We start from the raw sequence: 144,179 nt of genomic DNA on the forward strand, positions 1-144,179 counted from the left end.
TTGTTGAAATAGTCGGAGGTTGGAGTAAGTGTTTCTATAAAAATACACTTGTGTTGGTTGAATTGGTTCCACAGACTAAACAGATGTAATTGCTTCATAGCAAAATTGTACTGCAAGTAATAATTACACATATATTGAACGTACATTAAATTAAGGCATAGTTCACAACTTGGTGGTCTAGGACTATGATTCTCGCTTTGGGTGCGAGAGGTACTGGGTTTGAATCCCAGTTAGGCTTTAAAATCTTTTCAAGAGCGATCTGAAACTTTATATTTTATATGTGCTTTTTTGCTTGGGAGACACTACCAGGAAGTCAGATTTTTTAAATAGTTTTTAGCTTGAGGGTCTATAGATACTATTCATGTCTTAAGTGCCATATGTCCTGGGTTCAAACCCCAATCGAGTCAAAAAAAAGATTTTAGGATAGATTTAGCAATGTGTTTCAATATTTGTTTTGTTGTTGCTTTGGATATACCATCAATAAATTAAATTTGTTTACATACTTTTATCTTGGTGGTCTAATATGTGAGTTTGGTTTTGTGTGCTAAAGCTTATTGCTTCAAATCCTTGTAAACCGTCTACCGTAAACCGTAAAGAAAACGTCTGAAAATAAGAATAGTTTCTTATTGCCATTACAATAACAATCTGGTTTTTCCATTCAAAAAAATAATTAGAAATGGACCTGGGGAGCCAAAGAACTCTCTATTGGTTACACGTCTTGGCAACAATATTGATTCATTGGAAACAAAATTTGATTGGTCTAGCTAATGTTTGGGCTTCATTAGAAAAAGAGAAGTGAAACCCCATTGATAAGCCAATACATTGGCTTACCGTAGCAAAAGAGTTTAGAGCAGGCGTTATTAGCTTTTGGACCAAAATAATTTAACTCCATTTATATCTTTATCAAGCATTAAGCAAACATTTTGAAAAGAATGTGCTAAAGTAATATATCTAATGTACAGTATTATATGTTTTCTAATCTGATGCTGACAATATAGTAGCCGTTCCTATAATGCATAAATCCTAAAGCGTAAACTCCTTTTTGCTTCTTACTACGTAAAACGTTCAATTTAACCTATCGGTGATGCTGGGTGAGCTCTCATAATCAATTTGAATGATAACTTATCTTAACGCGCTTGAGTGAAAAAAATCTATACTTTATATAGATTATACATAAAACATCCATGACCTTTTCATTCGTTGGGATATATTGCTAGATTGCAACGACAAAACCAATAATAGGTAGTCGTGATATGTCAGCTGTGCTATTCATCGTTGTTTTTTTACGTCATCAAGCCGTTTGAACATGCACTCGTTCATGAAGTCACCATATTTGTAGAAAATGATCGTTTTTCTTTCATTTAATAGTTTTTTTTGTGTTGTTTTAAAATTTCAAAAAAACAAGTGAAAAAAAGTCATCATTTAATTAAAAAAAATCATTCCAAAAGCTTCATGTTTTAACGATAAAATTTGCCTATAAAGTTGGCCAACAACTATAAAATGTCATCACAAAAAATGAAGGATTTTTATTTGTGCTACTGTTGGCTGTGCAACTTTTAAAGGTGTTCAATTGGTGCAGGTTTTACATCATCGGTCTACCAATCTAAACGTCATGAGTAGTAGTATTTTCAGAAGATATCTTTTATCCCAACTTTGACTCCTGGATACAGATAAACGACAAACAGGCAGCCCCACTATTTTTATATTATAAATATTAGTTTTGTCTCTTGCTTAATTATGGGCGTATAAAATGTTGGTTATTAGTTTAACTTTGCACAATGGACTTTGCTGTTTAGAAACAGTAGTAAGTATGCAAAGGTATGCACCCCCGTTCAACTTACTGTAAAGTTGCCGTGAGCATTAAACCAGTGAAATTGATGAGAGAAAAAGAAAATTTATCGATGCAAATCAATAATACTGCTGCAGTTGTGAGGCAGCTCACAATTTTAAAAAAAATGCTTTTAGTTTTTTTGCATGGCTAAAATGATGAGTTTACAAAGTCCTTGGAACCGATAACGCAAGTAACATGTATTTTACTGTTTGTATAACTTGAAACCCCTATAACATAAAAGTGCCAGAAATTATTTACGTTGTAAAAACATCCACTATACTTAAAAATGAACTTGCATGGAATATTGGTAGATTTTATCAGAAAGTTTTTAGGTTGCTTTTTATGCAGGAGATAATTTGACTGGCGGAAGAAATGTTTTAAGACAAAAATAAAAACATTTGATCATGTTTAAAATGCTCACAAAAAATAGAAGCCAAATTGTTGTCAGATAACCAAGAGATGTCATTAGCCACTATTGTTGCCATAGTAAAATTTGTTATGGCGTTCCAGCCACAGCATTAAGGTACAGCTACACGTAACAAAGTTTTTGTTCATTCTGACTGAAATCATGAAATAAACGAATTATTCGGCCAAAATCCTCAGAACTATCTGAATTGTGCATGCACACCGCAATCGTGGATGAAATTTTTTTCTATCGTTTTCTATTGGCCTAATTGGCAAATTATTAACAAGCACAATTCTAGCAACTTTTGCAATTTATATAGTCCAATACACGTACAACGAAACACAATAAAAGTACAAGCACAACCCGACATAGTACATATGATGGAACTGCCTAGATTACGCTATGGTTGACTCTATCGTTCGGACACTATGGCTACAAATCGGTTCTTTTTCAATATTAACATGCTTTTCAGCAGCAAACTTTTTGTTGTAGAAACAGTTGTCATTTTTACCGCATATATGCAGCTGCACCGTATGTATCAGGATGAATTTTGCTGGTACTTTTATTGTGTGTCGTGATACGTGTCTTGGACTTTACCTATAGCAAAGGCTGCCAGATTTGCGCGCACTAATAGTTTGTTCAGCTAATCTAAGGCGTTCTGTCGATGAGTTTGGTGTGCATGCACAACTCAGACAACTATGTTCATTTTGTGGCTTTGGTAAGACTTTGTGACTTCGTGTGGCCATACCTTTACACGTCTCTTTTCTGTTGATTTCTTTGCCACTATAGAAGTCATAATCACATTCTTACATATTTTAATCAGAGCGTTTTAGCCGTAATAATGTTTTTTCATTTTAATTTTCAAACATTTTTGCAGTCAGATTAACTCAAACATCAAAAACAATTGCAAATGATAGAAAAGATTTCATACATTCTGACAAAAAATCTTAGTTTTGCGCAAGTCCATCCCTACGTAAACTCACACTATAAAGGTAAGCTAAATTATTCATTCGTGTTGAGATGATTCACAGTAGCGACAAACAATAACCAATTAAGAGCTTAAAAAAGGGAAATAACATTACTAAATTTTTAATTGGATTAGCTAGGAAACCATATATTCACCATATTTTAGGACAAACAACCATTATGCTTTGTACCCGAGCAAATTAAAACATTGGTTATGACAAGATTTAAAGGTGGATAGGAAGTGAGATAAATAGAGTAAAATATGAGAACATTAGTTTCAGTTTTTGTATGAAAGAAGATTATTCGGATATCCTGAAATTGCTGCAAATCGAATGCTAATCTGTGACATCATTGGTAGATGACTTTCTAGTCTTGCTAGAAATTTATATGAAGTTATGAAAAAAGATTTTGCTAGGAGGAAAAAAGCAAAAAGATTTCTGAACATTAAATTTGAAGGCTTTTCATCCTTTATTTAAAATATAAAAGCTATCGCAATGATAGTAACTCAAAAGTGTATTTAATCAAAAAGGATTTATCATCTTTTGCCAATATTAAGAACATAACTTCTAGGGAACACTGGTAGTTGCAGAAAATACCGATGTATATCTACAACAACAGAGGTGTGAGGAGGCTGAAATTTTTACTTCTAACAGGAAAACATCATGTCTCTCTTCGAGACTTGAGAACAATTTATTGCTGTCAGTTATTAATTAATTTTGGAAAGTACAAGTTTCTGACAGAATCATAAACATTAACGATTGCTATGACAGTAGAGAGTCAAAGAGTAGTATGTCAAAAGAGTATTGTCAAAAAGCAGTTGCGTTCTCTTGTCAGCAGTGTTGAGATAACTCTTAAGAATGGTTGATATTCTTTGAAATTTGCAAAATGTTTATTGTACATCCGTTGTCGCTGGTGATGAGATGCTTTATATTTGATTCTGTTAATATTACTAATCTTAACATACAACGTATCCTTGACTCAAGCAAAAACATTTATTTACATTAAAATTGAAGGCTTTTCATCCTTTACCTATAATGCATCAATGATCGCAATGATAATAACTCAAATGTGTACAATCAAAAAGGAGTTATCATCTTTTGCCAATAGCAAAAACATCACTTTTAGGGACCACCGGTAGTTGCTAAAAGTAGCGACATATATCTACACCAACACTGGTGTGAGATGGCTCAAATTTTTGCTCTTAACAAAAAAACATAATGTCGCTCTTCACAAACTTAAAAACAATTTATTGCTCTCATTTATCTAATAATTTTCAAAAGAACAAGTTTATGATTCTCACATGCAAAATCATAAACATTAACTATTGCTGTGATAGTAGCTCAAAAAAGTACTGTCAGCAAGCAGTTGCTTTCTTTTGTCAGCAGTGTTGAGATAACTCTTAAGAATGATTGATATTCCTTGAAATTTGCAAAATGTACATCTATTGTCGCTGGTGATGAGATGTTTTATTTGGTTCTGTTTATATTACTATTTTTAACATGCAAAGTGTCCTAGACTCAGCAAGCATTTCTTTTGATCAAATGGTTTACGTTGTTAATAAAAGGTTTTCATTCAGAATCAGTATATGGAACTGATCTCTCTAAATCATTTTATTATAAAAAAATCTGTTGTGGTTGTGAAAGCATAAATGACAGCTCACAAAGATCTAGAGAAGAGTACCTAAATTTTGTTTATATAATAGGAAGTTATATGCATACAAAACAGCAGCTGCTGTTGAATTGGTACAGAAAGCCTGCACAAGATGCTAAAATAGTACAAGGTAAAACAACTGCATAATATAAAACTGATCACAAACATTGTTGAGACACGCAAGATGTCAAAAGTGACACACCGATCATATTCATAACTTATGATTTGTTTTATTGAAAACTTGTGAGCTGCAAAGAATAACCTTGTATATGAAACCATCTGGTTCCTCAATATTAACAAGGTAAATCAGAATAACATGATATCGGTAATCTATTAGGAATATATTTATGTAATACTACAATGTAAGAATAGATTAGGTGAGAGTTTCTATGTTTGACAAGCAAATCATCAATTAAAGCAAAAACGTCAAAGGAGATAAAACTAGATAACTATGTCAGTAGATTTGTCAGTAAACGCTACAGCTGTCTGAAGGGGTGTAGACTGGTGTAGCAGGTAATTACTCTGGGTTAGATGGGTTGTATCCAGGGAACAAGAACAGTTTCTTTCAAAGAGTGCAATCCATACTTGGCTGTTGTCCATCTCCATACTGTATGCTTTGCCTTCTCACTTTCTCCCTAACCTAGTGTAGCAGAAAACAGTGTCACCAAGTATACATTTGTAATAGTTCTATAAATAGCACAACTTTACAAACATGGTAACTCTTTACAATTGTCTGCCAAGTCTAATTTAATACTCGACCTATAACCAATTTTCAAACATGAAAACAGTTAAATGTTAACCTAAAGCTGCCTAAAATAATAAAACTCTTTGTAACATTTAAAAAAAAGATTGGACGCAATTTGAGAATTTTCAACCAACTAAGCCTGAAGCTTTTTGAAACGTCTTGAATAAGTACACATATGTTTAAAGTTATCATTCATATAGTTAGATTTAACAATTGATAATATAATAATTTTTAAATATATTTGGCAACTCTTTCTTCATTCATTTCCTTCAATTTTAAAATAATGAACTTCAAGCATGCCTCGCGGTAGAAGTGAACAAATAAAAATGTCAAAGTTTTTAGAATTTATGCAAATACTATATAAATATGAGCAAACATCTTCAGATCAATTATTTCAGCAACTAAAAGTCTCTGAAAAGGTCCTGTAGAAAAATTGACCATGAAGGTTGATAGCCGCTATTGTAGCATTCTGCTAGAATATCAGAATGCTACAATACGTAGCTTTCTGCTAGAATAGCAGAATGCTAAAAAAATGCTCGCTAGTAGAATAGCACTCGGCTATTCTGCTATTCCAGCTTTTTCTAGGAAACAAGTAAAAATATTAATTTAAATTCAAATTTAAAGCTTGTCACCCCTCATCTATATATCAGTGATCGCAATGATAACTCGAAAGCTTATTATCCAAAAGAAATTACCATCTCTCGCCAGAAGAAAGAAGATAACTCCTAGGGAACAATGGTAGTTGCTGAAGGTATATACCTACATCAACACTGGTGTGAGATGGTTTAAAATTGTAACTGCAAGAATAGCTGCTAGGATAGTATGCTATTATAGAAGCTATTCTAACAGCTATCGCAAGCAAAATGACTCTTTGAAATTCTCTACAGATGCCCTGTAAAATTATACATGACAAAGTGTCAAAATCCATTTATCATAAAGTATGGCACAGTAATCCCTTGCTACTTTGCGGCTCACTCTTCCTAGTTTCAGTGCTTTGCGGTTAATGACAGTCAACGAAAAATTTAAAACGCAAGAAAATTAATTGAAATCCAACATAAAAGAACTAAAATGCATGAATACCCATGCAAAGAATACATAGTATTTTTAATGCTGACACAGGAGAAGCTTCCGTGAGCATCGGTGTGCAAGCGGCAGTCATTGTTTGCTATTTTTGTGCAGCGTTATGCCTTTTAAATGTGTGAGTGAAAAGTACTTGTTAAACCGTTCAGTGAGCCTCTTAAGCTTCTACTACTTTCAATATCGTGAAATGAACTTAAAAAATTAAAAGAAATTGCTTACAAGTTAATTAAAAAGGTGTGTTTACTATATATGATAAAGGCACTGCCAAAGGTTATACCTTTTCTCATGTTTACGAACATGTTATGTCCTTCCCACAGAAAATCAAGTTAATCACAAGTACAAATATTTAGACTAGAAAAAGTTCAAACTGTGCCCGTACTACATAAAATCATTCTTTTGCTTAAAGTACTAGAATTGAATTTTAAATATGAACTGAAAGTCAATAAATATAAATTTAATGTAATTATCTTATAAGACATAAATACATGTTTAAAAATCAGTATAATTGTACTGGTGTAGAGATTTTGGCTCACACACATGCTCTAAAAACTAGCCTCTATTTTGAAAACTTTCGTATATCGTGAGAGATGCCGGTCTCTATCAAACGATAAAAGTGAAGTAGTTATGTATACAGTGAATATTCACTTAGTCCTACATGCATCTATATGCTTGGAGTTATCTTCTTTTAATGATATTCATTTGAGACAGTAATTACTCTATTGAAGACAAAGAAATTAATCCAATAACAAAGTTTAATACATTGAACTCATTTATTATTAAGCAAGTGTTTTCATAATGTAGAGTGGAAACAGTAACATGTTCATTATTACATGGCTTCTGTTAATGCGCCACCAAACATGCTGTCATCCCGTGTCAACAGACCATACCCATTCTGATTATTGCGTATCTTTGTTAACCCCAATCAAGGCAAACGCAACAGAATTTACCATCAACTGTGAGGACAATGAGAAATGAATGTCATGCCTGAGCAAAGCAATTATTGGGATCTCATCAAGTTTTCAGGTCTAATTTTAATTGTGTTAGGCTCATGCTTAATATTATAAATAAGCAATTTACAACACTAAAACAGGCATAAACTTTACCTGGAACATAAATTTACTCTTACCTGTCTCTCAAACAAAGTCTTAAGGTCTCGATGGCAGGCATGTTTGCAAAGGGACTCGACAATAGCATTAATAAACCAGGAGCCGAATCGCCGATTCCTATATGCCAGGTAACCTGTCACATTAGAATGGAGTTTAAGTGTGTTATACTAGATAGGCTGGTGAACTGAAATCATTCTTAAACATAAGATGTGCTGAGCACTAAATGAGTATATCTCAAAATTTTTACTAGAGTTAAAATCAGCCTATTTAAATAGGCAAAGAAGTACATTATTGACCGGCAAACCTATTCTTAATACACTGTTAGTTATTATGTTTACCAGGAAAACTGGCTTTCCAAATTAGCAGGTCATCAGTCTCCAAAACTGCATGAGACCTTGACAGGTGCATCAGGGTAGAGGATGGGCTTGGCTCAGAAAGTGTGGTTGGAGTTGCGGCCAAGCAAAGAGGAACTCCACTGGTAGGTAAGCTAGTAACTGATGGGAGAGAAAAACCTGGATGAGATGATGAAGCTGAAGATTGAGCGTCAGGCACCGTGACTCTATCCCGCAATCCTACAATAAATAAAGAATTGGAAATATTTATCTCAAATGTGTTATAAATATTGTTGGTTGAGGTTTAATCATTGATTATAGTTTTACTGCATTTAGTAACCAATAATATGGAAAGATAGAGTGGAAACAATTTGATTTACAATATATAAAACTGTAATGGTTTAGTATGGTCAGATGCTTATTAATAGATGACTGTTTCATGTCAACTACATCTATGGGTAGCACAATGCAGGACAGACTCGTTTTTACAAATAGCTGCAGAAACCAGGTAACTCACCACCAGAGCATGCCTGAATAATAAGTAGTTTTGGTTTCCTATCCATCGCTGGAAAGTTCTGAGCAGACAAGGCATTATTAATGTCTGTTCTTCGCACCATTCTTCCATCAGTCCCAGATATGCCTGTCTCAGAGCCATGACTGAGGATGATCAACACAAACATTGCATAATTTCCGTGCTCAGGCCTTTTCGTTTCATCGCTGATCACATCCAACATTCGCTGTAAGGCAACCATTAGAAGCTTAAAGTTATGTAATAAGTTTAAATAATGCATTTCACAAACTGATTAGTGACACTTACAGAATAAATACTATTTGGTTCTAATTTCGAAATTCTAGTAAAATATTGAAAGTGCTTTGCAGCAATATTTGAGATAAATATTAACTATTTTACCCTATGCTAACATTTGACAAACTGTTGTATTTTTATATACCATTGGGCAAGGCCTTGACCGGGATTTTGTTTGTTTTAATTTAAGCCAACAGCACGCAACCTATAGACCCTTGTGTGTCAATTTGCAATGCAAATTTCTAGACGGTCTTCTCGACAAAAATCCAAGAGCATGTTCATAGGTGATCATTATTTTTAATGCAATTAGCAGGTGAGTAGTTGAGAAGCTGGTTTTCAGAAACCAGATAGAGTTTTGAAATAAAACATTTTTGGTGACCTGACGAAAAAAACGTAGCAAATTTGTGTGAAGTTTGGATTATATCAGCAAAAATATATAAAAGTATAACGTTTATACAGACACGCACACACACAAGCACGCGCTAGCGCACACACAGACACACCGACACATTCACACACCAACACACCCGCACACCTACACACCTACACACCCAAACACCCAGAAACACAAACACATGTGCATCCTCAGACGCATGCACACAAACACGTGCACACAAATGCAAGCATGCACATGCACCACAAAGTACATACGAACACATTAATACCTACACCATTGCGCACACTGCACTGACACACACACTAGCGCTAGTACTAATGTATGCTCTATCTTAGTACTAACACACTAGTAGCACAAAAACATCAATGAGGAACTTATTTACATATAACTTCTTTACACATATTATCTGCAGCAATATTAAAAGGGTTATGATACATTTAAGATTTCATAGCATTAAAATGCTGTGAGGTCATAATATTTATAAACATGCAACAACAAAAATTGAAATATAATTTAGCACTTTTAAGAATTTTTTTTCAAATATCAGTGGTTATTTGGGAAATTTAAACAAAGTCTCAATAGTACATCTATCTTAAACTATTGTTAAAATAATGTAAGAAGATTTCACTGCAAACCTGACCAGAGAGATTTGCTTCACTAAAGCAAGAAAATCCAAGTTTATCGAAGAGCGACCATATTCTCTGACCATCCAAAATAGACCCTTGTCTGTAATCTGAATTTCCATCAGGATATATGAAATATATGTTGTTAATAAGAAGGCAGCATCCTCTCATGGTGCTCATTCTGTAAACCTGTTTTAACAAAAGGCACAACTTAGAAATCCCAACAAGAAATGTTAATGACTTAGTTCAGTTCACATGAATTTAGTTACAGCTTATTTTACTAACAGGGATCACCTTTACTTTGCTTAGTACACATTTAACTAGTTAATAGTTAATATAGTTAATATCCAACAGATGCGAGATGAATAGAGAAAAATATGAGAGCATTGGTTGTATTTTTGTATGCAAGAAGTGTCTTCGGATTCCTGAAATTGCTGCAAGCCGAACGGTAATCTATCACATCATTGGTAAATGACTTTCTAGTCTTGCTAGAATTTTATATGAAGTTATGAAAAAGATGTTGCAATGAGGAAAAAAGGATTGCGGAATAATTACATTAAAATTGAAGGCTTTTCATCCTTTATCTGTAATACATCAGTGATCGAAATGATAATAGCTCAAACGTGTACAATCAAAAAGGAGTTATCATCTTTTGCCAATAGCAAAAACATAACTCTTAGGGAACACCGGTAGTTGCTAAAAGTAGCGACATATATCTACACCAACACTAGTGTGAGATGGCTCAAATTTTTACTCTTAACAGGAAAACATAATGTCGCTCTTCACAAACTTAAAAACAATTTATTGCTCTCATTTATCAAATAGTTTTTAAAAGGACAAGTTTCTCACAGAATCATAAACATTAACAATTGCTATGATAGTAGCTTCAAAGAGTACTGTCAGCAAGCAGTTGCTTTCTCTTGTCAGCAGTGTTGAGATAACTCATAAGAATGGTTGATTTTTCTTTAAATTTGCAAAATGTACATCCATTGTCGCTGGTGATGAGATGTTTTATTTGGTTCTGCTTATATTACTATTTTCAACATGCAAAGTGTCCTAGACTCAACAAGCATTTCTTTTGTCCACATGGTTTACATTGCAAATAAAAGGTTTTCATTCAAAATAAGTATATGGAACTGATCTCTCTAAATAATTTTATTATAAAAAATCTGTTGGAGTTGTGAAAGCATAAATGACAGCTCACAAAACTCTAGAAAAGAGTGCCTAAATTTTGTTTATATAATAGGAAGTTATATGCATACAAAACAGCAGCCGCTGTTGAATTGGTACAGAAAGCCTGCACAAGATGCTAAAATAGTACAAGGTAAAACAACTGCATAACATAGAACTGATCACAAACATTGTTGAGACACGCAAGATATCAAAAGTGACACACTGATCATATTCATAACTTATGATTTGTTTGATTCAAAACTTGTGAACTGCAAAGAATAACCTTGTATATGAAACCATCTGGTTCCTCAATATTAACAAGGTAAATCAGAATAACATGATATCGGTAATTTATTAGTAATATATTTATGTAATACTACAATGTAAGAATAGATTAGGTGAGAGTTTCTATGTTTGAAAAGCAAATCATCCCTCAGAGCAGCAACGTCATAGAGGATAAAACGAGATAACTATGTCAGTAGATTGGTCAGTAAACGCTACAGCTGTCTGAAGGGGTGTAGACTGGTGTACCAGGTAATTAATCTGGGTTAGGTGGGTTGTATCCAGGGAACAAAAACAGTCTTTTTCGAAGAGTGCAGTCCATACTTGGCTGTTGTCCATCTCCATACTGTATGCTTTGCCTTCTCACTTTCTCCCTAATCTAGTGTAGCAGAAAACAGTGTCACCGAGTATACATTTGTAATAGTTCTATAAATATCACAACTTTACAAACATAGTAATTCTTTACAATTGTCTGCAAAATCTAATTTAACACTCGACTTATAACCACTTTTCAAACATGAAAACAATTAGATTTTAACCTAAAGCTGCCTGAAATAATAAAACATGTTGTAACATTTAAAAAAAGATTGGGCGCAATTTGAGAATTTTCAACCAAGTCTGAAGCTTTTTGAAACGTCTTGAATAAGTACACATATGTTTAAAGTTATCATTCATATAGTTAGATTTAACAATTAATAAAATAATAATTTTTAATAATATTTAGCAACTCTTTCTTCATTCATTTCCTTCAATTTTAAAATAATGAACTTCAAGCATGCCTCGCGGTAGAAGTGAACAAAAAAAAGGCCAAAGGTTTTTAGAATTTATGCAAATACTATATAAATATGAGCAAACATCTTCAGATCAATTATTTCAGCAACTAAACGTCTCTGAAAAGGTCCTGTAGAAAAATTGACCATGAAGGTTGATAGCCGCTATTGTAGCATTCTGCTAGAATAGCAGAATGCTAACAAAATGCTAGCTAGCATTTTCTAAGAAGCAAGTAAAAATATTAATTTAAATTCAAATTTAAAGCTAGTCACCCCTCATCTATATATCAGTGATCGCAATGATAACTCGAAAGCTTATTATCCAAAAGAAATTATCATCTCTCGCCAAAAGAAAGAAGATAACTCCTAGGGAACAATGGTAGTTGCTGAAAGTATATACCTACATCAACACTGGTGTGAGATGGTTTAAAATTGTAACTGCAAGAATAGCTGCTAGGATAGTATGCTATTATAGAAGCTATTCTAACAGCTATCGCAAGCAAAATGACTCTTTGAAATTCTCTACAGATGCCCTGTAAAATTATACATGACAAAGTGTCAAAATCCATTTATCATAAAGTATGGCACAGTAATCCCTTGCTACTTTGCGGCTCACTCTTCCTAGTTTCAGTGCTTTGCGGTTAATGACAGTCAACGAAAAATTTAAAACGCAAGAAAATTAATTGAAATCCAACATAAAAGAACTAAAATGCATGAATACCCATGCAAAGAATACATAGTATTTTTAATGCTGACACAGGAGAAGCTTCCGTGAGCATCGGTGTGCAAGCGGCAGTCATTGTATGCTATTTTTGTGCAGCGTTATGCCTTTTAAGTGTGTGAGTGAAAAGTACTTGTTAAACCGTTCAGTGAGCCTCTTAAGCTTCTACTACTTTCAATATCGTGAAATGAACTTAAAAATTAAAAGAAAATGCTTACAAGTTACTTAAAAAGGTGTGTTTACTATATATGATAAAGGCATTGCCAAAGGTTATACCTTTTCTCATGTTTACGAACATGTTATGTCCTTCCCACAGAAAATCAAGTTAATCACAAGTACAAATATTTAGACTAGAAAAAGTCCAAACTGTGCCCGTACTACATAAAATTATTCTTTTGCTTAATGAACTAGAACTGAATTTTAAATGTGAACTGAAAGTCAATAAATATAAATTCAATGTAATTATCTTTTAAGAAATAAATACATGTTTAAAAAGCAGTTTAATTGTAGTGGTGTAGAGATTTTGGCTCACACACATGCTCTAAAAACTAGCCTCTATTTTGAAAATTTTCGTATATCGTGAGAGATGCCGGTCTCCATCAAATGATAAAAGTGAAGTAGTTATGTATACAGTGATTATTCACTTAGTCCTACATGCATCTATATGCTTGGAGTTATCTTCTTTTAATGATATTCATTCGAGACAGTAATTACTCTATTGAAGACAAAGAAATTAATCCAATAACAAAGTTTAATACATTGAACTCATTTATTATTAACCCTATGCGTACCAAGACCGACATTTGTCGGTTTACGAGCAATGTCTCAGCGTACCAAAACCGACAAACCCGACATTTTTGCCGTTTTCGATAGACCTTTTTTAAAACGTTTTATTTATTTTAAAATTAACGTTAAAAATTAAAATTAAAAATTTGAGCAGTTTCAGTAAATTTTTTAATACTGTTTTGACGCTATAAATAATAAATTTTATGCGCATGTGCAAAAAGAACACGTTGTAAAGATTGGATCTTTCTTTATGGAAAACTGATCAACATGGACGGACGTGATAATTTGAGCTCGGCTAAAAAAATTTGTTTAGAGGATGATATCGACTGGTTCGAAAGTGAGGAAGAGGATTTCAGGTCAGAAGAATGTGGGGAAGATGATGAGAGTGAAAAAGAAGATCGACAGAGTGAATCTGATGACGAAAGTGAGAGTGAAACGACCGACGTTGAACCAGGGAGTAATTTCGGATTTCAAAGAGGAGCTGATCTAAAACCGAAAGAACTGCATTTTGATGAGAGCTTGGCAGGTGTACAAAGTCGAATTACTGGACAGATAAGTATTTTCAATTATTTACAGCTTTTTATTACATCGGCCATCATGAATGTTATAGTTAACGAGACAAATAGGTATGGCCTTCAAAAACATGGCGATGCATGGGAGTCTGTCGATGGCAAAGATATTTGGCGAGTTTTTGGTTTAGTTTTGCTCATGGGTATTGTCAAGAAGCCTACTTTGGTGTCGTATTGGTCTACCAATCCGTTATTATCAACGCCAATGTTTAGTAAAATGATTTCGAGGAATAAGATTTTAATGGTTTTGAACAGTTTGCATTTCACTGACAATTCGGAAAACCCTGATGGCAATAAGTTATTCAAGCTAGGAAATGTTTTTACCATGATATCTGACCGGTTATCTTCTGTTTTGCTGCCTGGTAAATTTATATCTATAGATGAAAGCTTGCTGGCTTGGAAAGGACGGCTCAGCTTCAGGCAGTATATTCCATCTAAAAGATCTAGATTTGGAATAAAGCTATTTGCTCTCTGCGATGCTGTCTCTGGCTATGTGCACAAGCTGTCTGTGTACATTGGTGATGAGCGAGAACAAGCCGAAGGAACTGGTAGAGGAATCACTCACAACATAGTGATGAAATTAATGAATGGTTTGCTTAATTCGGGTCGTTGTTTATATATGGATAATTATTATAATTCGCCAGAGTTAGCAGCTGAACTTATTAAAAATAACACTCATGTTTGCGGAACTCTGCGTGCAAACAGAAAAGGTGTTCCTAAAGATTTGAAAGTTTGCAATGGAAAAGCTATTAAAAAAGGTGAAACAACAAGCTTTTCTAATGGAGAAAGTATGATTGGCTGTTGGAGAGATAAGAAATATATTTCTGTAATTTCAACTATGCATAAAAACTTGGATGTCGTAGATACAGGCAAAGTAAACTATAAAGGGGATAAAGTTTGCAAACCAGCTGCTATTTTGGATTACAACCGATACATGGGAGGAGTTGACAAATCTGATCAAAATTTGCATTATTATAATGCTGCGCGTAAAACCATGAAATGGTACAAAAAACTATTTTTCCATTTATTAGATATTTGTGTGTACAATGCAGCCATTGTTTATAGAATCCGTAGCGGTTGTAAAATAACTGACTTAGAGTTTCGACAGAAATTAATTGAACAAATATTTGAATACACTGGATCTTGCCGCAAAAACACTGTTCCCCGCGCTTCAACTTCTTCCGCTCATCGATTAGTGCTAAATAGTCCAGGAAAAGGTAAACGAGCTAAATATAGAATTTGTAGGCGCTGCCCAAAGCGAGCTAATGACAACACCCGTAAGCGAGACGAAACTAGATTTAAATGCCAAGCATGTGGAGTACCTTTGTGCGAACCCTGTTTTGAGCCTTACTATGCTAAATAAATTTCCAAATTGTATTTAAAATAATTTAGTTTATGCAAATGCTTTGTTGTGTTGTTAGCTATTGTACATACACTTGCTGAAATGTCATGATATATTGTAGTTGTTGTGCATTGCTATGTTGTATTTGTTGCCCACGGCCCTCTTCAGGGCCACATATAATCAAAGAGTTCAGTTCTCATATTGTTCTGCCATCTGGCAGGATTTCTCCATCATTTGCCGTTTCTGTTCATAATAAATGTTGCTTCCTGTTTTTTGCTGCTTCACCAACTGTGTGAATACAGGCTCACCACTCAATTCTTCTTGTGCACAACCAGTTAACCTTTGCTGCAGCACACATGCATCCATGCGATCAGTTTGCAAAATTGTTACATGAATCTATAGTTTCAAGAAATGCATATCAATCTGACAGAAAAAAATAATAACTGAATATATAGATTTGAAGTTGCAGTGTTTGCAAGCTGCCCGGAGGAAAAAATCTCAGTCTGTAGGAAAATATTTCAGCTTTTAGATGCATATTCATTTGCAGTTTTATATAAATTTGCACCAGAGTTTGAGGGGCCATGTCCGGTAACTGCAGCACTGCTCGTCGCCATGGCGTCAGGAGCATTTCGTAGGTCTGCACCCGCGATGCACAGGGGCACCTAACTACACTTTTGATGTGCTTGGACAACCCATTTTTTTTGCAAACTCTTGTATAAATATGACACCATGCAGATGCTTATCATGAACCGTTTTTAGCAGAGATAATGCTTCTAAAAGTGTATTTGTTATCGAAATTTCATGGTAGAGGGGTGACAACTTCGTCGAATCTGGCTTGTGACTAAAGTGTTCCCAGTCGATGTACAGGGAATATATGGCTGTTTGTTGAAAAATTTCTAAGCTTTCAAATGCATATTCATTTACAGCTCCATGCGAATTTGCATGCGAGTTATAGCCAAGTTTAGACGACCATGTCGCGCCTCCATTATTCGCAGGTTGTTAGAGTCTTGCGCCGAAAATTTCGAGAGGCGTTCCTGCATTGCAACGGAGCTTGTAACTCCGCGTTCAATGCTCTTCGACGATCAGTTTTTTTTGCAAAACATTGTGAACATATGACTCTATGCAAGTGTCTTTAGTACAACATGGTCAATTACTTATATCAATTAGAAAAATACAATTGAAAATGGCATACAAAAATAAAAATTTCATCGCTTCAGCAAATCGACATTTTTGTTGGCAAATATTTGTGAGTTATCTACACAGAAGAAGCATCAGCTTGTAGAGAAAATTCTCAGCTTTCTTATGCATACTAATTTATGCAACTGCCACAATTTTGTTGTAAGTTACTGCAGTTTCTATGCGTTCATGTCGGCAGCTCAAATCGCGCAAGTTATTGCACGGTACTCTAGTGGTTTTTCCATCGTAACCGCGCGGTCGCTAAAGGGTTAAGCAAGTGTTTTCATAATGTAGAGTGGAAATAGTAACATGTTCATTATTACATGGCTTCTGTTAATGCACCACCAAACATGCTGTCACCCCGTGTCAACAGACCATACCCATTCTGATTATTGCGTATCTTTGTTAACCCCAATCAAGGCAAACGCAACAGAATTTACCATCAACTGTGAGGACAATGATAAATGAATATCATGCCTGAGCAAAGCAATTATTGGGATCTCATCAAGTTTTCAGGTCTAATTTTAATTGTGTTAGGCTCATGCTTAATATTATAAATAAGCAATTTACAACACTAAAACAAGCATAAACTTTACCTGGAACATAAATTTACTCTTACCTGTCTCTCAAACAAAGTCTTAAGGTCTCGATGGCAGGCATGTTTGCAAAGGGACTCGACAATAGCATTAATAAACCAGGAGCCGAATCGTCGATTCCTATATGCCAGGTGACCTGTCACATTAGAATGGAGTTTAAGTGTGTTATACTAGATAGGCTGGTGAACTGAAATCATTCTTAAACATAAGATGTGCTGAGCACTAAATGAGTATATCTCAAAATTTTTACTAGAGTTAAAATCAGCCTATTTAAATAGGCAAAGAAGTACATTATTGACCAGCAAACCTATTCTTAATCAACTGTCAGTTCTTATGTTTACCAGGAAAACTGGCTTTCCAAATTAGCAGGTCATCAGTCTCCAAAACTGCATGAGACCTTGACAGGTGCATCAGGGCAGAGGATGGGCTTGGCTCAGAAAGTGTGGTTGGAGTTGCGGCCAAGCAAAGAGGAACTCCACTGGTAGGTAAGCTAGTAACTGATGGGAGAGAAAAACCTGGATGAGATGATGAAGTTAAAGGTTGAGCGTCAGGCACCGTGACTCTATCCCGCAATCCTACAATAGATAAAGAATTGAAAATATTTATCTCAAATGTGTTATAAATATTGTTTGTTGAGGTTTAATCATTGATTATAGTTTTACTGCATTTAGTAACCAATAATATGGAAAGATAGAGTGGAAACAATTTGATTTACAATATATAAAACTGTAATGGTTTAGTATGGTCAGATGCTTATTAATAGATGACTGTTTCATGTCAACTACATCTATGGGTAGCGCAATGCAAGACAGACTCGCTTTTACAAACAGCTGCAGAAACCAGGTAACTCACCACCAGAGCATGCCTGAACAATAAGTAGTTTTGGTTTTCTGGCCATCGCTGGAAAGTTCTGAGCTGATAAGGCTTTATTAATGTCAGTTCTCTGCACCATTCTTCCATCAGTCCCAGATATGCCTGTCTCAGAACCATGACTGAGGATGATTAATACAAACATTCCGTAATTTACATGCTCAGGTCTTTCGGTTTCATCGCTGATCACCTCCAACATTCGCTGTAAGACAACCATTAAAAGCTTAAAGTTATGTAATAGGTTTAAATAATGCTTTTCACAAACTGATTAGTGACACTGTTACAAAATATATACTATTTGGTTCTAATTTTGAAATTCTAGTAAAATATTGGAAGTGCTTTGCAGCAATATCTGAGATAAATATTAACTATTTTACCCTATGCTAACCTTTGACAAACTTTATTGTATTTTTATATACCATTGGGCAAGGCCTTGACCGGGATTTTGTTGGTTTTAATTTAAGCCAACAGCACACAACCTATAGACCCTTGTGTGTCAATTTGCAACGCAAATTTCTAGACGGTCTTCTTGACAAAAATCCGAGAGCATGTTCGTAGGTGATAATTATTTTTAATGCAATTAGCAGGTGAGTAGTTGAGAAACTGGTTTTCAGAAACCAGATAGAGTTTTGAAATAGAATACTTTTGGTGACCTGATGAAAACAGGGAGCAAATATGTGTGAAGTTTGAATGAAATCAGATAAAATATGTAAAAGTATAATGCTTATGCAGACACACACACACACACACCCACACATTCACACACCAACACACCCACACGTTCACACACCGACACACCCAAACACCTAGAAACACAAACACATGTGCATGCTCAACACATGCACACAAACACATGCACACAAATGCAAGCATGCACAAACGCCACAAAGTACATACAAACACACTAATACCTACACCATTGTACACACTGCACTTGACACATACACTAACACTCGTACTAATGCATGTGCTAACTTATGTACTAACAGACTAATACGCACAAACTGATTATCAATGAGAAATTTTTTTACATCAAACTTCTTTACACATATTATCTGCAGCCATATTGAAAGGGTTATGATACATTTAAGATTTCATAGCATTAAAATGCTGTGAGGTCATAATATTTCAAACATGCAACAACAATAATTGAAATATAATATATATATTATATATATAATATAAATTATATATAATATATATATAAATATACTTTAATACTTTAAGGCATTTATTTTTCATATATCAGTGGTTATTTGTGAAATTTAAACAAAGTTTTCAATAATACCTTTATTTTAAACTATTGTTGAACCATATAAACATATTTCACTACACACCTGGCCAGAGAGATTTGCCTCACTAAAGCAAAGAAATCCAAGTTTGCCAAAAAGAGCGAAGATTCTCTGACCGTCCAATGTAGAGCCTTGTCTGTAATCTGAAGTTCCATCAGGATATCTGAAAGTTGTGTTGTTAACAAGAAGGCAGTGTCCTCTCATAGTGCTCATTCGGTAAACCTGTTTTAATAAAAGACAAAAATAGAACCCACGACCAGAGATGTTAAGGACTTAGTTCAATTCACACGAATTTGGTCACAGCTAATTATAACTACATGGAATGACCTTTTCATTGCTTAGTACATATTAAACTAGTCACTATTTTACAGGCGAAAAGGACTCACATCATCTGAGTAAAAGAGATCTTTTACAGAAGTTTTAGAGCAAAGTTTAACAGTCAGTTCCTCAGAACCCTGGTCTAAAGTGTCAGAGAGCGCGCTGTCACTTGAGTCACCATCTTGCTCAGGTTGAACAGGTATTGTAAGCCTTTCTTGTGGTTGATGAACCGGTGCCACAACCTGCTCTGTAGCTGTAAAATTATATGCTAATATGTTATCATGTGTTTATGAAAAATAAGTTGAACAAAATACCAAACTGTATTAAGAGCATTCTCACAAAACTTATAGGCAACATTAAAGTATTTGATACAATGATATATTATACTTTTGCATAACTAGTACTTCACGTTTTAACAAATTTGTTCAAATCGTCAAAAATTTTAAACTTGTCTGATATTATAAAGATTTTACATGAGTAATAAAAACAATGATACACTTCTATCAGTATTTAAATGTAAATGAAAATGGTGTTTCTTATTGATTGTATTTATTAAATACTGAAAAGCAGTAAGAAGTCATCAAGCATGCTACTTGCTTCCCATAAATTGTTAGTCTTAAACATTTTATTCAGGCTTCATTGTCAGCAGTTTTTTTCGCAAGCAACAGAAAATTAGAAACATTTAAAAACTAACCTGAAAGTGCCAAAAAAGTAGGCTTAGTTATTACACTGACGAATAAATTTTTTAACATGACTTTCATCTTTTTATTTTAAAAATTGATCATTAGCTAGACCTAAGTAATCATTAATAATTAACTACTAGCAGTTTTATTATTGAAATATTTCATCTTTCAGAACTTTGTAGGCAGTATCTGGACAATTAGTGAAATACATGACAAGCCATTGATAGTGAATATCACATAGTCATCCAAAGTTTTGATCACTCATCTCAAGATTTACTTAGCCTCAATTCAACTATTTAGTTTGCTATCACCAAAGATAAATACTTTTTGAATGCAGGTCAGTGACCAAGTGTTACTAGAGCTGTAAAACATGTGCTGGAATATAATAGCAAGAAAAAATTATTTACAAAGCATGTGTACCTGCGGATGCCACAGATAGAGTGTCTAGATAGTCCTGTATGATACGTTTCTTTTTTTCATCAAGCTGATGACCTAAGTATAAATAGGTAAAGCATTAATGAGGCATAATCAACATGTTAGTAGAGAATAAACAACTTCAGTAAATTGAGTTTGCTGACATTGTAACTCACAAGGTCTCATAAGGGCTAATGGTACACTCGACTTTTTAATTCCAGTTTCCTCTGCTTGCTTTTCACAAATCAGCTTCTCAACACCCGAATATTGTTTGATTGTGAGTGCTTCACCATCTGGACAGAACCAATCTGGATTAACAAAATATTCTGGTTTAGGGTCTTTTAAAAATAGGCAATGACCACAAAAAATGTGAATATATGGTTCACTTGCGACCCAAGCAGTTGAAAGCAGCTTCAAGATGCTATTAGTTGCATTTTCGAGTTGTTTCCACATATCTCCAAAACGAGCTTCATCAGAACCAGCCTGCAGAGTAACTTTCTGGCCACGGACATCATGTACCAAATTTACTTGCAACCCATCATGATAGACCACAGCACCATTTTTAGCAATCTTCTGTGTGTTTATGTCATTTGAAAGCTTGTTTAGCATGGCAACTGTCATTAGTTGGAACCCGTAGTTGGGGAGTGGAAGTCCTCTCAACTTGATGTGTAACTGAAGCTGAAACCTTCTCTCTTCCCCAAAAAGCTCGTCGATGCTTTTTGTTGCAAAATATGGTATCGCGTACCCGTATTTATGCTTTTGAGCGTTCAACACTATGGGACCTTGTACAATCCAAAAGCTTTTTAACAATTCAATGGCAATGTCAGGTTGAAAGTCTGATTCAACTGTGAGGAGATGGTGCAATAGTGCCTCTTCAAGGATGCCATTTCGGGTGAAGTTTTTGACAAACTGTTTATATAAAGCAAAACTGATGGATTTCCCTTCAAAATCAAACTCACGAAAATTTTCTGCTCTTTCTTTCCAAAGACAGTCTGACTGGTGATGAAAGAGAATTGAAATCATTTTAGTCATTGCTGGGATGTCACGGAATATGTAACCTTTTAAAGACTCTATTGACTGGAACCAAAGAATATCACCTATGTTGTGCATGTAACTCAAAATATTCAGTGACCTCTCTCCAGGAAAGCTAGCCAGAACCTCTGACACAGTGACTAGAGGTTCTGTCAAACTCTTTGCAACAAAGTTGCACATACGATTCCATTTTTGTGGTAAAGAAACCTTGTACTTCCTGCAACAAATATCAAGAGCTTTTCTGAGATCTTCTATTTGATGTGACTCTTTGCCAAACACAAATGTGTTCTCTTCATTAAACACATCAGCTCCCTTGTTGGATAAAAATTTGATTTCATGGAGAACCTGCTTTTTTGCTCTACTTGGTAGTTGCTCAGTTTCGAGCATTTCATCTCGAAGTTTCTTAGAATGATTGAACAGACAATCTTTGTAACTCTGTAGTTCTGAGTCTGAAACTTTATCAGAGTGAGTGAGAACTAACAGTGGAGACTCTACTAACAAAGGACATGCAAGATAGATGTGAGCCAACCAATTCCAGCAGAGTTCTTCAGTAGCTGCTTTTTTTCCTTCTTTTTTAGCCAAAGATTTAAATGCATTCAAATTAACCACGATCAACGGAATGTTGCGTTCCTTTAGAATGTACCGATAGGTAATATGATAGACTTCGTGTCCCCCGTGATCAATCATCTTGGCGTATGAATTGTTTAGCTGTACTCCTTGTATTTGAAATACTTTTGTCGTTTCATCTAGCATGCTGGTGTCAGAGCGGTTTGTGAGTACACGGCTTTTTGACTGCAGAGATGCAATGAGGCTTGTTTTCCCTGACATTGAATGGCCAACTACCGAAACAGGAACAATCGTGAGTTCAACTTGTTGTTCTAATGCACGGTCTTCAAAAAAGGATTTAATTGCTGCCAAACCTTGCTCACAAACACCATAAGGAGGAGAAACTAGATTAAAGCAGCGATCGCAATTAAGACTAGTGAGATGTTGAAGATTCAGAATTTTCTCATCAATCTTTGTCAGGTTACGGTTGCCAGAGATGTTTAGTGTACGTAGATTCTCCATTTTAAATACACAAAATGGAATTTTGGTTAGCTTGTTGTCACTGCAGTCTGACTCCTCCAACTGATCACAATTACGCAGGCTGCAATCAGACACCAATATATAAAATGAGCATTATTTGTGTTCAATCTAATTGTGAAAAAGTTGTAGCTTGTTTGTCAAACAGAAAAATTTAAGTTTCATATGTATATGTTGAAGTATTGTACTTCAATTATATCAGCTAATAAGATCTCTTTATATAATTTTTGCCTTTTCAATGCAATAAAACGAAAGTGTCTTTTTGTTGGCATCCAAATCAGTTAATACTACATGTAGATAAAAGCTGCAACATTTTTTTTCTACAGAAATATTGTTTAGGGAGGAAGTATTCCTATCAAAATTTAGCTCAGCTGTGTTATGTTATTCAGAACATTGTTCCATGACTATTCTTACAACTGAAACAAATCAAGGAAGCCTCTCTTTTCTCAGTTATATACTACTATGTAGAAATTTGACTAGATAGCTACTTTATAAAGTTTATTCCTGCATTTATTAAGTTTTTAAATTTTGATATTGCAACATTTATTATGGAAAGGACACTCTCATTTGTTTTTATTATTTGTAAATTAAACAAACATTTGTTAGCGTAACTATCGTTACAAGCAGATAACTAAACATCCATTTTAAATTCTTACAGATGAACCATATTATTCTAATAAAAGTGCAACAAGTTGTTACTCACCTTAGTCCCTTGATAAACTGATTAGAAATTAACTGCCTAATTATCTGGTTATATTAATAATTGTCATTAAATTGGTTTCTGCTGATAAATTAAGGGATTTTTGGACCGTGGGCAAACTAATAATTTGAAGAAATTAGTCAAGTTAACTAAGACAATACTTTGAGATTTTAGTTGATACTTCAACCATATATAAGTCATGCTCAGCGTATAGTACGACTATCTATAGCTACATATCTCATATAAACTGAGGTTATACTATGTATCTCCTCCATGATAGTCTGATTGCTGTTAGTAGCCAAAACTATTATTAATTGTTTTAAATATAAGAATTTCATTGGATGTAATTGAGAAATAAGCATAATACTCTATATGAATTTTTGCCGGGAAGTTTAATGTAAATTTTGGCAGTTTTAAGTTTAATACTTGATTTAATGGAAATTTTTAAATGAGTTGATTATACATGTATAGCCAAATTCTCAAATAAATATTAAAAATATTCTCATATTATTTACCAAATGTAACAAAGGTATTAAATAGGTTTTAACAGACATGTCTGCTAAACTTGAACTGTTCTTCTTTGTGATTAAACTATTGGGGAATGTTTGTGTTGGTCTGAAAATTACATTATAGTGATAAGCATGTTGCATTTATTTTTAATTCAATTAAAAATTACGAATTAATCTGGACGCTAAAAAGATAATGTAATGTGCCAGTGCATGACAAGCTTATGTAGCCCTATAGGAAAATAACTTGCATCAGTATTCTTCAACAGGCTCCAATAGTGTGCTGTGTGGTGCAAGCCAGACTTAACTTCTACATGAGGCCATCTCAACAAAAGTATACATTTTAGTTCGTTGACTGAATTTTCCAGCAGAAAATGAGTTCAATTCAAGAAAAATTATGTCAGGAACAAAGATGACATTAGTTAAGGACAACAATAGAGAAACCAGTCGCATTGAAATCCTATAATAACCAGCAGATATAGTTAATCTTTCACCTTAAAATAGGGCTGCAATAGAGTCTTTACAATAAAATTAACTTTTGTTTATGAAATTTTAACAAAACTTATGATCATGGATGGGAGAGGATTAAAAAGAGAATAGAATAACTTGACAATTCAAAAACTGCAATAGTACTTAATTTGTCAGAAGATGTTGAGGTGAAAAAAGCATTGTCTTTGGTTTGACCAATGCAAAGTATTACAATAATGCAAACATGAGCATTTTAAACACGCACGGTGCCTCCATAGTTAACTTCACTGAGTTGTAAATCTGGTTTAACTTAGTAGAGTGAGTAGATTATGACAGTATCTTACTAGTCATCTTAAACGTTATTGAAGTTTGTTATTTATAGTTTAAATTTTCACAAAGTCTGATTTCATTTGAAGCATTAGGCTTTTCTTTCCAGTTTTCTAGTGTGACTCTATTATTAAAGGTTTGGCAGTGCGATCTTTGAGAGAAAATCAAACCTTTTTTCAATAATCATTGGCAAACAGATTCAATGATGACAACTCAAATACTTCACAAACTCTTGAGTGCTTAGCAGTGTCTCAGACAAATAAGCGACCTGTGATGCAGGTCGTGCAATAAGCACCATTGATGTTATTTAACTAAACTTTTCTCCAATGAACTCTACAGTTGTTCAAAATAAAGTTCATTAGTAAATTTGTTTTGTGGAACAGCAAAATCATGTCACAACTGTTTGTTGCATTTGTATCGAACTATCATCTATATAACCCGCAACTGAATCGCAACCCCATCAAGTCCGGTAAGAAAGCATGTTATATCAAAATTTGCATCTTCAATAGTGTAATGTACAAGCTGTAGTCAACTGCTCCATGAAATCATGTCTCCAAAATATACAAGCTAATTATTTGACTAAAGTTTTATCAACAACAAGAGCTCAGTCTTAGATAAATGGTGTAAAAAAGAACTGTGAGATTTAATGAAAAAGAAATAATGAAAATAACTGCACTGACAATATATGATAGATATAATATAATTTTATATGTATAAATATGATTTTATTAATACTTCAAATAATAAGAGGCTTGCAAAATTTTTATTTACAACGCAAGTAAATTTTGTTTATAAAATTTTAGCTGAGTTGATGAACATGTAGAACAGAAGATTAAAAAAGAAATAGAATAAGTTGTCAACTGAAAATCTATAATCAAGATTTATTTGTCACCAAAACTGTTTAAGAGCAGACAAAACATTGAACTTTGGCTTACTTATTCTAGGTATTACAGCACAAAACGTATGAAAACTTAAAAAAAACACTGTCTCTCTAAACTTAAGGTCACGCAGTTAGTTAAACTGGTCTAGTAAGAAGTAATGGGTAGATGATGCTAACAATTAGAATCTCATATATGCTTGTGTTTTAATGTTTATCATTTAAACTTTTGGTTTCTAACAAAGTCTGAATTCATTCAACCATTTTACATTTCTTTCATAGACTCTGAGCTAACTGCATGAAATGGAGTCATTTTCTTTATTAGTAGAAAAGCAAAATATTTTCATCGCAAAATGCCTTTTTTATTCAAGGATCACAAATCAACTATTACATCATCACTTAAGCACCTGATGGTGTTTCGGAAAAAAATAGCACTTTTTTGCCATGCTGATGCTATAACCATTAATTTTTTGGCGTATACCGACTTCAATTTACAAAGAAATTAAAGTTCTTTCTCGAATGAAACAAGTGTTTGTTAGCGATCCCCTTTTGTGTTCCAGCAAACCATGCCACAACATTTATTGAAATTTTTACAGAGTGATCATCTGCAGGAATCACAGACATTCTTTACAGCAACTGTTGTGGTTTTTTTATGCCAACTTAATTTACTTGTTCGTAACATTTAAACTTTATATAAAGTACTTTTACGATCAAGCTACGTTACTTTGTGATAATTTTGGGTGAAATATATTTTCGTATACTTTTTCCAGGCTGGACTTTGGTAAATCTGAAAACAGTGCTTACAAAGTGTCCGTCAAATAAGGACTTGAAGAGTTAGCAGTAAGAAAATGTTTGTGCCAAAGCAATAAAGGTCAGTGGACATAATATAATGAACACTTACTACAAATATTTTATTATTGATAGAATGATAGCCGGAAGCATTACCGGTCTGTAGATGAAACTCACCTTTTTGGTAGAGAGACTAGCCCGCATCCCTTAAGGTTCAGCATTTTTAAGTTACCAAGATCACCAAACACATCTGGTAGTTCGCCAGAAAAGTCGTTATAAGAAAGGTCAAGCTCTTCTAGTTGAGTCAACTTTGAGAAGCTGTAAACCATAAATAAAGACAAAAACAAGAAATATCAAAGGTTCCAGGAAACAGTTTGGCATGGTGAGTGTTGAAGGCAAAACGTAGCAATAAATTGTACTCTATTCTAACAAGTATTGTCAATGCAAACAAATGCACACCTTCAAAATTTGACATTTTTCCCAAAAACGTTTATTGGTAGTTAGCACCAGACAACTCTTTTCTAAATAATAATAATATTAACTGTTTACCTATATCCCAAGTATATATACCCAAGTATTATTGATGCAAAAATGTGCATTATCAAATTTTGCAATATTTACAGAAAACGGTTTATTGGTACTTAGCATCAGGCGAACCTTTTCACAATAATAACTCGAAATTCCCTGTCATACAGCCCACGACCAAAGTGATATTGGAAAAAGGAAAATGTACTGATGGTTGATAAATGCAATATTAACAGTCAAATGGCACTGCAGTGCAACAGGATAACTGCAATGGTAGATGTAATGTACTGAGTGTTATTATGTACAACAAACAGCAATAATGAAAGGAAAAGATTATATGTTTATATCTCTCCCCCTTGCGCAATAGAAGAAATGCAATATTAGAAGTAAAATGCACTGATCTTATTAGAATAACCAATATTATTAAGGTAGTAATACAGTAGTAATAACAAACCAATGCACAATTTTGTTTACATTTCAAAACGTCATAGCTAACAATATCAAGCAGTTGTGATATTTATATAGATTTTTAGAAAATCTATTTAACAAAACTATTTAGAAAAAATAATAACGTACTGCCCAACATCGGTCACTATATACTTCGATCTTGTAATATCGAATGCTTATTCTTATAATTAAATCTTAAAAAATCGAATAATTATTCCTATAATTAAATCTTATAAAATGGAATAATTATTCTTATAATTAAATATTGTAATAATCTCATAAGAATCGTCAGAAAAAATATCATTGCCATTTCCTTTACTTTTACTGCTTTGGACATCAGTTGAAATACCCAAGTACTCCTAAAAGTCCAAAATGTCAGTTACTTTGAAATCGGCAAAAAAGAAACGATTGCTTTTTTAGTACTTCTACGTTAATTATAGAAACCTTCGGCAATTTGCCAATGCTATAGACTGGTTAAATGTGCACAGCTTTTTTGTGTGAAATGCTCACGACTTAATGGTTCTATTGTCTGTCACTCGGCGTTTCGTTTGCCGGTCTTAATTTTGATAAAAATAAGGCTTGTCAAGTTTTAATAACGATTTCAGGCCGAATTAATCTGTCTATTTATGTATAATCCAATCAGATGGGTAAGGTTTAGGAAATTTTCTACAAATGATAAAGATTTGGTAACAAATTTAAATAGATTTATATGTGTTTTGTATTGTTATTATACTTAAACGACTCCATTGAAACATGGTTAAATTCGTTGATGAGATTTCGGTACAAAGGTTTGCGATGTCCGTTAATGAATAATTTTCGTGAGTTGTGTGCACATATGCATTTATCATAAATCTCCCAAACAATCGCTTCGCTCGTGTTTGGTCATCGGATAACAATATTAACATATAACCTACATTAACTATTAACATTTAGTCTTTCAGTAATAAATGTCATCTGCAAGTATAGAAGCCTATGTAAAAAAAATCACAGTAGTAAAGACGAAGATAAAATGGAAATAAACCTGAATCCAGTTACTGATAAGGAAGTGTTATGACTACTATTATAGCCAAGAGCAAAATTTGTTGTACTTAAATTGTCTGAAAATTAAAAAATACATCGTGAAGGATCTGAAAAATAGATGATTATTAAAAAAAAATTAAAAAATGAAAGAAATAAATTCCACATAAAAAGTAAACCATAAACAAAATCATCTACTTTGGATGAAGAACAGAGGCCTTCAATGGTAACCTCCCATATAGTTTTTAAGTTATTCGTTCAGTATAATTGTCAATGCTTACAGCGACTAGGCATCAGCAAAAACTTTGTTTTGTTACCGCTGTGATATGGCACAAAAATTGACGTTAGTTGCTAGTTATAATTAGGTTTCTATCATGGTCTTGTAATCTTATGCCAAAATTCTTTTTGATAATTATGAGTAAAATATATTCTCATACGCTTCCTACAAGCTGAAGTTTGATAATTCACAAAACAGCCTTTACAAAGGAATATATCAAATAAGACCTTGAAAAGTGAGCAGTAGAAACGTGTTTGTAACAAAGCAGTAAAACTCAGTAAGCATAATATAATGAACACTCACTACAACCCTTTCACTGTTGATACAATGATAACTGGAAGCATTATCAGTCTGTAGATGTTACTCACCTTTTTGGTAGAGAGTCTAGCTCGCATCCCTGAAGTGTCAGCTTTCTTAAATTACTAAGACTACCAAATACATCTGGTAGTTTGCCAGAAAAGTCGTTATAAGAAAGGTCAAGCTCTTCTAGCTGAGTCAGCTTTGAGAAACTGTAAATCATAAATAAGGGCAAAAAATAAAAATATCAAAGGTTCAAAGAAACAGTTTGGTATAGTGATTGTTGAAGGCAATACGTAGCAATAAATTGTACTCTATTCTAACAAGTATTGTCAATGAGAACAAAAATGCACACCTTCAACGATTGCAATTTTTCCCAAAAAAGTTTATTGGTAGTTAGCACCAGACAACTCTTTTCAAAATAATGATAATATTAACTGTTGACCTACATCCCAAGTATATATACCCGAGTATTATTGATGCAAAAATGTGCATTATCAAAGTTTGTAATATTTACAGAAGACGGTTTATTGGTACTTAGCATCAGGCGAACCTTTTCACAATAATAACTCGAAATTCCCCTGTCATACAGCTCACGACCAAAGCGATATTGGGAAAAGGAAAGGGTACTGATGTTTGAGAAATTTAATATTAGCAGTAAAATGGCACTGCAGGGCAATATGATAACTGCAATGGTAGCTGTAATGTACTGGGTGTTATTATGCACAAGAAACAGCAATAATGAAAGAAAAAGATTATATGTTTATATCTCTCCCCCTCCCGCAATAGGAGAAATGCAATATTAGAAGTAAAATGCACTGATCTTATTAGAATAACCAATATTATTAAGGTAGTAATACAGTAGTAATAACAAACCAATGCACAATTTTGTTTACATTTCAAAACGTCATAGCTAACAATATCAAGCAGTTGTGATATTTATATAGATTTTTAGAAAATATATTTAACAAAACTATTTAGAAAAAATAATAACAGTAACATACTGCCCAACATCGGTCACTATATACTTCGATTTTGTAATATCGAATGTTTATTCTCATAATTAAATCTTATAAAATCGAATATCTATCCTTATAAATAAATCTTATAAAATCGAATAATTATTCTTATAATTAAATATTGTAATAATCTCATAAGAATCGTTAGAAAAAATATCATCGTCATTTCCTTTACTTTCACTGCTTTGGACATCAGTTGAAATACCCAAGTACTCCTAACTAAAAGTCCAAAATATCAGTTACTTTGAAATCAGCAAAAAAGAAAAACGATTGTTTTTTCAGTACTTCTACGTTAATTATAGAAACCTTCGGCAATTCGCCAATGCTATAGACTGGTTAAATGTGCACAGCTTTTTTTATGTGAAATGTGCTTGACTTAATGGTTCTATTGTCTGTCGCTCGGCGTTTCGTTTGCCAGTCTTAATTTGGATAAAAACAAGGCTTGTCAAGTTTTAATAACGATTTCAGGCCGAATCAATCTGTCTATTTATGTATAATCCGATCAGATGGGTAAGGTTTAGAAAATTTTTTACAAATGATAAAGACTTGGTAACATCTTTAAATAGGTTTATATGTGTTTTGTATCGTTATTATACTTAAACGACTCCATTGAAAAATGGTTAAACTCGTTGATGAGATTTTGGTACAAAGGTTTGCGACGTCCGTTGATGAATAATTTTTGTGAGTTGTTTGCACATATGCATTTATCATAAATCTCCCAAACAATCGCTTCGCTCGTGTTTGGTCGTGGGATAACATTATTAACATACAACCTAGATTAACTACTAACCTTTAGTCTTTCAGTAATAAATGTCCTCTGCAAATATAGAAACCTTTGTAAAAAAATCACAGTAGTAAAGACGAAGACAAAATGAAAATACACCTGATTCCAGTTACTGATAAGGAAGTGTTATGACTACTATTATAGCCAAGAGCAAAATTTGTTGTACTTAAATTGTCTGAAAATTAAAAAACACATCGTGAAGGATCCGAAAATTAGATGATCAATAACAAAAAAATTAATAAAAGAAAGAAATAAATTCCACATAAAAAGTAAACCATAAACAAAATCATCTACTTTAGATAAAGAACAGAGGCCTTCAATGGTAACCTCCCATATAGTTTTTAAGTTATTCGTTCTTTATAATTGTCAATGCTTACAGCGACCAGGTATCGGCAAAAAAATTGTTTTTGTTACTTTTGTGATTTGGCACAAGAATTGACTTAAGTTGCTAGTTATAATTAGGTTTCTATCAAGGTCTTGTAATCTTATGCCAAATTTCATTGTGATAATTCTGAGTAAAATATATTTCATACGCTTCCTACAAGCTGAAGTTTGATAATTCACAAAACAGCCCTTATAAAGGAATATATCTATTAAGACCTTGAAAGGTTTGCATCAGAAATTTTTACTGTTTTGTAACAAAGCAGTAAAAGTCACTAAGCATAATATAATGAACACTCACTACAACCCTTTCACTGTTGATATAATCACAGCTGGAAGCATTATCAGTCTGTAGATTTTACTCACCTTTCTGGTAGAGAGTTTAGCTCGCATCCCTGAAGTGTCAGCTTTCTTAAATTACAAAAACTACCAAGTACATCTGGTAGTTCGCCAAAAAAGCCGTTTTCAGAATAGTCAAGTTCTTCTAGTTGAGTCAACTTCGAGAAGCTGCAAATCATAAATAAAGACAAAAACAAGAAATATCAAAGGTTCCAGGATACAGTTTGGTATAGTGATTGTTGAAGGCAATACGTAGCAATAAATTGTACTCTATTCTAACAAGTATTGTCAATGCAAAAAATGCACACCTTCAAAATTGGCCATTTTTCCCAAAAACGTTTATTGGTAGTTAGCACCAGACAACTCTTTTCAAAATAATAATAATATTAACTGTTGACCTATATCCCAAGTATATATACTCGAGTATTATTGATCCAAAAATGTGCATTATCAAAGTTTGTAATATTTACAGAAAACGGTTTATTGGTACTTAGCATCAGGCAAACCTTTTCACAATAATAACTCGAAATTCCCCTGTCATACAGCCCACGACCAAAGTGATATTGGAAAAAGGAAAAAGTACTGATGGTTGAGAAATGCAATATTAGCAGTCAAATGGCACTGCCGTGCAATAGAATAACTGCAATGGTAGATGTAATGTACTGAGTGTTATTATGTACAACAAACAGCAATAATGAAAGGAAAAGATTATATGTTTATATCTCTCCCTCTCCCGCATTAGGAGAAATGCAATATTAGAAGTAAAATGCACTGATATTATTAGAATAACCAATATTATTAATGTAGTAATACATCAGTAATAACAAACCAATGCACAATTTTGTTTACATTTCAAAACGTCATAGCTAACAATATCAAGCAGTTGTGATATTTATATAGACTTTTATAAAATCTATTTAACAAAACTATTTAGAAAAAATAATAACAGTAACATACTGCCCAACATCGGTCACTATATACTTTGAACTTGTAATATCGAATGCATATTCTTATAATTAAATCATATAAAATCCAATAATTATTCTTATAATTAAATCTTATGAAATCGAATAATTATTTTTATAATTAAATATTGTAATAATCTCATAAGAATCGTCAGAAAAAATATCATCGTCATTTCCTTTACTTTCACTGCTTTGGACATCAGTGGAAATACCCAAGTACTCCTAAAAGTCCAAAATGTCGGTTACTTTGAAATCGGCAAAAAAGAAACGATTCCTTTGTCAGTACTTCTACGTTAATTTTAGAAACCTTCGGAAATTCGCCATTGCTATAGACTGGTTAAATGTGCACCAGTGCAAAGTATTACAATAATGCAAACATGAGCATTTTAAACACGCACGGTGCCTCCATAGTTAACTTCACTGAGTTGTAAATCTGGTTTAACTTAGTAGAGTGAGTAGATTATGACAGTATCTTACTAGTCATCTTAAACGTTATTGAAGTTTGTTATTTATAGTTTAAATTTTCACAAAGTCTGATTTAATTTGAAGCATTAGGCTTTTCTTTCCAGTTTTCTAGTGTGACTCTATTATTAAAGGTTTGGCAGTGCGATCTTTGAGAGAAAATCAAACCTTTTTTCAATAATCATTGGCAAACAGATTCAATGATGACAACTCAAATACTTCACAAACTCTTGAGTGCTTAGCAGTGTCTCAGACAAATAAGCGACCTGTGATGCAGGTCGTGCAATAAGCACCATTGATGTTATTTAACTAAACTTTTCTCCAATGAACTCTACAGTTGTTCAAAATAAAGTTCATTAGTAAATTTGTTTTGTGGAACAGCAAAATCATGTCACAACTGTTTGTTGCATTTGTATCGAACTATCATCTATATAACCTGCAACTGAATCGCAACCCTATCAAGTCCGGTAAGAAAGCATGTTATATCAAAATTTGCATCTTCAATAGTGTAATGTACAAGCTGTAGTCAACTGCTCCATGAAATCATGTCTCCAAAATATACAAGCTAATTATTTGACTAAAGTTTTATCAACAACAAGAGCTCAGTCTTAGATAAATGGTGTAAAAAAGAACTGTGAGATTTAATGAAAAAGAAATAATGAAAATAACTGCACTGACAATATATGATAGATATAATATAATTTTATATGTATAAATATGATTTTATTAATACTTCAAATAATAAGAGGCTTGCAAAATTTTTATTTACAACGCAAGTAAATTTTGTTTATAAAATTTTAGCAGAGTTGATGAACATGTTGAACAGAAGATTAAAAAAGAAATAAAATAAGTTGTCAACTGAAAATCTATAATCAAGATTTATTTGTCACCAAAACTGTTTAAAAGCAGACAAAACATTGAACTTTGGCTTACTTATTCTAGGTATTACAGCACAAAACGTATGAAAACTTAAAAAAAACACTGTCTCTCTAAACTTAAGGTCACGCAGTTAGTTAAACTGGTCTAGTAAGAAGTAATGGGTAGATGATGCTAACAATTAGGATCTCATATATGCTTGTATTTTAATGTTTATCATTTAAACTTTTGGTTTCTAACAAATTCTGAATTCATTCAACCATTTTACATTTCTTTCATAGACTCTGAGCTAACTGCATGAAATGGAGTCATTTTCTTTATTAGTAGAAAAGCAAAATATTTTCATCGCAAAATGCCTTTTTTATTCAAGGATCACAAATCAACTATTACATCATCACTTAAGCACCTGATGGTGTTTCGGAAAAAAATAGCAATTTTTTGCCATGCTGATGCTATAACCATTAATTTTTTGGCGTATACCGACTTCAATTTACAAAGAAATTAAAGTTCTTTCTCGAATGAAACAAGCGTTCGTTAGCGATCCCCTTTTGTGTTCCAGCAAACCATGCCACAACATTTATTGAAATTTTTACAGAGTGATCATTTGTAGGAATCACGGACATTCTTTACAGCAACTGTTGTGGTTTTTTTATGCCAACTTAATTTACTTGTTCGTAACATTTAAACTTTATATAAAGTACTTTTACGATCAAGCTACGTTACTTTGTGATAATTTTGGGTGAAATATATTTTCGTATACTTTGTCCAGGCTGGACTTTGGTAAATCTGAAAACAGTGCATACAAAGTGTCCGTCAAATAAGGACTTGAAGAGTTAGCAGTAAGAAAATGTTTGTGCCAAAGCAATAAAGGTCAGTGGACATAATATAATGAACACTTACTACAAATATTTTATTATTGATAGAATGATAGCTGGAAGCATTACCGGTCTGTAGATGAAACTCACCTTTTTGGTAGAGAGACTAGCCCGCATCCCTGAAGGTTCAGCATTTTTAAGTTACCAAGATCACCAAACACATCTGGTAGTTCGCCAGAAAAGTTGTTATAAGAAAGGTCAAGCTCTTCTAGTTGAGTCAACTTTGAGAAGCTGTAAACCATAAATAAAGACAAAAACAAGAAATATCAAAGGTTCCAGGAAACAGTTTGGCATGGTGATTGTTGAAGGCAAAACGTAGCAATAAATTGTACTCTATTCTAACAAGTATTGTCAATGCAAACCAATGCACACCTTCAAAATTTGACATTTTTCCCAAAAACGTTTATTGGTAGTTAGCACCAGACAACTCTTTTCTAAATAATAATAATATTAACTGTTTACCTATATCCCAAGTATATATACCCGAGTATTATTGATGCAAAAATGTGCATTATCAAATTTTGCAATATTTACAGAAAACGGTTTATTGGTACTTAGCATCAGGCGAACCTTTTCACAATAATAACTCAAAATTCCCCTGTCATACAGCCCACGACCAAAGTGATATTGGAAAAAGGAAAGGGTACTGATGGTTGAGAAATTTAATATTAGCAGTAAAATGGCACTGCAGTGCAATAGGATAACTGCAATGGTAGATGTAATGTACTGAGTGTTATTATGTACAACAAACAGCAATAATGAAAGGAAAAGATTATATGTTTATATCTCTCCCCCTTGCGCAATAGAAGAAATGCAATATTAGAAGTAAAATGCACTGATCTTATTAGAATAACCAATATTATTAAGGTAGTAATACAGTAGTAATAACAAACCAATGCACAATTTTGTTTACATTTCAAAACGTCATAGCTAACAATATCAAGCAGTTGTGATATTTATATAGATTTTTAGAAAATCTATTTAACAAAACTATTTAGAAAAAATAATAACGTACTGCCCAACATCGGTCACTATATACTTCGATCTTGTAATATCGAATGCTTATTCTTATAATTAAATCTTAAAAAATCGAATAATTATTCCTATAATTAAATCTTATAAAATGGAATAATTATTCTTATAATTAAATATTGTAATAATCTCATAAGAATCGTCAGAAAAAATATCATTGCCATTTCTTTTACTTTTACTGCTTTGGACATCAGTTGAAATACCCAAGTACTCCTAAAAGTCCAAAATGTCAGTTACTTTGAAATCGGCAAAAAAGAAACGATTGCTTTTTTAGTACTTCTACGTTAATTATAGAAACCTTCGGCAATTCGCCAATGCTATAGACTGGTTAAATGTGCACAGCTTTTTTGTGTGAAATGCTCACGACTTAATGGTTCTATTGTCTGTCGCTCGGCGTTTCGTTTGCCGGTCTTAATTTTGATAAAAATAAGGCTTGTCAAGTTTTAATAACGATTTCAGGCTGAATTAATCTGTCTATTTATGTATAATCCAATCAGATGGGTAAGGTTTAGGAAATTTTCTACAAATGATAAAGATTTGGTAACAAATTTAAATAGATTTATATGTGTTTTGTATTGTTATTATACTTAAACGACTCCATTGAAACATGGTTAAATTCGTTGATGAGATTTCGGTACAAAGGTTTGCGATGTCCGTTAATGAATAATTTTCGTGAGTTGTGTGCACATATGCATTTATCATAAATCTCCCAAACAATCGCTTCGCTCGTGTTTGGTCATCGGATAACAATATTAACATATAACCTACATTAACTATTAACCTTTAGTCTTTCAGTAATAAATGTCATCTGCAAGTATAGAAGCCTATGTAAAAAAAATCACAGTAGTAAAGACGAAGATAAAATGGAAATAAACCTGAATCCAGTTACTGATAAGGAAGTGTTATGACTACTATTATAGCCAAGAGCAAAATTTGTTGTACTTAAATTGTCTGAAAATTAAAAAATACATTGTGAAGGATCCGAAAAATAGATGATTATTAAAAAAAAATTAAAAAATGAAAGAAACAAATTCCACATAAAAAGTAAACCATAAACAAAATCATCTACTTTGGATGAAGAACAGAGGCCTTCAATGGTAACCTCCCATATGGTTTTTAAGTTATTCGTTCAGTATAATTGTCAATGCTTACAGCGACTAGGCATCAGCAAAAACTTTGTTTTGTTACCGCTGTGATATGGCACAAAAATTGACGTTAGTTGCTAGTTATAATTAGGTTTCTATCATGGTCTTGTAATCTTATGCCAAAATTCTTTTTGATAATTCTGAGTAAAATGTATTCTCATACGCTTCCTACAAGCTGAAGTTTGATAATTCACAAAACAGCCTTTACAAAGGAATATATCAAATAAGACCTTGAAAGTTTAGCATCAGAAACATGTTTTGTAACAAAGCAGTAAAAATCAGTAAGCATAATATAATGAACACTCACTACAACCCTTTCACTGTTGATATAATGATAACTGGAAGCATTATCAGTCTGTAGATGTTACTCACCTTTTTGGTAGAGAGTCTAGCTTGCGTCCCTGAAGTGTCAGCTTTCTTAAATTACTAAGACTACCAAATACATCTGGTAGTTTGCCAGAAAAGTTGTTATAAGAAAGGTCAAGCTCTTCTAGTTGAGTCAGCTTTGAGAAACTGTAAATCATAAATAAGGGCAAAAACAAAAAATATCAAAGGTTCAAAGAAACAGTTTGGTATAGTGATTGTTGAAGGCAATACGTAGCAATAAATTGTACTCTATTCTAACAAGTATTGTCAATGAGAACAAAAATGCACACCTTCAACAATTGCAATTTTTCCCAAAAAAGTTTATTGGTAGTTAGCACCAGACAACTCTTTTCAAAATAATGATAATATTAACTGTTGACCTACATCCCAAGGATATTTACCCGAGTATTATTGATGCAAAAATGTGCATTATCAAAGTTTGTAATATTTACAGAAGACGGTTTATTGGTACTTAGCATCAGGCGAACCTTTGCACAATAATAACTCGAAATTCCCCTGTCATACAGCTCACGACCAAAGTGATATTGGAAAAAGGAAAGGGTACTGATGGTTGAGAAATTTAATATTAGCAGTAAAATGGCACTGCAGTGCAATATGATAACTGCAATGGTAGCTGTAATGTACTGGGTGTTATTATGTACAAGAAACAGCAATAATGAAAGGAAAAAATTATATGTTTATATCTCTCCCCCTCCCGCAATAGGAGAAATGCAATATTAGAAGTAAAATGCACTGATATTATTAGAATAACCAATATTATTAATGTAGTAATACAGTAGTAATAACAAACCAATGCACAATTTTGTTTACATTTCAAAACGTCATAGCTAACAATATCAAGCAGTTGTGATATTTATATAGATTTTTAGAAAATATATTTAACAAAACTATTTAGAAAAAATAATAACAGTAACATACCCCCCAACATCGGTCACTATATACTTCGATTTTGTAATATCGAATGTTTATTCTTATAATTAAATCTTATAAAATCGAATAACTATTCTTATAAATAAATCTTATAAAATCGAATAATTATTCTTATAATTAAATATTGTAATAATCTCATAAGAATCGTTAGAAAAAATATCATTGTCATTTCCTTTACTTTCACTGCTTTGGACATCAGTTGTGTAAGGTTTAGAAAATTTTCTACAAATGATAAAGACTTGGTAACATCTTTAAATAGGTTTATATGTGTTTTGTATCGTTATTATACTTAAACGACTCCATTGAAAAATGGTTAAACTCGTTGATGAGATTTTGGTACGAAGGTTTGCGACGTCCGTTGATGAATAATTTTTGTGAGTTGTTTGCACATACGCATTTATCATAAATCTCCCAAACAATCGCTTTGCTCGTGTTTGGTCGTGGGATAACAATATTAAAATATAACCTAGATTAACTATTAACCTTTAGTCTTTCAGTAATAAATGTCCTCTGCAAATATAGAAACCTTTGTAAAAAAATCACAGTAGTAAAGACGAAGACAAAATGAAAATACACCTGATTCCAGTTACTGATAAGGAAGTGTTATGACTACTATTATAGCCAAGAGCAAAATTTGTTGTACTTAAATTGTCTGAAAATTAAAAAATACATCGTGAAGGATCCGAAAATTAGATGATCAATAACAAAAAAATTAATAAAAGAAAGAAATAAATTCCACATAAAAAGTAAACCATAAACAAAATCATCTACTTTAGATAAAGAACAGAGGCCTTCAATGGTAACCTCCCATATAGTTTTTAAGTTATTCGTTCTTTATAATTGTCAATGCTTACAGCGACCAGGGATCAGCAAAAAAATTGTTTTTGTTACTTTTGTGATTTGGCACAAGAATTGACTTAAGTTGCTAGTTATAGTTAGGTTTCTATCAAGGTCTTGTAATCTTATGCCAAATTTCATTGTGATAATTCTGAGTAAAATATATTTCATACGCTTCCTACAAGCTGAAGTTTGATAATTCACAAAACAGCCCTTACAAAGGAATATATCAAGTAAGACCTTGAAAGGTTTGCATCAGAAACATGTTTTGTAACAAAGAAGTAAAAATCAGTAAGCATAATATAATGAACACTCACTACAACCCTTTCACTGTTGATATAATCACAGCTGGAAGCATTATCAGTCTGTAGATGTTACTCACCTTTCTGGTAGATGGTCTAGTTTGCATTCCTGAAGTGTCAGCTTTCTTAAATTACTTAGATCACCAAATACATCTGGTAGTCCGCCGGGAAAGGAAGTATTTGAAAGGTCAAGCTCTTCTAGCTGAGTCAGCTTCGAGAAGCTGTGAATCATGAATAAAGACAAAAAAAATTATCAAAGGTTCCAGGAAACAATTTGGTGTAGCGATTGTTGAAGGCAAAACGTTGCAATAAGTTGTACTCTATTCCAACAAGTATTGTCAATGCGAACAAAAATGCACACTATCAAAATTTGTCAATTTTCCCAAAAAAGTTTATTGGTAGTTAGCACCAGACAACTCTTTTCAAAATAATGATAATATTAACTGTTGACCTACATCCCAAGGATATATACCCGAGTATTATTGATGCAAAAATGTGCATTATCAAATTTTGCAATATTTACAGAAAACGGTTTATTGGTACTTAGCATCAGGCGAACCTTTTCACAATAATAACTCAAAATTCCCCTGTCATACAGCCCACGACCAAAGTGATATTGGAAAAAGGAAAGGGTACTGATGGTTGAGAAATGCAATATTAGCAGTAAAATGGCACTGCAGTGCAATAGGATAACTGCAATGGTAGATGTAATGTACTGAGTGTTATTATGTACAACAAACAGCAATAATGAAAGGAAAAGATTATATGTTTATATCTCTCCCTCTTGCGCAATAGAAGAAATGCAATATTAGAAGTAAAATGCACTGATCTTATTAGAATAACCAATATTATTAAGGTAGTAATACAGTAGTAATAACAAACCAATGCACAATTTTGTTTACATTTCAAAACGTCGTAGCTAACAATATCAAGCAGTTGTGATATTTATATAGATTTTTAGAAAATCTATTTAACAAAACTATTTAGAAAAAATAATAACGTACTGCCCAACATCGGTCACTATATACTTCGATCTTGTAATATCGAATGCTTATTCTTATAATTAAATCTTAAAAAATCGAATAATTATTCCTATAATTAAATCTTATAAAATGGAATAATTATTCTTATAATTAAATATTGTAATAATCTCATAAGAATCGTCAGAAAAAATATCATTGCCATTTCCTTTACTTTTACTGCTTTGGACATCAGTTGAAATACCCAAGTACTCCTAAAAGTCCACAATGTCAGTTACTTTGAAATCGGCAAAAAAGAAACGATTGCTTTTTTAGTACTTCTACGTTAATTATAGAAACCTTCGGCAATTCGCCAATGCTATAGACTGGTTAAATGTGCACAGCTTTTTTGTGTGAAATGCTCACGACTTAATGGTTCTATTGTCTGTCGCTCGGCGTTTCGTTTGCCGGTCTTAATTTTGATAAAAATAAGGCTTGTCAAGTTTTAATAACGATTTCAGGCCGAATTAATCTGTCTATTTATGTATAATCCAATCAGATGGGTAAGGTTTAGGAAATTTTCTACAAATGATAAAGATTTGGTAACAAATTTAAATAGATTTATATGTGTTTTGTATTGTTATTATACTTAAACGACTCCATTGAAACATGGTTAAATTCGTTGATGAGATTTCGGTACAAAGGTTTGCGATGTCCGTTAATGAATAATTTTCGTGAGTTGTGTGCACATATGCATTTATCATAAATCTCCCAAACAATCGCTTCGCTCGTGTTTGGTCATCGGATAACAATATTAACATATAACCTACATTAACTATTAACCTTTAGTCTTTCAGTAATAAATGTCATCTGCAAGTATAGAAGCCTATGTAAAAAAAATCACAGTAGTAAAGACGAAGATAAAATGGAAATAAACCTGAATCCAGTTACTGATAAGGAAGTGTTATGACTACTATTATAGCCAAGAGCAAAATTTGTTGTACTTAAATTGTCTGAAAATTAAAAAATACATTGTGAAGGATCCGAAAAATAGATGATTATTAAAAAAAAATTAAAAAATGAAAGAAACAAATTCCACATAAAAAGTAAACCATAAACAAAATCATCTACTTTGGATGAAGAACAGAGGCCTTCAATGGTAACCTCCCATATGGTTTTTAAGTTATTCGTTCAGTATAATTGTCAATGCTTACAGCGACTAGGCATCAGCAAAAACTTTGTTTTGTTACCGCTGTGATATGGCACAAAAATTGACGTTAGTTGCTAGTTATAATTAGGTTTCTATCATGGTCTTGTAATCTTATGCCAAAATTCTTTTTGATAATTATGAGTAAAATATATTCTCATACGCTTCCTACAAGCTGAAGTTTGATAATTCACAAAACAGCCTTTACAAAGGAATATATCAAATAAGACCTTGAAAGTTTAGCATCAGAAACATGTTTTGTAACAAAGCAGTAAAAATCAGTAAGCATAATATAATGAACACTCACTACAACCCTTTCACTGTTGATATAATGATAACTGGAAGCATTATCAGTCTGTAGAGGTTACTCACCTTTTTGGTAGAGAGTCTAGCTTGCGTCCCTGAAGTGTCAGCTTTCTTAAATTACTAAGACTACCAAATACATCTGGTAGTCCGCCGGGAAAGGAAGTATTTGAAAGGTCAAGCTCTTCTAGCTGAGTCAGCTTCGAGAAGCTGTGAATCATGAATAAAGACAAAAAAAATTATCAAAGGTTCCAGGAAACAATTTGGTGTAGCGATTGTTGAAGGCAAAACGTTGCAATAAGTTGTACTCTATTCCAACAAGTATTGTCAATGCGAACAAAAATGCACACTATCAAAATTTGTCAATTTTCCCAAAAAAAGTTTATTGGTAGTTAGCACCAGACAACTATTTTCAAAATAATAATAATATTAACTTTTTACCTATATCCCAAATATATATACCCAAGTATTATTGATGCAAAAATGTGCATTATCAAAGTTTGTAATTTTTACAGAAAACGGTTTATTGGTACTTAGCATCAGGTGAACCTAATCACAATAATAACTCAAAATTCCCCTGTGATACAGCCCACGACCAAAGTGATATTGGAAAAAGGAAAGGGTACTGATGGTTGAGAAATTTAATATTAGCACTAAAATGGCACTGCAGTGCAATATGATAACTGCAATGGTAGTTGTAATGTACTGGATGTTATTATGTACAAGAAACAACAATAATGAAAGTAAAAAATTATATGTTTATATATCTGCCCCCTCCTCGCAATAGGAAAAATGCAATATTAGAAGTAAAATGCACTGACATTATTAGAATAACCAATATTATTAATATAGTAATACATTAGTAACAACAAACGAATGCACAATTTTGTTTACATTTCAGAACGTCATAGCTAACAATATCAAGAAGTTGTGATATTTATATATAGATTTTTAGAAAATCTATTTAACAAAACTATTTAGAAAAAATAATAACAGTAACATACTGCCCAACATCGGTCACTATATACTTTGATCTTGTAATATCGAATGCATATTCTTATAATTGAATCATATAAAATCGAATAATTATTCTTATAATTAAATCTTATGAAATCGAATAATTATTGTTATAATTAAATATTGTAATAATCTCATAAGAATCGTCAGAAAACATATCATCGTCATTTCCTTTACTTTCACTGGTTTGGACATCAGTTGGAATACTAAAGTACTCCTAAAAGTCCAAAATGTCAGTTACTTTGAAATCGGCAAAAAAGAAAAGATTGCTTTTTCAGTACTTCTACGTTAATTATAGAAACCTTCGGCAAATCGACAATGCTATAAACTGGTTAAATGTGCACAGCTTTTTTTTCGTGAAACGCTCACGACTTAAGGGTTCTATTGTCTGTCGCTCGGTGCTTCATTTGCCGGTCTTAATTTTGATAAAAATAAGACTTGTCAAGTTTTAATAACGATTTCATGCCGAATTAATCTGTCTATTTATGAATAATCGGATCAGATGGGTAAGGTTTAGGAAATTTTCTACAAATGATAAAGACTTGGTAACATATTTAAATAGGTTTATATGTGCTTTGTATCGTTATTTTACTTAAACGACTCTATTAAAACATGGTTAAATTCGTTGATGAGATTTCGGTACAAAGGTTTGCGACGTCCGTTGATGAATAATTTTCGTGAGTTGTGTGCACATATGCATTTATCATAAATCTCCCAAACAATCGCTTCCCTCGTGTTTGGTCGTGGGATAATAATATTAACATATAACCTACATTAACTATTGAACTTTAGTCTTTCAGTAATACATGTAAATGTCATCTGCAAGTATAGAAGCCTTTGTAAAAAAATTAACAGTAGTAAAGACGAAGACAAAATGAAAATACACGTGAATCCAGTTACTGATAAGGAAATGTTATGACTACTATTATAGCCAAGAGCAAAATTGGTTGTAGTTAAATTGTCTGAAAATTAAAAATTACATCGTGACTTTTAATTTTCAGATGTAAACACGAATTTAGATGATAATAGCAAAATAGATAACGTAATTTGCTTGTTTTCACTGTACAATAACAAGGTAAAAATACAGTAGGCCCTCCGACAACATAACTACTCCATCCCAGGAACAGTTAAAGTATAGCATAAAATATATGTAAATTGGTTAAATCGTTTTTAATTTTTTTGGCCTTTGGCTTTTCATGAAATAAAAAACCTAATATTTTAATTTAATGACTGTATAGTAATTGAAGAGTGCTGTACGATGATACATTGCGCTTGGTTTGTATCAATCACTTTTCTTTTTCCCTTATCTCTTACCCCTTATGATTATGATAGTTTTACATGAATCACACACATTCAATGACAATTGATAGCATTTTTTTTCTACACAATAAGTTATGTTCCACAAAGCCAGTATAATGAAAAGCAGTTTTTGAGTCAAAAATAAAAAAACCTAAATTTTATGTTCATTATACATATTAGGAACAGTGTAAATTTGACTGTCTTTTTAACCATCATCAGGGTTTGAGGTTTGAATCAAAGATATCTTTTAATAAGACTGCACCTCCTCACCCTCAGCACCAGTCACTCATCATTAGGTATTCATGAATATTTGCGCAGCAACTCATTTTCTCATCTTAATTGACATTTAGTCATACCATGTTACAACGATTAGGAAATAAGAACTTATTTAAAAAATGATGAGTCAGCTTACTTTAATTTATCAGACAATCTCAAAGAGCTGACAACAACCTTAATTTTTGCATTATCAATCCAACTTATTTGAATTCCAAATTCACGAACATTTGAACCAAACAAAGTTTCTCTATAGTTAGCGTCCAACAGTTAGTAAAACTGTTTAGTGAGAAGTAACGTGGAGCTTATGACACAAACAGTCATAAAATTACTTTAGCTGTAAGAAACCAAATGTGACTTTGAAAAAAGAGCAATTGAGCCCATTGCTGCATTTTTGTTCACATAAAAAACCTTCTTTGTGAGCGCTATTTAAGCTTAAACTGAGATCGTAATAAAAATAACAATTATCACAAAGCATGAGATCATCGAAACATTTTCAATGATAGTTTTTGCACAGTTTAAAAAATTCAAATTGTATGTAGCAATTTTTTAAACTAATAAAAAAAATTTAATTTACATTTTAGGTCAGAATCTTTGTAGCAAAGGCAGCTATTAAACCAATTAGGAGTTTAACAGCAATTAATTACTGATCAGAATGCTTGTAAATTGTTTTATGATGTTTCAAGTTCTTGAAAAGTGAATACACCTATTAATCAATTGATGATAAGATTATAACAGGTAATCAACTCATATGATGAATAAATTCATGGAAGCATGGGTTTTCATGAAATCCATTCTGTGTATCCAATGATGGATACGCAGAACTGTTAAATCATTATTCTTAGTAGTTTACAGAACGATACTTTATATAAGTCTATCTACGGTGCTGTACAGTTTTTGGTAGTTTTTGCTAAATTTTCACACCTTCATTGGTTGGTTTGAATGTCTATAAGCTAATCTGAGAGCGGAGAGTCACTTACTTTCTCAGCTGTAATTGGTAATGTAAGTCTTTAACAACAAAAACTTTTAGATTTTTAGCAATATCTTGTAGAGGTGGAATGTAGTTGTGACATTCCAATCCAACAAGGAAGTCATTGCCAATCTCATCAAACAGTTCTTTGATGGTAAACCATCCATCACTCCACTCGAGCTTTTTAGAAACTCTGTATTTGATATAATAACCTAGAAACAATGAGAGGTAAAGTAATAAGTAATACACTTACGCCATACTAACTAACTGTACACTATAATATAGGATACCAACCTGTTTGCATCTGAAATTTTTTTCAATATAGAGCTTTTCAAGGCTTTTAAAATATTGAAGTTTACTTAAGAAAAAATAATTAGACTGACAAAAAATTTAATGAGATAAGAATTATAGATCTTTATTTGTAAACGATGCATTATTCAAATTTTGTATTTTTAAATTGTAAATTTAGAATTGTGGCTTAGTCGGCAAAAGGGCCAAAATATGTCCAATTATGTTCGGCATAATTAAGTTGGCACGACGAAAATGCTTCTACACTCTGTTTCAAATTGACAAGAGGTTTACACAAGACCATGGGGTAGAGGAGAATTTCAATTTTTAAGGTTTGTTACAAGTAATAAACAAAGATATTGACCGTCATACAAGATGTTGGAAATTATAAATTATTCATTTTAAGGCCACTTATATTTGAAAGACCCTTATATTTAACATTCTTGATCTTTTCAAACCCATAATAGCAAGTGATCAGTAGAAGATTGTCCACAAATCTGTATTACTAATGACTTGACAGCATTAATAAAAATAATGTGTTCATTGTTTCGCTTTGTATTAAATTTTTTTTTTTCAACTGCTAGACTTCACCGATTTCTCATTAAAACTTTAAGTGGAACACAATTATAGAAGTAGTTAGTAACTGTATCAGACAAATGGTAGTTCCTTCCTTAACTCAATCTAGATACTTTAATGTATGTGAAAAGGTTTTTGCGTATCTACGATATAATCTTGGCAATTTTTTTGGCTAAAATTGTGAGATTATTTGAATTACACTCGGTTTCTTTTTATTCAAGCAAGAATTGTATACATGTGTTTTAAAGTAGAACATGTAAATTTTTTGCAATGCTAGACATTGTTTGGGTGCTAATGTTGACTAGCTCAGCAGCGCAAAAGAGAAATTAAAGTCAGAAAACACTGTCAAAGGTATTGCACAGCTAGAAGAATATACATATAATGGTTTCAAGCCAAAAAACCATGTGTGCCTAAGGGAAAAGAACAATCACAGCAACAAATGGCGGAGAAAATGGCGCTAATGATTTTGTTTGAAAAATGGAATCATTTTGTTTCTGAATGGATCATAAATATGGTATGTTTGTGTCAATTGTTCTTGCATGTAAATTTGTAGCATTTTATAGATTGTTAGAACGAACTTTAAATTTGCCGATTTATAACAAACTATTTGATTGCAACATTGCGGTAACATGAACTCGGCTTACAATGCATCAAATGCACATAACTAAATTTCTACTACACACAAAAAATTTATAGCTTCAAACTGTAGCAAACATATCAATGAGTATATAAAGATTTTATCCATCCTTTTTAATATAGTTATAAGAAGAAAATGTGCCTTCAAATTTAAAACAAAGTAAAAAACTTGCAAGCTCAAACAAATTGCAACGCAGGCTATAAGTTCGTCGTAGGCTAATTGCAAACGAGGGACATATATTTACATGTACATATCTACAGCAAGGTGGAGGTAAGTTAGCAAGTCTCTTCCACCCAAAGGCTTAAAGTCGCTTCACCCAAAAAATATTACATAATGTAGACAGTATTTGTTTTGCACGTGAAATTTTTTTTCTCAATATTATTACAAGGTGTTTGAAAAATACAACATCACCTTTTAATTGAATGACACCTTTTAATGACATCACCTTTTAATGACACCTTTAATAATGCGCCTCGCTAAAAAAAGGGTTAAATATGGAGTTGCATTGTGTTCGATTAATGGTTTTACGGTAGTCTCAAGAGCAGCATTGACCTAATTTGACCTTGAGAAGGCTATTTCAGCAATTTCTGTGGTTTGTGTTCTGTCAATTCTGGCTCACAGCTTTTACAATTATTTGAACCTTTATACTTCTGAAGATATGATTTTCCGTAATATATAAATTTAGGAACTATGAAAAACTTTTAAAATGCCTTTTAAACTAATCTAAAAATGTACTAACGTTTGTTCGGATTAGGATCCTCTGCTCTACCTCCTTGTTGATCATGAAACTGTTCAACTCCATCGAAGCTGTCTGCCATTTTAGTCACTGCATCATCAATGATTTTCTGAGTAAAAAATTGTGATAAATATGCTAATAGGATTTATTGCATATTACCTTTGCATACAACCACCAAAAATAATAGTAATATGTTATATTATTAAACTAATCCAAGCTCAAAAACAAAATGTCGCACTATGATACAAATATATAGACATAAGAAATATATATATGTGTATGTAAATATGTATACATACAGGTATATGTATCTATGTATATATACAATCTGGGTAAGCCAAAATTTATGCGCAGGTGTTATTGCGCCCAGTGACCCAATCACTACTGGAAAACAGTTGTTCTTCCATCCTAGCATTTTTCAATCTCGTCTCCAAGAGGGAAATATTCCTCCCTGTTATTTATTTATATATATATATATATCTATATATATATATATATATATCTATATATATATATATATATATATATATATATATATATATACATATATATATATATACATTTTATATATATAAATATATATATATATATACATATATCTATATCTATATATATATATATATATATATATATATATGGATATATACATATATAAATATATATATATGTATATATACATATATCTATATATATATATGGATGTATACATATATATATATATCTATATATATGTGTATATACATACATATAATATATATATACATGTATATATATATATATACATATATATATATATATCTGGTGAAGATCGCCATCTATAATTGGCGATCTTCACCAGACATATATGTGGCTGAACGGAGGAAACCTAACGGCCAATACAGAGTCGCTAATCATGGCAGCGCAGAAGCGAGTGCTCCCATCAAGGCAACCCCAAACAAAAATCTATCACACTAGAGACGATCCTAGATGCAGACTGTGCAAAGATGCACCTGAGACCATCCAACACATCATCAGTGGATGCAAGCAGCTAGCAGGAAACGCATACACTGAGCGGCATGATCATGTCGCTGGTGTTGTGTATAGAAGGCTTTATGATGAGTATGGCCTTAATAAACCACAGCACTAATGGGAAGCTCCTGGTAAGGTCAATGAAAATGATCTCGCTAAGATCCTCTGAGACTTCTACATTCAGACCGACAAGCATGTCCTAGCAAACAAACCAAATATAGTGGTGGTGGACAAGGAGAACAAGAGGGCTACAATAATATATATATATATATATATCAGTACACAATGACTACAATATAGACAGCAAAGAAAAAGAAAAGGTAGAGAAATGTCTCCCTTTTGGAGAAGAGATTGAAAAATGTTGGGATGTAAGAACAACAGTAACCCCAGTAGTGATTGGGGCACTGGGCGCAATAACACCGGCACATAAAATGTGGCTTGCCCAAATACCAACAGCGATCAACTCAGGTGAGTTGCAGAAAAGTGCGCTATTGCGAACAGCTAAGATTGCGAGTGCTCAAACTCTCATGTCTTTGGTGGGAGACCCGAGTGAGAGCAGAAATTACCACCTATGCTTGTTAACTGAAGTGAGGAAACAGTTATATATGCATATATTTGTTTATATATATATAAATATATATATATGTATATATATATATATATATACATGTATATATATATAGATGTTGGAAGTTAAATTCTGCAGCAATGATAAACACCTCTGCTGAAGGGTTTACACAAGTTACAGAACACCTCATTTGTGGATGAGCACTTTTGCTATGTTAGCATTTATGAATATCTATACTAATGACATCATATAGACTAGAGGCTAGACCGTACTCATTTTGATCACTATTTGTGTTTGAACATCAGTTAGTGATTGATGTTTGAACATAAACCAAAAGCTGATGTTCAAACATACACATACATATATCTCAAGTTAGCCACAGTAAATAAATAAACTTGTTATATCTTTTTAATTCCTTTTTAATATATATATATTAAAAAGGAACTGCTAATAGCATGATATGGTTATCAACTATTTCTACGATGTTCCATTAGGAGTTTTAAAGAAAAAAAATCGTGAATTCTGGGAGTTGAAAAATAAATTTGTTACAAACGGAAAAAATGAATAAACTAATTGCTAATGATTTATTTGAGTTGTTAGTACTACTGATTTGTGGACAATTTTCTACTAATCACTCGCTACTGTTGGTTCATAAAGATCAAGACTGTCAAATAGTGGCAGTCAAATAGAAGGGTATTCAAATAGAAGTGGTGTTGAAATAAAAGTGGCATTTAATTAAAGGGTGTTGTTCTATTTTTCAAGCCTTTTCAATAGTATATAGTATATATAATATATTATATGTTATTGTAATAACATATATATGTATAATGTTCTGTATCATAATGGATATATTCATAAATATATATATAAATATTTATGTATATATATTTATAATTTTATATATTTATATAGATTGATTTATAAATATATATATACATATATATATAAATATATATATATATATATATATATTTATATATATATATATATATATATAGCCTATATATATATATAGATATATATATATAGCCTATATATATAGATATATAGAACCGGTGTCATTATGAACTAGTATAATTATTAACAAGTTCTAATAACTTAAATTCAATCAGAAAATAACCACCCTAAAAGGCTTTTCAAGAGAAGATAAACTCATATCATGGAGTGAGAATTATGAGACTGCCATTCAAAAGTTCAACTAAAATTTTTAATTTGTTGAATAAATGAACTTATTTGAAATTGATAAGGCAGAGCAAGCTACTCATTTGAACAAGAAACAATAAATTATAAAAAAAGCGTTGCTATAAAACCTTGTTATAGATAAAAACTTTGTTTTGACCAGAGTGAAACTACTAAACTTCATTCAATCTTTCTGGTAAAATATATCGCTTTGCTTCTAGCATGGATGGCCAAAATCTTCAGTATTTGGGACAATTGTTAAAATTGTTAGAACATTGCAAAGAACCATATAATAATGTAGCAGACAAGTGAAATACATTTTGAAATAGGCCACTGTGTATATATTTTACATCTGTCCACTTTTAAAGTCTTTAGTAGTTCGCTACACACTACAAGCCACACTTGTCTGCCACATGAAATCATGCCAATAAACATCCACAACGTTGTGCTTTGACTAAACTTTTTATCAACAAGAATTTTAAGTCTCAGCAAAATAACTCACGAGTCAAGAAGTACTAAGAACAGCTCTATGCCAATAATAAAACTATTTAAAGTTTAAGAGGTTCATCATTTGTTATAAGCTTTTTGTATTATTTAAAAACCCTTCAATGAATTTTTAGCAAAGGAGCTAATAACTGGCAACTGATGAAAAAATAAGCTGAAAGTATACAATTTAACAGCACTAACTCTCCATATTGCTGAATTAACCCTTTCTCTACCTTAAACGCTTTTATGCGCCTCCTATGATCGACTGCTGCAGACACATTTTTGTGACTTTCCCAGCAATCATGTAGTAACTTAAGTTTATTATTCATTGACAGCATAAGCCACAATCTTTAGGAGTTTCATGGTATTTACAGTGTTGTTCAAAAATTTCCACATAAAATTAGCCTAAAATATTGAGGCAATTTTACAATTTTGTTTGACACTTTCTAACATAAAAACAAACATGTTTTTCTTTCTGACGTTCAAACTAGTTAGTGTTATTATAACTTTTAAAAGTACCTCCCAATTTAGAAAACAGATAATTACTTATGTTGATGACATTAGAGCCGATCCAGATTTATATTTAGGTGATTACACAAATAATTAATGTAGCAGCACTAACTCTGATGGCGGTGAAAGTAATGGTTTAGTAAGATTAAAGAACATTGTAGAAGATCATTTTAGCTTTCTAGCGATTGTAGCTTCGCATCGTTTTAGCAATGCACAAAGTATAGAAACATTGAGTTTCTTGTGTAAAGCTTTTAGCATAAATGCATTTTAGCTAAAGTGATGAGTCCAAACATTTTGTAACTGTCAAGAACCTCTTGTTTTAATTTACTAGAAATAAAATAGATATGATAATGTGGCTTTAAGCTTGCATCAACCACCTAATAAACAAAGCTTGACTTATGCAAATGGACATTTATTCAAGCAAAAATAATCATGTTTGAGTTCAGAAAGACCAATTTGGTGTTATCCTTTAATGAATCAGGAGTTGAACAAAACAAGCCAAAAACATTCAACAAATTAAAACCTAATGTCTTTGAAATCAATTATGGCAAATTCCTGAAGCTCATGATTTGAAGGTTGGTAATTGTTATAAAAACTTCTCAAATTGAAGAGATTTACATCACAAATTGCTCTGAAGTTTAGCAAATTGAAGCCTGATATTTATATAGGTTTTAATTATCAGTGACAGGAATACTAGATTGTTACAAATATATTGAAAGATCAGTGCTGGCGCCAACTGTTGACGATGAATGCAAAAGTTGAATGTAGTTTAAAGACAATGAGGAATCCTTCCACATTGCATGGAATATGTGAAAACCGGCTGAAGTTGACCATTAAGCCTGTGCTGCTATTTAGAAACAAATATATTCAAATTTGTTATTTGCAGCTGTCCTTATCGGTTTGGCCATGTATTCACCACTAACAAAGCTTTATTCAAAAAAAGGTCTAAGCCTCATACACTAATGTTTCGGACATCAAATTTTTACCTCGGTTTTGACATAATCATGACACCCACGCTCAATCCAAGCATTAGGTGACATTTTACACATGTTTGTATCACAATATTTCTAGTAAATATAATACCATCTACTATCAATACCTTTCAGATTACACAGCTACATTGTTTCACCACTAATCGGCTAAATTAATGCTACGTATAATTGCAGTTAATCGTAACCAAAAATTATATAAAGCAAAGTGGATGACTGACATGATTCTAAAAACATCCGTTGACAAGGTATAACAAGCTATTTGTAAGAAGTCTTTTTGAATCACAGAGATTTTATCATTGACCTCTGTTTACAGAGTTTACCTATATAATTGTTAGGTTGTAGTCAGAATCCCCTGGAGTCCAAAGCTACCCTTTCTATTACTAGATGTGTTGTATGGTGTCTGTATTAAATAATGATAGTAGTAGGTCACTCATCAATAATTATTTCAGTTTATTATATCATTTTAGAACAGCATTCATACCCATGCATCATATTTGGACTTTAATCGGCCAAATTTACTCTTGCAAAGATTCTATGTCTTTAAACCACTATTATAGGAATAGTGGTTAAGAGACATATACCACTATTAAATGGTGCTACTAAATGCAGTCAGTCATCAAAGTAACTAGTGTGTGTTATTTCTGAAGCTAACTGAATAATAACTTTGAAACCACATCTAGGTCAAAAGCGCTAGTGTATTCCAATTCATTAACAACTTTTAATGTCTACTCTTAATATTGTTTTGCTGATTTTCAATGGGAAATATTTGTGAAAGCAATAAAAGAAAAGTAAAAAAATAAATAAAAAGTTTGGTTTAAAATGAAATGCCAAAACCATTTAAAACAATAAAATAATTCTAAATAAAAATAATTAGGAAAAGTAATGATAATGTGTTTCAAATTCCTCTGTAAAATTGTCCATGATAAAATATTTGGAGAAAGTACAGTATGTTTAAACATGCATTTTTGGCTTAACCTGTATCGTGGCTTGCGGGGAGATTATCATACATCTAAAATTATTCGCTCCATTTATACATCTTGTTTTTACTGTGCTTATTATATAGGCATCCAGGATACTTTATATTTAGGTATTTATATCTAGCTCACAAAGATCTGGCTTATTTGTATTTTTGGTATTTGCTGGGAATATTTTTGTGAAGATATTAACCTGCAATGTGGTTTGCTGAGCTTTTATTTTACAGAAGCATTTAGTAGTTAAACTTTGAATAGCGTATATTTCACTACCCTTATTATATAATAAGTATGCTGGATGCCTATAATAGGCATCCAGCATACGTTATATTTTATGTCTAGCTCACATTAATCTGAATATTTGTGAACGCAATAAAAAAACAAAAGTAAAGTAGTTTGGTTTATAATGAAATACCAAAACAATTTAAAGCAATATAATAATTCTAAATAAAAAAATTTAAGAGAAGTAATGATAATGTGTTTCAAACTCGTGTATGAAATTGTCCATGATAAAATATTCGTTGGGAAGTATGTTTAAACATGCACTTTTGGCTTAAGCTGTAATGTGGCTTGCAGGGGGATTAACTTACATCTAAAATTAATAGCTCCATTTATACATCTTGTTTTTAATGCGCTTATTATAGGCATCCAGGACACTTTATATTTAGGTTTGGCTCAAATAGATCTGGCTTATTTGTATTTTTTGTATTTGTATGTAAATATTTTTTGAAGGTACATATTAACCTGCAATGTGGTTTGCTGAGCTTCTATTTTACATAAGCATTTAGTGGTTACATTTTGAATAGCGTATATTTCACTAGGCCTATTATATAACAAGTAAGCTCAATGCCTATAATAGGCATTGAGCTTACTTTATATTTTATATCTATGTCTAGTTCACATTAATCTTGTTCATAACAAATCTTTAATATATTATGTATTATAATTTGTCCAGACTAAAGTGATGGATCTATTACTTCTACCGCAATCAAAATTGAGCATAGAAAATTCGAAAAAGAAAAAACAATAGTAAAAAGGATACAATTAATTTGGCAGTTACACACTTTTTTCACATCTTTGATGGAAAAGCTAATTCTACACTTTTGCACAACCATTCTCAGAGAATTAACCATGTTTAGACAGAATGAGTGGCAATAATCAGTAAATATGAGCAATAATAAATATTTTAATGTTCTCAATCATAATGCTACACAATCAAACTGATACAACTATTTGTACAAAGTTGCATCTGTATCTAATAAAATTAGTAAATAAATAATAGTGATTAAGAATGCATCAAGCTTTGCTAAGTGCACGACAAAAGAATATGTATGAAAAAATATCAAAAATCTGTTTATCATTGTACAAGATACATTATACGTTTCCGTTCTTTCCTTCTCCTATCTACTTGTATCCTACTTGTAAACTTGGATTTGTCTTTTCTTTGCTGCTTGTTACAATTTAGCATACTCATGTGCATTAATTTTCGACTTAGTATCATGTATTGATTCATTTTTGCTTTTTGATAGCTTTTGTTTGACCTTCTTTGAACAAAAACTAGTTTACTGCTAATAGAAATTAAGTTCAATTCATTATTTTTAGTATAAGTGAGAGCAGCAGTTACCATTTTTTGAGAGTTATTATTTTCACAATTTACTTTCAACAGTAGTAACATAAAATAGTGCTAATGTAAATCAATACTTACTGATGTTGTATTTGGGTACTGCTTGAGCTTTGTGGTTTGTCTACAATTCACATAAAACTTCTAAAATTATAAAACATTTCAATGCAGTTTTGCATGCCTGCTTCATCTACAATCAAATAACTTCAACAAGTTTCAAAAGTAACCATGTCATACAGACTGTACACTGACATTTTTCAAACAATTGATAGATTGATTGATTGACTAGCTTGTTGAAGCTATCCATGTGATTGAGTTGGCTTACAAAGTGGAGCAGTAAAGTAGAGAAACAGATATGAATTGAATTTCTATAAAGATGAAAACTAGAGGAGCCAACAGTTAGAAAGTAGTTGCTGTTCTTATTCACATATAATTACCTAAAAAATTCTGATCATATTATATGCTGCCCATCAGATGATACTGATTTTGCAAATAAAGACATTTCAACTTGAGCTTCAAGTTTGAAAAGGACCCTTAACACTAATAATTAATGCTGCTTTTAATCTGAATATTGTGACCAATCTTATATTTTGATCAGTTAGTAAGATTGTTGCCTTTTTGCCATTTCCGTAATAGGTGTTTATCAGGCTTTTCATTAATGATTTTAGTATTGTTATAGTAATCAAATTTTGTTTGTACAATAAAAATCTCATAAATCGTTTTTAGTTAGGGCAGATAAGTCAAATATTTAGTTTCCCCAACTATAATAATGTTGGAAGAAGAATTTGATAATGCAACAAAATGAAATTAAAACAAGAGAACAGATCTTTAAAATCAGTAATTTTTGAGATTAAAACTGGTCTTTAGCGATAACCACATGGTAATGAAAATTTGGAAATTAGGTTTGGCCCTAAGTAATCATATTGATGTTTGCTCTATGCAACAATTTTATTCAAATCCCACGCTTGCAGGAAATATTATCGGAACTATTGACAACCATTAAATTAAACTATTACATGCAGAATGAGGAGGTGATATCCTGTTGTAACAGCATGGTTCCTGAACCTGCTGTTCTAAGGAGGCTTATCAATTTAACCCTTTTGCAGCCAACCATGTAAAAATTCGGGTATCTGCCGAGTGCCATCAATTTTACCGACAATTGCCGATATTGCTTCATGAAATGTAAACTGTATTTTTAAAATTTCAATCTTTATCTAGAACATTTTTGTTACATATTTTCTTTTGGCAACATTTTAACCAACAATGCTTTGCAAGAATTCATTGGATCTATACTTTGTGTGATGATAAAGCCAGGTGAAGCTATGCTCAATGCGAAGCTAAAACGATCCTTCACAACGTTCCTTATTCTTACAAAACTATTACTTTCACCACAGTCAGAGACAGTGCTAATGCTTTAATTATTTGTATAATCACATAAATCTGAAACTGAGTTGGCTATAATGTCATCAACAAATTTAATTACCTGTTTTCTGACTCATGCGCGGTGATTAATGAACTTACACAAAAATGTTCGTTTTAGATTAGAAATTATCAAACGAAAGTTTAAAATTGCTTCGTCATTTTAAGCTAGCTTTATAAACAAATACATGTATATGGACCACACTGTCAAGTTCATAAAAGTCTTAAAGGTTGCGAGTTGTGTTGTCAACAAATAATAAAATTAGGTAACTATGCAATTGATGGGAAAGTTGCAATAATGTGTCTATGGCAGTGGTCCCTAGAAAACGCAGAACTGCGTTTATAGCAGCAAAAGGGATAAGCCAGCAGGAGTTCACATTTTCTTATCAATTTTATATGGAAGCTCCTTGGCTAGCTTAGATGCTAAGCAGCTCTCTCAATTAAAGCTGTTATTGCTCCATTGAGGTCATTCAAATGAATTTAAGACCAATATTAGCCTAAAACATTTGTTACAATTTAATGTCATTTATGACTTGAAGACTAGCCCTGTCCAGAAATATAAGCATTTGAACTACACCAACTTTTGAAATGCTCAGATTCAAGCGGGTGATTTATTCATGTATAGCGAGCATATATAAAAGAGTCTGTAAATTCAATAAATCTACTCCATGTATTTCTTCTTTAACGGATCATCAGCACAACATTTTTATATAGGTAATAATAAATGTTTTCTATAATAAAACCCATGACCAGTGATATAGAAGATTCACGTCGTTAGGAGATTTACTTAATTACTAGGTGGCACATGCTGTGTGAACTAGTTTTATTGACAAAATATAACATTTTACCAATTTCTTTTAGGTCCATTGAAGAGGACTCAGAGCTTTTTGAGCCTTCAGGTGGTTAAAGATTGGGCCAGACAGCCTATAGTTAAAGCTGAAAAGCGTCAGCAGAAATATGCCGCAGAAGAAAAATGGAGAATAAAAGTTAATCTATCTGTAATTTTGCGTTTCTTATATGGATATATATATATCCATATATATATATATCCATATAAATCGGATATATATATATACATATATATATATATATAAATATATATACATATATATATACATGTATATATATAGCGATAGCAGACTGTATTAACTAGTGCTCCTCTTTATTCTAAGCTGTTCAAGTTGCTAAAGAAGAAGTGTTATACTTGAACAAATTTATTATAGTACCTTAGTATATCTCACAATGCTAACTAAATCCCGACTCTCTCTCAAATAAAAAATCAACTGTTTATGTAAGGAAGCAGAGAAAAAGTCAATGTATGTTTGATAGCCGCGAGTAGTTAATTAATTACTAAGTACAGTTAAATTGCATATAACATACATATAATATGCATTCCTGTATTAAGTTTGGTATGTGATACAGGGATGCATATAATATCCATTGATAATGAACAGAAATGCAAACAAGCAAAGCAGGGTTTTTGCAAATAGCAAAAATATTTTTTATGTTAAATATGGTTAGCTGTAACAGGTTTTAGTTGCATCCGTCATTACGACTACAAGTTTTAACAATACTGTGATTTCTATAATGTCTATACATAAGGCAAGCTTACAGCTTAGCATTTGTCATTTAATGTTTATCTTATAGGTACATTCATAACACAAATTTGTCTTCCTCACGTGCTAAATATTGAAGATCACTGACAGAGTCAAGATAAAAGATTACTTTCTTTATATGATCCTTTTGAATTGTATTTTTAGGCATTCAGTATGTTGAATTTGGTTAACTTGGCAATATGCCATCATTTTTACCATTTCGAACTAATGTTCTCCCATTCTGGCCTCCAGTTTGTAGCTAAATTATTCAGTTGGCTGACCAATCATTTGCCTCTGACATCCTTGCACTGAGTAATCAATTCACTTTAACAAAGCTTTTTTGAAAACAACAATAGAAATACTAATCAATAAAATTCTACGAAGTATTGATTGATTCATTTACTCTTTTAAAATATTCATAGTGAGGAATTTTTTAATGCAACAAAACGAGGCATGTGCATCAATTATCAATAGAAACACAAACAAAAAGCTTTGAACTGAAGAAAGTGGCAGGGTAATGTTTATATTTCAAATGATTAGTTGGGACGGTTTGTTCATTTACAATGTTGTAATTAGGTTGCCCTTCATTTGCCATAATAAGCAAAGATTGTTCAGTTCAATCAAGTTTTGTTAGGTTGGTCTTTACTATTGATTAATTTTGCTTTTAATTTTAATTTGTTAACCACTGCTCAAAATGTGCCATGTCCAAAATATGTGTTCATCTGGTCCACCATGGAATATGCACACACTTACTAATTAACACATTTTACCCTTCACAATGAAATATCTCTTACTTCATGTTGGATTAGTGTAGCCTTTTCTTACTACAAAAAGTGTAGTTGACCATTGCCAAAATATAGCCCGTAATTTGATATACCACAATGGTATTAGCAAAAGTTGATATGAAATGTGTGCATGTGTGTGCGTGTACGTGTGCGTGTGCGTCTGCGTGTGCGAGTGTGAGTGTGAGTGCGTGTGCGTGTGCGTGTGTGTGTATGTGTGTGCTTGTGTGTGTGTGTATGTATGTGCGTATGTGCATGAAATTGTGTGTGGGTGTGTACATGTGTACAAGTTAAGGTGTGTGCGTGTGCGTGTGTGTGTATGTTTGGGTGAATGCGTGAACGGTGTTTATTGTGCTATAATGAAATAATGCATAAAATACAAGAAAAAGCAAACATAATATTGTCAATAAGAACAGCCAAGGCTGTCTAAAAGCAGTGAAGTATACTAAAATAATGCCACTCCCTCCAGGTGGTAATAGGTCTGAAATGACTGTATTTTTACGCCCATACAACCTTTGTGTATGATCAAGTGTAACGTGTTGTAACATTAGTGGGCTTTGTATAAAGCATTTTTGATGGTGAATAGTTAATTATTATTAGCTAGTTTATTGGCTCTGTGTTGTAAAGAAACAAAAAACGATCAATTGAAAATATGTTTACAGTCAAATGCTGAGCTGAGTTTTGCTTTGCAACCTCATTATCTTTCAATGCAATATCTATGTAATATGCTAGACCCATTACAGCTACTGAATCTTTACAAATTGTAAATCATTAGACTCGCTGTGATTTTCTATTGAGTTGTAGTACTAGTGACAATCATTAATTAGGTTTTGAGAATAAAACTCTGCGACCTATAGTACTGGTGATAATTTTTCTGGCGCGAAACATGCTCAAATTATTATTCTGCTAGTAGCTTAAGAGGTCAAAGAAATGACCAAACTCATTCTGCCACGATTATAGAGCCTTTTTTACTGACACCAACTGATATAAAATTCATGCTGTTTAAATCAGTTTCAAAATGCGTTTTTCATGGACGTTGTGAAAAGATTATAACATCCTATTTTCACTTTTGTCAAACATTACATTTTATTAATTATTTAGATGTTTCAGCAAAAATAAATAATAACAAAGGTAAAAAAGCAATTGTGGGCTGTTATTTGACAGAATTTACAAAAGTTACAGAAACTTTTACTTGAGGATGAGATATCTAGCTATGTTTATTTTAAAAAATCAATGCTAGTAATATCAGGTTGACCACAGCTTGACTGTACGTGTTTTTGCCACTGCCAGAACAATTAAAATACCATGCTACTGAAATGACTACAAAAACTATGTTTGTACAACTCTGCTGGAACAGGTTGTCATTTGTCTTGCACCTGAGTGGTCTTGACATGCAAACAAGCAAGATTGGTACTGCTTTTTGTTGGTTACCCGGCATCACTTCCAATCAAGTAGCGAAAATATCGAATAAAGTACTGACACTTATATTTTAGCTGAAATTATGCAAAGGAGTAATGAAAGCATCCCTGTATCATTAAAATCACTATCTATATTCAATAGTAGCTCAAGAGTTAGGAATTTAAAAAAAAACTGTTTCATGATAAGAACATGAATCTTTGCAATTTAATAGTTGGACAAGCCTAGTCAGATAGTTTAGAATATTTTTTGTCAATTCCTTATTTTTTTACCAGTAACAAAATGGATAACCGGTTACTAGTAAAAACATTACAAATTCAGGTATAAACACTGACAGTACTCACTCAGTATTCCTGACTCAATGAGACATAAATGAAAGTGATTGATATCTTGCACCATAGGTAGAAATGTGCTCAGCAGGGGAAAGTAAAATATTTTTTGTTCCATAAATTTCTGACCTACAACAAAATGAAACAAAAAAGCTGAACTGTAACCTTGTTGATTCACTTTGTAGAAGTTGGCAAGCAATCTTTACAATAAACAAACATTGCTGAGAAAAATGGCAAGTGTTATACTGAGTTGGTTCTTACAGGTTAGTCATACACAGGATCGCAATAAACACCGCTGCACAAATACTGATCAATACTATTCTATAGAATATTGATTGCCTCGTTAAGTCATTCAATATATTCATAATGATTTTGCTATGCATTGAAGTGATGTATATTCATTGACATCAACAACAATGTGAATAAGCTGAGCTAGGCTTGCGCAAAAAGCTAGATGGTATTTTATGTTAAATATGGTTAGCTGTAACAGTTTTAGTTGCTTCAATTATTACAACTAGTACTACTACTACACGTATTGTTTGATTTCGATCATAGGTCTTGAATGAGACATTTATCAATGAAACAAATGACATGGCAGTAATTTGCTCTACGATTTGTAATGAAACTCTTCAAAATTTGTGGTAAATTAGTATAATATCTAGTTTCCTCAACTATAGCAAAATTATGAAGAAGTGTTTTGCTAAAAATGACCACATCCCTTGCTTTGACACAAAACAAAACATCATTTACAATCAACAAATTACGAAGTTCAATGGATCATTGTAAGGTGATTCTATATTTTAAGGTCTATCAAACCACTATCTAACGAATGCATCAACTTTATTCTAACATTTACTATTTTAAGCAATTTTATTGGCTCAACTTTATCATTAATAAACCAGAAATACCATAAATAAAACTAAATAGGTTCACCAGATTTTAAATCTTGAGTAAAAGCAAAGTGTTTTGGTTTGAGACAATTTTTACAACTGAATTGTTTATGAAGCTATGTTAGAGAAGCTAATTCTAAATGTCTGTAAAAGCTATTTAAAAGCTTATGAGCTATTATTAACATATGGGATCCAACAAAGCAGCTATTATTTTGTGAGAGGTTTCACCATTTATGTCTATAACTAGGAACACGAAAATGTATTACATAATAGCAGTACTTGAAGATGTTGCCCAATAGAGCAGTTAGAGCTGAGTACCCAGTTTACACTTTGAACAATACTTTTTCACCAAATATGAAACAGTTTGATGCAGCTGGGCATGCTGAAACTCTGAGATACATGTGTCACAATTATGTATTGGGCAAGCGGTACTTACAAAGTGTATTCAAGATCGTATCAAAGAGGCATTGAGCTGGGCAGCGGTACAGTATGTGCTGTGCCCCTATCGATGAAAATCTTCAGTGCCTTGCTGGTATGTTGCCGTATTTTTATAGCCAGTTTTGCCAAATCAACTATTTAAAGCTAGACTTAGCTCACACATGTCAAGCAAGGGCAAAAAAACATTTTCTATGATTGTTGGAGTGATGTTGATGCAATATTAAACCAACCCTCGCAAGCAGTGGCGGCAGTCCGCCAGCTCGGCAATAGTGATCTTTCCGAAATGCTTTGTGCATCAAGCAACTGTCAGCTTCTCTTCAACATTTACTAGTATCTCAGCAGTCTAGAGTTAAGTTTAAAGATTGACAGCTGTCCTGATACAGCCCAGATAATAAGTATATATTTAATTATTCCTAGATATCTAAAAGTAGTCAACTGAGGCAGTAGTTTTAGCAACTGTCTAACAAACAAAAAATTGAATCTTATTTTCAAACGTCGAAACATTGCTATAGACAGACACAGCTCTTATTATAGTGAAAAATACACTAACAATAGTCAGAACACCCTTAACAATAACTCGTAGATACACATAAAAATTGACAAAACAGAAGGTAAACACTGAGCTGAGACTTTAAAACCAAGTGGAATTAGTATGCATTCATGGAAGTAGCTGAAAAATGGTTGTAAATAAAGTATTATTAGTATTCTTTTACTTAAAATATACGGAAATTTGGTCGATCTTTGCTAAAAGAGGAAATATATTTTACCTGGAAGATTTGAACAACTCAGCTTCTTTCATGTAATGTTCATGATAATGCAGCATTTCTAAAGCAAACTGGTCTTCTCTGCCTGTTAAACATTTATCGAAGATGACTGACAGACTTGTAGTACAGTATTGGTTTATTTATGTGCTTATATTGCAATGTACTTTTTAGCTTTTCAGTATGTTTAATTTGGTTTATATTGGCTATACACCCCTCTTTTTAACAAATATTTTCTCTGTATGGCTTTGAGATTGTAGCTATTATTCACTTGGTCATCCATTCATTTACCTTTGACAAGCCATCTCTGAGTAATCGATTCATTTTAACAAAGCTTCAGTAAAAACCGCAGCAGTGAGACTGGTCAATAAAACTTTCAAGAATATTGATTGAGTCAGTACCGTCTTTGAATTTTACGTAATGATCATGCTATCTATATGCAATAAAGTGACGTGCATGCATTGATTATAAATAGCAATACAAGTAAGACGATTTGATGCTAAGAAAGTAACAGGTTAGTGTTATTCTTTCACGTGATTAGCTGAGTAAGTTTGGATATATTCATGTAAAATGTTGTAGTTGGATTGCACTGTATTTGCTAAGCTAAACAAATGGTTCTCAGTATAATTTAGTTTTAGTAGCTATGCCTTATCGATGAATGATCTTACTCCAAATTATACTTTGGTTACTGACCGTGAATATGGCCTTAAAATTACAACTGCTGCAATTGTTCTGCTTCCAAGAAAAAATTGTTAGGTCCATCATCAATAATTCAACTTGTTGTTGAATAATATTCTTCAACCTTCATGAAAAATTACTTAGATTCACTATTCCATTTCTTTTCCAATTGCATTGTTGAATGCCACCCACTTTATTGAAAGTTTACCAATATTAAAGATCATTTGAGTTATTAAAACGTCTATCATTCACTCATTTAGTTTAACATACATGTACATCACACTTACTTTAATTGTTAAGTACAAGCACTTTCCTAAGTTAGGAGCATAGTTTCTTTCTCAGTATGCCATTCAGTGCTGATATTTCTCGTACTCAATCTAAATTAAAAGTGATAAGAAATTGCATATTACAAACTAAATAGACAAAAAAGTTCAAATAGAAAATGAATGTAAAATACCGTTTTACTAACAAAAAACCCTGACTTAATGTGACATGTTTGAAACAATTGTCAGAGTTACCAAAAATGGAAAATTTGTTATTGTTAGTTTTTAGAGCAAGGCTTTATACCAACCGTAAAGTGAAATGATAAAGTAAGCTAATCAACCAATAATGGGTTATGTGTTGTGCTGCAATAAGTGAGTGGTAATTGCATATTTTGCAGTTATTAAACATACAATGTGGGAAAAAACTCTGCATAAGTCAACTTAGGTATTCGTTGGTATGTATACCAACCAATGTTATCACCCGAACTACCAATTAAAATCATCATGACAAAAGCTGGCGCTTGGTGGTAATAAGTGTACTGCATCTTTGGAACGACAATAAAACAGGGCTCTTAAGGTCTGTGCTTGTTTGCAGTGCTTTTGAAACGTTATTTAGTTTCATTGCCTTTTTCATTATTAAACAATCAGTTTTCTTTTCAACTTTGATGAAACAAACCAATCGTCAAGCAAAAGTTGTTTCAGTGACTAAACATAAAACTGTGATTGAAAATAACCATCAATGCAAAACTCTAGTAGACAATACATGTACATGTACCTTAGTACTCAAGACATTAATATAAAACTAAAATGAAAACTGAAACTTACCATGTGTACAGACAGAAGAGCAGACCATAGCAGATTCATCATGTGTTGCTGTACTACGAATAAGCATAAGAAGCACAGTTAGCATCTATTATATAGACATTAATGCTTTAGTAGTTCACCCATTATACTAGGAAAAGAATGGGAAAGCGCTTGTTACAATAATGGAAGACAAAGGATAGTCGACATACTTCAGTCAAACATATTCTTGAAATGATGCGTGTTGGCAAACGCCGAAGCCTTCGCACCGAAAGTAGTTAATCAATTACAGGCACTGCCCGGATCGATCCACCGGAGAAGGCATTAATAGCTTGCAAAAAATTTCAACTGCTAGGGAACCAGGCCCAATGAGAAACCACTTGTTCAAATAGTGCAATAAAGACAATATCAAAGTATTTAGGTTTGTAATATTAATAGAATAATTTGCACAGAGGTCTATGTTTTGAAACCCAAACAAAGGCGATGTACATTTCAGTGAACTAGAACAAAGGCTGTACATTGTACAGGAAGTCTAACCTAAAAAAGGAATACTTTAGTCAAAACAATAAAACTAAGGTTGTATATATTTTTTAATTAAGAAGGGTATATCAATATTATGTTTGGCAAAGTACAGGAAAAATACTTTGGTTTTTACGTTAACTATCAAAGATCTGTTTGAAGTTTGACACCGAATGAAGCCAAACCTGAGAAAATATTTTTGTTGACAAATCAGATATTTCTTTTTTAAAATGGCTACAGTTTTTTATTTTATTTGTAAGTTTGTAAATAAAACAGGATTTGAAAAAATGTCACATGTATTGTCCAGTGTAAACTAGATTAATTGTAAACTCTGCTAAATATTTTAATCACCTGGTTTTTTGATAGTTTTATTAAAATATCAAATTTAGGCATTACAGAGATTCAAATATAGAGTAAATTAAGTTTTGATGTGTTGGTTTATCTTTATTTTGGTCTTCTTGCTCTTGCATTGCTCTTACCCTGTTTAATAATACTTTAGATTTTAGGCTACCTAAAGTGAGACTTAACACATTCCAAGTTACTAGAGTTTAAAAAATTTTTTAATTTTTATTCAATTACCTTTAGAAAATAGCAGTTTTTAATTAAAGTAGCTTATAATTCAAGTTACTAACTCTCATGTATCAACCCTTCCATAATCAAACACCTGTCTGACAGATGTTTGGTCAGTTTTACTTGTATTATTTGAAACACTGCTTGATCAAAATGCAAATTCTTTTATTTCTCGATGCAGTTTGAATTTACACTTCTTGATCTTAAAAACATATACATGTATATTCTGCAGTTTTTTCCAAGAGGTTGTTTAAGCTTTGTAAAATGCTTGACATGACAAAACAATATTTGTTATCTATTGCAATACTAATATGTGTGTAGGTCACATTTATGTTTAGAATGACATAAATGCTTAATCTATCACCGAGTGCCAACCTTTTTTTTATATTTAATGCCAACCATATTTATATATATAATTTTTATAATTATTTATGTTTATTTTTTTATATTTATATAAAAATATATGCAAATATATTTTTATATAGATATTTGAAAAATAAATATATATTTATGTTTTTTTGCGCATATTCATATTTTTGCTAACCCAGCACATATGTCTGGCAAACTCCCAACATACCTAAAGAGTTATTAGCACAATTTTTACTTTTGATATGGCTGCGTGAAAGCTGCAGTAATTTGCATCACAATTGTGGTAGTTATAGAACTTAGTAGGCATATTAAAGCTGAGAGTTTTTCCATAAGCTTTTATTTTTATGTAGATAGCTTGCGAATATTTTACAGTTCAAGTATAAGTTTCTTGCCACTAATTGTTATTTTATTATAATAATGGATAAAATTTTAGAACATTCATTTGAGCCATAAATTTATGTGGCAACGTTGTTAGAAAGACAATTGCGCGTATTCACATGTTTGCTACAGTTTGCATAAACTATGAAAGCAGAGGTATGAGTTGCCATGCATTGCTAGAAGGTTTGTTTAAAATGCTTAAGATGCTTAACAAATGAGCAGTGCAAGATGGATACCTGACATGCCGTCTGATTATCTGCTCTCACTTGAATGCAGTCTGCAATAGAGTCATTAGTAAATAAATATTTGAAAACTACAACTTTTTTTGCAGATGAATTTTTTCTCACCTACCTTGTAAAATAGTTATAGCCTGAGTTTTGAATTTATGAGTTTTCTGAAGTGCTAAACTTTTATGCCAGTTATGAAGCTATGAATACATTCAACTTTATTGCATATGAGCTCATCATGCTAGCTGCAGTTTACAGCATGATTTTTCTGAGTGTGTGCAATAAGAAGCGCGTTACGAGCCTGTACGCACACAATTGGTAATGGATTAATGGACAGATAGAAGCAACAGCTACTACAAACAAAAAAACATTTATTGGGCTGCTAGATAGCCGACAAATGAAATAACTGAATTCTTTGATTATTTGGGTGCTTTAAAAAGGACATCACAGTTTCTTAACAACATGCCACCAGTATGTGAAAATACAGTATATTAGATAACAACAGTTTATCAAAAAATGTACAAAAACTGATGACACACAGAATAGACATTAAAGCATTCTAATGAAATTATAAAATAAGTTTGTGATTAAAATAATTGACTATGGTATAGCTCATAACAGGGCACGCAAATAAAAACTCTACATACTCTGCATTTATATCTACGTTCAGTTTGATGGCCAATTTTCTGATTAGCTAGCCTAGGCAATGCGCGGCAATGCTTACAAGTTTTAAACTCAGCTGTCCTACATTTCTGCAGAAGTTGGTACAAAAGGTGAGGGAAAATTTTTGTGGCAAGGTCCAGTGAATTAAAATGGTTGGTAATGATTTTTCTGTAAAATTCCAGAGCCGTAACTTCACATAGATTCTATAAACTTTGCCTGCAAAGTACACAAAAATATAAAATTATTGAAGAAAATATTTTTATAAAATTTCATGGTTCTATGAGCAGCACTATAACAATGCAAATATTGATTAATTTGTGAAATATTATAAACAAATATTTATATATACACATATATATATAAATTTGTTTCTATATTTACGTATATATATTAATTTCACAGTTTGTGTCTCTGTATTTTGTAATTTTTACTATAGCTATCAAAATCTTTTAAGTGAAAGATCGCATCCTGCTAGATTTGAACTCATCAATATTGCAACCTTGGGTTTCAGACCATGTAATTTGCCACAAAGCTACGCTGTTCTTGCAGTTTTTTGCTCTAATCATACACCATATACCCTTTTCTCAATTCAAATGAGATAATAATTAAAGCTCTGTGAACTCTATTAACTCCATGAAGCATGATAGTTTTCTTCCTCACCATACCAGGGCTAAGTTTTTCTTCCACCTTCCACAAGCTCAAGCAAGATTTCATTTAAAATTCAAATTTGACGATTGTACCTTCATTCATTGTCATCCGTTATGGTATGAACGGGTTTGCAAACAGACAAGCAATAAATTTCAGTTAATAGTTTACTAAAATGCATGCTAAAACTTTCATCAGGTACGTTTTAGAAAGCTAAAGAGATTCAAGTTAGATTCATGGTTCATGAACCCCGTCTATCTCAAAAATGAGCGCTCTGCACTTAGTACAATGTCATATTATATTTTCTTGCAAGTCATAACGCCAAAACGGAGCTGCTTTCAAAGTATTTCAAATCATAGTGATTCGAAATTTTCAATGTTCAAATACTTGACGCAAATAATTTTTACTGTTTTGACACAAATGGTGATTTGATTTGAATAGTTTAGGAAGTAAATTAATTTGAATTTCCTGGCTGATTTCAAGATTTGATCTGAAAAATAAATCTAATCACACCACTCTCAATAGTGAATGTTTTTGTGAGTGTGTATATGTGTGTAGAAGAAATCAACTTGAGCAGCTCTGTTAAGTTGTGGCAAAGGCGTGTATGTAGTCGTGGCGCGGGCATTTAATACTTTGATGCCATTTATTCCCTTACTAAAAATTAGCTGTGACTATTTCACTCTAACCCCACAGTCACTAGTCGGAACAAAAAAAACCATGTGCTGGTCCCATGCCGTGATAGAATGAATAGAATCTTATAGTATATAGTACTATATTCTATACAATACTATTCCGTGCAGCGGGCAAATTCATTATTCACATCGATGACAATGTTTATGAATATAAATATGAATTATTTTATTATAATTGGGTAAAAGCTGGCTAACGAATTAAATTAAAATTTTATCTATTATATTATTAAAATAATATTAAATAATTTATTTAAGAATTATTATGGTTAATGATTTTATTAAGAATAGCATAACAACATTCTACACAAGTAAGTATAATGTAATAATTATATTGCATACATAGTTTTAACATTACCATTTATGTATACATTATTACTACATTATATTAAGAATAATATTATATACAATGTATAACAAAATAATATAAATAATCATAATATACACACAGTCACTTACTTACTAAGTGAAGTCTAATACTTAAAACGACATTTTTTAAAGAGCACACTTTACACTGGAAAAAGTGTACCTGCACATTATGTAGTGTATATGGGTATATTTTCAGTGCAAAAATTGTTCGAGGCTCTGGTTACAGACTCAGCCATAGTTACTGACAATGCCAACATAAATTCAGATGATCTAGATGTACCTAAATCTGTCTCAAGTCACTTCTGATAGTGATAGTAATTTTCTGTGTGTTATACATATACATTACACTCTCATCTCATGTGTGTTACCGCACAATAATTACATAAATTTATTATTCTTTTTTTAATCAAATCAACGCTCTCGGTCACAATCAAGGTCACCTATCTAAGCCTCAGGATATCATTCTCAAAAATCATTCTCGACAGTCATAAGAATTCCCAAAATGCCAAATAGAGAACAGAAGACGCTAAATGTAAAATATGTTCTGTTTGGGTTCTTGTGTCTATGTCTGTGATTTATTTTATTTAAATCCTAGTCATATAATGTAATTGTGAGTATCTGAAGATAATCTGACAAGTTTTTTGTTTTCTTTGATACTAAGATCTAGCTTGTCACCATGGCCTTTTGAATCAAATCATCTCCAATCAGTGTTCGTATTCCAGAAATTAAACTAGGAAACTTCAGGCATGCTGATTGGGAGATGTTAGATTGTGAAACCTTGGCTTAAGAAAAACTTATGCCCTGTAATGCTATGTTTTAGATAGAATAATCATGTTTCAAGAACTATTAAGTTGCAAAAACTTGAAGAGAGGCCACTTGCTTGCAATGTGATGGCGTTGTGAAGGGTGGGCACACCAGAACAGGAAACTGGTCTCTTTATGTTAATCGCTCTCATCACAGTAAATCGTAAGCTTACATTAGTTCAACACCTTAAATCATAATATTAAATAATAATAAATAGTTTGCTTTTATACTGTGGCTCTATAATTTTTACACCTTGGTTTATGAATAAAACCACTCCAGGTCATAGTCTTGCAGCTAACCACATGAAAGCACACGGTCCCCCCATAACTCTTTACCAGAATCTGCTACTCATGTTGAAAAAACTATCCAGAGCAGGAAGTTAAACTGGAAATTTTACAATACAAAATCACTCATTTTCATATACATGTATGGGACTCTAAACAGATAAGTGAATGTATTGTGTGAGCAATCGCAAGGTAATTAAAAACTTTATTTCAGGAAAGCAAAGTATTATGAACATTTAAAAGAGAAAACACATTTCATCTTCCACACATAAAAACCTAAACTCGCATCTTTCTTCGCCCTTGTTAATATGTAAAAGGCAAATGATTCAGAACAGCAAGGGATAAGGAAGGCCATTAAAGTGTTATTTATTGACTGTCTGCTGCCAGTATCCTTATTGAAGAGGTTTGTTTTCAAAAAATCGTTGATGTCTGGTGTGGTTCTAAATATTTACACAGAAGCAGGTTTGTTCATAATCACAAAAGCACTATTTGTGACCAGGTACTGGACAGTGTATTCACATGCAGCATTTCGAAAGAGACCTAATTCCTAAATACTTGCTTAAGACATGCATTTGCATAAACAGTATTTATGTCCTTTAGTCATGACACTCTTTGGAAAAAAATTCATTCACACACTAAGAAAAAATATAGAACCTGGTTTCGAATAGAACTATTGTCAATCTTTAGGATAATCAAGACCTGTCAACTTGTCTTGAAGAGACTCAGAACCAGCCCATCATCCATACATTTAGGGAAAATACCCTGTTGCAGAATTTTGTCAAAATCCTGAAGTCCTTTTGCCAGGCAACCAAAGTGATCTAAGGAATAAAGGTTTGTGCAGTTATTTGTGTTTTATAAGTTTAATAAATCAGTCTCTGGCTCTCATTGAGAATTACTCTTAAAAATACATTGACTCGTTAACTACTGGTCTTTCATATGAAGGTATTATATTGTCATTTTGTTATATTTTTGACCATCTATTCCTATAACTATAATCTCTAACCTTACAAGTTGTGACTCTCTCCTATGTACTACCATGCGTAATGCAACTACACAGACATTTACAGAGGGTGGCCATTGGTGCTTTACGCCCCTTAGCTACAACACTGAGTGACTCTTTGAAGAAGTGATTTGTCGAGGTGTTTTCACTAATAAGCCCATCACCTGTAGATAAAAGTGTAAGTGATAATGTATCATAGTAAACAGAAATTCAATATTTGGATTAATTAAAAATGATGATTCTTGAAAATTATTTTTTATGATTCGCTCTTTGCCTTAAATGCTATGATGATCATATATAGTTTGGTTATATTCATTCAGATCACTCTTAAGCGGTGGCTTTAATTTCACCACATGGTCACTGGGTACAAGCATTCCAGATGTTAACCATGCGGCTAAGCATATACTAGCACAAGGTGCCCCCAAAACACTTCACTTTAGACTCGGCTACTTAGGCTGAGAAGCTGCATATAGCAGAGAATTGAAAATTCAACTTCATGACTTATGACCTCTAGACGACTTAATCACCAACATTGGTATAATGTGTTCTCAAAGTTGTGTATTACAGGAACTCTTCGGCAACTTTGTATATTTGTTAGCGACTGTTCTTGTCAGAAACTGGGGCTCGGAGAGTGTTGAGCATAACTGCAAACCTGATGAAGTAGTTGCCATAAAAAAAATTGAGAGGAAATGTAGCCTGATCTACATTTAACATGTATACATGAATCCTACATGTAACATTTCTGTGCCCAAACTGTGATATGACACTCGCCACCAAAATGGTTCTAGCTCAGGCATGGGCAAACTACGGCACAGGGGACACATGCGGCTTGTTAAACTTTTTTGATCCGGCCCGTCGAACTTGAAGAAATTAAATAAATAAACTTTGTCAAACCAAAACTGTCACGAACAACTTTTATCGTATTTACTAGGTAAATCAAACACGCTGATTCTGATTTTACTCAAAGTAAATATTAGTCTACTACACCCATCTCTATTATTCTAAATCGGACTTGTAATTCTAAATGGGCGGAGCTTGTAATGCCGGTTGTGTTGTTTTCAAAACGGATATTGAAACGCTTTAAAAAAGCCTAAATGACTTTGAAGGTTAGTGGCCTAATCTTTATGGCCTAAAACTTGTTTCACCACCAAACTGCCATTGAGGAGTCAAGTACTAAGGCCAGTTTTATGCTTTTATTCAAACTAGCAAAGGCCAGCAAGCCTCTGTCTGAAAGCGAGTTTTTAAAAGAATGTATGGTGGAGACAGCAAGTGTCTTGTACCCAGAGAGCAAAGACAAATTTGAAAAAATCTGTTTATCGCACAGGAAAGTGACTCGCCGTGTGGAACTAATACATGAAGATATTACCAGCAACTTAAACAAAAAGGCGGAGTCATTCACGTTATATTAATTAGCAGTGAATGAAAGCAACGATGTCAAAGACACTGCTCAGCTCCTCATTTTTATCCGAGGGATTAATGACACTTTTGAAATGACGACGGAGTTTTTGAAAATGGAGACTCTGAAAGGACAAACACGAGGAGAAGACTAGTATAACCGGGTGTCTGCTGTCATCGAAAAAATGAGGCTCCCTTAGAGTAAACCTAACAACGTCACCACAGATGGATCTCCGAATTTAACGGGGAAAAACGTTGGCCTGCTGAGGATAATCCAGAATAGAGTCAAAGATGAAAATCCTGACCAGGATGTTATTTTTCTCCCCTGCATCATCCACCAGGAATCTCTATGTAAATCGGTATCACAGCTGAATCGTGTTGTGAGTCATGTCGTGAAACTCGTCAACTTGATTCGCGCAAAGCAACTTCAGCACCATCACTTCCTTAAGTTTTTGGAGGAAACTGATGCGGATCACCAGGACCTGCTTTATCACTCCCGAGTCTGCTGGTTATGTTTGGGCAAAGTGTTTCAACGAGTGTGGGAGCTCAAAGAGGAGATTGGTGCATTTTTGGAGTCACAGAGAAAGGCTGATGAATTTCTTGAGCTGAGCAACAAGAGCTGGCTGTGTGACTTTGCGTTTGCTGCGGACGTATTTTCACACATTAATGAGCTCAACATGAAACTACAGGAGAAGGATCAGTTTGTGCAGGACATGTACACAAACGTGAAAGCCTTCAAATCCAAGCTGGTTTTATTCTTCAGGCAAATTTTAAATAAGTCGTTCACACATTTTCCCACACTAGCCACGCTGAAAAAGGCCGGCGCAAAAGTGAAGAAATACTGCGAGTCACTAAATGCGCTGCACGGAGAACTCTGCCATCGGTTTCCTGATTTTGAAAAAAATTGGCAAGTCACTTCAGTTGGTGGCCTGTTCCCTGTCACAAGACCCCGATACAGCTCCAAAGGAGCTGCAGCTTGAACTGATCGACCTTCAGTCCGACCCAGTCTTAAAAGAGAAGTTCAACTCTTTGAAACTGAATGACTTTTATGCTTCACTCTATGAAGCCGCATTTCCAAATCTCCGGAGGACAGCGCAGAAGATGCTGGCGTTGTTCAGCTTGACCTACTTGTGTGAACAGTTGTTCAGCATCATGAACATCAACAAGGCTAGCAACAGTTCTCAATTAACGGACCAACACCTCAGATCCATCCTGAGAATTGCTACAACTAAACTCACTCCAGACTTTGATGCGCTGGCTAAAAAGGGGGACCAACAGCACTGTTCCCACTGAAAGTAAAATTTTCTCCTTTGTATTATGTGAAAGAATGATTTGGAAAATAATTAGTTCAGTAAGCTCCATATGTTACATGTCATTTCTGTTAAAGAGCGCGCATAAGTGGTGCGCAAATGATCACCCGTTCTCAAACAAACGATGTGCACCAGATCAAATTTAACGCGCTCCGCAGGGGCGCGTTATCAATGTTCCTTTATTGCGCTGATCGCTGTTGAATTTTGGCACTGGAGACACAAACTGAATAGAAGGATCAGGATAAGTACATCTGAATATCTTACTGTTTTTGAAATAAATACAGTCAGGAGGAGAGTGATGATGATATCCAGAAGGTAACAGAACTTGCAGTGCTTTAAAATAGAAATTGTTAGTAACAAAAAATTTATTTTTTATACATTTAATTTTCAGTGTTTTAAGACTCATTTCAATAAATAGCTAAATACTGTGGGGCTTTAAAGACAGATCTTTTGTTGTAATGCTTTAGTTCATTTTCATTTGAAATTGAAGCACATGTTTTTTCCATATCCCATGATATATATCTTTTTCTCCTGTGAGGTGGGGTTACCAAAACACTCCATCCATCTGCTCCTGGTTCAACCCCTCTGTCAAAATCTAGAACCCATTGTGGCTCACGAACCAAAAAATCTGCCCACCCCTGGTCTAGGGGTATGAATCTCACTAAGTGTGCGTGAGGTCCCGGGTTCAAATCCTGGTCAAGCCCAGTGCGTTTTTAAGAATGGTACTGAAACCGTATTGCAATAAATGTTTTTTTTTTGTTGTTGCTTAGAAGACGCCATTAAGAAATCAGATTTTGTTGACAGAATTTTTGGCTTGATGGCCTGCTGCTGAAACCAAAAAAATATTATGAAAACGGTCCGAAAATGCATCTTAATATGCTTTTTTTTGCAATGGAAGAACTACCAACAAGTCGAAATTGGTTTGCACACCACAGATATTGAAATAATTAGGGCTTGATGATCTAGGGAGGGCTGCTTTTAGGGGAGGAGGCGTTTGGCAGTTAGTGTTTATTAGCGGCCCCATTGGAAACTTGAATTGTTTTAGAAGGCCATGCACTTTTTTGAATTTGACAATGCTCTCAATTAAATATTTAGATTATGTTACTGATAATAAGAAGGGTGTAGCACTCTGTAAATAGGTATATTGAACTATGTGAAATTGTATTATATAGTCGAGTAAGAAAAAACAGATTAAATGGTTTTTTGCAAATTCTTATTGAATTTTTCTATTAATTTTTCAAATTTGGTCCAAACTGTGCTACTTTGTAGCTCCATATTTACATACTTTGGAGTCATGTGCACACATTAGCGAGAATGCTAATAAAAATATACACACCAATCAAAGCACATATGACGCTCTTTCCAATGGCCTACTTTCTTATGCACACGGATTAAAATATCAAAAAGTATCTTTCTCTGTGCGCATTGCGTTTCACAATAAAATTTGCTTAGCGATTAGTTTGTTCCTAAAATTGGGGTTATCTTCTCATGGTGTGTTCATTAATATTTGACTCACAGAGTAACCTAACTATCAATTGAAAGATGACTGGTGAACCATTGCAAAAAAATCATTTTTTCCTACATTGAGTTTTTTGTTATACAGCAAGTTCATGTAGCTGTAGTAACTTACTCAGTTATGGTAGCCCACAAATATTAACTATATGTCAAGACCTCAGGCTAAAGCTTTTAATGAGGTATCAGATGCTAAAGTTCATCTGCTCACAGAAAATGCTCCAAAAAATGGTCATTATAGACACTAATCAAATAAAAATATCTGACTTATTCTTATAGGTTGTGTCACTGGAAGTTGTATGGTACGTACATGTATGTATCCAATCACTTAAAATAATTTTCGACCTATTTTTTGCTTTTTCATTTGTCATGAATAAAGTAGTTCACTATTTTTACCTATTTGTGGATATATTTACATATGGAATTTTTCCTTTAATAACCCCAACCTTCTCGGTACAATCATTAATTTTTTTAGAAAGGTTTTTATTGGCTGTGTTGTTCTTGGATTTTGTGCTAAATTTGGATATTTCCAAATATTGAGAAAGTATTAAAGACTCGAGCAAAGCTATTAGCTACTTTGTTTAGACTTGTCCATGACCGCCGAAGTATTGAATTATTTTTTCTTATTCTCTACATACTACAATTTGGCAGTCGGTGTGCTTTTTACGCGTGGCAAATTAATAAAGACACCGAAATACTGCTAATGTTATGGCCATTGATATGCATGTTATTGTTTTGTTAAAGTGACTGAACAAACCATTTCGTTTATCTGCACTAGCGACAACAAACTTTTAAAACCTGCTCACCGAATATGTTGCACATATATTATCTCAATTTTAAAATGTTAGGAATAGCGTGCTACTTCAATATAAACATAAATACCACAATAACATTATAATTTTTGCAGCTATACTAAACTGAAACTTAATTGTGTAATTAATTCTGCTAAATTTGTTGAGTGATTTTCCTCTTTAAATCATAAATGAAGCTATCTTAAACTGTAAATATTTTTGTAAAAATGTTCAATTGACAAACGGTCTTCCTTCATCAAATTTCTTTAAATAGATTTCATCTATTCCCTCAGGCTGGTCAACCTGCTGTATAACCAAATAATTACTTATGAAAGTAAGTTTTTCAGAAGTTAGCCAAATTTGTTAAAATAGTCATAGGTTGCAGCCAGCGTTTCTATAAGAATTTACTTGGGTTAGTTTAGATAGGTTAGAAACACTAGCAATGGCTTCATAGCAATCCTTCGTTTTTTCGCGACGTCATTCTAGCCTTGTCTGCCATGTTTATGGACAACTGTTATCGTTAAAATCTTGGAACTTCTGCAATTAATTGTTGCAAACAATGCTTTCGTTTGCAAGTATTTTTATTGTAGTATCCAAAAACACCAAAAAATGCTATTCATCAGAAGAATGACAATCGTTTTCTACAAAAATGGCGGTTTTTTTTGTACGAGGGCATGCGCAAACAGGGTGATGAAGTCAAAAAACGATAGATACTGTAAGTCTTACTTACACATAAACTGAACTTACATTACGCCTTTATATAATTCATGGCTTGATGTTCTAGGGGTATGATTCTCGCTTTGGGTGTGAGAGGTCCCGGGTTCAAATCCTGGTCAAGCCCAGGAGGCAAATCTTTTAAGAGTTGTCTGAAAGTGCATTGCAATAAATGTTTTTTGTTGCTTACAATGCACCAACAAAAATCAGATTTTGTATACATAATTTGTAGCTAGATGGTCTGTTGGTGATACCCAAAAATATTATAAGAACGGTCTGAAAGTGCATCTTAATATGCTTTTTTGCTATGGAAACACAGCTGACAGGTTGAAAGTTGTTTGCATTATCCAGATATAGGAATAATTTGGGCTTGATGATTTAGAGAGGGCTGTTTTTTTTAGGACAGGAGTTGTTTGGCAGTTATTGTTTATTAGGAGCCACATGGAAAACTTGAATCGTTTGAGAGGGCCATCAACTTTTTTGAGTTTTACAATGCCCTAAATTAAATATTTTGAATATGTTACTTATAATAAGAAGGGTGTGACACTCTGTAAATATTTATATTGAACTATGTGAAATTGTATATAGTTCAGCATGAAAAAATTAGACTGAATTGTTTTAGGAAATTCTTATGGAATTTTTCTAATAATTGTTCAAATTTTGTCATAACTGTTCTACTGTTACAGTAAAGCTCCGCATTTACGTCCTTTGGAGTTGTGCACACTCCTTAGCAAGATGTTATATTTAACTTGGCCATGACTTCAATGGCATTAAATTGAGGTTGTTAACCAGTTGTATGAAGCTTCTGTACTATGGTCATGGAGCCCGTCAAATCACCCAGGTGGTTTTGCCAATTATAATTCTTGAATAAATGAGATCTCAACTTTCTGTGAAGTCATGTTTGATTGCTTTAGCTGAGTAGAGATGAATAGCTAAAGCTACCTTGCAACTTGCCACTTTGGTATATAGTTATTATTGCATTTTACTCTACATTATACTAGAACAAGTTTAAACTAATTTATCTTATACATTTTTTTGTTTTATTTTCAGTTTTTGAAAGCCTCATCCCTCTCATAAAAAACTCTGAGTATTTGAAGACTTCAAAAATGGAATATTGCCATTATCTTTGTTTGTATAAACATTTGTTTGCATAATGAACATAAGTAGAGGTTTGATTGTATCTACTTTGTCATTTGCAGGCCGTTGTAATGCTAACTAAATTGCTGAAACACGATGGCAGAAAATGAGTATTTTTGTATTGCATACTTTTCAGCATTGCCTAGTCTCCTCATAGAAAAGCATCTTAAAATTTGCTAGGTTATGTGCAACATTGTTTCTTTTGGTAAAGCATTTAGTATGATGTCGTGGTTTTGTTCTTGTGTTGAAATTACAATCTCATTCAGTAACTACTGTTCTTATTGTGAACTGGAACTAAAATATGGCAGACATAACCCTAATTATCTACTGTTAATCCTTCATATGAAACTGTAGCTCTAGACTTTTGGATGTAAACTTTCATTATTCCTTATCAATTATTCAATAGACGATGAGAACCAAACCAGGCAGTATGTCCATCTCTTCCTGATACCTACTCGGCATTTTTATATTTTTATTCTCGGAGCCACTTCACTATTCAAAAGCCATTTGAACCACTAAATATCATAATGTTGGTAGTTCTAGTCTTAAAAACAGTTTAAGGACTAGAGCATTTTATTAGCTGATTGAAATACATATTAAAGTGCAGTAATATTGTGCTAAAAGACTTTTAAAGCAAAATAATTAATAATTGATCTGAAACAAAACTTTGCTTTTATCTGGACCTCAAGTGTTTGTAATACGCTACTTTGACATACATATACAAACAACTAAAAACACAACTATAAAAACCTACAATAAAGCTCAGTTGTTATCCTAAAGATACTTTGGTATAATTCCCCTTTACAATATCATACTAGTGGTATGTTTCTCACTTCGGGTAGGAGAGGTCCCGGGTGCAAATCCTGGGCAAGCCAAATAGCCTTTTTAAAAGGATCTGAAAATGCGTTCCAATATAGGTTTTGTAGCTTGGGGGACACTTCAAATAAGTTATATTTTGTTTACATAAATTATAGTTGGATGTTAAATGGATAGGATTCTTGTTTTTGGGTGCCAAAGGTCTGAGGTTCGAATCCCTGTTTATAATTCTGTTTCCTTATACGCAGCGTTGTTGCTATAAAAATACTACCAACCAGTTGGAGTTTTTTGAATAATAATCTCCTATAACTAAATTCAACTGTGGTTAGCAATGTAGATCTCTGCAGCCTTCTCGAGTATTAAGAAACTTATATTTGTGACTAAAATAGAGTATATAATCGCTTGACGAGAGTCTTTGGTATTTTAAACCAGCTAGATCTATTGCGCTTAACTCTTTCAGTACCGCAAGCTGATGTATCGACTTGGAGTACATTTTATTTGTGGCCGGAAGCCGATACATCGGCTTTTTGACAGTGTATTAGTTCATTTACAATTACTCAGCTTTCGCTTCAGATAGATCAATAAAATTTGGTCTCCATAAAACAATGTTTGTTCCCTACGATATAACATAATGATTAGCAGGCCTCTCACTAGCAGACCACTGATGATCAAACAGAAGTTCACGGCGAAAAAAGCACAGACAAAAAATCATACCGCAATCGTTTAAGCTGTAGAAGCTTCTGAGATTCGTAGCCATAAGAACTCTAATAACTCTATATAGAGTGATTCTGTCTCTTTTAGTGCATGAACTTCATGTGAAAAATTGTAATAGTAACCAAATATTAAGTCAACAGTCAAAATACAACTAACAAAGTTGCAGGCAAAATATTGTTGGTAAAGATGGTAAAAAAATTATGTCGTTTTTAAGTGAAGTTAGTTCAAGGGTTTTTATATTTCAGGTTGCTTTCAACCACCTGTTTTTTAAATTAAGTGCAGGTATTCATTATTTTTAAATTCATCAAAAAAATTAGAGACATTTTGTCAACATTTGTGTGAATAGAACAAATAATTTCGGGCAGAGCTAGAAATAAATTCGGTAGCGGAAGAGTTAAGGCTCTGTTAGTTTTGGTTTAATTATAATTCTCTGTGTCTCCTAATTCATCTGGTGTCATAATCTGGTTTGTAAGTTGATTAAGTTGTAATCTATTCAATAGACTACTCACTCGAAAGGCAGTTCCTAGTATTTAAAATCGTTATATGTTGTAAAATATAGGCAAAACTTTGTACTTCTTGTTTTTTCTTGCTTATGACCATCTGTATCAACCAGATGCAATTCTTTGCCTCCGCAAACAATGTCAATGAGAGAGATTGCTAGGAAGTCTCATTGCAATCATAAATGATTGTCCAAACTTATCTTCTAATTTAAACAATTATGTTTTGCAAAGATTTAACCAGAGTAATACTTCTAGTATCTTAACTAGAGGCTTTGTTGTAATCAAAAATGATTGTTTGGAGTTATTTACTATTTTAAACAATTATGCATATACATGTATGACACAAAGGAAGGTTCAATCAGCATAATAATTCAGATGTTTTTTACTTAAACCTTATCTGTACAAGAGTTTGCGTCTTTTTTTGTTTAAATAGGCATTAATTATAAGCGAAATCAATTATTAAAAATGTGACTGACGTACTTATAGAATATAATAACCAGAGCAGTTTATGTGTTTTCAGCTGCTGTCACCTGCTAGAAACTGCTGGTATGCAACTATTTTGTATTTATTTTCAGGTATTCAAGATAAGTTAGTATATCTAAAAGTATTTATTTCTGAATTCATAACAGCTAATGAAAAGGTTTCGCTTACACTCTATTTTGTGCATGAACTCTGAAATATATTTTAATATGGCTTATATCAACACACAACTAACAGAGTAATTTATCTGTCAGTTAAATTATAATTTTAAAAAAATGATGTAAAATTCTTTTATCAAATAAATTGAACTATTTTCTATACAACAGGTATGCAGGTATTTGTATTTGTACCCTTCTAAAATTAACTATATATTAAGACCTCAGGCTATAGTTTTAATGATGCATCTGCTTGCACATGCTTATCTGCAGTCAACAAGCGCTATCTGACTCTGTCATTATGTACACTAATCAAGGGAAAATCTCTCACAATTTTATATATGTTATGGGGCGTTTCCCTACATGTCACACAAGAGAACTTTTGACCCAATCTTTGCTTTCTCCTTTGTCAAGAATGAAGTCATTCCCACTTGGTTATTATTTGGTAATAACTTTATGAATTAAATCTTTTAAAGCTTCTCAGCTTTGGTGTAAATCATTCAATACAAGTTTTTTAGAAGTAAGGTTTTGATAGATTAAGATGTTTCTAAATATTATGTCGAATTTGACTGTTAGCAGAGATTGAGAAAGATTAAAGAAAGTAGCGGAACCATTAGCTACCTTGTTCAGACTTGTCCATGACTACTGAAGTATTGAATATTCCTTTCAAACCCTCTCACCCACTTGTTATCATACTTGAGCATATTTTCAATCTGGTTTAAATCTATTTAAAACTAACAATTGTTAATTTTCAACTCAGTCATGCTCTAACTAGATCAAATAAAAATTAGCTACTAGCAATAATAACAACTATTCTTGTTATCATTTACTTTGACACCTATTGGAACACACATCATGAACTGTTGAATGTTATTTTAGAAAATAGTTTTAACCTTTTAGATTTGTGATCACCTCTCTACAAAAAAAACAGGTTTTAAAGCAAATTTTTGATTGCATAGTTTTCTGTAGAATCAAGAAATGCCATACTTTTTTCTGTTCATTGTTAAACTGTTTAGTCGTTGAAAGTGTGGCCAATACTTTTGTGCATGACCTTGAGTCATGCACAAAACCCACTGACTGGAACATTACTGGATCACGAGGTCAGATTATCTTTGACTTGGAGTTGATAGATCTGCTGTAGTGAGTAAATTTGTTTGTGAGGGGTTCTCAAAGACAGCTTTTTACTTACATGTACTTGTAGCCAATAAAGTGGCAAGATGTCAAATTGATCAATTCTCCGAGCACACATTCCCAGAAGTGAGATTTTATAACAATATAAATTGCCAGCCTCACTAGTAGCCAAGGGAAATATGGCGATACAAAGTTGAGCATTGGTCTAACCAACTATTGTAAATTTTTTTTATACAATTAGCAACCTACACTAAAGTTATGCCGGCTATTTAAAGGTTGTGGAAGTAACATGATCCATATCAAGCTCACACAACATATCAGTTTAGAAATTACTGACCATTGCTCTCAGGCAATTATTTTGAACACAGTAATTTTTCTTTCCGCATCTTTTATGAATGCTGTTTTTTTATCTAATTTCTAATTGAGTATATATTTGTAACATTTGTGATTATCACTATATAAAGTATAACATTGGAAGGTGAAATCTGTATAATGATGTTTTTTATTGCAATAATAACAATTATGCTTGTTATCATTTACTTTGACACCTATTGGAACACACATAATTAATTGTTGAATGTTATTTTACAGAATAGTTTTAACCTTTTAGATTTGTGAGACCTCTCTACAATAAACAGGTTTTAAAGCAATTGTTTGATTGCATATTTTTCTGTAAAATCAAGAAATGCCGTACTTTTCTCATGCATGTAAAAACGATTACCATTTATGACGAAACTTTGATGACCAATTATGTGCTAAGCTTGCTTGGTGCTATAAGTATTTTGTTTTTCGATAAAAAATATTTTAAGTAGCAACATGTATAAGTTATGAATTCCTGAAAAAATTGTTTGGATGCCATTCTTGACTAGTTAAGCATTGCAGATGAAAGTTTGAAATTAGCAGACAAAAATGGAGGTTTTGAGCAGTCAGAAGAAGGTAAAATGGTTTTTTAAGAAAAGAACCATCAGAACACCAGTAACCAAACCAACAATGCTAAGATTTTTTTGTTTAATGGTTTATTTTTCTTTCTGAATTTAATATGGACATGATTTGCTTATTCCATTATTATTTAGTTTATATTTGTACTATTTGTGGATTATAATATAACTTATAAATTTGCAGATTTATTGCACAATGTGCTATTGCATTACAAAAGTTATATAAACTCAGCTTTTAAGGAATCGTGGCTCATAGCTCTCCTTCTGTTGCTCATAAAAATTCAGTTTGATTTCAAACTGTAGCAAACACCAATAAAGGTAATAAACATTTATGCAACATCTTTAATTTGATACTGTTTATGCATCCTAAAGTCTGCCGTGTGTATGCCTGAAGCTATAGCAAATTAAATCTATGAACTAAAAGTCTGTATGTCAGAGTAGTTGATCTTATAACATCCAATTCACAGTGTAACAAGCTAAGCCATTAGACCACAGAAAGTACCATGAATTTATTGAGCAGATACACAGTACAAGGGTTAAAATGTGCGTCATGTGACTGAATTACCTGCAACGTCACTAAAGCTTGCTCGCACGCATCCTGAAAGTAAGCTTAGTAATATGAATACAAGCTTATTCAAATAAGTCAATGACAACTACATTACCTGTCCCTGTTAATAAGCTGCTTTATTACTCATGCAACGTAGGACATTCATCTACTGTAATATAGCTATGAAATCAAAATATACATCAAAATTTGAAAAATGATTAGCAGTAGCTATCACTATCTCCATGTGCTTTATATCTCACAAAGTCCATAGTTTTGTATAAATCTATTGTGGACATCATCGGTCACTTGCTGTTTCTTTTTGGTCTTTGGGCAGCCTTTTGACCTGATGTAATGAAATGTTATATTTTTATTTTGAACAAGAGTACTTTTATAACATGAAAAAAAACTGTTATGGGTTTTTTAGAAATTCTCTGTCGGTCCAAAAAATTCGTTTTTCTTTTGTTTTCATCACCGCAAATTCAACATTTTTTTTACTTTGTGCTTGGTATGACCTATTTATGCTTTAGTCAGCACAATGTAGTGTTGCTCATTGTGCTTCATGCCGGTACATAAAACAAATTTTGTAGAAGCTCCAGTCCAAAGAAGCAACATAATAAAAAAACAAGGAAAGTGGTCGAACTTCAGCTTTCTACCTTTCATTGCTAAAAAAACTGTGGTTTGACAATTTATATTTAATATTGAGAAAGGATTCACTCTGACGGGTCGCTGAATCACAAAAAAAGGAAAGGGCACACATTTTTGAAAGTAAAATTTTACATTTAGCTTCACTTTTTCCCATTTTTAAAACCTGCTTACCGACATGTGTTGCTATAGAGCTTTGTTGGGAACTCTTAACTTTAGTCAAGGCGTATGATTATACAAGAAGTAGTTTCACTGAATGCTATGCAGTCACAATCTTCATGGAATACCATGAAAGTTAAGAGAACATGTCAGTACTACTCCCATACCAACTTTTTAGGACAATAATTATGAACACAGGCAAATATGAAAAATTTTAGTATGATAGCAAATAAAAGTACTGAGCATTAAATGAAAAATGAGAAGAAATAATGTAACATGGTATAATATAGTAAAGTAGTAGTATAGGTAAATGACGTGTAATCTCTAGTAAATAATCATATGGTCATTGATATTGACCAATTGACAATTTAACAATTGGGTCATGATCACAGAAAACATGGTTAAGTCCGGATTGTAAAATTTGGAGTTATCTACATTACCAGGAGAAAATTCTTACAATTCTTTTGGAAAAGATTTTGATTCTAGCTTAATTACAGCAGATTTTATGGTCAATAAACTGAATGCATGTTTACCATTAGTGCGAAAAACATAGTTCTGAGAAAAATGGTGTTAAAGTTTAAAAAAGTAAAACCACTGCATTATTTTGTTTACATTTTAAAACGTCATAGCAACAAATAACAAAAAGTTGTGATATGTATCTAGATTTCTGTATTTATATCCAAAAAACTATGCTAAATTAAAAAATTTAAACAGATTTTAGCTGGTTGTCATAGGAATAGCTTTATATTTATAAGAAAATGTATTAATTAATTTTGCAGATAATTAAAAAATCGAAAATTGCTTTTGGCAATGATTTTGACATATTAGCGCAATTTGACGTCAGTTGATCGCAATGAGATACAATGCGCAGCATAGGGCAATTGCACTGCAATGGGCAATGTAATGATGCAAACAGTAATAACTGCCTAACCACATTTATACAGAAATTATTTAGAAAATTTCAAAAATAGCAGCTACAGTACAATTGTTCACTGATTATACACAGTACAATCCGGAGCATTCGTAAACTACGAAATCCGAACAACTACCAAAATGTCCCTAACTTCATGTAAAGATACTTTTGTACACAGCTGTCATCATCCATGTATAACCTTTTAGCTACATCCTAAAATAATTCCATTGAAGAAGCATCAATAAATGTCAGTACTTTTGTTAAGACTTCTGCACCATTGCAGGATTTACTTTCAAATGTCATTCACTCAAAAAGCTTTCAAATAAAATATGAACTTGAAAAAAGGATTGGCACAACTACACAAAACTAACTCTAAAACCAAGCCGAACAAAACCATAGAAGTGGCTTTAGCAACCGATTAACTCACTTGGAAAAATTTTATTTAGTTTTCTGTTTGGCCAAGATGTGTGGGCGTAATTTTAGTGCCACCAATTTGCTGAATTAGCATGAAATGATTGATCGTAATACTTAAGATTATTTCCACATTCAGTTGATAGCTTTTAATGCTACACACGATAATTGTATCATTATCAATGACCAGACACCCTGAGTAAAATAAATGAACCCAACAGAGAAACTCGTGGCTGACTCTTCATAATCTTATTATTTGGTCGACTCTTCACCAATTGCTTCAAACTTTAAACTTAACCATTTAATAATATTGTTTGCGTTGCTTTCAGAATTTTTATAACATATTATGCTCGGCTAAAATGCTACATCAGACACTTTGGACTACCTGGTAATAAGTCACTTAGTGCTGTAAGAAATCAAACCCATGAGAACGCTAATCCAGGTGTCACTATAGATCAGCTTATGGTATTCAACAATGTGGGTGGCAATGCGTTGGCTATAGCCAAGCAAGAATTCCAACTATTATCACGAAACGTCGTGATACTTTAGTAGAATCCATTGTACCATTGTACCTCGAGCCAACCTCGAGATTCGAGGTTTGCTCTCAACAACTCAGCGATGTTATACTGCTTGTTGCACTGCTTACTATTGCAACTTAAGAAAAAATGAATATCAACAATACGTTTGCTACCACTACTTGATTAGATTTCTATGAATTAAAACTTGAAAGGATTTTCTCAAAGTTCGGAGAGGTTATTAACATCTCCGATGGTTAGGCAATATTAGCCGATGAGGAACTGCAGTAAGAAATTAATAAACTTGACTGCCTCTTAAACTGCATTCAATTTTTGAGAAGGTTCACGTCAGCAGGTCATTGACTTCAGACCTGATTAGTTTTTACATGAATTTAATGCATCATGTCAGTCAGCAAGGTATTTTTTGAAGCAAAATGTTTTTTTTTTCAGAATTTCCAGCAAAAAACTGTGCGTCTTAACAATGTGATTGATTGCTAATATTATGAGAAGTAGACCTATCAGATTCTGGCAAGTTTAAAGTTAAACTGCAAGCTTTGTTTAGTTTTGACAGCTAAAATGCAAAATTCCATTAATGTTTAAAGCAAAAATTTAAATATAGGTCTAAACTAAACTCGATATTAGATACAACTAGTTACTATAGGTGCACCAGTTATGGGATAAGTGCAGATGAGGTGGTGATGTCTTTCACCTCAAGACTAATAGGTACAGTGCTAATGTTGGTGCAAAACATTAGTTGATGTTGTTTCTTATTGGTAGTTTTATTTGGATCAATTTTAGACTTTCACCTTAAATGTCACCTTTTTAGTCTTAAAGTCAAAAAGTAACTCTTCACGTGACTAAAAGTGACTTTCACTGTTGATGATTAGGAAATCCCAAGTTAAGATAAACAAAGAACACATGAATGATGATGAACTATTAAACCTTGTTTTCATTGTACAGTAAACTCAACAAGGGCTCTATTAGCATGCTTGGTGCTAATATACATGTATTTGTGTACTGAAAAAACACAGTAATACGAAAATGCAAATCAAACATGTTAGCGATTGTAATGAATTTGAGGGAAAATTATAACAAATGTGCAGTCATGAATATTTGAATATACATGTACAATAATATAAATAAATTGTCAGAGGGAGCCAAGCGAGTTTCAGCTGATAAGTGATTATCTTTACCTCAATAAAAGGTTCTAACCACTGTTCATGCTTAAGAAAACATATTTCTAACTCAAATGTGCAACAGACAATCTTTTATTAACAGAAACACATTACAAAATCTACTTCATACTAAAGCTTATAAACCGTTAAATGATACAACAATCCGGGTTACCAGTTGTGCCCATGTAATGATCAATGCCTCTTACTGTTAGGTCATGAAATAATTACCAAATGGGTTCACGCTGTGCAAATCTAAAAAAATGCTAAAAAATTCATATGCCATCTGAATTAAATGTAAAAGCAGTTTTAAAAAAAATGATATCTAAGTGTACAAAGTTTTACGACATACGTACATTGAAAATACCAAGATATATTCTTAAAAAGTGGAATGCAGAACATGTGCATGTTAATTAACACTTTTTCATTGAGGTCTCAGATATTTATACTAGAAACAACTTATTGACAGATAACAAAAGAAAAGATTGTGAAAAGACGAATCAAAGAAAAGAAATGACAAACATCCGCCAGATTTCATGTTTGGTCTGTTCATGGAGTAGGCATAAGAGAAGGCAGTTAGAAAGCTGTTTTGAGAAAATGGTCTTATGGTCCATCACACTGAACTGGTTTAGAATGACATGTTTTTACCAAATCTACTCTTAACTCTTCTACAAAAATGTGAAAAGAGGCCCCTGATCCAGTCTTAGCATCCGATTCAGAGTTTTCTGCGCAACCTGTGACGGCGTAGGTGATGTTTCGAGTTCCAGAACTTATTCCATTGCAAGCCCCGCTGACTAGAAAAATAATAAACACAATTAGAACTTACTTGTTCCTAAAGTTAGTTCAACTGTTTTTGTTTTTTTAAAATAGATGTAATTGGTTCAACTTTGTGTGTGATGTTAAAACTTATGATTAAAACAGAAAAAATGCAATGGCCATAAAAGGTCGTAGCACAATTTTTGTTTGAAAAACTTGGAACTTTGCTGAAAATGTTATAAAAAACAGTTTTTCGTCATATTTTGTCTTGCATATATTAAAAAATTTGAATACCAATTACTAAAAAAAAGCTGCAATGATTCCCAAATAATTAAACACTTGGAGAATGTTTTAGTTAGTTTGTCAGTTCATATGAACCTTTACTTTACATGTGAGTGTATAGGACACTAAATTATCAATTGTGAATGGCTAATTTGCATAATAAGGTAACATTGCTATTTATTTAAAAACAATTAGTGATAAAAATCTAAGAACAGCTTATCTGTCAAGAAGACACAACTGACGCAAAATTCCATTTAGACTTGTTTTCAACCCCACATGACAGACTTGTTGCATTATGGTAATGTCTCTCTGATAATGCTAGCAATTTTATGGATTTTATGACAAGAAAAAGCAAAAATATTGTGCCAAAGCTTGTATATTGTTTTGTGGTTTCAATTTAGTTTAAAAAATTAAAAGAAAAACTAGAAAAGCATCAATTAGGTCATTTAAAAACATGATTGAGTCTATGATGGAAAAACTACAGTAACCTGTTGATAATTTCCAAATTACATCTTTTTTTAAACAACTAGCAGTATCAAATTTACTGTCTCCTATTCTAAAGTAAAACTTCACGCGAGGTAAAGTTGTTTTGTAAAATATCTGGGATATTGTGAAAGAAACTGCTATGTTCCTTTATTTGCTTTACAAGCATCATAACTCTTGAGTACAGGGGCAATAAAGTCAACAAAGCCAAGTAATACATAGTTTCCAAAGACTAATCCATATAGCAAAAAATTCAACGCTCACCGATATTAATTCATGCTGAACCGACCAACTTTTTCCTAATTTGCCCTAAGTACTAGTCATTTTTTCTCAAATTGCTATAATTTAAGTTAATACCACCAGAGATGAAAATGAAATAAATTATTCATTCAATTTTTACACTAACTAGTCAGGTCTCCTCTTTTAGATGGTCTCAAATCTAGATAAAAACTCATATTGCCAAAATAAATACTTGTGTCTTATAAGAGTTTTGGCTGAACTCTTTTGATATATTGATTAGCTTAGCAACAGTTTTGTAATTCAGGTTAGATATTTATACTGACAAACTAATACTGAACAATTTTAACCCGGTACTACTGTTGGAGGACTTTAAAACAGCTCATCGAAAGATGGTTAGTAATTTACATATTTCAGTTTAAACACAGTCCAGTAGAGATTATTGAGGCTCTGATAAAAATGTCATATTAGCTAACATTATTATAGGTAAAATGTAATTTGGTTTGATAAAAATCCACAGGTTGTATTAATATTTATCAAAACTATTCTGTAACAAAATCTCACAAGCAGGATTATTTGTACCATTAAAAAACAGAGTTGTACTTAGAATTATTAAATAAGGTAAGATCGCTAGAGAAAGCACACGGTGGAAATATCTGACAAACTCTCTATAAAATACAATTTGGAACACTAAAATGTCTACATACAATTTTATACAACATGAAGATTGTAAATTAGATTCAACAGCTGAAGGAAGTTCTTCTACAGCTGAAAATTCAAAAAAACAAAACTAGAAACTAAATTTAAAACCTAAATAAAGCCAGTTTAGTAGAAACTAGAATAAAACTAGTATGGTACAGAAAATATCCAATTGTAAAAAATGTCCGCCTATACAATTTTTTTTCTGGTTTGCAAAAGTTCATTCTAAAAAGATTAAATGTTAATGCACAAGTCATGATGCATTGTGTTAGTTTATTTTAATTCAGAGATAATATATCATTAATGTAAGCAGAGAACAGCAAACAAACAAAGAGCCTGCTAAATTTGCAGTAAAACTATTACTTGATTTTGTTTGATGAGCGTTAGCAAGATTATTTCTGCTTAGATAATATATCTAGTACAAAATTTGATCTACTCAAGGTGTTTATACCAGGAAAAAATCTTTATTAATAGCAAAATTGCTTCAAATAAAATCAAAAGATTAAATTCCAATTGTTACCACAAAGGGTACTAAATATTATCATTAGCTGCTCAAATCCTAAAGTTATAATCCCATAAAAGGTTTGTAAATCAGCCAAAGTGTCTTGGACCAAATCATTTTTCCTGAAAACCTGAAATAATTTTTCTGGTTTTCTATTTTCTAATACAGCCAATCAAGGTAATATCATGTTGACACTTGGTGCTATTAAGTTGCAGTAACCTATTGGTCATGGGTAACTGCGACTTACATGTAGAACGTGTGTGAACAACTTCATACAGAAAGCTGGTCACCATTTAGAGTTCTGTATTAATAACCAACATACCTTGCATTGGTTGATACGCGCGGGATGGGGTAGTCCAAAAACTGATACCTACTATATCTCCAGGATTTTCGCATGTTGAGTTGTCAATCAAGAAGTACCTGCAAAGACTTGCACAAATATCAGCCAGTCTCAGCACACTCACATTTAAACCGTAGGAAAAGGTTTAGGTCATCAGATTTGCTAAACGTTTAAATGACTTCAGAGTTCCAAACTCTTCAGTTAAGTTTAACACATATTGAAATGCTTACAATTAATAGCTAGTATGTATACTAACTTTATTTACCGCCGGTTTAACTGAACACCAATAGTAGACAAGATCCAGAAGTTAAAAAAGTGACTGAAAAACATAGTTCAAATCGATGCTAAAAGTTCGTTTTATAAATATGTCTTTTCAGAATAAGGTATAGAATAGAAAATATACTAAATCAAAATAATTTAGTGATGCGCTTATCTTACATAATTCTGGTATGACAGTCAGTCTGCAGTTCAATTTTAAAATAGATTCAACTTATTAGATGTGTTTTAAGTTATTATCTACTCCTGTTTAACTAGATTTTATTGATGGCAAATTTGGTTAATGATCATCTAGAATGTGATAAGAACTCATTGTAAATCAACCTACTGTTTAAACATAATTGATTGGTTATAGCTGCTTTTATGGTAAAAATTCACATTTTTAAAATTAAAACACGATAAAATTTTTAGTTTTTCTAAATAGGTTTAACTTATGAACTTAGTTTTCCTGAAAGGAAAGTTTTGAAAAATTCAAGCAAATGAAGCAAAGCAAAGGTTTGCCATGTATTTTAGTAGTTTAAAATGACGAAATGTCTTTAGTTTTGAGATGATAAAGAATATATTCATGATTAATTGTGCTCTCACCACTTGCTGCACGATTGGCTGACAGGCTTCGTGGCTGCTGAATGAGTCCCACTCGCTGTTAGCCTTAGAATTGTCTCATCAAACTGTTTTTGATACATTACGGTGAGAAGGGATCCCTCATCAGTGTCATCATCAAAATTATAGTAGTGGTATCTGGTAAGGTAGCCTGTGAGACTTCTATAGACGGAATGTTCATGGCTGTATACTGAACCAAAAGAAAAAAAAAACGTTTCATAGAAAGCAAATTTAATACAAAATCATTCATCGTAAATAATTGAAACAACTACATTGCTATGGAAAAACTTATTTATTGCGGAACCCTGTTGTATTATATGAAGCTGATTTGCTAAAAGCTTATGACTTTTCTAAATATGAAGTCTACTTGTCTTGTGTCGTTATACTCAGTATACAATGTACGATAAAAAGCGTTTTTAAGGTGAAATATTTATTCGGAATCATTCGGTCAATTTAAAACATTTAGTATATTTACTGTACATAGCTTACATCTGTGCAATTTTGAAATCCTTATTGTGACTATAATTAATAATACTATTTGCACTCAGAACTACATTGAACCAGCAATATTCAAATGTTTCAATATATTCACACAGTTTACCTCCATCTACTTTCTTATTCTTTCTTACTTCCTCGATGTGAAGTCTGGAAGAAGAATTATGAGAGTTGACTATGAAGTTAGTTGGTTCAGTTTGGTTCCAGTAGCACTTTCCCATGTAAATCTCAATGCTGTGTAAACCTGCCTCCAGCTCATTGTCACAAATCCCCTCCACTGAAACAAGGTTCACATGATCAAATCCTGAAACTAAGCACTTCATTTCACCTGATGCTTGGGAAAGGACCTTAATTAGCATAACATTGTAACAACAATTTAAAACCATAATATAATTTAGTTTATAATGAACCTTGTGTAAATATAGAGTTTCATCAACCCAATTGTGATATGATTATTATGTGTGTGTGTGTGCCTGCGTGCGTGCGTGCACCTGTTTATGCGTGTACACAAGTGCATGTGTGTGCGTCTGTGTGCGTGCGTGAGAGTGTGCATGTGTGCATGTGTGTGTGTGAGTGTGCATATGTTGGCATATGGGTGTGTGCACATATGCGTGCCCATGTACACATGATTGCACGTATGTGAGTGTTTTATTTTATCAAATAATTATATATATCTATATATATATATATATATATCTAGCCATTAGCAAAAGAACAATATACTTATATTGATCAAATAAAGATGTAAGTGTAAGTCCAATTCCTACATATTAAGGTATGATAAAACAAAATTCACAATTCCACTGTAGCTAGCAATTTGCACTGTAGCTAGCAAGTTGCACTGTAGCTGGCAAGTTGCACTGTAGCTGACAAGTTGCACTGTAGCTGGCAAGTTGCACTGAAGCTAGCAAGTTGCACTGTAGCTGTACAAGTGGCACTGTAGCAAACAAGTTGCACTGTAACTAGCAAGTTGCACTGTAGCGGGCAAGTTACACTGTAGCTAGCAAGTTGCATGTAAGCTTGAAATTTGCACAGCAGCCAGCAAGTTGCACTGTAGCTAGCAAGTTGCACTGTAGTGTTGCAAGTTGCACAGTAGCTAGAAAATTGCACATTAGCTAGCAAGTTGCACTGTAGCTAGCAAGTTCCATTGTAGCTAGCAAGCTTTACTGTAGCTAGCAATTTGCACTGTAGCTGGCGAGTTGCTGTGTGGCTAGCAAGTTGCACTGTAGCTGGTAAGTTGCACTGTAGCTGGCAAGTTGCACTGTAGCTTGCAAGTTGCACTGTAGCTAGCAAGTTCCATTGTAGCTAGCAAGTTGCACTGTAGCTGGCGAGTTGCAGTGTAGCTAGCAAGTTGCACTGTAGCTGGTAAATTGCACTGTAGCTAGCAAGTTCCATTGTAGTTAGCAAGTTGCACTGTAGCTGGCAAGTTGCAGTGTAGCTGGCAAGTTGCACTGTAGCTAGCAAGTTCCATTGCAGTTAGCAAGTTCTACTGCAGCAAGCAAGTTGCACCGTAGCTAGCAAGTTGCACTGTAGCTGGCAAGTTGCACTGTAACTAGCTAGTTCTACTATAGCAAGCAAGTTTGGCTTTAGCTAGTAAGTTGCACTGTAGCTGGCAAGTTGCACTGTAGCTAGCAAGTTGCAATGTAGCTAGCAAGTTGCACTGTTGCTCAAAATGAGTTGGACCTGTCGAAGTTGGCAATACATAGGAATGTAGAGAGCATTCACTATTTGGTCAAATTTAGAAAAGCACAGTAGGCCATCTTGATTAATTTCAGCTCACCAAGTGGCTCTCATCATCTTTAGGAAGACTTAGTATTGAAATTACACTTTTTTATTAGGACACTGTTTCATTGAGATGGGACTCTATATTCAATGTTTTTTTAACAAAAACAATATAAAATATTGGTAATAGTAGACATGTTTTAAAATTCTACTATCATAGCGAGAATTATAATAATGTATAATCGTTTGAGTAAAACTTTGAATGCGCTATAAAGAAGATTCCATACCGATAAAGTGTATTACATGTAACACTTAAAGCTGTAAAAACCTGGGGCCGAGATAAAGTCAGGAGTGATATTTCCAGTTACCGGTTATTCTGTCTATGTCATAAAATTTTGGCAGCTGTGAAGCACCAAATAAATTTTCAAATTTTCTGATCAATGTTGATGTTAACATTGATACAATGAAAAACATTGATATCGGTGTAGTCGTCAAAGCAATATTGGTAAAAATCATGCATTATTACCAAAAATAGTAAAAGCTTAGTTATAGTGTAACCTTGTGTTAAAAGTTAAGTTCTAATTTACCCGTTAATTTCTATAGCAAATTTTATAATGTCTACACTTTCCTATCATTAACAGTAAAGTTATTTGATTTACTATACTCACGTGTGTAAACTCTAACACGGTGTGACCAGTAGCGGAATGTATTCAACTCATCATAGCTGATTATAACATCGGCTTTGGGTGTACACTCAGTTCCATTTATGGCTATATACCTTGAAAAAATAATTTGAGAGAATCAGTCAGAAATCAAGCAAAAGAAATGGTTTGTCAACTTTATAACCCATGAATAATACTAATTAATTTTAATGTCAGTAAAATTTTTAATGACAGTAAATGATACCGCATGTCAAATTAAAATATATGTCACAATAGATTTGCATTTCAATAAAGTAGTGTTTAGGTTTGTGAAAAAGAAATGTATAATTTAAAAGATTTTGTGAAGCACATTTACCTCAAATTTTTAATTGAACAAACTTATAATACGTATTTTGTAGAGCTGCACAATGATCGCGTTAATTAAACGATTAACGCGACCAATACAAATAAACGATTAACTGAGTTGGACCAATTAATCTTCAATTAAAATGCAACTGAGGTGATGATTTTGATGTGGTTTCTTTCCTTTGTACTGTTTAGTACCATATGTTAGTAATACCAACGTAGCGGGTTACTACCATTTAATTTACTAGCAAATAAATATTATGACAAGCAACACTTTCTTACCAATAAATTAAACCACAATTATTTTGCACTCGACTATGAAAACACAGTGAGTCACTAACATTAAACTTGTTATTACAACACATTTCACAAGCGCCGCGCGGATCTAGCCGTAAGCGGCCAACTCGTTAGTTGTTGGAACATGTTTCTAGGTAATAGCACAAAAGTGAATTCAGTATTATTTAATATCTTACAGTTTGTTTTGGTTTATTTTTAAAATCTTTCTTAAGTAAATTATACATGTATTATCATTTTTCAAAAAAATCACAATCATATTTCAGCTTCAGAATATTAGTAATATAAGATTGACACTTTATAGGAACATGAAAGCAGAAAAATGTCTTCCGCCCTAGGTAGCACATTTCTGTAAGTTGTTGGAAACGTAAATAAGAAAGCGAAGTGCAGTATATGCTAGAAAGAATTTGCTTACTACCACAGCACATCATCATTAAAATATCATTTAACTAATTCTCATCTTACCGCTCAGAATTCATTACCAGCTGTCGCAGACAATAACTAATACTCCTGACTACCAGCACTCCTGTCCCCTGTGAGCGGATATTCTTTAAAGCTGGCAATATTGTATGTAGGAAGAGGGCATCTCTTTATTCAGATAATGTGAATAAACTGTGCTGCCTCAACTCTTGGCTGACTTAACTATAGACTTTCATAGACAGTTTTCAAACTCCTAATAATTATTACATTGTAACTTATATATATTGTACATAACATGTACTACTGCTAACAATTGTTTAAAATATAATTATTCTCTATGTAGCTGTCTTATTTGTTTTTGAATATGCAGGTTTTTACTAGATCAGTTCTAAGATTAATCGAAGATTAACTGGTTCAGACCAGTTATTAATCACGATCAATTTTTATAATTGTTAAGCAGCTCTAGTATTTTGTTACAGTCAGAGTAAAGAATGGCTATCAACTTGATGAGTAAAAAAGTGTTCCTCAAATAAATTAATGGATAAATGACCAAATGGTTAATGTCAGAAGGCAGGACATGTTAACACCAAACATTATGAAACTTATAGGTTAGCTACATAGCAAGCAGATTAAAACTTAAGAAGGCTGCATATTTCAACCAACCGATTGAAGTATTCAAAGACTCTCTACACTAAACAAGCAAATAATACTGGTAAAAATAATCACTTTATTTCCAAGCAAATCACACTCACAGCAAAAAAATATTCAACCTTGGTAGAAAGGGCTTTTACCGCAACAACAAAAAATCATGTCAAAAGCGCTCCCATTTTTTTCTATGCAGTACTTTTTTTTAAACAAAAAGTAATTATCTCACAAGCAAAAACTATTAAAGTTTAACAATCTTGTCTATTTTAACCAAAATGACTAAATTATGCCAAGCATTGTCAAACAAAACTGAAAATAAATACTGGCAAGAATAATCAATCTTTTCAAAGCAAAGGACACTTACAGCGATAGAATATTTGATCTTGGTGAAAAACCCTTTTATCGTAATAACAAAGATTCATTTATAGATCTTTTTTTTCTATGCTAATCGATATTAACAAAGTAATGTTAGTTATATTTCTTTCTAGATTCCAAGTTAAATGGAACATGTTAGAGGCTGCTTGCCGTAGTAGCATGCTTTTTAGTTTCAGTTTTTTTAGTAACTACAACCGCTTCAGTTGTTTATATTTTTCCTAGAAAACTGCCATGTCAGTAAAGATGTTGAGATGGCGTCCAACATAGTAATTCATTTTAATTGATTAATAGATAATGTAATATAGTCTCAATATAGCATCACTATAGTAAGATAGTGTATCCAATTACAGAAAATAACTAAGTTATTAGTACATCCTAACCATTTTTGTATAAATCAATTGTACATACATGTACATCATTCTAATCCTGCATTACATAAACTATAACAGCAATACCATGATAGTATCAGCTATTTTTGTTAGCAGAAAATTACAGTCAATTCAGCTACAATTTTCATTGAAGCAAAGTCTTTCAAATACATGAATATCGTACCAATAACGTTTCCCTATATACATTGCAAAAAAGTTCAATTTTATACACAGCTGAGCATTGTTGTATAATTATTTGTTATTACCATCGACCACAGTAACTGTATCCACTGCGTGGGACCTTCACACCAAGAAGTGCATTGTATTTTATTCTAAGGCTTGTATCATCAGCTAACTTGGTGTATGTAACTGCCTGCAGAATGAAAGACAATAATACCAGTTTTTAAACAATAAATCTTACGGTGAGATAAATTTCTGAAGGTCGTGATGTTTTTCTGATTTAATGGTAGCATTTTTAACCAAATGTATTACGTTGTTGTATATCAGTACTGCAGTTATTGGTCCCATGCTTGCATTTAAACCACCAATTAATCATGAACAAGGTGAACTGCTTGTAATCTTGTTTTATTCCCAAGTAGAAAAGTTATTTTAACTACAAATTACCAGAATTAATAAGTAAAAAGAAATTGGTACTTAGTTTGTTCAGTAAATAAAAGCACTTTGCTCAAAAATAATGGGCATCGGTATTTCATAGAATTTTCACCCTACTTCAGTACTCCCTATTTTTATAGAGTACCAAAATAGGGTCAGTCTCGGTACTCTGGAGATTGTATAGATATCTCCTTTTGGGAGATACTTTTATATATATTGCCAAAAAGTATTTCAAATGCTACATTTCAAATTATTGATCGTCTGTTTGTTGTTCATTTTATGAATTTTTGTGGCATAGTTTTAAAGACCTTTTTTGTTTCTGTTTAAAATAAAACTTTTGCCTATAAAGTATTAACGAAATCTGTGGTTTAAGGTAATACTTTCCTTGACTAATTTTGAGGTCACGGTGGTGTCAAAAGTTTCGTCTTTTGCCTCATTCCAAGAATGGTACTGGTAGTTGAAGACAGCGGCGTGAGGGCAGGTCTTTGGAGATGCCTTTTCAGACACTAAACATGAAACCGGTGTATAATTATGCAAAATTTGCCAAAATGAGATACATACAGATAGTTTGTTTTTGCGCTTAAATACAAAAACCTCAAAAATGGTTTTGCTAATATTTTGTTGCTCAACTAAAATTAATCTTTACTACATAATAGCTATTAGAGTTAGATGCCTGTATAGAGCAATATTTTTCCAATATCCAACTTGATCATTAAACAGAGGAACACTGTTCTTATTATAGTAAGTATTATAAAAATCCTAATACCGGACAACATTATTTCATGATCTGAGAGAGTCACTGGGAGTCAATGGATAGTGCGGAGTATACATTCAGGGTCATCATTTTTATTAGTCTTATTTCTGTAGCACCTAAACTGATAACATATCTTTCTCCTGGGTTTAATACATACATGATTTCAACATTTAACATTTAACAGACCGCTGTACCACTGATAGATTTTCCAATTTACTTCTAGCACCACTGCACCACAAACTATACTGTGGAGCCAAGTATCATACCAGTATTTTTTTGAGGTAGAACTTCCATGATAATCATACTGCGTGGAGAGCCAGGTCCAGTAGAGCCATCTCTTAACTCATACCCATCACATGCATCAATGACCAGATTGATAGTTCTGTTTCCTTTGTCCAACCCATAACAGGTTCCATCAACTGTAATTGGTTTACTTTTATGACATTTATACCTGCATAGAGATTAATGATTTGTGAAGCTAATATGATACTTTTAGTTGGTTTTACATATTACATACTACATATTCACTAGTTGACCAAACTTGTCTATTTTTTTTTATTGCTGACAGAAATTTTAGTGTCATGCAAAGATCAAACCTCATTATGCATATTTTATATATTCAGGGACCATACCCTCATTGTATATTTTGTATAAAAACAGTTCGTTGTTACTTCATAAAATATGAAAATGCATATTCTTCAACTTGATTTTGTCAGACTTACTGTCCATTGCCCTTCGGTATCTTCTTTTCTTTTCACAGTAGTCTAGCTGCTCAATATTGCGAGGACTTGAACATTTTGAACCATCAAAGGTTAAAAACCAGTGATGGCAGCTATCAGGATCCTCATATTGACCTCCCACACTCGAATGTAGTATCACTCTCAGCCCACTAGAAGCTCTCTGTTTGGGGTAAGTGACTGTCTAAAAAAATCACAAAATTTAATAACCTTTTTGCAAACCATAAGCCCAGTTTGATAGTTTTGTATTGTATTGTTATTCAGTTTAAACTTTTCCACTTTTGTTTACAAAAGAACCAATTGATATGTGTCTAAAGTTTTCTGTTCCTAGTTCTCTTATAAATACTTTTAGTTTGGCAATAAGCGTTTATTAAAAAGATATATTTCTTTCCCTTCTACATAAAGTTTACCAGAAATAGCTTTAATAACACTTAGTAGTGTAGTGACTAGCACACTTTTTGAGAGTTGTATCCTCTTTCATATTATGCTATTTAACTAAAAGAAACTTCACAACAGAGTGAAACTTTAGATTTTCTCTTTATTTTATTTGTTGTTTATAAGCTAGATGACAGCTGTGTTATTGCCAAAACCAAAATATTAACAAATACAAATTGTTGATTGGATGGTATTGACAGGTAAGTAATTTGCTACAGCAACAAAGTTTAATATACTAGTAAAGATTAATAATATTACCTGTGTACATGGGTATTCGAAATTTGTTTGCTGCAATCCTCAAGAGGTGATTCTTTTTAATGGTTCACATTTTATTTTTTCTATAATCAGTACAACAAGGATTTACTATTCACCCTTATAAATGTGGTTTTTAAATTCCTAGTTTAACGTTGAAACTGCATATTAATGTTTAATCTAATTATGAGGTAATTTTAGCCAATATGTTATTATTTTTATCTGTTATTCTTTATAAAACTATGGTTTAAAAACAATCGTTCAGATGAAACATTGTAAGCTATAATGGTTTTGCATTACGCTTATATGACAGCAAGCTAGGAGCAAGCTAATAGCAAGCAAGCTTTCTAGAACTAATTTATACCTGAGGTTGAAGTCTTTCAAATGATGCTTCAATTTATTAAGCAGCTTAATTTTTAAGGAATCTAATATGTCCTTCAAAAAACTAAAAGGGAGCCATGAGAAAGGTGACAACTTCAACTCCACCAAACAGCACCTTCATCTTATAAAAACTGTAGTAGAAGACATAGAAATATGTAAAGTAGCCAAGGAAGCTGTTTTCTTTGTAATTTTGTAATTTATGTAGCTTTAGTAGTTATTACAGCGTAAATAGCTCTATTGTGCTGTTCTCAGAAAAGGGCATTATTTTGAAAATGCAGATAATTGAGAGCAATTTTCTGCTCTATTTTTTCTCAGATACGAAACATGGCACAAATAAAAGTACTCAGAAAATGTAAAAGAGTCCTATGTTGCAATCTTTTCTTATGAACTTTTAAAATTCAGTAAGAAAAATCAATTTCAACAAATATTAAACACTCTACTCCAGAGTTGGAACTTGACATAGACAGAAATCACCTAACAATTTGAAATTATACAAAAAATATTTGTGACAAATTGCAGTAAAACTCAAGAATTTCCAACCAAGAAGTAAATTTTTTCATAGTCAAACCATATTTATAAAGACTGTACTGAGATGCATCAGATTAAAGCATTTTCCCAAATATGTTTTTTGTTGTGATGTTCGCACCGCTGATACATTTTATGCAATTGTACACTCATAGAATTGGTACACCTTTAAAAAAACTGCCACGTGATGGATCATATAATTTGTGTTTTTTCTCCTTGACCCTTCATGTCATCATTGTGACAATTGCGGGCACATGATAAACTAGTGATTCGCGATCAGAAAAGACCCTATATCCTAGTAATGTATGTTTGTATTACTTTTATTGGTTCTTTTCCAATATCTTTTAAAAATGTTATATTTTGTGTTTTTCTTGGTAACATTTCTGTTTTATAGCAAGTTTTTATGATTTTTCACAAAACTTACTTACCATCACTGTACCAGAGTCTCTAGCATCTTCTGTAATATCTACCCAGTAGTACCGTGCATTGCCATACTCTTGGCCAATATGACAGTTTTTTCTTGCATCAGCTTCAAATCATTAATAGTTTATTACAGCATCATACAATATCATCTTATTGTACTACCATGGTGTTAAACTACCAGGAATAACAAAATTAGGTGGCTGAAAGCTTTTCCTATACAGTGATTAGAGGAAATCCGCAGACTCAGGCTAGGTATGATTTCCTTCACTCTCTATTTTTCTGTTGTTTAAAGTATACATGTCTGATCTCACTAAGAACGTTCACATGCATATTTCTTTTATGCAAGATACAAGATCACTATAGAAAAAATTTAATATTTGCAGTGAAAAAAATTCTTAAGATTACATAAATCAAAATTTTATTTTACCTTAAAAACTAAAAGTTAAATATAAATAAATTTATAAATATCCAAAAAAAATGTTTAGAAGTGAAGTTCATACCGACACAGACCGAATCATTCAGCATCACATTTTGACAGCCTTGAAAGCAAACCTCATCTTGTAAGCATTTGTACATCTTTCTACCACAGTTGTCAGCCTAGAAATGTAAATAAAGGGCTAATGGTTCAGCTGTAACATTGAAGCCAGTGCTGTGTTTTAGTGAAGTAGAACTTTCTTAGTAAGTTGGAACATTAATTTGAAAGCAAAAATACTTGTAAGGTTAAACAAAATAAAGCTGTGGAAAGTATAATTGATTTGAACCTATGTTAGAAAACAAGCACAAATCAGAATCAATGAAACAGTCTTAGACTTATTGTGTATATACTAGGTTCTTTCTCAATACTTAGAGTTTAAAATGAAAACAGCCATAACTTGATACAAAATATTTTGAACTCTTTGGTCTTTTGATGTTTATCAAAAATTTACATTAACTTTCAAATCATACAATGAGTCAATGCAAAAATTGTGAATAGCAGTTTTAACTAGACAAAGACTTTGTAAAATTATCAACTCTATCTAAGATTTGTATAGGTGACTATTTTTAGATGTGATTGTAATCAATTTTATTAATAATTTCTTACATCTCCCGTCTGGATAAGTTTGAAATAGCTGCCAGTCGGGATACCAACACCTCTCTCAACCTGATCAACATCAGTTGAAGACAGCTCATAGCAAGTACCTGTCAATAGTACACTTTAATGAGATGAGCTGTGAAGTAACTATCAGATGTATTCATAAAGCTACATACAACTTTTTTTGCGTTGGTAACTCCATAAGTTCATATACCAAAAAGGCTTTTATTGTTAGTTGAGACATAAATAGGTTCTAGATTACAATCATTTTAACAAGGCATTTTGAAACATTTATTGGGTATAAAAAACATTCTTTAAAAAGTACGCACTCAATTTCGAAAAAAATAGTTTTTTGATGGTAATAAATCTCAAGAAAGCCATTTCTTTGTATAAAAAATTAATACAATATTTTTTATCAGAGCAGAAATGATGGGAGTATAACAAAACCTTTAAAAGCAGTTTAAAATCTAAGCAAAATTCTTTACACTAAAACTGTTAATAAATCTCAAAGTTAGAAGAAAAGTTCTGCTTATTTATATTGATTTAGCAAACTAACACTAACACTAACTACCCACAAATAACCATGTTTCGTGAAGTTTATTCCCAGATCTTCAAAACTTGTTTGACTAATTGTGTTCAGCAAGCAATTAAAACTTAAGTTGTTACTACAGCATGTTGTACTACGCTGTCGTTGTTGTTGTTGTTGACTACCTCAATGTTGTTGACTACCTCAATGTATTCAACATACCTTCAGTATCTCTGAAGACAGAGACACAGCTACCCATGTCTTGACAATCAAGTAGACACTCTATGTCTGTTCTTGCAAACCGCGTTTTAGTTATTGAAGGATTTGAAGGGGATAAGGTCACACCTTCCTCAATTTCACCTTTTCGACATCCTTCAGCAAGATCTTGCAAACAAGAGCACACATTACTGACAGAACTTAACAATGAGTTGAATAGCAGTGACCTATTACACCGATGACTGCGTTGAGTCACTATTTGCTAGAGAAGGTGAACGCGCAAGCGTAAGTTTCCTTTTCATTAATTTGCGCAACTTTATGCACCAAAGGTTTCTCGGTATATGTCATTAGTAGCTGAAATTCTCAGTGAGTTTTTCTATTTGCATTTTTTTCAGCTTGATCTCGATAGTAGGTTTGGTATTTTGTTGGGTTCCCAACATGGGCTATTGTGTTGAGGCTGTGTTTTATAGTAGTTTAACAGTAATTTGAATGATGGTGAGTTTATTGTTTTTCAGTTTCCTAAATTAGACTATCCTGTTTAGCCTGTTATTTTAGGATGATGCACATGAAGCTAATTCAGAAGTTTTAAACACATTATAATCATTTTAATTTAATTTGTAATTTTTTTATCAAAATCTGTGAGACTTTTAAAAGAGGGGAACACCTTTAAGTTGGAACATTAAATGCGGCTTTTTTTAAATTTGTGGCATAATTTATGTCGCTATTTTGTGTCAGCCGTTTTCAATTCATCGCTTATCCTTCCTGAAGTTCCAGAGTTAAAGCTTGGATGTTTCAGATTTTGAATAAGCTGTAGTCAAAACAAGGTTCAATAGTAGAGTTTGTGGTTAATTAGCAACTCTCAACGTTTTTAGCAGTTTTATGACAGCTGCGGTCGTCATTTGTGTGTTAAGACATACAAGTATTTAGTAAAATAGCTAGTGAATACGTCATACCTGGTAGTGCAGTACAGTCATGTAGCATTGAGTGCACTAGTTGGACATACTGTAAGCCACAAAAGCTCCAACAAACCCTTTTAGTACGTATCAGTGTTAGTTAGTTTGCTAAGCTTGACATGCGTGCGTTTCAGAGGAAGACTTTTAGAGTATTTGGATCTAGGTTCCCTTGTTGCATTCACAGCTAATAATGAAATCACTTACTTTGGAAAGCTACAGCTGCTACAAAGACGCACAATTATTCATGTTCGTCTTTTTTGTAACCAGGTCATTAAGAACATTGCTATGGCATTGGGCTACAATATATATAAATATATAAATGGAATTTGAGAAAATGCATTGAGAGTTATGTAATACTTTTTTAATATAATGGCGACAGAGACCTTAAAAATGATTATTAAAAAAATTGTTTTATTTTACAAACTTTCACAAGTATGTAAACTCAAAAAAATCAAGGGGATATTGAACCAAGATGTAGAAGAATTAACAATTTAAGATCTAATTACTTTGTAAGAAGATAGAGCTAAAGAAGAAAATATTACTGACATTGAAAAAAGAAATGAACTACACAGCTAAAGATGTCAACAGGTTTCACTTTCAAACTGTCAGACAATGAATAGAAGGTTGTCATAACATGTGTCATGCAAAATGACTCTGCCTAATATGAAGCGATGTGTATGAAACCGTTGCTCTGTACGCTCAAATTTTTGTTATCGAGTTGGTAGCTTAATTTTACTGATGTCATGCTTTTAATTAAGCACGACATGTGCCTGTCAACAAAATGCATTACACGGTTTCATCAATAATGCTTAATAACAATTTGATGCGTGTTGGTTGCTAAGGAACTTTTCAGGTTTCTTTCGAGCAGAGCCTCCTACGATGCTGTGAATGGATTGATTTTATTTTGAGCAAGCTATTTGATGCGCCAACTGGGAATCAAAACGCCATGTCTTGCTTTAAATAAAACATGCATTGATAGTTCAGAGCAGTCATGTTATTTATTCATAACAATTTCACAGGTTTCTTTTATGAAATGCCATAATACCTAATGCCTATCTAAATGTTGAAAATATTTGCTAAAAAACCTTTCCAAAACATTGCGTTAAATGCAAATCAAACCTAAAGTTTCATACTTTGTTTAACGTCTTTAAAAGTAAATGCAGTATTGTTTCTGAATAGATGCGAGTTTGCTTAATACTTAAGAGAGCACATAAGACAAGCTATTAGGCATTTAGAATCGGTTGGCTAGTCTGATGGTTAAGTACATTATTCATTTGTTGATCAAGGAATTGTCCTGAAAAGTTGCTACGATTTTTTTCTAATGTTATGATATGCACTCTGTCAAAAGCTAAAATGAAATTAATTGCACAAAAACTGGTTGTCTTGCAGAAAAGCTATTATTAAAGTGGAAAGCAGCTATAAATTTCCAGTTATTAAGGATTGTAACGTGGTAAAAAGGTTTTGCTAATAATACAAAGGAATAACAGTATAAATTAAACGATATACCAAAATTTTGATAAAATAGCAGTAGCAATAGCAAAAAAAGTGAAGTAATAATAGTTACACTGTAGAACATCTCCATAAAGTAGAAATTTTAAATGAAAACAATCGAAGTTTTAGGCTTGCAAGTTCAACTCTTACAGTTTGATGATATCGAGGTTATATATTAACAACAAATAAGGGCAATGGTTTTATAAATTATCTTAGAAAATCGAATGCTGTTTATGCAAGTTCACTGCAAAATTCTTGTTGCAAAAAAGAAATTAGAGTTTGCGTATACTTGTAGAACCTGCAGATACGTTAGCAGAGTAGTATAAAAAATATAGAAAATTATTTTTCCGAACCATTGTTGTGTTTTGCCTTTATTGTTACATGTGAAATGGCAATGAAAATTAGCTAAAGGGTTCTCTTTACAATTTTTGTTGAATGTTAATTGAAATTTAAGCAATTGAAAATAAGATTTTCCAGTTAGGAACATGTATATGATCAACGCTTGGTCAAAAGGAGAAAAACTTCACTTCACAAAAATTGGTTAACTGGCAATAGAGTGAATTATGGGGCAAAAGGAGCCAGCGGCAAAGTTTTCAATACATCAAACTCAGCCCAGAAATATTCTAATGACACAAATGACAAACTTGTGTTTAACAGTTACAGTAAAAAGAGCTTTGAGCCCATGAAAGCACTCTCATAAACAACCAGAGAGACTAGATTGAGATGTATCTGATATGCTAAAAAGATAAAATGGAAAATCAACAACCGCTTTCCTCAACAACGGTCAAAGCCATCTAGGATTGAACATTTTTATAGTTTATACTTCTGGCTCTCTGAAAAACATGGTTTGAATGAGTGGAAAAGCAATCAAAAGAGATATTCTCAGCCAATCATTGATTTTCTCCATTGACATATACATACACATCTGCTTAACTCTTGACAACCAATTAGACACTCTCTGTCAGTTTGCGCCTATTGCATTTTAGTTATTGAATAATTCAAAATGAGATTCATATTTGATTTTCAATTCTAATTTCCCATAGCCACGTGGAAGATATTCAAAACAAGAGATCCCACTGTCGTCAGATTACCAATACAAGTTAAATGTTTGAAAGATTTATAGCGGCGACCTATTGTATCGAGCATTGCTTCTATTTACTTTGTCCTACAGAAGATGAACATCTATGCACATTTGAATTTTTTATCTTTCTTCTACTTCATGCATGAAAGGTTTATCGGTATATGGGATTAATTGCTTGAGTTATCTATAAAAGTTTTTATTTGCTTCATTTAACAGTAGCTAACATTCAGATTTAGACAGCTTCTTGAATTGGACTACTGTGTAGAGACTGGTATTGTGGGATGATGCTGACGAATGTTTTCAGTATCTGTTTAATACTAAAATGTTCAGCTTATCAATTTTTCAGTTTGAAAATTTTAGGCAACTGTCAATTTTGTTATCTAAAATTAGTCACTGGGTAACAACTAGAATAAATATACAACCACCATGTTTTATCAAAGGCAATTATAATATTCTCTTTACAAATTAATGTTTTGTTTAGGTCTAAAAAGCAGTACGTTAATTCTCAGTTAGAGCAAATCAGATAAAATATATACCTACAGTATGTATGTTACTTAAGGTAGACAGCCAGTAAACATAAAACTAATGCAGCAGTTTCAATTGCATTAAATACCATTTAATTTACTATCACAACTTTTGCTTGCTAAACCTGTGAGATTAATAAGAAGTAGAAATCCTCAGTCATGGAAAAATAACTGCTGTTTTTTGTAACTTTTGTCATAATATATGTTGAAACTTCGCATCAATCACGCCCTTGTTATCCTTTTTCCTTTCTGAAGTTAGAAAGTTAAAGCTTGGCTATGATCAGTAGTCATGATCAGTCAGGGCAATGGTTAAGAGGACCGGTCATCTACTTACAGCTTACCGCATTTTAGCATGTTCATGACAGCCTTGTCCACAGTTTATGTTTTCCCACGACCAAACGAGCGGAGCGAAGTGTGGGAGTTTCTATGATAAATGCATGTGCACACAACTTACGAAAATTATTCATCAACAATGAGACAAACCCTCGTCAAGAAATTTCATCAAAAAATTTAAGCATCATTTTGTAAAGTTCTTAAAGTATAATAACAATACCAAACACATTTAAACCTATTTAAATATGTTACCAAACCTTTGAAGGGTTACCACAAATCCCTAAAACTAACCCATCTGATCGGATTATACACAAATAGACAGATTAATTTGGACGAAAATCGCCACAAAACGCTTGAAAAGCTTGGTTTAATAAAAGTTAAGACTGGAAATGGAAACGCCAAGCGACAGATAATACAACGATAAAGTATTGCGCATTTCACAAAAAAATAACGTGCACTTGTCACCGGTCTATAGCATTTTCAAATTGCCGAAGGTTTCGGTAATTAACATAGGAGTACAAAATCGTTTCATTTTGGCCAATTTCAACTTTTTCATTTTCATTTGCCAACACATTTGATTACTTTTGCATTGTAATTGATGTCCAACGCAGAGTAATAAAGCGAATGACGATGATTTTTTTTAACGTTTCTTGTGAGATTATTAAAATTATTAATTATAAGTTTGGATGACTACAGAACAATGACTGAGAAGTACAGACTTTCTAAAAATCTATATAAATATCACAACTTCGTGATATCGTTAGCTATGCTATTTTGAAATATAAACAAATTGTGCCTTGGTTTTATATTATTACTATATAAATAATATTGGTTATTCTAATAAAATCAGTGCATTTTACTCCTAATATTAGCCAATATTGCATTTCTCTTTTTGCAGGAGGAGAGATATAAACATATAATATTTTCCTTTCATTATTGCTATTTGTTGTATATAATAACACCCACACCCAGTACATTACAGCTACCATTGCAGTTATTTTATTTGACTGCTAATATTGCATTTCTCAACCATCAGTACCCTCTCTTTTTTCCAATATCACTTTGGTCCTGGGCTGTATGACAGTGGAATTTAAAGTAATTAAATTACACGCAATTATTATAATAGTGCGTAACTATGTCATACCTGGAACTGCAGTACAGTCATAAAGCATTAAATACAATAGATTGGTGCCCTGCTAACTACAACAGCTTCAACCAACTCTAGCAGTATGTAGCAGTGTCAGCTAGTTAGTTAGTTAAAAATACAATTAGTTCGGTACGCTCAAAAGACAGACCCGTAAAAGGAACATTATTATAGCGTATGAACACATGTTTTATCTATTGATTCAAGGCTAATTATAAAACCCCCTTTTGCTACGCTGAATTTGCAACAGAGATGTACACAGAGTTATCTTTGTAAAAATACTGCAAACACTATTATCTTTTTAAGCCACCAAGGATATCGCTACAGTATCGAACTCAATGGAAACAAATTTATGAGCAGAATTTATAGAAATTGCTTAAAATTCAAAAGTATGGTAAAAATTTGTTTAGAGTTGATGGCGTCAGAGCCATTTTTTAAAACAATGTTTACAAAAAGAAAGTCTTTTTTAATCTATGATCCTTTTTAGTTACAGGGAAAAATGAAATCAAGGAGTGATTGAACCAGAGTGTGAAAAAAATAACATTAATTTACTTTTTAAGATGGATACGCGGCAAAACAGAACAAAGTACAGCCGTCGAATATAAAAAGAGCTACACAAAACATTCACCATTGAAGCTGTTGGTAGGTTTTTCTTAACCAAATAAATACAAGCACAATGGGCTGGTATAGACCAAACTATCGCAAGCTTTACAGGAATTGCATAAATGGTACTAAGATTTTTTATTTTCTTGTAGAAAAATCTATGACGGAAAATAACTGAACCATTCAGATAGCACATAGCAGGTTGTCCTTACAGATTTAATATGAAAATAGTTTGCATAATGTAAAATAGATCAGATCGAATCTGTTGAATAATATGCTAAAGCGTTTGCTATAGAGTTAGTAGCTTAATTTTATTGACGTCATGCTTTTTAATTATACGTGATAAGCGCCTGCCAACAGAATGAGTAACACAGTTTCATCGATATTGGTTGCTAAGATACCTCCTAGGTTCCTTTCCAGTTTCTAGCTGAGCCTCTAATTATGTTGTGAATTGATTGATTGCTATTTTGAGGAAACTATTTGGCAAACCAATTGGGAATCAAAATGGATTGTGTTTGCTTGAATAAAACACGCTTTCGTGGTTCAGAGCAGTCACTTTAATTATTCATAACAATCAGACACTGTTTTCTTCAACAAAGGTAAATAATATCTCAACTTGGAAGTATATCTTGAAAAACCTTTTCAAACTTTGTTTGCACTCATGACGATAACTTCAAAGTCCAGCTGTAACCGAACAGCTGTGCTAAACAAAAGCTTGAGTCGCAAAAATGTTTGCATTTATAGAATTAAATAGCTACAGTAGTTATTTTTAATAGTTTTCAGTTTGCTTACTAGTAAATACTACACCAAGTAGAGTCACAGAAACAACAAAGACAAACATTCAAAAGTAGCACTAGCAATATATAATAGATAATTTGCAGTTGTACAAAAAAAGGAAGACAAACAGTTAGAACTTTTGCTAGTTACTTTAAGAAGCAATGTTTACACAGCCACAGTAAATCGCTACTGTCTTACTGTTGACATCTGCACTAGCAGCACCACAATTCACACCTGTTCTACAAATTTAAACCCCTGGGTTAGTTTAATTACCGGCTAGTTCACATTTTAAAAACTACCCAGCCATTACTGTATAATGACAATAGTTATTCAAACCTTTTGAGACAATTTGCAGCGATGTAAGATTTTTCAAATTAATTGTGCTACCTAGATGTTGTATGCAGCATCAGTATATCTTAATAAATATATCAGAAAGCAATAAGATTCATTGCTCCTTTTTAATGTCAAAATATAAATGCCACCCGTTATGTTACCATTCTAGAAGCATTAGTATTGGCTTAAAGAATATAAAAGTATGCGGTATTCTAAAGCAGGAAATGGCAGCTCCGATATTTACAACAAGCAGGTTAATGGAAAGTTTTTATGTAAGTAAAAAATACCAACTTTTTATATTAAGCCTAAACCAACCATAAAGTGGTGCATGTTTTGCATTTGTAGAATTACAGGAGTGTGACAGATAGAAAGCTGTCATATATCTACTCTGGTGCTGCATAAAATCAATTTTGATGTGCCATGCAAGTGATACTAGTACAACAGATGTTTTCGTTCATAGCAAAAGTAAAATAGAGAGTCCTGCACCTACCAAGAACACTGTCTGTCACAGCTGAAGTAAGTGCCCATAGGCACAAGAACAGTACCTGCCAACTCTTCATTGTTGCAGTGCGTGTTGAACTAAAATGATTAATGGAATGACTATGGGCATTGTCATAAATCAATAAAGACAATTTTTGTTTCATTCGCGACAACTTTACAAATTAAGTTGATTATTGATTCACTGCGAGAACCGTTTGAGAGAGGACAAGAAAAAAATGTTAGGCTCATACTTGACACTCCCATGTTCTGTGTACAACACTCATTGCTTAGCTGATGCTAGTACATGTACGACTATTAGTATCTTTAGTGATGTGGTTGCATTTATAATGTAATTCAAAGCTAAGTTGTTTTAAAGAGAGTATTACTTAAAGCAAGTATTTAAAGATTACACAAGTATTTTAAACACTTTTAAATTTTGTTTCAAGTATTTGTTAAGATTTTAAAATTAAGAAAGTCTGCATGATTGAAATTTAATGACTACAAGCATTTTTTGAAGTTTTAAAATGTTGAAAAATTTGCAAACTAAATCTTAGTTTAAATTTAAATTTTTATATTATATCTTATATTATTATCTAATGTATATATAAATTTATATACATATTTATATATATATATATATAACATTCAAAACTATTGAATTCGTGCCTTGGATTGAATAAATGGTACAATTGTTTTATTTTTTATCTAGTAAAATCTATGAGCAAAAAGAATTGAACATTATACATAGTGCATAGTAGATTGTCAAAATATTTTTATAGAAGAAATTTTACCTTATGTAAAAAAGATGAGGTTGAATAAAAGAAATCAAGAAGTTGTTGGACAAAGATTTGGAATATTTAACAAGTGAAGTTTTAAATACTTTGGAAAATGAAAGAGCTACAGAAGAAATAAGTAATGTTGCTAAAGAGAAAAAGCTACCAGCACTTTTTATTGAAATTATTAAGATAGAAATTATCAATCAACCAAACACGAGCAGAGCGGTTGGTTGGGAGACTTATGATACATGCACATGCACACATGATTCTCGATAAATTATCCATTCACGGCTGTCGCAAATCCTTGTAACGAAATCTCATCACCAAATTTGAACCTTTTTTGTAAAGTCATTTAAGTATAGTGATGATACAAAACACGTTTAAACCTATTTAAATATGTTACCAAGTCTTTAAAAGGTTACCACAAATTCCTAAAACTAAGCCATCTGATTGGATTATACATAAATAGACAGATTAATTTTGCCAAAAATCGTGATAAAAATTTGACAAGCTTCTTCTGATCAAAATTAAGACTGGCCAACGAAACGCCAGTAAGGCCATGGGACAAATAGTAGAAATAATAAGTCGTGCACATTTCACGAGAAAAACGTGCACATTTCACCAGACTATGGCATTGTCTATTTGCCGGAGGTTTCCGTAATTAATGTAGAAGTACAGAAAATAATCGTTTCTTTTTTGTCGATTTCAAAGTAACTGATGTTTTGGGCACTTATAATGACTACTTTGTTATTCCAACTGAAGTCCAGAGCAGTGAAAGTAAAGGAAATGACGATGATATTTTTCCAACAAATCTTATAAGATCATTACGATGTTTATTTATAAGAATAATTATTTGAGTTTATAAGGTTCAGCTATAAGAATAGTCATTCAATTGTCCAAGATCAAAATATATAGTGACCGATTTTGAGCAATATGTTACTGTTATTATTTTTTCGAAAGAATTTTGTTAAATAAATTTTCTAAAAATCTAGATAAATATCACAGCTTCTTGATAATGGTTATTATGACTCTTTAAATTGTAAACAATTGTGCATTGGTTTCTATTATTACTGTATTACTATATTAATTATATTGGTTATTCTAATAATACCAGTGCATTTTACTTCAAATATTGCATTTCTCCTATTGCAGGGGCAAGATATAAACTTTTAAACTTTTCCTTTCATTATTGCTGTTTGTTATACATAATAACACCCAGTACATTACAGCTACCATTGCAGTTATCGTACTGCACTGCAGTGCCATTTGACTGCTACTATTGCATTTCTCAACTATCAGTACCGTTTTTTCCCATATTACTTTGGTCGTGGGCTGTATGACCGTGGAATTTCAAGTTATTGTAAGAATTACATGTATCATTTGGTTTTCTTCAAACCAAAACAATATTGCATATTTTTGCAAACCATTTATGGACCAATCTATCGAATGCTTTACTGGAATTGCATAATTGGTACAAAGTTTTTTTTATTTTTTTATAGAAAACTCTATGACGGAAAATAAATGAATCATTCAGATAGCGCACAGCAGGTTGTCTTTACAGATTTAAGATGGAAATACTTTAAATAATGTAAAACAGATGAGATTGAAACTGCAGTATGATATGCTAAAGTGTTTGTTATTGAGTTAGTAGCTTAATTTTATTGATGTCATGCTTTTTAATTATACATGATATGCGCCTGCCAACAAAATGCATAACACAGTTTTATTGAAAATGGTTGCTAAGATACTTCTTAGGTTCCTATCCAGCTTTCTAGCTGAGCCTCTCATTATGTTGTGAATAGATTGATTTTTATGTTGAGGGAACTATTTGGCAAACCAATTGGGAATCAAAATGGATTGTGTTTGCTTGAATAAAACAAGCGTTCGTGGTTCAGGGCGGTCACTTTATTTATTCATAACAATCAGACACCGTTTTCCTCAACGAAGTTCAATAATATCTCAAGTCGGAAATATCTCTTGAAAAACCTTTTGAAACTTTGTTTGCACTCATGACGATAACTGCGAAGTCCAGCTGTAACCCAACAGCTGTGCCAAACTAAAGTTTGAGTCACCCAAAAATTTGGCTTTTTTAGAATTAAACAGCTACAGTAGTTATTTTTAAGTTTAGTTTGCTTACTAGTAAATACCACACCAATTAGAGTCACACAAACAAAAAGGACAAACATTCAAAGGTAGCACTGGCATTAAATAATAGATAATTTGCAGTTGTACAAAAAAGGAAGAGAAACAGTTAGAACTTTAGCTAGTTACATTAACAAGCAATGTTTACACAGCCACAGTAAATCGTTACTGTCTTACTGTTGACATCTGCACTAGCAGCACCACAATTCACACCTGATCTACAAATTTAAACCCTGGGTTGGTTTAATTACCGGTTAGTCCACATTTTAAAAACTACCTAACCTTTACTGGATAATGGCAATAGTTATTCAAACCTTTTGAGACAGTTTGCAGCGATGTAAGATTTTTCAAATTAATTGTGATACCTTGATGTTGTAAGCAGCAGCAGAACATCCTAATAAATAGATCAGAAAGCAATAAGATTCATTGTTCCTTTTTAATTTCAAAGATAAATGCCACCTGTTATGTTACCATTCTAGAAGCATTAGTATTGGCTTAAAGAATATAAAAGTATGCGGTATTCAAAAGCAGGAAATGGCAGCTCCAATATTTACAATAAGCAGGTTAATGGAAGTTATTTATGTAAGTAAAATTTACCAACTTTTTATATTAAGCCTAAACCAACCAGAAAATGAGGCATGTTTTGCATTTGTAGAATTGCAGAAGTGTGACAGATAGAAAGCTGACATATAACTACTCTGGTGCCGCATAAAATCAATTTTGATCTGCCATGCAAGTGATACTAGTAGAACAGATGTTTTCGTTCATACCAAAAGTGAAATAGAGAGTCCTGCACCTACCAAGAACACTGTCTGTCACAGCTGAGGTAAGTGCCCATAGGCACAAGAACAGTACCTGCCAACTCTTTATTGTTGCAGTGTGTGTCGAACTAATATGATTTGTGGAATGACTATAGGCATTGTCATAAGTCACTACTCACAATTTTTGTTCAATTCGCGCTAACTTTACAAATGAAGTTGATTATTGATTCACTGCGAGAAAAATTTGGAAGAGGACAATAAAAAAATTTTGGGCTCATACTTGACACTGCCATGTTCTGTATACAACACTCATTGCTTGGCTGATGCTAGTACAAGTACGATTACTAATATCTTTAGTGATGTGGTTGCAGTTATAATGTAATTCAAAGCTAATTTGTTTTAAAAAGAGTATTACTTAAAGCAAGTATTTAAAGATTATACAAGTATTTTAAACAATTTTAAATTCAGTTTCAATTATTTGTTAAGATTTTAAAATTAAGAAAGTCTGCATGATTCAAATTTAGTTACTACAAGCTTTTGTGAATTTTTAAAATGTTGAAAAATTTGTAAACTAAATCTTAATTTAAATTTAATATTTTCAAATAGTTCAATGTATATTTATTTATACAAAATGCAATAGCAAAAAGTTAATCTCACTTTCAACACTCCCATGTTTTTTGCATACTACTCATTGCATGGCTTATGCCAGTACTAGTATTTTAGTGCCTCTTCCTTTAATTCAAGATCTATTCAGCATCGTTACACTTAACATGTGATAATAACACCAACATGTATTTTATATTATCATTATTAGATGTTTTAAAATAATAAAGAATCTCACTATTTAAATGTTCAATCTTTAGTATAATTAGAGCTGTAACATATGTCAGTATTTCTATTAGTTGTCTGAAATTGCAGTTGGATGCTGAAAAAAATTGTATAGCAAAATATTTGAACTCGTGACCTTGAATAATTTGAAATATTTCTCAAATTTAGGAACTATTTGTGAGCTAGTTGTTATTTGCTGCCCTTACTGACCTTTGCGCATATATTGTCTATTTTTGTGAAAAAGTGAGAAGGATACAGCAGATCACCCGGACATGGAATATCAGCTCCCAAAGAAAGTTTTTGTGTATAGTAGTTGTGTCACCTGTGAAGCGCTGTGGCAACTATCGGTAAAACTTAGTTTGTTTTTTACCTCACTGAAACATTATTTATTATCTCTTTGAACTCTAGTGGCTAGCATTCCAACATTGCATCGCGCATGTCAGAACCTCTGATGGATGCCATTCTGACATCCGCATGGTTCTGTTTGCAAATGCTGTTTCTAAGAAACAGTGTGAATTAAGCAAATAAACTCCTGCATAGGGCTATGCAATGACCTATGCAACAGTTCATTAGCCTATTGTAATTGTTGCAATAGGCAAATGAACTCTTTTAAGAAGCATTAACTACGTCTATCATACATATCTGACAGTGGTATATAGGTGATAACTCAGAGTTCACAAATATGCATAAAACTAAACAAATGTTTATTGTGCTTAATATAATAATAATTCTGATATAATTATTTTTATACTGTTCTTCAAATGAACCATTTCAGAGTATGAATACAAAATTCAGAGCACCCACATAATCAAAATTCAATTTTTCATTTTTAGTTCAATTTTCGATGATGTGAAACTGTTCTTGAACTTAAATGAACTAGAAATAAAAAGTGATGCTATTACCACTAAGTCCTACCTATAGACTAAATCATAACCTAAAGATTTATTCACTGTTTTGTAGTAGTTCTTCCTTTAATTCTTTGAGTGAACTGGTAAAAATTACAAACAGCTCATTTTGAATTACATTGTAAAAAAACTTCTTTAACCCTTTCACTGCCATCCATGTACAAATGTCGCTATCGCCCTACTGCCAGCCATTTCACCGAAAATTGCCGATATCGCTTCATGATATGTATAGAGTATTTTTCTGTTTCAAACACTATCTAGAACATTTATGTTGCATTTTTTGATTTTGCAACACTTTAACGAACATTGCTATGCAAAATATTAGAGGTATCTATATTTTGTGCAATGATAAAGCTATGAGAAGCTACGATCGCCACAAAGCTAAAACGACCTTGTACAATGTCCATTACTCTTACAAGACTATTGCTAGCACCATTATCAAAATAAGTGCTGCTATTTTAATTATTTATATAATCACAAAAATCTGAATCTGAATTGGCTATGTCATCAACATAAGTAATCTTCTCTTTTCTGACTCGCATGGTACTTAACAAAACTTACATAAAAAAATGATCGTTTTCACGTTGGATACTCTGAAACAAAATTTTAAAATTGCTCTTTGTTTTAGACTAATTTTATAGAGAAATCTTTAGCAAACACTGTCAATATCATAAAAGTCCTATATACTGTGGGGTATGTTGTCAACGATTAATAAAATTAAGTTACTACGCAATTGCTGAAAAGTCGACCTTAAAAAACGCGTAAATGTGTCTATGGCATCAAAAGGGTTAAAGGTCTGATCATCAGTTCATAGTCAGTGGTTTTCCTCACTGTAACATTAAACAAAGTAGCCCTTCATAACCCCTTACAAAGTACTTTATGCAAAATTAACTAGCTATTGGTTGTGTAATGGTAATATTTCTCTTGGTACATTATACATATACGTGTTATAGCCTTTAGAGCATTTGCTAACTTTTATATTTTTGTTACGTTGTGAACAGGCAAGCAAAAATTTGAATTTTAGTTGCACACATCCATCAAGTGTGTGCAACTGTTTGCGCGCGAACGTGATGATTGCAATTTGAAAATGGCAATCATGAAACATAAAAATATAGACTAATAGACAGCAAATAGTGATAAGTTAGACCTCTACTTCTTATACATAAAGACAAAGGTGAGTATTTGTGGCTGAGCTACTCTCATGATCACCATTGACTGCCATATGTTAAAGATTGTATATTGCTAACACTCTTTGTTGTAACCTAAACTCTTACCTCCTCAAAATCCCCCATCTCCCTCTCCCTGATGCCAAGCACCTGCACATGTTTAGTGAATGTTTATTTCTTGCAATTTAGCAACCTTAAGAGTAAGAAGTCTTGGTTTAAATTTAATTCTCGGTTTAGAAATAGCTAAATGTACATGTATTTATATAAATGTCAATGGCAAAATGCTAAGCTCCTTTTCAACAATCTCAATTGTCTGCATAACACTCATCGCATGGCTGATGGCACTACTAGTAACCTGAAATCAAAGAGTTTGAATGTAACTCTAGTCCTGTGTGCATCATATGTTGTCTGACTTCATTGTTTCATTTCAGAGTTAAATTATATTCCTTACAATTGATAACTCACTCAAGAATAGCTGATGAACAATTATGGGAAACATCTCCCTAATTGTGTGTGGGGTAATATATCTTTTTGAAGCACCCATGTTATAGTTTTTAAAACTATTCTAAATTTTTGACAATTCTGGAATTCAGTAAAAATGCAAGCAAAAATTCGCTTTCCCAATGCCTGTTTTCTCATAACCAATTTCATCAGTGAGCCTGATTTTTTCACATGAGCAAAAAATCTTTATGAATTAAGTTGCTACATTATACTTTAATCAAACTTGACCTCCCAATATATTTTTTAGTATGGTACATTTTTTAGCTCACTTGGGCATATCACTGTGGTAGGCATATTGCGTATTCAAAGTTTTTTTTATAATTACATTAATTTTACAAATTAAAGTAGTTACTGGTAGGGCATAAAAGCTCACCGTGAAATACTGCCGGTAAAAATTATTGAAAGTAACTTTTGAAACTAATGGCACAAGATGTCATACATAATTGATTTTAATGTCTTGCATAGCTCATCTTTTTTGTTCATCATTTATTCCCGTAAACCACAGACAATGTTAAAATACTGCATTCCTCCCAAAAAATGTCAAATATATGTTACTGAACTCCAATGGCATACACAAATGTGCGTGGAATCCGACAGCAGATTTTATGAACAAAACTCATAATGTAGGTAGGCCTATTGGACGTAATATGTCCAACACCTAGTGAATGATAATGTTTGGTGACTTCTGGTTAATGATCCAACCTAAAGTTAAAGAGTTATCGTGTAACTGTTGATTCACGGGGTCTCCAATCTCGTCTGGTTTTGTCGCCTTATTTTGAGAGTTAAAATTATAATCCATAAGATTGATGACTGACTTGATAACAACTGCTAACCAATTATTCCAAGTTTCTTCCTAATTGTGTGCTGGTAATAGGACCCTACTTCTTTTGAAGTAATTGTATGTTACAGTGTTCGAAGCTATCCTAAATTTCTGACATATTTGTTATTTTGGAAAAAAGGCAAACAGTAATTTGTTTTTAATGCATGCTCGCTCATGGCCATTTGCATCAAACTGCAAGAACTTTTCACATCAGCAAACAATTACCATGAATTTCTAACCAAATGACTTCATCTGTTTATCCAAAAGGGGCTTTAATAATTGATATGGAAGTTAAATGACATAAGTTCAAGGTAACATTGGTAAATTTCCTTTGTCTGTATAGCTCCAAAATATTAATCTATCAAAACTTGTCAGCACCTGTGCTAAAGATTTTCACACTTGTTATTCGCTCTGTGAATGTGAATACAGGCTAATTGTTTTACTGACAACTTTTTGGTTTACAATCTTTTCGAGATAACCACATGCTACTATTTTTAAGGAGAGCTGGTGTCACGCTGGCAATCAAGAAGGCTAAAGTGTCAATTCGTTAGGCTGTCTATCTGTATATGACGCATTCTCAAGAAAGCCAAGATCTGCTTTCCTGTTTCCCTACTACCGAGTTTTTACTTGCATGCTGAACTTATCATGATAGGAAGCTATGATGACCTGCATGGTAACTGCTGCATCCACACTTTCAGTGATAACCCGCATATTTATTACTTAATATTTCTGGTCCGAAAATTTATTGTTAATAAGAGTGGTCAGTTTCATCAGTATGAGTTTTCTGAAAAATCTATGAATCGGAGTTGTACACTCTTTTTGTTTTTTCATAGCTTTTCCAGACAACTTTTCTTAAAGGTTGACTTGCAACAAAATTCAAATTACATTTATTTGATATCAAAAGATTCACCATGTCTTACTCTGTTGTATTGTAGGTGCCAAATATGTAGGAATGTGATTACAAGCAATTAAAAGCTAAAAAACCAACAGTTAATCACAGCCACACGAGACTGCCGTAATTTGGATTCACTTTCCAGAACGGCTGAAATGGGACATAGTTGTTACAGGATGGTTACTGTTTAAACTTTCATGCAACCTTATTCGTCGAAATATTTTCAAAATTGTACATGTACTTCATGCATTCAATAAAACCATGTATATTGTTCTTACGCGTCTTTTTTATTGTCATTGTAATGCTGTCACTTTCAGCAGTGACATCTTACAACTTATCATAAAAATTCATTTTTATTTTTAGCCTTAGCTTGAAAGAGTACATATCATTGTCTGATAATCATGACGAGCCAGTTGGTCACTTGTGATATTTGAAAAGTGCTGCAGAAATTAATTGCAAAGTATTGGGTCCCATGATCTGATTACGATTTGCCGATTAGATCAAATTGAAACAAAAATTTAAAGTAGCGAGCATCTATGTTTGATACGAGGTTTTCGGTAAAATCTGAAGTATTTGTCATAAACAAGTGCCACGATAAGTTTATATTGAGCTTTTTATTGGCCTTTCAATTCACGTGAGAACATCATGTGACAAGACAATAACTAAACTGTAATGACTACGTCAGATAAATAAATAGATTCCAATCTACAGCGGCTTTTCGTTTTTGAGCTTTTAGGAGCTTGTAATCACTTTTTCACCCATTTGGCACCTACAACCCCACAGTGTAAGACATGGTGAATATTTTGATGCCAAATAACTGTAATGTGAACTTTGTTGCAAGTCAACCTTTAAGTATCAGTAATTCAGTAATCGGTATCAGTATTGTTAAGTATCATTGTGACTGAATATATTTATTGCTGATATATCTGATGCCTAATTTGAGTATATGTTATAAATTAAAAAGTTTTGAAAAAAGTATTAGAATAATTAGCCCCTTCAATGAATTAGTCATGACTACCGCAACAGTGAATTACTCTTGCTAACAACTACTAATTTGTTGTCATTCATGGTTTTTCTCTGATCAAATGGCTAAGCAACTCACATGTATGTTTTTTCTGTAGCCGATGCTAAAAGGAAAATCTATCAAATTTGTATATATTAGGGTTGCTTGATGTTTGCGCTGGCTGACTTGCCATGATCGGTTAGTTAGTTGTTAGTGACTAAGCTCCAAACTGTTATGGCTTAAATTATAATGTAACTAGTTGAGTCCCGGTGTTGCACAAAGAATAAAATCGTTTTTGCACCCAAAAACTCTTTTTTTTTTTACATAAACAGCATTTACTATTTTCATTTTTAAATCAAACTGTTTATTTATGTATATATTTGATTATTTAATATTTGCTAATTAGCTAAGTGCTAAATCTCTGCAATGTCTAAACTTATAACACTACATTAAAACTATTTTTACAAAAGCTGAAACACCAGTAATTGTTTCATATCAATACTGTAAGTAATACTTACACATAAAGATAACTTACATTACTTGCTATACCTCATTTTACAACATTACGCCTTTACCTTAGAGCATGTTAGGTAGATTTTGTTGTTTTAATATATTTTGTATAAGACACAGTTTTTAGTTTGTGTAAATGATCTTGCAAATGTGTTTTTTACAACTTCCCTCATTGGAAGTGCTCCGCTTCAAGCTTTATCATCTATTCGCTGTCACAAACTTTGCTGTCCGAGTTCAAATCCTGGTGAAGCCGGTCAAGCTTTATTAAGACTTATCTCCCCAATGTGTCAAACTAACTATCCTTTCAAGATTATTATTGGCATTATTTCCTTTTAGTTACCCATCTTTGTACTAACAAAACTAATTATATGTTTTAAAAGCTAAAACAGAAATAAAACTAAATTAAAACCAAAATTGAAACTAATTAGTTTATAAAACTAAATTCATATTTGGTTTGAATTGAAATCAATTAAAACTAAAAGTATTTGCTTTGGCCCTGTCAAAGTTGTCTCAATATTGCATACTTCTAAGCGTGACCAACTCCCCTAACAAGGAGGCATCTCAAACATAGCTAGGTTAACTGCAACTTAGTTTATTTTATCCTAGCTGCTGTTTGATGTCATTGTTTTGTTCCTCAGTTACAATTATTATCTATTCTAGTAACTAATACTAGCTCTCACAGTAAACCGCTACTGAATTATGGCAGACGTGACACGGTTACACATTGCTAATACTACTTTTGAAACCACTGCTCTTGAGTCTTTGAAGTCATACTTAATTATTATTTAAATATACTGCTCAATAAGCTATGAGAAATGAACAAGTTGGTATATCGATATCTCCGTGCTTCTTACTTGAGTATCTTGATGGTTTTTTTTGAGCTGCTCATCCATTGAAAACCTATGCAAACAATTAAATATAATAAAATATGTTTTCAGTATTAAAAACTGTTGGAGGACTAGGACACTCTCTTGTATAGAGCTGACTCTATATATATGACTAGCTGTGCTACTTGACGTTGCTTGGGTAATAAAAAAGTCTTTGGACAGAAAATTGATTTGTATTCACCATATAAAAGCATTTACCCTTTAAACTTTCAAACTACACGTCATGAAAAAAGTGTTTTGTGTAGTTGAAAAAAAATTAAGAGAGAAAATAAAAACAATTGTAAAGGATTTCAAACTTTGTCAAACAACTGTAACTTTCAAACTTCATACCATGAGTTAAAAGGACCAAGCTAGAAGTAGATGTTTATTTGAATGAAAAAATATGTTTATTTATTGCTGAATTTATATATGAGATAACTCCAAGTTTACAAATATACAAATAACTAAGCAAATGTTTATCACTCTCCCAATGCCACAATAACCCTACAATAATTATTTTGCAACATTTTGGAGTAAACACCTTCAGATTCTATATTGGTCTTTATATTAAAGTTGTTTGAATTTTGATAAGGCTAATTTGCGATAATTGGCTAACTAACTTTTATGAGTAGGCTTAAAACTGCTATGGCTAGATTCATATTGTAACTAGCAACGAGCAATAGCTTTTTGCACCTAAACAAATTCTTTTTTATGCAATATATACAATGTTTACTAGTTTACTTTTGAATGAAAGTATTTATTTAGTTAAACAATTAATAATTTTTATATTTGCTAATCAGCAATTGGCAGTCGCTGAATGGCAATTGTAATTGCTAATAGTAATTGCTAATTGTTGAAACTTAGCAATGTGTAAACCTTAAATGCCTGAAATGATAGTACATATTTAGTCTGCAGTGCCCTTAAAATGCGTCTTTGTAACCAAATATATTAACCCTTGCACTGTCTCATTATTCTTCGTGCCTCAGCGCTATCCAATTGAATCGTATTGATATCTTGATTCCTCCGACGGAAAGCAATGGTACTCGCACTCGCAATGGCAAAAAAAGTAAAACAATTGGTTATTGTTGTCGTGGCTGTACCAAAAAGTCAGATTTAGTATACGCTATTCATGGTTCGCTTGGGTAGTGCTTACGATTCTCGCTTTTGGTGCAGAAGGTCCCAGGTTCAAATCTTAGTTTGGCCAAATATTTTTAATGAATGATCCAGAAGTGTGTGTGTGTCGATATGTTTTGTTGTTGCTTTGGAGAAACTTTCAAGAAAACAGTATTAGTTTATGCAATTTGTAGCTTGATGGTGTATAGCACAGTTTTGGTTTTGAACGCAAATGGTGTCATGTTCAAGACCCAGTCAAACCAACAAATTTGGTAAGAATGATTTGCAAGGGCTTTTCAATGTAATTATGCTTTGTTGTTGCTTGGGAGGCAATACCAAGAAAACGTTTTTTTTAATAGAATTTGTAGCTTGACGGTTTAATGATATATTCTAGCTGCGAGTACGAAAGGTCCCGAGTTCAAGTCCTGATGAAACCAAACGCTCGTTATAAGAATAATCTAACAGTATGTTTCAAAATACATTAATCTTTTGTTGTTGCTTTGGAAAAACAACTAAACAATTTGATTTTGTTTACAATCTTCAGATATCCAAATAAATAAGTCTTGATGGTCTATTTTTGGTGATTAGCTTTCATCCTTGGCCACAGGAGAAATTCAAATTGCCTCAGAAGGCCATCAAATTTTTTTGAATTGTACAATGTTCTCGATCTAATATTTTGAATATGTTACTGATAACAATAAGGGCATAGCACTCTACAAATATTTATATCAGGTTATGTGAAATTGTTGTAAATAGGTTAAATAAGAAAAGTACATTTTATGGTTTTATCGAATTATTATTGAAATGTAACATTATTTGACTAAATTTAGTCTAAGTTGTGCTACTGAACAAGTTTATAATTAATCATTTTGGAGTCGTGTGCACTCACCAGAGAGAGAATTAAAGTAAGATTGGCCATGACAACATTGGCATTAAAAATAAACTTAAACAATTTTTTTAGAGTTTATCACAATATAACAGTATTTTGTATCATATGATTTGCTACTGTTTTTGATGTATGAGATGATGTGATTGCCCAAATGTTTCAAGATTAAAATTGATAAAAGTTGATTGCGATCAAAACGCTCAAAACCTTCATAATAATATAACTAGTTATAAACAAATTATAGAAAACATAAAGTTAAAAAATTAGTAACAATTATCTCTGCTCGCATGAGCTCAAAGTTAGACAAATGTGATAGTTTTCAGTGGCAGTAGCTTAACATGTAACCATTCGTCTTTTTATGATGGTAGGGAAGAGTTTTCTGCATTCATTTTTGTACCACTGAAATAGTTGTTACTGAACAATATGCTATTTCCAGATTGGCAGCATCAACAAGTCAATGTGTCAGCTATTTTGCAGGTTGTAGCTGGGTCAAAGCATCACTGACTTTCCCTAGCCAACTCTTGCATAATTCTTACAGCTAACCGATATCACATGTTTCGAACCAATCAGGAAACAACAGGGCTCAGTGCGGTGAACGAGACGCAGCGCTGGTAATGCGACCTTTAGAGTGAAAGTAAACACATAATTTTAACATTGTTTTATATGATTGTTAATGCATGAAACTAAGCTAATTGAATGAGAAAACAAAGTTTTAGCAGATATATCTACTAGTTTAGCAAGTTCAAAGTTGAAAATATATTTTGGTGCATTTACGTCGGACCACCGCTGAATACTAATAAAGCGGTTTCCAGTAACGAGTTCATTACCTATTCGTTAGTATTTCAACGCATTATATCTTCTTTTAACCACAGTCAGTTAATTACGATGGGTAGATGTCTTTTTACTAGTTGTGAATCTGACACTAGAAGTCGTAGCATAACCTTTTCTATAGAGTTCCTGTCTCTCAGTCGCCAAATTTAGCAAAACTATGGCTGTCTAAGGCCAAGCGTGCCGACTTAACTTGTCGCAGACTACCTGCTAGTGCGGTCGCGTGCATTAAGCACTTCCATAAGAGCCAGCTTTATTTGGAACAATTTGGGACAAATACAAGATCAAGAGGGAGAGGTTCATTTCCTTAATGGGGCTGTACCATACAGCAAGAGAGCATCGTCAAACAGAAAAACCTCAACCGTATGTAATTTATGAAGAATTTTAAACAAATAATAATTGCAAATATAGTTATTTTATAATATAACTTAAAAAATATAATAATTAGAAACATTTAGTACTGTACATGAGTACAAATCAATGATTTAATATGACTGGGTGACAATGAGACTCAGGCCGAGTTTCACGCGTTTGATTTTAACCTGATTCACATGAATTAACTTGGCTAACTGAGTAAAAGTTAATCAAGGAATTTAAATTTTCTGTTCAATCTGGATTGCCACAAATGCCCCAATTGTTCATAAAATACATGACTAATATATTCATAAAATTTGAATTGCATTACTACTTTTACATGTATATTCATGCTACCATTACTAATGTAGGCTTCACAGATCGCTTGAAGTGATTAGCCTATACTTACAATCAGGTATAACTACTTAACTATGTGTAGTGTTAGTGTGTGTTGGTGATGGTGGTAGATAGCGTTTATGGTGATAGTTTTTGTGGTAGTGGTGGTGACACTGTAGATAATGGCTTAGAAGCAATTCAAGCGTATTAACTTTAGCGGTATTTATTCGCAATTTTTTAATGGGATGTATGGCATTGGACCAATAATCTGGCCAAAAATCTGACTAGAGCAAATGTTTGCAAAGATCAAAAAGAGTTGCTCCCTTGGATAAATGAAATAAAGAACCATGTGTGGTATTCTGAGGGTCAATATGAAGGCGATGAGCTATTGGTTGAGATGGTACTTAGCATAACATAGGCTACCATGTCGCTAAAGTCATATGAGCTTTCCAGGACACGACAAGTTCATCCACTGCTCTCATGAACCAATTTATCCATGAGTGATGAAAAAAACATATTATTTGCACCCAATGTTGGCATGAAAGCTGTATGTTGAATCTAATGGTATACTCAGAAATACCAAAGCACAGGCAAATGTATAATATGTTTTATATATTACTTACAATGCCTTTAGTTTGGGATATAAGAAGATGTAGTCATTTATTGCATAACAATAAACAGAGATTGTACAAACCAAGTTTGAATAAACCAAAGCTTTGCAGATTTTTAATATATTAAAAAATAACAAAAAAATAATGAGATATGTTTACAGAAAAATGGAAAGAAAGGGGAAATTTCAGGAAGTGTAGGACACAAAGTCCTTTGTGATGCGTTAGGGCAAGGGAGACTGCTAAACACATTGCGTCTGTTGAACCATGGTTAACACACTGTTTTTTTAGAAAGCCTCCACTGCCTCATATTAGGTTATGCACCAAAGTGAATAGACTTTGATCCCCCAGGATACTTTATAAAAATCAAACTATCGATGATAGATCACAACACAAATGTGGGAAGAGAAGTTCTGACTGGTAAGCAGTAGGGGAAGGTGGGGCTAGTTGAGACAAAAATCAGTTTTTTTGCAATAATTTTTAGGTCATTGTGAGTAAAGATTATTAGATATGTGCAAAATAACATGCCACATGTTGCTCAAATTGTTCATTGGTCAATTTGGTATATGATCAAAAAATTTAATTTTTGTGGGCATTTTAGTGGAGGACTACTAGCTGTCTCAACTTGCCCCAGAGTAGGGTAAGTGGAGACAGACACTGGGGCAAGTTGAGACAATATAAAGTATCATGAAGAAAACAATTAAATTTGGTCATATATTTGAAACTAGAATATTACAACATTACAACAATATATTATGACGTCAATGTCCTGCTTCTTTGGCCAAATAAATCCTACACCTAGTCTTCTGAGAAAAGTGACTTCAGACACATCTTCGGGAGTAGAAGTGCTTAGTATCTTTCTAACATAGTACTTTTTCACTTTTCTGCTCAGATATCCTACAACCACATAAGCTCCCTCTGTTATCGAGTTTTTTCCACCTGCATTTCCTCAGCTTCAGAAGCACATGATGAAGAGTTATCGAGAGGGACTGGCTCTTCATCTGATGATTCGGAACAGCTTACAGCCACTCTTTGTCACTTTTTATTAGCGTGACTGTTTGACGCCTTTTCTCCTTAGCCAACTCTCTTGTTGGATTCTCTCTTTTAACGGTGCGTTGGTCAGCACCGATGTCTCACCTCTTCTCCTTTCTCTTTCGCTTGATGCTGCCTTGGGGTAAAGCCTTATCATTTCCGGTGGTACTTTAGATATTGGCAGTGGCTGATCCGAAGTAAGCATTAAATTGGAAAAACTATACTTTTACTGGCAGATTTAGGGGTGCAAGCCTCACACATAACTGAAGCTGGACGATTGGTGACAGTGGCTGGCATAAAATCAGCATCTGTGAATTTATCGGGGTCATAAAGAAAGATTCCTGTCGCTCTAAATCCAGAGATAATGTTTTCAGGTGTCTGGGATCGGTGTAGAGGATTGGCAGCAAGGCCAGCTATCTGGTATAGGCTGATCATCTCTCCGGCATTGTCCAACATCCAACTATTGCGGGCGGAAGAGTATTACCTACAATTAAGACAACATTTTGTCTAAAATGCATCATAACTGAATCTGATGTCAATAAATTTTGGCTCTATAATATAGTTATATACTTTAGTTTAGCTTCAATAGGCCTACTTTTTCAAAGATCCATAGACAGATTCGTCTAATGGTTGAAGATGGTTGGTCACATGCAGCGGAAATCTGAGAAGCACCACGTTGTTTTTTTTTGGCATTTCAATTGCTTCGTAGGACAAATGGCTTTGGTGGTTATCCAAAATAAACAACACTGGTGACTCCTTAAATGGTTTGCTGAAGCTGATGAAATATGCCATCCACTTATTGAAGTTTGAAGCTGTCATCCAGCCACTTTGATGAACTAGCCCTAGACTGCCTGGTGCAGAACTGGTCATATATGACTCCAGATTACGCCCAGTTTTGCGTGGCCAGATAAATGTAGGTGGAATTGAATTTCCATCAGCGCTTATGCAACAAATGAGACTAAGATGCCCCATTTTTCAGAAGTAATCTGACCAACTTGCTTCATAGCTCTAAGGCCAATAACCTTTGGCGGTACATGAACTGTAGTTTAGCCAGTTTTGTCTACTTTGTTGATTCTGTTAGCAGTGAAATTGTTCTTGTCATGGATTTCTCTGAGACTTTCAAAACCCTTGTCAACTGTATGTTTGTTACAAGCTGTAGTTCTGGCAAGGTTAGTAGCTTGCGGTTTCCTGAGAGTTAACGCCGGATTCCGTTCCATAAACTTCAAAAACCAATTTTTTCTACAATTTTCTTTTCATTCCAAGACTGTGGGACACTGATATTTTTAGCAGATGCAAATGAATATGCAAGATGTCTTGCTTTTCCCATCATCAATCCATGATTCATGTGAGCAGACGTTATCAAATATTCGACGATCTTTGCCTCTGACGCAGCATCAAAAACCTGGTGTGGAGCAACGTAGCCTATATGTTTTCTTTTACAAAATTTAGACAAAGCAGATTTGTTAACACCTGCATTTCTTGCTGCCTCTCTCAAGCTAAAATTGTCCGCAGTCATTAAGTGAACAGCGTACTAAAGCTTCTCATTCAAATTTTTGTTACTTCTGTCAGTCTTCCTTTTGTAGCTTCTCACCATGTTTTCAGCTGATCTGCAATCAAGACATTTGACATCTACACATAGGCCCACCTACATAACATTTACATTACTGTAAAAAGATAATACCACATGAAAGATGATTGCAGTCAAATGGCGCACTACACTAGCAAGTTAATTATACATGGCGTTGCATTAGGGGCAAGTTGAGACAGTGTCTCAACTTGCCCCACCGACGCTGTCTCAACTAGCCCCCTGACTTCTTTTGATGACTAAGTTGCTCCAATTTAAAAATGCTTTTTCATTTAAATCTATAAATTTGATGATTTATGGTGAACATTCAAAACTAAAATGTGGCTAAGTTTCAGCTTTGTGATTCAAACTACTCTCTCAGAATTAAAAAATATCTGTCAATGGAAATATTTAGAAAAATTACTCAAAAATTGAAAATTTATTCTTACCTGAAGTAGAGTTATCCAATGTCTCTGTATCCAACATAGATGACACCAACAGGAAGTGCCTTTTATTGAGTAAAAAGGGCAACTCCCTAATATAAAGCAAACTAGAAATTATGGGACTGTCTCAACTTGCCCCTTGTTTCAACTAGCCCCACCTTCCCCTATCTACAAAAAAATTATATATGGATTACTACTCTTCAACATGGATACCATCTTCATAGCTTGAACAACATCAAAGATGAATTCATGCAAAAGTTGTATTAACACAATTGTGACCCACACAGTCAGAATGTACAAATGTGCTAAAACCACATTTTTAAGTTATTTAAAGATTTAAAATCAGCAAATTCTGAGGATTTTAATGCATTTTAATTATTTTAATATGGGTTATTTATGCCCAGGTTATGAAAGATTTAGTAGAAAAGGTCTTGTGATGAACTAAAACTGTTGTTTTGAGTTTATGCAGAATAAAGTTGGTGATTCATAAACTGTAAATCATGGTATTTGTTTACAAATCAACATACCATAGCAACCAGCCACTTAATCTCAACATATATTGATGAAACCTGGCATTCTTCACAATAAAACCCTGAAAAAGATTATCGATGCATTTTTATTCCAATTCGATTGACGGTTGACCTCCCAAAGGTCATAGTAAGGTTAACAATATATGCGGCTATAAGCTCACCGTCTTTGAGATATTTATTAAAAGCGTATGCTTCAAACTGGGCACTTCTCATCATGCTATATTGCTATGACTGCATATAATGACCGTCCAACAACTTAACAAAGATTTGGATGTGTATTCAGAATAGTCCACCTATACAGAAGGTCGTGGTAAGATCAACGAAAAGTGACAACAGAAGGCATCAGGATGCGGAAATATCATCTCAACTCATTAAGTTACCATTCAATCTAGAGCTCTTTTTATGTAGTATAATACACACACAGTGTAGCACGAGTACGCTGCAGAGATTTGTTATAGCCCATTGGAGGCGTTTGTTTGTTATGCTAGTGGCAATTTGTCCCAACACAAACGTATCCAATGTTTCTTTCGGTAATCCTTGATACACAATTCTAATGAGGCTTAATTGTTCAGATGACATAAAACTAGCGCATAAAAACCTACATTTGCACCCACTTATTAGGTTGATGTCAACAGCTAGAATAGGAATGTTATCAGCAGTGATAGGCTGATTGTTATTCTCTGTAATTTGATTTAGTTCTTTCGCATTATCATTATCGTTAGCAGCCACATATTGTGTAAGCAGCTGTATTTTTACGGTTTGCCTATTATCACAATCCTCATCATCGCATTCGCTATAATTTGAGGCAGCTGACTCAGATTCTAAGTAGAAATACTCATCTAGCATCTACTAGCCGTAACTTTTGCGATGGTTTTTTTTCTTCTAGCCTGAAGCATAAAAATAGGAAATAGCCACATACATGCACGAACCCGCAGTTAGAGCCTATATGTATGATCTTGGGTTATGAAAATTCCAGAGCAACCACCAATATGGGTAGAGTTAAATAGAAATTCTGGCTTTATGATTGGTCAGACACAAAAATAAACAAGACCATGTGAAAGAGCAGGGTTGAATGCACTATAAACCGCAGTTTACTGAAATAGTGACAGTGAGTTATAATAACGTAAAGCGCGCTTAGCCCGCTATTGTGAACAATGCAATTACTGCACGATTGTACATTCTGAAGGCCGGGTTCAATATTGATAACTGGCATTAAATTCTAAATATTATAAATCATTTATTAAAGATAGCGATGGGGAACTGAAAATGACAGTATATTACTCTAAAGAAGCTAAAGGTTTTCGCACAAGAATTGTATATGCTGGAAAGACGTTTGAATTTCGAAGAGAGCGCATTTTTGCGCCAAGATGTTGGTTAAATTAGTCACTTTCACACAGTCTGCGGAAGAATGCATGAACATACAATTCACCATGCAGTCTTAAATTATCCTAACACTTTACGACATTATGAAATTAATATGATGATGGTGTAACACATGAAAAAATTTAAACCAGTTTGTTATACTTTTAATTGCTCTACATGTAAATAATAGTTATATTGTGAATAAATATATGAATTGCAGGAAAGAGCAGCTCGACTTTCAAAACATCTTACACAGCCAGATGGTAGAACAGCAATAGAAATGCACAGGTCAATATTCACAAGAAAGTTATACCAAATCCTAAGTTTTATATGAAGTATCGTTTTGATAAAATTAAAATAACAGGCTATTCAAATTATAAATATTATGCTGTTATTTCCATAACTTGATTTAGATTTATGTAATGTAAACCGTTAAATGTGGTGTTTGTATGTCATGACGCAAGTCAAATGATTGAAATATAATTATTCATCAAAGCACACATTATGATTGTATTATTTTGTTAAAATCCCTGTACAAGACAGGAACCTCAGCTAAGTAAAAATGCTGTCAGATTCAGTTAAAATATTTTTGAAAACTATGTTTTTCTCAACTCACTACTGAACTTACATTAATTTTCTTCATTCATAATAAAAAGCTCGACTTCATCTGCGTCAATCTGATGATCATCTTCTGATTCTACCATTTAGAAGCTTGCATAACTCCCATTTGGACAAGGCAACATTTTGTAGAATAAAACGAATGAAGGAATAACTTTCTTGGTTTTTTCTTCAAAGGCACCTGTGACGAGCAAAAATTAGTTGTTTTAGCAGTGAGTTTGTTAGCCTTCATACTGTGAACGTAAAAAAAGAACGATAGAAATAAATTATTGTTGAAATTTTTTAGCGATATGTTATAGCAAAGACGATCTTAGATTGTGTTCTATCTTTGCACTTGGTTCCGGGGTGTCACAATTGTGGAGATGTGCGGTCTCCATCACATTAGATAATGGCGAACCGAGTAAAACGCTACACTTTGCATGATTGGATGATGGATTAAGATTCAGCGTTTCCAGTGGCGAATCTGTTTCACCCATATTTTTGCAATGACGTATTTATCCGATTTTTGCGAAGTATGCAGTTGAAAAAAATTTCCGTACTCAGTTATATGTGAATGCACGAGCATTTTTTATTTTTAAAATAATATTCTGAGTATTTATCTGTTGTAAGAAATAATTTATGTTTTGCTAAACGTAGTAAATTACGCAAAACAAATAGCGTAAAAGTTGGCTTTCATCAGTAAATTGTGTTTACTTTCGCTTTAAATCAAAGCGTTTGGTTATCAGCGATTGTAAGCTGTGATTGGTTGAGGCTTTCTCGCTGATTTCAAGACAATAGCCAGCTCCTGCGGGTCGCGACTTCATAGCTACTGACATAAAAATTATTTGCTCAAGAGTAACACCTGCGTGCAAAGGTAAGATTCAACAATGTAAAATTTCCATTTTGTTGTAATTAATGCTTGATTTAGGTTGCTAATAAACAGTCTACCCAAAGACTATTGGTGATCTAGGAGCTTTCTGCATTATTGAGAAGGTTTCCATATTGCTCAAGAAGTAAGATACAAGAATGTCTGTTAGCTTGCAGCGTACATTAAGTAATGAGCTACAAGATTTACAGCAACCGGCATCTGAAAGAAAACTACTATGGATTGTTGTATATATTAGAGTACATAATGCTAAGTAAATTACGCTTTGATTTTGAATGAGACTGATAAGTTTCATATAATGAAACTGTCAGATGTTCATTATTCTTCGTTTGGCTAAAAATGGTTTTATGTGCCAATGCAAAGCGGTTGTGCAACACGTTTGCGTCACTCATGCATTGCTCGCGCTTTTGGCTTCTGTTGTTAATAGTTAATCACACTTTTGCTTGTTCACAAGCTCAATCAGTGTGATAATAATTATTTTGTTTGTTTAAAATAGTGAGAGATCGTATAAGATGGTCATGGCCTTGTCTTGAATGTAAGAGACTACTAAATAAAAGTTCAGCCTGTGTAGCACAACCTTGGAACCAGATATTTGTACTAATTTTACTGATTAAACAGCAGAATGTAGCGGTATGCCTGTTTATCATATTTAAATAATTTAATTCTGTTAGTCTTTCATTCCAGTGACACAAACAATAAAATACTACTTACCCGGCTCATTACCAAATAAAAAGAAGCAGTGGATATCCAATGAAATCTTTTACCATGGTTATGCAGCATGTTTGGGTCTGTTCTAACTGGTAGATATCTGGCCGTGCTACTAAATGGTAAAATCCTAAGCTGTGTATACGGTTGCTGATAATATGATTTTGGCTTTTGAGATATTTCCACACCAATTTGCAGATAGATTCGTGGAAATTACAACACACATTTGAAGTTTTTTTCTTATCAGTATAAGCCAGCTTGATATGTGTGAAAAGTTAGAACTGGAATTGATCTGCCTCAATAATCACTAGAATTCAACAAACAGTATCATATTGAAAGAGTTCAAACTGCAGCTTGCAGATTTTTTGAAACACAAAAAAAAATTGATTATGAGCTGGCATATATCAAGCTTTAGATTGCGTGAACCACTCATAAATTTTTGGCTTTTTGTGTAACTCGATTAACCCTATTCTATACGTAAAGGTTAACTTGCAACAAAATCCACATTACAATTGTTTAATATTAAAAGCTTCAAAATGTCCTACTTTGCTGTGTTGTAGGTGCAAAATATGTGAAATGTGATTACAAACTCTTAACAGCTCAAAAACGAACATTTAATCTCAGCCACACGAAACCGCCGTAGTTTGGATTCTCTTTCCAAAACGGTTCAAATGTGATGTAGCTGTGGGAGATGGTTGCTGTTTATACTTTCACGCAACCTTATACATTGAAACTTTTTCACAAATATACTTCACGCCTTCAATAAAACCATGTTTATGGTTCTTAGGCATCTGTTTTATCATCATAGTAATGCTGTCACCTTTAGCACTGACATCTTATAACTTACCGTAAAAATTCATTCAATTTTTAACCTTATCTCGAAAGAGTACTTATAATTGTCTGATAATCATGACAAGCATGTTAGTCACCTTTGATAAACTAAAAGTGCTGCAAAACTTGTTTGCGAAGTGTTGGGTCACGTGATCAGATTACGACTTGCCGATTAGGCCAGGCCAAATTAAAACTGTAAAAGAGCGAGCATTTATACTTGATACCGGGTCTTCGGTAAAACCCAAAGTGTTTGTCATGAACTAGTGCTACAATAAGTTTATATTGCGTTTTTATAGGCCTTTCAATTCACGTGAGAACATCACATGACAAAAAAATAACCAAACTGTCATGATTACGCCAGAGAAAGAGATTCAAATCTACGGCGGCTTTTCATTTTTGGCCCTTAAAAGCTAGTAATCACTTTTCCACACATTTGGCACCTACGACACAACAGAGTAAGACATGGTGTATTTTTTGATACCAAATACTGTAATGTGAATTTTGTTGCAAGTCAACCTTTAAAGCTAGGCATTGCTAATTGACATATGCCTGTGGTCATTTTTTGTCACCAAAAGTTAGCATTATTGTTGCTGGTCTGTTTTACGAATGCTCGGGTAGTTTGAGTATTTTGTCATTTCACAATTTGTACCAGTGTTGCTTGGAGCGCTTAGGATGTACCAAAAATCAAACTATCAAACTACCAACGAAATAAACACAACATCATAAGACTACCCTGGGGAATGACAGGTTGTTTGCATTGTGTTTTTTTTTGCAAAGTGCTCCTGTCTGTAAATATGGTCTCCCTGGATATATACGGGTCATTGTAGATCTCCAAGAAACTGTGGTTCGATTAGAAGTATCTCGCGTTGGGCTAAATTATTTTTTGAACCTGGCGACATTAACGTGGTTAATGTCGCCAGGTTTTTCTGACCCACATCAGCAGAGCGGGGTCAGAAGTTGATGCTGCTTTCCATGATAATAATTGTTACCATATACAGTAATAACTCGACATATGAGCCTGATGCGTTTCAACCCGAGCTTGTACGTTCATTTTTAGTATTCCTAATCAATTGTCTTATAAAGCATAACAAAGTAGTAAATAATGTTTCCACCCTTTTAACCAAATACCTAAAAACATGATAACAGTCATAATTATTACATTAAAAAGTGTTGTAGATCTCAATGGTTATGGTCATAGATATAGTAAACCTTAGATTTGTCAATAATTAAAACAAGTGAGGCCTATACTTAGTATGACGCAACGTCATGGTGATGTGTAAAGCGAATCAGCTGATCTGTTAACTCCTATAATTGAGTTAGCACTAAAAGATTCTCAAATTTTCCATAGTTTGTGCATGTGAGACTGCATATTTCATTTATCTACTCTTAATTGACCGCTTTCACCACACTATTAAAATTATGAGTATTTTACAGCTTGTGGTAATACTATCACTGCTCAAGTTGAAATATTCAATCTCGGTTTTACTTCTTTTCAATAAGTTTATTTAATCTCAGGCTATCTAAAGTTAGTGAAACCTTTTGTAACTGAGTGTTTTTGACACGACCGCTCGAAGGTTAAGATAAGTAGTAGTTGAAACTTAGGTTTGTGCAAAGTGAAACTAAGAACAGAATGCAACAATGTTTTCCTTATGGCTCAACAAAGATTGATAGTTGTTTCTTTGTTTATCTACAAATATGATAGGCTATATATTTAACTACTCGATAAACAAATGCACATTGCATGAAACAAAACAATGCAATTTTTGTATGAAAGTCATTTTTCTCATAAAATTTTAACAAAACTTGTAAAACTCCTATTACTGCTCTTTTGACTTGCCTAGTCGTCTTTCCAATTGTTTTTTAAAAAATGGCAAAAAAAATCTTGTGTTTTGAAGAAAAAAATTTATCTGGCAGCAAAATAATTAATGATATATGTATCTTAGTAATTATAGCAACTGTTGCGAGCTAAATTACAATATATGCCTTTGTTCATACAAAGAAGTGCTATCTCATTGTTTAATTTTTTATTGAAGATTGTGGACATCAAACATTTTTTCAGACACTATCAACCTTCTTATTCATGACAGTCAATGCTACATTTAATCTCAAATTATTGTTAACTAAAAATACACTAATATCTTATAAAGCAATATGTTCTTATTAAAATTTACAAAGAAAATCGGATAACATAAAATGTGCAAGCAACTAATAGCAAAACTTTGTACATAAAAGAAAATTGAACATTAGAACTTTTATTTTAGACCCTTTTACGTTGAAAAAAACTTGAACCAAAAATCCATCGGTCAATCCTATGCTGAAGGCAATTGGTTATTGCTAAGTGTTCTCAATATTTTATATAAAAATAAATATCATTACATTAACTGAATTACTTTACAAATAGGTGATTATGTTTATGCTAGATACCTAACAACAAACTGTTTGTTTTTAAAATCTGATCAAGTAAATTCACTTGCTTGAAGAGACGTCAACTGGCTGCTGATGTCAATAATGGAATTTGAAGATATACATGAGCTTACACGTTTTTGTACATTATTCGAATAATTCAAGGAAAATATTTTCTTTAAATATCTCAACAATCTGCATTGGGGCAGACTGCCAAACAGTGGGACAAATTGCCAAAGCATCGTTAAACAAGAACTAGTAGAAAGCAGCTGGCTACTTTCAACATGTACGAGTCTTCACAAGCAATGATCTATTTATATCTGTTTCACCGGTAAAGTTTATGGAAATTGTTAGCTTTAGGTGAATCAGCTTGTGTTTTACCTAACAGTGCAATATTTAAAAGTAGAAACAATTACATATGACTATAAATGCCTATATACAAAATGTCTATAACACTGTAATTATGATGAAACTTACTATATGAAAATGGGAAATGAAAAATTGGGAAACTCCCTATATAAATCAGGTACACGTATATAGGTTTTTTATAAACAAAATTAAAGGGTTTCTGATTAAAATAATGGTTGGATAATGCCATATAAACCTTCCATGCAACATTGTTATCTTTAAACCATCAAGGTTGAGCATTAACACTATTTCATAAACAAACAACTAGTTGTATAGATTGCTGACTATCTTCTTATAAACAGCTAATATGATAAGCAAACAAGACGGTTGCGTTAGTGGCTATGATGTTCAGAATGACCTAAAAAAACTCCCTATTTACTACACCTTGACGGTTGGTATGTACAATTGTGTAAAAAATTCACCAACATGCAAAACCTGGTGTGTTGATTGTAATATAATTAGATCGGTTTTAAACCACTGTGGCGCACTGTAAAAATCATGATAGAACCTAAATTTGTCTCGCCAACAAAGTTATACTAAGCCCCCTAATCTGTGTGACACTTAACAGCTTTTTTGACTTTGGAAGTTTCTTCAATTGTTATAGTAGCTCAAGCTCTGTTGCGTTGCTTTATACAACATGTCATGACGGAAAAAGCATCAATTTTTAATTCATAAATGTTCTACATACAATGTATGTTTACTTAGCAATAAAATACCAGACAATATGTAACACAGCAATCAGTTTACTCAGGAAGGGTTTGGTATATATGGCCAAACCTTCAATAGCTAATTTTCAAACAAATCAAAATAAACTGTTGCTAATTATGTAGAGAATGTGTTACAAAGTACAAAGTCCAGTTTTCCCTCATCATCTTTCTGGTTACCAATGCTAACCATACTGTTCTATTATATATATTTAGTATTCTATTACAAGAAGTTGCATCTGAAATACTGACTCATTTTACAATTATTCATAGACTGATAGTTTACTTCTGCTAATTTAAATGTAACTCATTTTGCAAACAGTTCCACCGAAATACTATATATATTTCTGGTTTTTGAAGCCGCGTGGTCTACCTCTTCTTTTCACAAAACTGTTTAAGTTGCTTTTCCATCCTTTTCAAAATTGTCTGGCTGGTAAGCTATATTTTGCAGTTTTTTTGCCAGTAATGATAATCCACAGTTATCATCACAACCTTAGCAATCTACAAAATACTCTTTTTGTTTGTTTCTTTCTCTATATGAAGCTTTTTCTTATTGACACCTTTATCGGACAGTCATAGAATACTATATTTTCTAGAAGCACCCTTTACCGATTTAACATATACTTTTTTATCGCCTCACTATGTTTACTCTTCACTTACCCTCTAGTTATTGTATCACTACATAACCCTTGACCCTTATTTTGTCTACGTATTAATTTTCCATCAGACCCCCAGCCATGCTTTGCTACTTGACATAGCCTGAAACCCTTTAAAACAACACAAAAGTTAAAAAATGGAAAAAATAGCATAAATTGCCAAAAATATTTACAGACTCAGAAACAGCTCAGTTTCTAGCGCAAGGTGCGATAGAGACTGTTGTCACGAGAGAAAGAAACTTTACTACAAATGTTAACCCTGATTTTTCCTAATGGATAGTTTTTTTCTCTCTCTTCCCCTCCCTCTCTTGCACTATTTTTCTTCTTCTTGTCCTTTGACTTATTCTTCTTGTTTTTTCTATCTCTCTCCCCCCATCTCTTTCTTGATTTCCCTTTCTCTATTCTTATCTGATATCATTAGTATGCGTACCCATACCTCTTTCTGTCTCAATTTTTAAAAACAACATTAGCTTCATGAATCAGACTCATCTTTACCAAAATTATTATCACTTTTTTCGCTACTTTTGCTGAACCTGCTGAAAAATTTGGCTTTCCTTTCTATTGGCATATTCCTTATTTTGTGGTATTAGATTTACTAATTAAACTAACTGTCATTCAGCAATTTACCTTTTATCCATTTAAGTTTCCATTATTATACGACTGTTTTGATTGAAATCTCTACTCAGCTAGAAATCATTCAAGTTATTACCTGCAACGATTTAACTAAGCTTTTTTTAGTTTCGTATACAGCTCTAATATACTTACAAAGTATTTGAATTCTTTTAACTCACATTTAAGTACATAATTGATTGTTATGTTTTATTTCGTTAAATCCAGTTCATTTGGTTTATCCAGCAAGATAGGAAATACGTTAAGCCACTAACTAATTATGACTTACCACAGATTCTTGAAAAAAGATTTGGCTTCATGAACAGATTTCTAAACACACTTTGATTTACAGGACTTATAAAAATCAAAACCAATTCATTTATGGATAAAAACATTATATCTTTTTCAACCCTCAGATTGCAGTGTAAGCTCCATGTCAAGCGCCAATGAACAATAAACAAAACCATAAGAATATTTGTCTTGCATATAAAAAGGTTTCAGTTTTTCCCTTAAGTGAAAGTTGGCTAGCTATTAGCCATAGGTATAGCAAAATAACATATTGTTGAAGATAGGTTTTCTTTTCAATTTTGAAGTTTACTCAGTGACTGGCTTCTATGCAAGATCTGTGATGAGCTGTCTGATAAGTTTTATAAGTATTTTCATAGAGTAGCTCGATAACCTTGGAAGATATAGGTTGGTCTGCAACTATGACTCACTGTGTAGACTCTGGTTACATTATCAATTGATTCTTAGTACAAGCACACATTCACAACATTCAGTATAGAAGCTGAGGCATGTAGACATAGTTTCAGAAATGGTTTCGTACTTAAGACGGCCATTATAGGGTATCAAATGTCAATAATTATGATCCAGGTTCTGATGCCTCTATTGTTGCACATATTAAAACTGCTGATTTTCTTCCATCATTCTGAATAAACCGAGTGACAACCAGTAAAATTTGTGTAAATAGCAAATCATAGATGTAATTAATATAAACATATATTACAGTATATTGAAGGTGCTTAGATTGTTGCTCCAAAAAATAATATACATGTTGACCCCAAAAAACCTAGTCTGCTCTAAAACTGCAGGTGTGGTCAGAAGCTTCTCAGATCTTTTCCGTCTGCTTAAAATGACCCAAATATGGTTTAAATCAAATTACCGCCGTTCACAAGTAAAATTTTTGTCTGTTTAGTAAAAAACAAAGATTTTCATCTCACAAACTGATTATATCAATAGTGTAGAACCTAAAAATATCACAGTTCAAAAATATAGTTCAGCCAGAAGCCGATGGCTAGATTGAATCGATGTTCATTGAATCATTTTGATGTGACAGGGTATAAAAAAGTAGACAACAGACAGCTTTGCAATACATTTACCACTTTTGGTAAAATAATGGATATCAGTTCAATGAAGGTTAAATGAATACATTAACAATCTCGGCATTTTTCATGAGCTGGTATCTAGCTTTGTATGTCCGGCCTTTACACAAATAAAAAAAAAGTAAGTTTTTCGAAGGCTTGTTGATGAGAATGGAAAATCGTGAATAGGCGTACATTATATCCTCATCAAATGTACAGTTTTTCTTTGAAGCATTGTAGTTTAGTGGCAAATTGCAACATTGGCTGCAATATTCCCTCTTTATCTAAGTTTTTAAAATTTGGTTGAAATTCTTTAAGATTGTTAGATGTTTCATTTTAGATTAAGAATTGCAGATAAATGGTTAATCATGGAAAACAATTACTCTCAAACAAAGTTATCAGTGATGTTAAACAATGAAAAAATGGTGAATATAGCTGCTCACTTGAGATCTATAGGTAAGATTTATATACCTCTACAAGAATTACAGATTTTGCTGTGTAGATTATTTGCCTACAATCTTATTCTCATGTTAATATGTTATTATATATTTTAACTCCTTTGAGAAAACAAGCTTATTGGAACTTGCAACTTTACAAACTCGCCAAAACAAGTCTATACAAACTTGTTATAATTTTGCATGTTTGCATAATATTTATTAGTATTTAACCTAACTTGCTACATACCCTTCTGTAGTTTGGTATGAACAGAATTCAAGTTGGACTATGTTGATGGATAATGTTAGAAAACACAATTTTGGATGTTTCCAACAAAGAAAAACCATTTCAAATATTTGAAATCGTGTACTTTTTTTGATGCCGTCAAAATAAAACTTTAAAAAGCTCAATAATTCAGGCCCTGGACAGTGTTTATTCAAAGAATTATAACGGCTGAGTGAGTTATTAGTGAAAATACAAAAATCTTTGCTAGTAAATTAATGTAGAAATGAACTTTTTTTATTTAATCTTATTATCCCAAATCCATATTTTCTATAATGAAAGTTTGCAGTCCTAATGTTTAATCTGAGGATATGTTGAATTTTTCTAGCTATTGGGGCAAGTATGCTATTCATAAAAAACTAAGTATTTTGCATTTTAATGAAGCTAAATAAACAAATTATTGTAGGTGTTGCAGTTTGTTCACTGACTGTAGAATCAAAGGGATCAAACTGATTTTTTTTTAATCAGACACCACTTGATAACTACTATCCACATTTGATCACCAAAAAACTAAATAAGAAAGTAGCAAATGCTGGTTCGTTCAAGCAAACATGAATGAAATTTTTAACAAAATAAATCTCCAAATCATATTAGCAATTTTATGACTGCCCACCAGGCTTACTACAAAGGTTTTTTTCTGATTTTTTGTAATGGGTGGCATTTTCTCATAAATTTTCATTCCGGTTTTTTAATAACTACTGTAAATATTTCAATTGAACCCCATCTCTATCTTAACGCAGCCTCTACTTGAATGCCCACTTCTTTGACCACCACTACAAAAGAAAGTATCAAAATAAAGGGTTACCCTCATTTTGAACGTCACCCTCTATTTGAACTCTACCTAATATATGAACACCACTATTATTTGAAGGCCAATGTGATAGCTTTAGACATCTATGAACCCATAATATCAAAGAATCAGTAAAAATTGTCCGCAAAATCATTTTAATAATAATTTGATTGCATCAATAACAAGTCATTATCTCGTTGTCACACTTCAAAGTGTTAGCTTGTAATTCATAAAAACTTTGTAAGCAAAAATATATAAATGATTGCCAACTATAGAGTAGAGACTGTAAGTGTAGTACATTGTTTAATGCAAAACTGATACTTTGAAAAACAGGTATAACAAAGTACAGAAGGTTCAGAGGTTACATTTAGCGAGTAAAACTTTTATGAGTTGCATTTGTGCTTTTGTGCAAAAGTTTTGCACCATCGTCAAATAGTGTGAACTTTAATATTAATTAGTTAGGCGTTGCAAAAAACGAAATCAAAGTGGAACACATTGTGGAAGATAATGCACGAATATAAATTGTAGGTTCTATTAAAATTGCTATGAGAATGCAGCCATCCGAGCGAGCAATGCAAATGTTTTTGTTTAAAAGTGCAAACTTTTGGTTTCTGCATGTGATGTAAGTATGGTACAATGTTGCCATTTGTTCAACAATATACATTTGTAGCATTTGATAGACTATTCTCATATAACTTATAAAGTTGCAGATATATAGCATATTATTTGATAGCGTTATTGCAGTGATCTGGTCTTACAATGGATCAATGATCATAACACCCTTACAGTTGTGCGTTAAAAACTAGTGTTGATTGCAAAGTATAGCAAAAAAAATAATGACTGCATTGAACTGTTATGCAACATTGGTGAATGTAGCAGTAAAATAGAAATATGTCCTGCAACCTGAAAATTAAATCAATTTTGAAAGCATAAACAATGTATAAAGCATGAAATGTGCTACCATAACATTGTAGGTTAATTGCAAGCAATATATATCAACTGGTCGAGTTATCTTTTGGTTTTTAAATGTATATCTATTAAAAGATCTTTGAAAAATTGGAGGTAGCTTTGCAGATTTATTGCATCTAGAAAGTTTAATGTTGCTCCACCAAAAAAACGCAAAAGTATATCCAACATTGGTTATGCCTGTGAGCCGGCTAATTTATTCATCTAAAAATCTAACCACCCGTTTGAAAATTACAATGCGAGCCTCCATTTAAACTTCCCCTTAAACTGACTGTCACAATAGAGAAAGGACTGAAAATATTAGCATTTTGACACTCAAAGGTTTTAAGATATATCATACTCCATAACTTGATATGAGCAGTTTTTTACTCTTGAAATTTAAGGTATGCGCAGTATGACTACACCTTTGTCACTGTGACATATTTTAAAGTGTCTCACCATTTAGTGTGTCAGATTAAAATTGATCACTTTTACCAAAAAGCCCGAGCCTCACAAAGTAATTAATTTCTGCTGATAATGGTTGATTTCCTACTTGTAGGTTATCATCAACACTGATAGCAACATTGCAATTGACCACTTTACTGCAAGCAGAGAGGTTGTTAATAGGAAATCAGTATGCTAGAAATATATTTTTGTTTCATTATGTTATTAAAACTGTATGAATAGTAATTTTTTTATCTAACAGGTCACAGCTGGTTTGTTTGAAAAAAAAACAATTGCCAATTAGGAATTTCAACTACTCAAGAAATACAATTTTAGCCATGATTTGTAAGCAGTCCGTAGTTTTAAAATGTTATGAGTAATGTTATTTTATTTGATAAATGTAAAGGGTTTGCTAAAATGCTGTTATAAAGTTTCAAAATAATCTTACCAGACTTAAGATTGAGCAAAATTACATGTATTTAAACAATGCAGACAACTGATTTTCTAACTAACAGCAATATTATCTTAAGAGTCATATTTGCCACTATAGTTTAAGTTTTAGACAAACTAACCAAAAATAAATGAGCTGATGAACACTGTTATGGAGATGTATAAAATACTCACGTTCCAAAAACAACAGCACGCTTCTAAGAAGCTATAGATGTTATTTTTTACCAATACTTGATCAGTTTTAGATAAACTAACACACAGTGATGAAGAGATGTTGACCATGGTTGGGAAGTTATGTAAAAAGTTCAACTTCAGGGAAGCAATGGCATGCTTTAAAGAAGCTATAGATGCTTTGTTCGTAAATGAAACTATTCACTGTGAAATTATATTGACGGTATGAATATTGAAATCCCTCAAACATGATTGACACATTAATTTAGTTTTGTGGATGATTGTTAAATATGTTAGTTGAATATACACACATTGCTAGTCAAGTGCGATAAATCTGGTTTATGGTCACAGCTTGTTAAATTTGAACCATTACTTACTTGGGAAATATTTATGGAAATCTTACACTAATATTATTAGCATGTTTATAAAATTAAATCAATTACTCTTAACCTAAATTATATTATGTTTATCACTGAAATGGTAAAGTATTAGAAAATCATTGCTTTTCAGGTTTTCATTGCTATCATACGCTGATAATAAAAACTGCATGACTAAAAGAGTTGTCATTGCGCATGAGATAATGTTTCAAATTATATGGTTTGACATACTCTGGCTATTTTGATATAAACCACTGCAATTTAATACACAATCTGTAAGTCAAATGAGGTGCTTATAAAGTGGTACAAAATAGAAAAGCAACCAAGAGAAGTGTAACTATTTTTCTTGATGTTCATGTAGTATAATGTCACACAAGAAGAATGAAAACAATCATTTTAGCAATACATATTCATGCTAGCAGATGACTTTTAGACAGAGCTGATCTTGCTTTCTGGACAGACTTATAAAAAATGCTATTATTATAGGATGGCTTTGGCCAGCCCTAAACTAACCCCTTTTCTATATATATATACATATATATATATATATATATATATATATATATATGTGACCTCTTGCATGAAAGTCGACCAAATGTCGGCTATCATTATTGTTAGTAACGGAGCTATGAAGTTTGCATCAGGTTTATCGTGGAGCACATGGCTACTTTTTTTATTCTTTCACCCTAGACC

The 144,179-nt window shown here is 32.7% G+C and overlaps 2 protein-coding genes across 2 annotated transcripts; one reads left to right on the plus strand and one right to left on the minus strand.

Annotated features, from left to right (window-relative positions):
• Positions 1–5,343: 5,343 nt before the first annotated feature.
• Positions 5,344–47,959, minus strand: LOC137398251 (malignant fibrous histiocytoma-amplified sequence 1 homolog). Its single transcript, XM_068084359.1, has 17 exons — positions 47,881–47,959; positions 45,651–45,852; positions 42,151–42,291; positions 39,693–39,833; positions 37,529–37,669; positions 35,070–35,210; positions 31,829–31,969; positions 29,350–29,490; positions 26,893–27,033; positions 21,110–23,112; positions 20,940–21,011; positions 19,905–20,089; positions 9,954–10,130; positions 8,634–8,853; positions 8,123–8,356; positions 7,805–7,917; positions 5,344–5,493 (listed from the first exon to the last, which is right to left on the minus strand). The coding sequence occupies exons 1-17, from the start codon at positions 47,957–47,959 to the stop codon at positions 5,419–5,421; spliced, it is 4,347 nt and encodes a 1,448-aa protein (XP_067940460.1). The 3' UTR covers positions 5,344–5,418.
• Positions 47,960–49,316: 1,357 nt separating this feature from the next.
• On the plus strand, positions 49,317–73,789 carry LOC137398252 (general transcription factor II-I repeat domain-containing protein 2A-like). The gene is made up of 5 exons (XM_068084360.1): positions 49,317–49,353; positions 57,493–57,629; positions 71,669–71,761; positions 72,697–73,245; positions 73,418–73,789. The coding sequence occupies exons 1-5, from the start codon at positions 49,317–49,319 to the stop codon at positions 73,787–73,789; spliced, it is 1,188 nt and encodes a 395-aa protein (XP_067940461.1).
• Positions 73,790–144,179: the final 70,390 nt, after the last annotated feature.

The sequence above is a fragment of the Watersipora subatra genome, chromosome 6 (genome assembly GCF_963576615.1).
Source record: "Watersipora subatra chromosome 6, tzWatSuba1.1, whole genome shotgun sequence".
NCBI lineage: Eukaryota > Metazoa > Bryozoa > Gymnolaemata > Cheilostomatida > Watersiporidae > Watersipora > Watersipora subatra.

Coding starts and splice junctions, on each gene's coding strand:
- LOC137398251 (XM_068084359.1), bottom strand. CDS start 47,959: ATGGCAGACAGCTTCGATGGAGTTGAACAGTTTCATGATCAACAAGGA. Junction 42,292..45,650: donor TACCAATTACAGCTGAGAAA/GTAAGTGACTCT, acceptor CATGATTCACAG/CTTCTCGAAGCTGACTCAGC. Junction 8,854..9,953: donor AAGCAAATCTCTCTGGTCAG/GTTTGCAGTGAA, acceptor GTTGCCTTACAG/CGAATGTTGGATGTGATCAG.
- LOC137398252 (XM_068084360.1), top strand. CDS start 49,317: ATGTGGCTTGCCCAAATACCAACAGCGATCAACTCAG. Junction 49,354..57,492: donor ACCAACAGCGATCAACTCAG/GTGAGTTGCAGA, acceptor AATTTCTTTTAG/GTCCATTGAAGAGGACTCAG. Junction 73,246..73,417: donor AAGCCTTCAAATCCAAGCTG/GTTTTATTCTTC, acceptor AAGTCACTTCAG/TTGGTGGCCTGTTCCCTGTC.